Genomic DNA, 143032 nt, shown 5'->3' with positions numbered 1-143032 from the left:
ATCATGTGGAATGAAAAATATTATTGTACATCTCTTTGGAAAATACACTCTGTCATTCAATATTAGAAGCAAATCTGTCAGTTTTAGGAATCTCCTACCTGTTCTTCAACTTGCCAGGCTCATACCCAAGGATTCTATTTCTTCATAGAGCTTTAATGTACTCAGTGGGTCTTAAGCTGATATCAAAGCTAAAAAAAGAGGAATGTTTCTCTTACTTCACTACTTGATAACAAACCAATTTATCAAGTAGTTTAATTTATCCTTTGTGGAATGTGATTTGATGTCAGACTTACAATATTTGCAAACTTGAATGGTTTAAAATAAAGTAACATATTTCACTAACTTCTGTTCATTCTGTTAATTTGTGTCTTGTTTTCTTCTAGCCAGATGTTGCTTATGCTTAATTCACCTAACAATATTCAGACTAGGAAACCATTCTAGCATTAAAATGTTGCACCAAATATACCCACATTTATTTTCCATATCCTTGGCTCTTTCTAGATGTGCCTTCCATTTTTCAACATCTTTATTTTCTATTTAACCCAGATGGAATCCATGTTTTCCAAGAAAGAAAGAAAATAATACATGTGACAGTATTTTATACCCATCCACATAATATGGAAAAGGTCTAAAGACATATAATATGCTCTCTCAAAAATCATGCACACTGAGCATTTGATATAAGAAAATGGTAGGCAACTTCTGAAATGTCCCCTAATGATCCTTGCCTCCTGATATTCTTGCCCTTTTACAATTCTTTCCCCTTGAATGTGAGTTGACCTTAATGACTAAATTTCAACAAATATAATATGGCAAAAGCGTTGGCATGTCACTTTCAAAATCAGGTTACAAAAAGACTGTTTTCCATTTTACTTTCTCTTTCATTCCCTCCCTCATTTGTTCTGAGCAAAACGAATTGCCATGTTGTGAGATGCCCCATGGACAGGCCCTCAGGGGAAGGAACTGATGTCTCTGGCCAGCAGCTGACAAGGATTTGTAGCTTGTGAACAGTCATGGAAGGAGCTTCAAAGTGGAACTCCTGAAACTGTCAATAGCCATATGAGTGAGCTTGGAAGCAGACCCTCCCACTGTCAAGCCTTAAGATGACTGCAGCTCTGGGCAATAGCATGACTGCATCCTTGTGAGACAATCTGACCCAGAAAAGCCAGCTTTGGAACCCCTGGAATCTTGAGCCATAGATGTCAGATACTGAATGTTTGTTAAACCACTAAGTTTTAGGGTAATTAGCCATGACAGCAGCAACGTGGATTCCTAAACCCATAGAGAGAGCTCAAGCATCACAAAAAAGGTTTTGAAAAGTGAGCTTACATTAGAAATGGCATCCGCAGGAGGTGAGACAGACCTAATGGTCTACACTTAACTGGCTTGATTGACTACTAAACCCAAACAAAACTAAACAAAAAACCTTGACATCTTCACATCTCCAGAGGACATTAATAGGACCTGGACTCTCACAAAGTAATATTCAAAAATGTTTAGGATACCAGTCAAAACTACCTCAAAAAAAAGGAAGTTAAAAAAAAAAAAGAAAAATCTCACCTTTCACTAGGAAGAGACCATCAACAAAGGCAAACCCTAAGTTAGCCTAGATATTTGAGTTGTCAGACAAAGATATTTAAGTGGCTATTTTAAATACACACCAAAGGCAAAGGTGAGCACTCTTAAAATGTATAGAAAAGTAGAAGTTTTGAACACAGAAACTATGAAAATGAATCAAATGAAAATTTAAAAACTGAAAAATTTAGTAACTAAAATTTTAAAAGTTACTGAATGAGCTCAGTGACAGAAGGGGATGGTCAAGAAAATATTCAGTGAACTTGAGAATAAGTTAATTGAAATCCAATCTGAAGGACAAAGAGAAAAAAATTGGAAATGAAAAAAGAAAAGGAAAAATGTCTTTGGTACTTGTGACACAATATCAAAGTTCTAACATTTGTGCCATGATAGTTTCAGAAAAGAGGATAAATATATTGGTACAAAAATATATATATTTGTGCCTGACCAGTCAGTGGCGCAGTGGATAGAGCATCGGACTGGGATATGGAGGACTCAGGTTTGAAACCCCTAGGTCGCTGGCTTGAGCACGGGCTCACCCAGCTTGAGAGTAGGCTCACCAGCTTGAGCATGAGGTCGCTAACTTGAGCATGGGATCATAGACATGACCCCATGGTCGCTGGTTTGAACCCAAGGTCGTTGGCTTGAAGCCCAAGGTTGCTGGCTTGAGCCAAATGTCGCTGGCTTGAACAAGGTGTTACTCGCTCTGCTGTAACCCCCAAGGCACATATGAGAAAGCAATCAATGAACAACTAAAGAGACTAAGAAGCCTCAACAAAGAATTGATACTTATCATTTCTCCCCCTTCTTGCCTCTCTGTCCCTATCTGTCCCTCTCTCTGTCTCTGTCACAATATATATGTGTGTGTGTGTGTGTGTATGTGTGTGTGAAAAAATAACAAACAGGCGAAGACTTCTTACATATAGTAGTAGACATAAATTTGCAGATTCAATAAGTTCTAAGAACTCTACACAGGATAAACTCAAAGAAAACTATTCCCAGACACATAATAATGAAACTATTGAAAACCAAAGATTAAAAAGTATACTATATTTAAATATATAAATACAACATATGTATACCTATATACACATATCAGCATATATTTGAATATATATCAGTATATATTTGTGTATGTGTATATATACACATCAGTGTATATATGTATTTTTATCAGTATATGTATATATATTTTAGTCAGAGAAAAATGACACATTACATACAGGGAAATGATACTTAGAATGACAAAAGATTTCTCATTAAAAACCATGGAGGCCAAATATAGTGAAATAACAACCTTCAATTTATGAAAGAACTTGTCAACCCAAAATTCTATACTCTTAAGCTTATTCCATGGCTGTTCACAATAATAAAATGTCCTTCAGTAATGACAGCAAGATAAAAAAATTTTCAACTGATGGAAGACTAGAATTAGGAACCAGAAGGTCTACTCTAAAAGAAATGCTAAAGGCACCTTTAAAAACAAAAACAAAAAAATGATACCAGAAGGAAATATGGAATTCCAGAAATAAAAGAAAAGCAACAGAAATGGTAAATATCAAGATAAATAATGATATTCTTTTCTCTTATAAGTTTTTAAAATAAGTACAACTATTAAATGCAACAATTATAACATTGTCTGGTTTTCAATATCAGTATATAAACATAAATTACGACTCTAATATAAAGAGGGGAGGGCAAAGGAACCTATGTGGATGTAAGGCTTCAACATTTCCACATGTTCTCACCAAAAAACAAAGACTATCAGATCAGATTTTTAAAAGAACTTCATCAAAAGTGAATAAATAAGTAAATAAAAATATAAAAGATAAATATAAAATAAATAAAAAAGGACTCAAGTATGTTGACTACAGTAAATCCATTTTAAATATAAATAAATAAAAGAGGAAGGCAGAAGGTATATAATAAAAACACGAATCAAAAGAATACTGCAGTGGCTATATTAATATAAGACAGAGAAGACATTAGAACAAATGAATATTGTCACAGATAACAAGGGACAGTAAATTAGTTATTAAATACTGATAAAAGGGTGAATTTTCCAAGAAGATATAATCCTAAAAACAGTGTGTCCATAAAGTCATGGTGCACTTTTGACTGGTCACAGAAAAGCAACAAAAGACAATAGAAATGTGAAATCTGCACCAAATAAAAGGAAAACTCTCCACTTTCATACCTATTCAGTGCAGTTCGATGTGGGCTCACGCACAGATTTTTTAGGGCTCCTTAGGTAGCTATCCTGTGCAGGCATCCCCAAACCACTGCCCGCGGGCCGCATGAGGCCCCCTGAGGTCATTTATCAGGCTCCCCGCCGCACTTCCGGAAGGGGCACCTCTTTCATTGGTGGTCAATAAAGGAGCACTGTATGTGGCGGCCCTCCAACGGTCTGAGGGACAGTGAACTGGCCCCCTGTGTAAAAAGTTTGGGGACCCCTGCTAGCATCTGGAGAGTACTTATCTAGGAGACCCCCCAGGCCTTCATTTGGGACCACTGCCTGCTCTCATGTACTGTTCCTCCAGTTGTGGGACGATTTGCCATCTCCACAGTCCCAGCTACCATCAAAGCTTGGTACTTAATCTTGGCCATTGATTCTTTGGTCTACCCTTTTCCCTATAAACTCCCAATTCCATCCCTGTCCCCTTCCCAGACTATTCTTGACTGAGAGAAGAATTGATGCAACCTTCAGGAACCTTGAACAGCTTAGGCTTCTGCAGAGAAATTTTGAAGAATATCTGAGTAGCCTCTCTTTCCAGGATCCTCCCTCCACCAAAGCGTTCTCAGCAACATTCGTGTACTTTGTATTAGTGCACTTTCAAAAAGGGCCAAAGCACTTTGACTGCTGCTCTCTACATGGCCAAGCCCTTTATCAGGGGTCTTTCCTCACTCAGCAACACTATCCCCCAAATTGGTAAGCTTTCAGTAGCACGTGGCTTGATATATAAGCTTTATTGCCTACTTTAAAGGACAGAGTCTCAGAAGCACTAAGCTCCTCCCCCAAATAACAGTGGCGAGGTTAGGACACGAGAAGGACCTCTGCTCCAGCTCCCCCTTCTAATTTGGGAAGAACTGAGCAAATTCTGTACAGCTTTTGCCTGTAGATTCTGGTTTATGGATTAACATGTAGGACCCCTCTTCTTTGGTCAGTATCCAGTTAGTTTGTGTTAGTTTATAGGATGGAAAATACAAATACCAAGAACATAGTTTTCATTTCTGTCTGAAAGTGATTTAAGTAGTTTTAACAGTTTCTTATACTTTTGGAGGGGTTCCCCAAACTAGTACTGCCTATGGGGAAAAAATACATACTCCCAGGCAGCATTTGCCAGTACCTTGATAGGCATGACAAGGTGCATTCCTGGTAGTACTTTGAGAGAATACGTAAAATGGAGTGTGGAATGGATTCACTCATTAAGCCATAAAGTTACAATGTTTGAACCTCCCAAGTGTCACTCCCACAATTAATATGGATTTCTTTAAACCACCAAAGCTGGGCATGATTCCTCTCTCACACTCCCTGGAAATTCAGACTCCCATTCAAGCCCTTCCCTATGACTGAGACCAGGAGGACATGGTGTTTATGGTCTTTCCCAAACTGGACTTCTCCTCTTAGCTACATGTTGGCTACCAGTTTCTCATTGAAGAATCCAGCTTCGCAGAAACATTGAAATGCTGGCACCAACCCTTCTCTGAGCTTAGCCTTTGCCTCTGCTTCCTTTTGTTTGTTTGTTTGCTTACAGAGCCAGAATACATGGCAGGTGCTAAACTTGCTTCTATAAGAAAATGTAACTCCTACTCTCTTCCTTTCTACCTTCCAGGAGCTAGCAGGCACGGCCCGTTCTTGCTTCTTTCACATAATTGCCACTTTATGCTCTACCTCTTCTCTAGACAGGTTATTTTTCTTTTTTCTTTTTCTTCATCTGAGAATGTTTTATTCCCCCTTTATCCTATAAAAAATTTTTATTTTTCAATTAAAATTTACATTCAAAATTATTTTGTTTTAGTTTCAGGTTCTAATCAGCTATTTTCCATGTTGTCCTCTTGTTTCCCTTTCTAAATCCCAAGGAGTATTAAATTTAGGGCTGGCTTTTGACTTTGGAGTGGTTCACCCCTCTGTGGTACAAATGTCACCAGAGGATTTATAGTAGACTAAGTGAAGACAAAGACCGAGTGGGAGGTGAAGAATGGGAAAACTCTCCTATAGCAGTTAAATAAAATGCCAACAAATGATGATTTTCTAATAGACATAAGATCATCCATGAATGTACAGTAGTTCTGAGAACTATAGCCAGTGTGAGTATAGACATACCTCAGAGACAGTGTGGGGTCGGTTTAGACCACCGCCATGAAGCGAGTAGCACAATCAAGCAAGTCATTGTCTTTCTGCTGGTGGAGGGTCTTGACTTCAATTTTTTTTTCAAAAAGCTAAATCAGTGGGAAACAATAAAGTAAAATACAGTAAGATGGGGTATGCCTGTAATCACTAAAATGAATCTGCATAGTCTTTCTTCTCTAGAGCACTGATTTTCAAATTTGAATTCAGATTACAATCAGCTGAGAAATTTACAAAAACCCTGATACCTATGTCTCACCCCTCAAAACTGATTTAATTTATATGAGTGGCAGTCTGTGCTCAAAAAAGTTTCCCTAGGCGATGATTGTGTAACAAAGTGTCTCTCTCTCTCTCTCTTGTGCATCAAACTTTAGCATGACCAGAATCACAAGGATTTGATAAAACCTAGATTGCTAGAATGTGTGATTCAGTCAGTTTGGATAGGTCCTTATGATTATCATTTCTAACAAAGTCCCAGCTGTGGGCTGTTGTTCTGGTGGCCATACTTCACTTCAAGGCACTTCCAAGTGCGTGTGATTCTATTCAAAGATCTGCTTCGGTACACGTGGAATTGGACCTGCGATTCTGCATTTCCCATACGCTCTCAGGTGATCCATCGACCGCACCTCCTACAGCATAAGATTAGAGCACAGGAAGCCAACTATTCAGCAGAGGGAATTCATTAAATAAAATGTGATTTTGTAAAAAAAAAAAAACAGCAAGAAAAATATTTAGTAACAAAGCACCAAGCTGAAGGATGTTTTCCACTGTAATTTCATGATCATTACACAGATACAGAACAAAAATTCCATGATCTTGGTGATATTACTCAAAAAGTTTGGCTTCGAAAACATTAGTATTTTTGCTCAAGCCATCTGGGTTTTGGAGATATAATATGCTTTTGATAATTGCATGTGGAGACTGTCTTTTCATCCTCAAAAATTTAAAGAATGCTATTTGCTCAATTTGTTTTCCTTTCTGTTTTTCAGACAGCATGTTACAACTCACTTGCAATTCAAAAGAGACAATTTTGAAGGCTTAGATTTATTCAGTTCCAAGTGAACATCACAGATGTCAAATGATAAAACCAAAATACGAATAGCTGTCAATGACTTAACTGTTTCCTTGACTGAATGTTTTTTTGTTTTGATGTGATTTTCTTCCATATTTTGAAAAAATTCTTTAGTACCATCTGTTTCTATAATACTTTGGCATGCTTAATGAATTTAATTTCTAGACTCTGCACTTTGGAAATATCTACATGAAAGTTTCCGAAAGAAAATAAGTTGGTAGAAGAGTTTCCATTCCACCCAGTGTGTTTTTAAACAAATAGCAGGTGAATTACTCAAAAACACAGAGCTGTATGAATGTTTTGTGATCATCGGACACTTTTCCTCTGATCCTGTGGCTATATTGTGCCTGAGGAGACAATATTTTATGTCCTGTGTGCATAATCTGAAATAAATTAAGCAATAGTTCTCCTTTAAAATATATGAGTTTGGTTTTATATTTTGAACTATGAAGGGATGAATTTTCATGTTGTCTCATCCATTTTGTGATAAACATTGAACAAATGATTACATTATCAAAATAAATACTCCAAGGGAAGTTGATTAGACTGTAGTAATAACACCAGTGAAAGAAATCCAATAAATAAATACATTCATTCTCTATGGAAATTAAAGTATATATTTAGATATATATATCAGATTTTTCCAATTTTAATATCAGCATTGGAGGATTAAGTGGCTCCTTTCTTCAATATGTACAATTTCCAGTTTGGTATTGATTTAAAAATATAAATAGGTGATATTAAGCTAGTGATGCTGAAATTGTGGTAGAAGAAAAAACCATAGGCCAATAGGATCTTTAGGGAAGTCCAAACACAGGTGTTAAATTGTTTATATATACATTCAGCATTTAAGCCATTATTCAATAGTACATCAAACACCTTCTGTGTCTAGATTCTATATTAGTTTCTATAATGAGTCAATAATTTTCTTAATAAGTTAAAATAAAATCTATCCATCATCTTACAGATATAACTGGACTCCCTCCCTTCCATATTTTCTATTCTATTTTCCACATACTAACCAGAATTAACTTTGTAAAGTTAAAATTATATTATATTAAAGTTCAAACTATCTAACATGTCTTACAAAGTCCCTTGCAGTTACACTCTTGCTCATCTCTTCAGCCTGGTGGTTCACCTCGCTCTCTGGCCATACTGAATTTCTAAGCATTGACCGAAGAAGTCAAGTCCTGTTTCCACAGCCCAAATGCTATTCCTCCTCTCCTGGTCAGACTCTTTTATCTTGCCCTTTCATTTCTGGCCTAAGTAAGCATCTCTTTTACTAAAACTTCCGTAAGAAATAAAGCCTGGTTTAGTGTGAGCCTCTATGCCTTCAAATGCTCTAACCCTGAACTATGACCCTCACCCAGGTGAGCCTCTTATGAACCCAATAACACTCTATCTCTCCATGTAGCACCTAACATAGCAAGTGGCTTACTTGCCTGCCATTCCTAATAGACTGTATACCCCTCGAGTAGAGAAAACATGACTTATTTGCTCTGAAAAGCAAGTTGCGTGAACTGTGCCTTGAAGGCACATCTTGATGATAAATTGTTGAATGAGTTGGGTAGAAAACTAAAGGGGGCAAATGCATTCCTCACATTTATTCTGGCGAGGTCATTTACAGAGGCAAGTATGGGAGGAAAGCCTATTTCACAACATGAACTGAAATATTTGATGGTAAAGGCACACACGTATGCATATTCTCTTTTTCATGGATTTTAATTCTAATTTCTTATTAAAATGTTTTTAAGTGGGCCACTTTTGCTTTGACGTAGCATGGTGAATCAAAACAAGGCATCTCCAAAGCCAACTTCAATCTGCTTTTTTAAAAAGCAGGGTGAAAACATGAAGTAAAAAAATGAACTAATCTAAAAAAAAGAAATATGTTCTCAATAGAAAGATGGAGAACTGTGTTTGTGAATAAATTGTTTTGGTCAAAAGAATGTAACATAAAAATTACTGAACTTATAAACAAGTTTTACTTCATTGGTATCTTTTCTTTAAATATTTATTGATATAGATATGGCATTCTAGTACCATAGTGTGGTTTTTAACTATGCCTATAGATTACAATATCAAATCTGTGAACTAAATAAATGTACATCTTGGCATATTTGACTGAAAAGAATTGCATCAAAATGCTAACAATAGTTATTTCTGGTTGCATTTTATTTTTACTTTTTACGTTTCTCTATTTTCCTAAACATTGACAATGAGCACGTCTAAAAGAAAACAGTAAACATTCTTACACCCAGGGAAGAGCAGAAGAGATAATTACATTGTTAAAAAGAAAGATCAGTAGATATGAGTGTTCTCTAAATTGTTTGCTGCTTAGAATGCTATTTTTATGACTTCTCAATTGTACTCTGCAAAAATATATAGATTTCAATCTATACTGGATATAGTAAGCATTCAAGTTGAAATATGCGTCAAATGTTCTTTCATAATAGGAATAACTAATAAAAATATGTATAACTTTGGTCATAATAAAAGGTGAGTGCCTTTCACATAGTAGGCACTCGTGTTAAATGAATAAATCCATCAACTGGTCAATGAACGTTAAATAATGTTGAGTATTAAAATCCTGTCTTTGCTGCCCTCCAGTGGCTCACATGCTTAGGCCTGAAACACCTCAAAGGAGAAAATCAAGTGCCTTCTACTCACAGATGCTTATTTCAGGGGAACATGAATGAATGTTCAGGTTTGGTATTGTTCTTGGACGTACTACCTTGGTAGATCAGGCTTATGCTCAAAGAGAAATTGCTATTGAGTACTAGAATCATTAATAATCATAATGATCTTTGAGATATCAAGAAGATATGGGATAGTTGCAAAGACATTGCAAGTAGGTAAATACAGTGTGTCCGTAAAGTCATGGTGCACTTTTGACTGGTCACAGGAAAGCAACAAAAGATGATAGAAATGTGAAATCTGCACCAAATAAAAGGAATACTCTCCCAGTGTCATACTTATTCAGTACAGTTCGATGTGGGCTCCATTTGTTGCCACAATTTGTACCCCGTAAAACAGAGATGTTTCTTTAACACCTTATGAACTGTAGTCTTGCTTAGGTGTAATTGTTGAGCACACGCACACACAGATTTTTTAGGGCTCCTTAGGTAGCTATCCTGTATAGCAGGGGTCCCCAAACTACGGCCCGCGGGCCGCATGCGGCCCCCTGAGGCCATTTATCCGGCCCCCGCCGCACTTCCAGAAGGAGCACCTCTTTTATTGGTGGTCAGTGAGAGGAGCATAGTTCCCATTGAAATACTGGTCAGTTTGTTGATTTAAATTTACTTGTTCTTTATTTTAAATATTGTATTTGTTCCTGTTTTGTTTTGTTTTTTACTTTAAAATAAGATATGTGCAGTGTGCATAGGGATTTGTTCATAGTTTTTTTTTATAGTCCGGCCCTCCAATGGTCTGAGGGACAGTGAACTGGCCCCCTGTGTAAAAAGTTTGGGGACCCCTGCTGTATAGCCTCTACAGACTCGTCACTGACTCATGGCCTACCTACCAGGACAGGCTTTCTCCACCAAACTGCCGGTTTCCTTCAACTGCTTATCCCACCAAGTAATGTTATTCCTATGTGGTGGTGCTTCATTATAAACACGCCGATATTCACAGTGCACTTTGGTCACGAATTCGAATTTAGCGAGCCACAGAACACACTGAACTTTCCTCTGTACTGTCCACATCTCGACTGGCATGGCTGTGGGCTGCTCCCCTGTATACACGGTATTGTGTCATCATCTGCGCATGCGCACATGCTGCCACATCATCCTACAGAAACTGGGATGGTTTTCCTTTTATTTGGTGCAGATTTCACATTTCTATCGTCTTTTGTTGCTTTCCTGTGACCAGTCAAAAGTGTACCATGACTTTACGGACACACTGTAATGTTGAAATTTCCAGAAAGTGAAAGATGGATTATGTAAGATAATTACAGCAATCTTGATTTTAAGCCTAAATAGAATTATAGGATTGTTATTTAAAAATACTTTGAAGTTGCTAAGATAAACCACTAGTTGAACATGGGTTCATTGTGAAGAAGTACTATACTATCAGGTTATCTAGCCTACTTATGTAGACAGGATGAATAAGTAGACTTGGAGATTATTGTAAATATAATGCATCTGAATTGAAAAGACATTTGACAAATCTTTATCTTTTTGGACAAAATGGAAAACTATAGGCTGTATTATAATATCATCTGTTTCATATTGTTTCCTCCAGGCTGTTAGACCTACGTTTGCATCACATATTTACTCCTCCATGTACGAGAGGTCCATCAAGGCATTATTTTTCTCTACTACATCCTAAACAATTTTTCCTTATTTCTTTCACGGTTAATTTTATGCCAATTCCTGATCCAATTTATTTTTCAATTTCTGACTTGACTTTGAACCTTAGGACTATTACTCATTACAATTTGCTGGCTACACTTTGCTAGAATTCATATCCTCTCTTTGATTATTTTGATGAAAAGCATGCTCATAAATTGAAGCTGATATAATTATAAAATGAAGGGATGAAAGAGTGATCAAGTCCATATTCAGATTTGGACAACCATTTTAATGGCACCAGACATAACAGTTGAAGTCAATTTCACAAGATTTCTCCTTATATATATTTTTTCCTTAAATATTTTATAGTGTTTAATTTTGGTAATTACTGACATCCCTAATATCAGAATTTTTTGTTGTTCTAAAGAAACACTACCAAATGATCAGCAGATGGCACTGCTAACTTGAAGACTCAGTACCTAGATGTATTTTAAAAATGGAGACATAATTAAAAAAAAATTTTAAGTCACTATTTTTTTCATTGCACATGTGTATGGCAGAAAAATGAGATAATAAAGTTAAGCAGATGGAATTCATCTAAAATCATCCATAATTGCAGATAAACTTACTATTAACATTCAGTGCATAGCCAAGTTTTATATTCACATTTAATAAAAATGGGATATATTCAATAAGAGGTTAGTAGCCAGGTTTTTTAAAATTAACAGTATTTTATAATCAAACTGCCATGCAATTAAACTTTTCTCAGCAACATTATATTTTATGACTGTAAAAGTATACCATAACTTAGTTAACTAGTAACATTGTCTGAACTTTAGGTTATTCCTAATTTCTTATTCTCATAAATAACACTGTCATGAACATCCCTGTGCCTAATTCCATAGTTATACTTAATTGTTGCTGCAGGATAAATTCCTAGAATATAACTGTTGTTTCAAATATATCTATATCTGTAAAGTATTATTTTAAAATTGGTTCCAAAAAAGGATATACTAGTTTATATGCCACTCTCCTTTTTCCTTTGACTTATATATACCAGATATTATATTAAAAATCATTTGCTTCAAAATATTTACAAAATATAAATTAAAAAATGTGTCTTTATTTAAATATTTTCAAACATTTTATATATTATAGTCTTGATTTTTGGGAATTTTATATTTATGTCTTTTACACCTTTTTAAAAACAATAATTTATGATTCTTCCACTTATTTTGTAAGCACTCTTTAAGATTATCACTGCCGTTAATGTTATTCTATATCAGGGATCCCCAAACTACGGCCTGCGGGCCACATGCGGACCCCTGAGGCCATTTATCCGGCCCCCGCAGCACTTCCAGAAGGGGCACCTCTTTCATTGGTGGTCAGTGAGAGGAGCATAGTTCCCATTGAAATACTGGTCAGTTGGTTGATTTAAATTTACTTTTTCTTTATTTTAAATATTGTATTTGTTCCCGTTTTGTTTTTTTTACTTTAAAATAAGATCTGTGCAGTGTGCATAGGGATTTGTTCATAGTTTTTTTTATAGTCTGGCCCTCCAATGGTCTGAGGGACAGTGAACTGGCCCCCTATGTAAAAAGTTTGGGGACCCCTGTTCTATATGTTCCAATACCATTAACCCAATAATTATTTAGGAGAGCATTACATTACTTTAGAAAGAATATATTTTATTTCTCCTTTTTAAAGTTTTTTGAACATTTTCTTTGAGTATTCTATGATTAATTTTTATGACTGTCACAAAGGAGATATGAAAAGGGTAGTCTGTATTTGTATTGCATAGAATTTTACATCCTGTTATATTTATTAAATTATCTATATTATTTATTTATTTTTCTTAATTTTTAATATATTGTGTTTACATGGATTCAAGAGTCCCACTGAATATAACTTCCTCACCCTCAGCCCTGTGCCCCTTTTTGTACCCCCTTTGCCCCCCCCTTATTTCCCTCCCCCCTTCCTTCTAGGATTTGCCATCCTGTTATCTATGTCTCTGTGTTATGTATATATAGTTTCACTAATCCCTTTATCTTCTCTGATCTCATCCCCTCATCCCCCTTCCCTCTAACTGCTGTCCCTCTGGTCCCTGTGACCCTGCCTCTGCCTCTATTCCATTCCTTGGTTTACTTTGTCCATTAGATTCTACATATATATGAGATCATATAATATTTTTCTTTCTCTGCCTGATTTATTTCACTTAGCACAATAATCTCCAGGTCCATCCATGCTGTCACAAAAGAGAAGATTTTCTTATTTTTCATTGCTGCATAGTATTCCATTGTGTATATGTACCACTGCTTTTTAATCCACTCGTCCACTGATGGACACTTGGACTGTTTCCAGATCTTGGCTATTGTAAGCAATGCCGCAATAAACATGGGGGTGCATTTCTTCTTTTGAATCAGTGATTTGGTATTCTTAGGATAGATTTCTAAAAGTGGGATAGCTGGGTCAAAAGACAGTTCCATTTTTAATTGGAGGAAACCCCATACACAGCGGCTGCACAAATCTGCATTCCCACCAGCATCACAGGAGGATTTCCTTTTCTCCACACCCTCATCAGCACTTATTCTGTGTTGTTTTGTTGATGAGCGCCATTGTGACAGGTGTGAAGTGGTATCTCATTGTGGTTTTAATTTGCATTTCTCTGATGATTAGTGACGTTGAACATTTTTTCATATGCCTATTGGCCATCTGTATGTCCTCTTTGGAGAAGCATCCATTCAGTTCTTTAGCCATTTTTAATTGGGTTGTTTATCTTCCTGGTGTTGAGTTTTAGATGTTCTTTATAAATTTGGTTATTAACCCCTTATCAGACATATTGGCAAATATGTTCTATTGTGTGGGTTGTCTTTTTATTTTGTTCATGGTGTCTTTTGCAGATAAATCAGCAAAAATATTTCTTTTTTTTTTTTTTTTTCATTTTTCCAAAGCTGGAAATGAGGAGGCAGTCAGACAGACTCCCACATGCGCCTGACTGGGATCCACCCGGCACGCCCACCAGGGGGCGATGCTCTACCCATCTGGGGCATCGCTCTGTTGCAACCAGAGCCATTCTAGCACCTGAGGCAGAGGCCACAGAGCCATCCTCAGCGCCGGGGGCCAACTTTGCTCCAATGGAGCCTTGGCTGTGGGAGGGGAAGAGAGAGACAGAGAGGAAGGAGAGGGAGAGGGGTGGAGAAGCAGATGGGCGCTTCTCCTGTGTGCCCTGGCCGGGAATCAAACCCGGACTCCTGCATGCCAGGCCGACACTCTACCACTGAGCCAACCGGCCAGGGCCGCAAAAATATTTCTACAAGAGATATCGGAGAGTTTACTGCCTATGTTTTCTTCCAAGATGTTTATGGTTTCATGACTTACATTTAAGTCTTTTATCCATTTTGAGTTTATTTTTGTGAATGGTGCAAGTTGGTGATCTAGTTTCATTTTTTTGCATGTACCTGTCCAATTTTCCCAACACCATTTATTAAAGAGACTGTCTTTACTCTATTGTATGTTCTTACCTCCTTTGTCAAATATCAATTGACCATAATTTCTGGGTTCTCTGTTCTGTTCCATTGATCTGTATGCCTGTTCTTATGCCAGTACCAAGCTATTTTGAGTACAATAGCCTTGTAGTATAACTTGATATCAGGAAGTGTGATACCTCCCACTTTATTCTTCATTTTCAAGATTGTTGAGGCTATTCACGTTCTATTTTGGTTCCATACAAATTTTTGGAATATTTGTTCTATACCTTTAAAGTATGACATTGGTATTTTAATAGGAATTGCATTGAATTTATAGATTGTTTTGGGTAATATAGACATTTTAATGATGTTTATTCTTCCTATTCATGCACACGGTATATGCTTCCACTTGTTTGTATCTTCCTTGATTTTTTTTTTATCAATGTTGAATAATTTTCCGTGTACAAGTCCTTTACCAAAAATATGTAACGCTTCATGAATTTGCGTGTCATCCTTGCACAGGGGCCATGTTAATCTTCTCTGTATCGTTCCAATTTTAGTATATGTGCTGCTGAAGCAAATACTATTATTTATTTTCTACTACTTGGTTTTTCATTAAAAGATGCTGAATTTATGACAATTATGTTTCTTTTCATTTACACTTGTTTCTTATTTATATTTTTATCATTACATTTTTGATGTATAAAAACTTGTAACTCATATTCCTTATGGATTTTGCATTTTGGTTAACGTATCAATTAGTATATTACTATATCATTTATTAGATGCTCTTAAAGTGATTGAAATGTTTGATTTTTTCAGTAATTTTAAACATTTTACTCACAATGTTTCCTATGTTTTTTCAAAGGCTTCCTTCAAATTGTTGCCTTAGATAAGTCCTTGTAATCACATATTAAGGATTAAGAGGTTTTGAGTTCCATAATATAAATGCTATAAAAGAGGATGTGTCTTTTATGTGCTTAATGTTTAAGGGGCTGCCTAGTTGGAATAGAATATTACCCATTACAATTAATGGATTTTTAAAAATAATATCCACTCACTTGATGACAGTGTTTTCAGAAATAATTTAACATTTTTGGGTAAAGAATAGGTCTATTTCCTCATCAAAACATTCAATGAAGTCAGCATTATTATTATTATTATTACTACTACTACATTTTAGAAATGAGAAGACAGCCCTGGCCAGTTGGCTCAGTGGTAGAGCATCGGCCTGGCGTGCAGGAGTCCCAGGTTCAATTCCCGGCCAGGGCACACAGGAGAAGCGCCCATCTGCTTCTCCACCCCTCCCCCTCTCCTTCCTCTCTGTCTCTCTCTTCCCCTCCCGCAGCCAAGGCTCCATTGGAGCAAAGTTGGCCCAGGCGCTGGGATGGCTCTATGGCCCCTGCCTCAGGCACTAGAATGGCTCTGATTGCAACAGAGCGACGCCCCAGATGGGCAGAGCATCGCCCCCTGGTGAGCATGCCAGGTGGATCCCGGTCGGGAGCATGCAGGAGTCTGTCTAACTGCCTCCCCGTTTCTGGCTTCGGAAAAATACAAAAAAAAAAAAGAAAAAAGAAATGAGAAGACAGATTAAATTACTTGCCCAAGGTAAGGCACCCAGGATTCACATGCACATAACAAAAATACCAGAATTTATGGTTTTATTTCCACAACCAAGCCAGAGAGAGTGAGACCTGCAAATAAAAACTGAAAGTGCTGACTTTATTTAACACAATACCACGTGGTGCCCTATGGCTGGAGTGCCCAGGGCAGCATCTAAGCAACCACCATGGAGATGGCTTTGACAGCTTAGGGAGTATTAGAAGCAGTCCGCTTGGCAGGTCTGGTGACATTATTACAGCTAGCAATAGAAGCAGTGACAGTGATGAGGGGCTCTGACAACTGAGGTTTGGCTAGGTGCCTTATTGAAGGAGCGGGTGTGAGAAAATAAGATAATAGAAAATAGGGGAAAATTGACTAAACTCAGCTGTGAATTTAATGTAATGTGAATTCAACCATCGCCCCAAACTCCCCTCCCCCCCACCCACATACGCACCCTGGGGACATTCAATGAATAGAATAAATGCCACATGGCAGGGTAGAGTTAAAAGCAGAAAATTTTGCTTATTTCTTGACAAAGAGCCTTACTTCTACCTCTCTGCTAATATGGCCTGGAGAAATCAAGGGTTCTTCTAAGGAGGGGAAGCGGCCCTGAGAAGGTAAAGTCAATGTAATCCACTTGGCAGGAGTTACATTTGCAAAATCAAAGGATTGGTAACACAGCCATAGTTCATACCTGGCCCGCAGTGCTTTATGATGGCTTAGATCCAGTTATCCTGATCCTGAGACTAATAGTCTTTTCACCAAAGCATCTGTAAATGATAAAATCAAGGCTTGCAGGACAGATAAGGCAATGCTTAAAAAGAATCACTCATGGGTAACACACCGTAGTCTTTTATGGTTGATTACTACAGTAGTCAGACTGAATACCAATAATTTCATCTCAGAGTCACAGCCCTAACTTGGCCAACTGCCCTGAGCTTTGTGTGATCTTAGGGAAAACAAATATCTCATAGCCTTGGTGCAACCACTAAGGCTGACCGCAGAATTTCCCATATTCCAGGTGACACCTTTAAATTAAAACAAGCTGCTGTCTTATGGGTAAAATTAGTGACAAATGAACCAGAGGTTTTTGAATTTTAACGATAATGAGAGTAACTAGGTGACTTTTCAGTGGCAAAAAATCAGATTTGTCTCAAACTTCTATATAATACTGAATATCAAACAACAGTGAAGAGTAGTCTACACTCAATCTATTGTTTTTACACAGAGAGTTTTCAATAGATAGTCTTTGATTATACACAGCCTCAGAAAACATACCTACTATGTGCCCTCCTTCAGAGAAAGAAAAATATTTTACTCAGTAGAAAAATGAATCAACATTCACAAGATGATCTTGAGACTCATAAGAACTGATGCACACATAAATAATGTATACAGTTATCCAAAGTATCTTGTAAACATAGCTATAAATCCAAATGTAAATGTGAACATTAAATAAAATGTTTATTTACAAAATTATATATGTGTGTGTATATTAAACAGCAATACAGAATCATGGTGTATAATTTGGGGAATAAAGAAGGTTTAAAGAAAAATCATTTGTAATTCTACCTATGGAAAAAAAAATCTTACCATTTCTATGTATTTTCTCCTACTATATATATGCATACTGCAAGCCATACTACATAAGCAAATTTTATTCTTAAATTTTAAAAACTTAATGTACAAAATACAACAGTCTTAACTTCTAAAGATGAGATTTTTTGTGTGTGTTTGTGACAGACAGAGAGAGTCAGAGAGAGGGACATATAGGGACAGACAGACAGGAAGGGGGAGAAATGAGAAGCATCAATTCTTCATTGTGGCACCTTAGTTGTTCATTGATTGATTTCTCATATGTGCCTTGACAGGGGGCTACAGCAAACTGAGTGACCCCTTGCTCAAGCCAGCAACTTTGGGCTCAAGCTGGTGAGCCTTGCTCAAACCAGATGAGCCTGCGCTCAAGCTGGCAACCTCAGGGTCTCAAACCTGGGTCTTCCATGTCCCAGTCTGACACTCTATCCACTGTGCCACCACCTGGTCAGGCAGATGTGATTTTTAATATATCTGCATAGCATTATATTCTATAGATAACCCTATAATTTCAAAATATTTCTCTTTGGGAGTTTTGAGATCTTTTCTACTTTTTTTGGCTATTATACATAACAAAATATCTTTTATAGCTCTGTCTTAGATAGTGTCCTGAATGTGGGTTAGTGGGTCAAAGGGTCATGTCTTTTTGAAGGTTTTGATATAAATTTTCAATTAGTTTATACAACCACCATTTGTGTATGAGTGTCTGTGTCATCAATAACAATAGTTATCCTTAGAAAATATAATTTTGCAATTTTAAAAGCAAATGATGGCATCATATTTTATTCTGTTTAGGTCCTGTGTCACCTACAGAAATTCAAATTAGTGCATTCTTCCTGGGCTAAATATGGCTGGTTAAGGAGACAAGGAGTCAGGTTCTATGTTAATATATTATCTAAAAAAACTGTCTACCCTCTAACTGCACCGACCCCTCCACCACATCAGCCCCACTCTCCACAATCCTGCCCACTCTCTACAATCCTCTCTCTCCCACAACTTCATCTATCTGTGTAGCCTTGAGCACATGTCATATCATCACATCATTCACCATATAGACTGGAGCAAAGCAAATTGGGGTTTGAGTTAGGAGTATAATATAGTAATGCTGCTCATTGACTAACATTCTTCTACAATTTTCTAATTAGAAACAGGGAACCAATTCTTACTGGTGTATTTGATTAACTCCTTGATGGGATAAAGCTTAACATTAGGAATTAAGACATTCTTTTTAAATCACATTTTATTTTTCAATTACAGTTGACAAACATTATTGTACTGTATTAGTCTCAGGTGGAAACTCCAGATTAGACATTATATAACTTGATACTATACATAGTTATTAGAATATTATTGATTGTATTCCCTATGCTGTACTTTACATCCCTGTGACTGTTCAGTTACAACCAGTTTGTACTTTTTAATCTCTTCACCTTTTCACCCATCTCCCCAACACCTCTCTCATCTGGCAACTGTCAAGAATTAAGACATACTTATAGTTACCAGTGGCCAATTGCTACAAGGTTGTTGCTTGTACTTTATTATGAGGATACCAGCTGCACAGAAGCTAATCTCCCAAAATAGAATAATATAAGAAACTATATTCACATTAATGTTTATTATTTGTATTTCTTCAAATGTTAATGATTCTGAAAGTTTTTATGTGATTTTTTATTACGTATTTGTAATTTTATAAATTATGTTCTTTGTTGCATTTTCTGTTGGATTATTTTTTCATATTAGTTTATATAAACTCTTTGTGCTTATACAATAGTTAGTCATCAATTGCAATTTCTGTGACAAATTTTTACCTTTAGTTTCTGTTAGGCAGAGAATGATCCTACCTCATCCTCGATGTTTATGTGTGAATTTCATTTGCATAAAACTGCTGGACGTTTTCTGACCTTGTTATCACTTCTTTTTTCCTTCCTTCCTTCCTTCCTTCCTTCCTTCCTTCCTTCCTTCCTTCCTTCCTTCCTTCCTTCCTGCCTTCCTTCTTTCCTTCCTTCCTTCTTTCCTTCTTTCCTTCCTTTTCATGAGAGGAGGAGAGATAGTGAGGTAGGTTACTGCCTGTGCTCCAACTGGGATCCACCCAGCAATCCCCATCAGGGGTCGATGCTCAAGTACCAAGCCATTTTTAGTACTGAGGCTGATGTGCTCCAACTGAGCTATTCTCAGAGCCCAGGGCCACACTTGAACCAATCGAGCCACTGATTGCAAGAGGGGAAGAAGAAGAGAAGGGGAGGGGAGAAGCAGATGGTTGCTTCTCCTGTGAACCCTGACTAGGAATCGAAACCAGGACATCTGCACACTGGGCTGATGTTCTATTCACTGAGCCAAACGGCCAGGGGTTATCACTTCTTTCTGATGGAGAAGCAGCATGATGGTCTAATTGATGAATTATGGCAGGAGAATTGAGGCATACCTAGTCTAGCACCCCGTTTAAATATTTTCTAGTTTGGGAGCAAACTTCCAATCAGTGAGACAAGAGGGACAAGTTCTGTTCTGTTCTTTCATGCTATAAATTAAACAGGCACTGCCTCCATGTGGGTATATGGGCACATCTGCATAATTCAGGGGCTCTATATTAGTAAACTCACTGTCTACCACTGCCCAACAACAATCTCCAGCATTAGCTTAATAATAATGAAGGTGATATTTTGTCCTCCATATATGGATTCATTTCTTTTATTTTTCAATTGGTTCAGAATTTGGATAGAGTAGACCCTTGATTCCAATAATTCAGTGTTTGATTCTTAATGAAATACTTCAAAACTTTTGTGAAGTCAAATTATTGATGCTTTATATCTTATACTGCTTTTATCCTTAGAGAATCTTTTCCCATGCTAAGATCAGTTGTATTTATCAACATTTTTTTATCCAGCTATTACATAGTTTAGCTTTTTATATGTTATTTAAATCCATTTGAAATTAGTTTATTATGAACAGGATATAAAGATTTCTTTTTCCAAATAATTAAGAAAACATTCTGGCACAACTTTATTAAGTAATCTTTTACAAAATTAGAATCACTTTATCATATACCTAATAAGCATGTGTATATATATTTGTATATGTAAGTATGTACATATATATGCATACATATACAGGGGTGAACAAAAGTAGGTTTACAGTTGTTCATATGGAAAATAATACAATAATTAATAAGTAATACAAGAATAAACTTGCTACTCACAACTGTAAACCTACTTTTGCCAATCATGGTGTGTGTGTGTGTGTGTGTGTGTGTGTGTGTGTGTGTGTGTGTGTGTTTGCATACATCTTGGTATATGTCATGTCTCTGGATTGCCTGTGATTCTTTTGCCAAAGTTCTATTTTCAATGACCATAGCTACATATATATTTTTTAATTGGGTAAGGAAGTTCTACTTTGCATGATCTGATTATGTGAATAGATATATAATAAAAGATATCATTTTCAAATATAAGGTTTGCAAATAAATGCTTAGTTTCCTACAATAATCTTCCATTGTTTTATAAGTGTGACATTTAAACATGTTCATGTGTATGAGGAGTGGGAAACCCACAGCCTGTGAGTTAGGCCATAGACTACATTGTGGATTGTGCTACCAGCTGGCCTGTTGCATGACAGGGTATGTTCTCCACCAATCACACATTATATCTGTTTAAGCCTCTACTTGTTAGACAATCTGGCACCAGGAACAGCTGAGAAGAAAGATTTGAAAACAGCTTGTTTGATTGATGTGTCTAGAGTTATCTCTAAATCCAAATAAAATGTTAAGTGCTATCAAGAAATCATAAATCAGGCATGTCTCTCTTTGAGCCATGGGTAGGTCTTTGTTAAAGTTTTTATGACACCCATTTGTGAGAGATACAGTTGGCTTATATTCAAAAAGAGAATTTAGACCTGCTTGTTCTACACAATTAATAAGGTCACATTTAACCTGACTGAGCTCTGCGGTGTAGTCCAGGGCTTAGCATTTAAGTCACGATGATGAAAACTGTTGGAACTAGAGATTTTTAATCAGGTAAGAGGAAGAAGGTGGTTGATACCAAGTAGTATGTTCAGAAAGCAATGTCATCTGTGAAACTTGTTTTTGTGCAGTAAGACATTGATCAGAACAGGCATGAGCAACGGAGGGTAGCTGAGCGCCAATCAGGAGAGCATTACCTTGGGGGAGGAGATCACAGCACTCAACTATCATGGGTATGACAATAACTTTTCACATGTTTATATCTGTGAGAACTCTAAACACCCAGAAGGGCAAATGTGTCTCTTCATCAGGCAATGCTTTAACAAAATCTTGATCTGTTGTATTAGATGGCACCAATTAATACCGGCTCTGCCTCATTTAGGCTGAAAAGGAATTACTGGAAGAAGATCATGAAATTCATAGAATCAATTGGAGGACTAGAGCAGTGGTCCCAACCCCTGGGCCATGGACTGGTACCAGTCCATCAGCCATTTGGTACCAGTCCGCAGAGAAAGAATAAATAACTTACATTATTTCCGTTTTATTTATATTTAAGTCTGAATGATGTTTTATTTTTTAAAAAATGACCAAATTCCCTCTGTTACATCCGTCTAAGATTCACTCTTGATGCTTGTCTTGGTCACGTGATACATTTATCCATCTCACCCTAAAGGCTGGTCCATGAAAATATTTTCTGACATTAAACCGGTCTGTGGCCCAAAAAAGATTGGGGACCACTGGACTAGAGAATCAAACTTGAAAATAGTTCAAAACCAAGGAAAGTTAGGCAGGAGGCACTTTGTAAACTCATACTCTGGGTGTAGCTGGGCTCTGGTGATATATATATATATATATATATATATATATATATATATATATATATATATTTTTTTTTTTTTTTTTTTTTTTTTTTTTTTTACAGAGACAGAGACAGAGAGAGAACCAGAGAGAGGAATAGATAGGGACAGACAGGAACGGAGAGAGATGAGAAGCATCAATCATCAGTTTTTCGTTGCGACACCTTAGTTGTTCATTGATTGCTCTCTCATATGTGCCTTGACCGTGGGCCTTCAGCAGACAGAGTGACCCCTTGCTCAAGCCAGTGACCTTGGGTCCAAGCTGGTGAGCTTTGCTCATACCAGATGAGCCCACGCTCAAGCTGGCGACCTTGGGGTCTCAAACCTGGGTCCTCCACATCCCAGTCCAATGCTCTATCCCCTGCGCCACCGCCTGGTCAGTGGTGATATCTTGGCACCAGCAATTCTGTCCTGGACTCTGCTACCACTGTACACCATGACAGTGAATGAATTTTAGAATGACTTTGGCTTTTGCTGACTGACTCAAGATGGAGAGTCTTAGTTAGAAGCATTTGATTGGCTGATCCATGTTGGGAGGCATTTGGGAAGAATCTGGACATGGGTTTTTTTAATGTAAGGCAGGGTCTTGGATCCCTTACCAAGACTCTGAAAGTGGGAGGCAGAGAGTCTGGGCATTGGGTAGAAGAGATATAATAAAAAAGAAAGAAAGAAAGAAAGAAAGAAAGAGATAGAAAGAAAGAAAGAAAAAGAAAGAAAGAGAGAAAGAAAACATACATACACATAAATATATCAACAATGGATTTCTTTACCTAAAATATCAACATTTTGAATATTTGTTTTTTATATAATAAAAATCTTTTTTTTGTGTTTTGTTTTGTTTTATGCAGTGATTGATTTTTAAAAAGATATTTCTTAAAGTCTGGGGTGTTTTTTTTTCTATTTTAGGTAAAAGAAATATCTTCTGTTTATTCATTCTTTTGCTAAGGACCTGGCAGACCTCTCTAGAAATAAGGTGCTTGGGCCCCCCCTGGATTTCCCCCGAGGAAAACCGATCTCTGGCGCCTTGACCTAGTAGCCCAAATGGAGTGGAGAGGGATCTGGAAGAGTGGGCAGTCCTGGCAAGTAAATCTCTTTTCTGAGAGTTTCTCAACTGTTTCTCTCAAAATTTATAGACCAGATGCCACATCCTGTATAACTGGGCCACATGCCTCATGTGGCATAAGCCACAAAACCTGAAAACAGGCCACCTTCGGAAGACCATTCCCTACCTCTGCCCACCCCCCCTTCCCCAATTAAATCTGCTGAACAGTTAACAGCCCAGGCCTGACAAGAGTTTTCCAGTGCCATTATTGCCAGCAGCCAATGACTTGATAAAGGCGTCCGTAGCTCAGACTTCTCAGGATAGCTACTCTTGAATCCTGTTGGACTCCCCCAAGGTACCTGTACTATGGAAGTCTGGTGAGCAGCAGCTGCTAAAGGCCCTTCAGGAGGAAGTCTTCCTATGATCTGATGGTCCATTTCCAATGCAAGCCCCAGACCACATAAACTAAGACATACTTATAGCATTGGTAATTTCTTCTATATTTTTGAAAGCTCTAATTTCTAAGGCAAGTGATTGCAAGTCAATCCTGATTTACCTTCTTCAAACAGGTTCCGTGTGTCTTATAATTAACAGAAATTCTAGCATTTGGATGGTATCCTTCCCTAGTTTTCTTTATGAATGTCATTGTTTCTCCATTTCTTGGCTTATTTTACTCATTACTAGGAAGGGAAATGTTAGACATCTGTTGTCAAGTAACCACCTTCCCACAAGGCACCATAATCTGCATTTGTTCTTTTTATATTTTATTTCACCTCTTCCTTTGGATTCTTGTCGCATGACTTTCCCTTGGCAGCCATAGCAAGGTATGAGGCAAAAATGAATCAAGCAAGACAAGAAATAGCACATTTTTCTCATATTCCCACATCTTGTTGAGGCTGTTTCCTGTGAGCTCTACTCTATTCCCTGTTCTCACATTTTACCGAGTTAACTGCTCAGCTCAAATGCTTCCCTCTCTGGGGAGTCATCTCAGACTGCCCTCACCACTAGCCTGACCCCCGTAAGTGCCCATACTCTGTTCCCCGAGAGTGCTCTAAACATGCCTCCCTATTACTTATTGCACTCATCATAATTGTTGATGTATTCACCCATATCCCCAGCCAGACTGGGAGTTCCCTGATAGAGATTTACCCGTCACTGCTTCCCTGCGGTCAAGTCCAGTTAGTTAGATGAATGAAAAAGTTTGGAAAAGAGATAGAAAAGACAAGAAGGAAAGTTTCTTTAGAACTTCTAGGTTGTTCCTAAACTGATCGTATTTAAAATCTCCCTTGCTTTGATTCACCAATTTGGGAGAACAAATGTGAGAAATTAAGAAAAAGCTGGATTACTAAACTGCTAGCCACTGTTGTTTATGCTCTGTTAAAGAGCATCGTGCATGTGCTGGAGGTTAGTGTATTGATTATGAATTAATTATTAATAGCAAATAACTAAATAAAGACATCTTTGATAAGAGTTTCTATATAATTTCCATATCTTCGTAATACATGCACTATTCTGCATGGGTAGAACAACTAATTGTTCACTGTGAAATACAACCCATTAGCATCACTGATCCTAAACAATATACAATCTTGTCTTTTATGGCTCTCAGCTGCACACTGCCTGGAAGATACTTTTGACATGAGCCAACTTTTTACGTCTAACAAATGCCCAGTAAAAGGCACTTAGAATTCCAGTTGGACTAAACTTGCCCCTTCTCCAGAGGGCACATAAATGAATAAATACAAGGAAATCCCCTCCCATCGCGCACACACATGTGCGCGCACGCAATCCTCAGAGCAGCTGTGTTATATTAGAAGTTGGAGGCCTTTTGTTAGTTCAGATGTTTCAGGTCTGCAAAGGCACTCTGGAGAAGAAATAAATATTATGAGTAAGTCTCGTTTCCATGCTTGTAGTGGAGCAACACTAACTAGCACAATTTACTACAGTGTTATACTAAAACAATCTCGTAAAAGAATACCAGCATTACTCACTCAGCACATGACTTAGCTAAGACAAGATGGTGTCTGTTTTGTTCTCTAAATATTCAAAACATGATTTCATTCAGCCTCTTTCCCAGATGGACTTGCTTTTCAATAAAAACTAATCAGAATAATCATGGATCATGTGCTCACTAAATATGTTTTTCATTATTTTCTTAAAGCATTCACATTTCTTTACTTTACCAAATAGTGCCTGTTAATTCAACTTCACAAATAAGTAGGATCGAACTTTCAAGTGTTAAAGGAAAGGTAGTTTGGAACAGGGCAGGAACTCAACTTGGAATCCAGGTCATGCCATTTGAGGATTTGGTCTTCTGCTTTGAAGGCTCGGAGTCTGAAGTTGACAAATATGGTAACAAGAAGAGAATGTACTGGAGATTGATGTAAATATGAATCTATTCCTTTACAAGGAGAAAGGACTCTCAGAATGCCTGAAATACTACCGGTCTGCACAATCAGCATATTCTCTTCGTATTGTTAAACTACGTGTGAAGCCAGATGACATTAAGATTGTTTAGTGGACATGAAGTCAGAACATAAAGGGCCACAGAAATGTATCTTTCATGGCACTGAGAGCCTGACATATCCATCTCCCTATGAGGTCTTGTCCAAGGGATTAGAAACATTTTGCATGCTCTTCCCAAAGCCTGGTACATTCTTTCCCCATTCTTCACTAACTTTTACTAATCCATCTAATCTTGGTTTAATTATCACTTTCTTAAGAGAGACCTTTCCTGGTCTTCGGATCTAAGAAAGGGCCCCACTGTACTCTCCAGAGAATGTCGTCACTTCCCTTTATAGCACTTACCTCAGTTTGTACTTATATATACATTATCTGCTGCTCGAAGTTCTGTCTACCTTTAGACTGTAAGTGCCAGGAGAGGGCACCGTGTTTCTTTTGACTTCCACCGGGGCTCTCAGCACTAAGCACAGTGCCGGGCACAGCTGCAAGTTCTTCTTACATATTTGTAAACATGAATGAATGAATGCTCACCCAGGAGTTGTGTGGGGGAGGGGCTGAGAGCACAGGTGCTCAACCCAGACTTCCTCCATTGAAATTCTGCCTGCACATCTTGATAACTATGTGAGCATAAGCAAATTACAAAAAAAAAAAAAAAGTATTTTTTTATCTGTAAAATGAGGACAGTGGGAGTGCCTGCCTCAAAACATTCTAATGAGGATTAAATGAGTTCATGGATGTAAAATACTTGGAACACTGATGGGGACAAAGTAAGCAAACACTCAAGCAGTGATTTTTATGCACCGTCTTTACACATAAAGCATGTCCTTCAATCCTTAGCTGTGGCTGCTACCCAAAGAGTCTATTTTCATGTACAAATAAACAATTTTACTTGAAATTAAAACACATTTATATCAAAGCCTACCTCTTTACTACCTGTAAGGTCCTTCTGATGTGCCTTTCTAAAGTGAAGCTTAATTTGTCCATCTTTTCTCTGTTTGGAGTCCCCAAACTATTCTCTCACAAAGGAGTTCTGCTGTTTTCAGTTCATAAAACTAGATTCTAGTTTGTGTTCATGTGAATATCCCACAGAGTAAAACCAGTGCACTGAATTTCCAAATTGAACCAAACTTGAAAGATCTTGTATAATTATTCATCTGTTGCTAAATTTGTCCTTGCAAAACCAAGCAAGCAAACAAAACCTACAATAAAACATTGGTGAAAGAAATTGAAGACATGCCTGGCCTGTGGTTGTACAGTGGATAAAGCGTCGACCTGGAACACTGAGGTCATCAGTTTGAATCCCTGGGCTTATCTGGTCAAGGCATGTACAAGAAGCAACTACAATGAGTAGATGCTTCCTGATTCTCCCCCCTCTTTCTAACTCTCCCTCCCTCCCTCACTTTATCTCTCCCCCTCCCTTCTCTTTAAAAATCAATAAATAAAATCTTTTTTAAAAAGGAAATTAAGAAGACACAAGCAAATAATAAAAAAATCTCATGTGCATGAATCAGAAGAATCAATATTGCTAAAATGTCCATACTACCCAAAAAAAATCTACAGATCAATGCAGTCTCCATCAAAATTCCAATGCCATTTTTCACAGAAATAGAAGTAATCCTAAAAATGTACATAGAACTTCAGAAGACCCCAAACAGTTAAAGCAATCTTGAGCAAGAACAGCAAAACTGGAGACATCATATTTCCTGATTTCAAACCATATTACAAAGCTATAGTAATCAAAACAATATGGTCTTGTCTATTAAAATAGACACACGGATCAACAGAACAAAATAGAAAGCCCAGAAAATAAATCCATGCATATTCAGTCAACTAATTTTCCACAAAGACACCAAGAATACACACAAGAGAGAAGATAGCTTTTTCAATAAATGGTTTTAGAAAAACTAGATAGTCACATGCAAAAGAATGAAATTGGACCCATAATTAAAAATCAACTTGAAATGGATTTAAAACTTAAATGTAGGACTTGAAACTAGAAAACTCCTAGAATAAAACATAAGAAAAAAGCTCCCTGACATCAGTTTGGTGATGATTTTTTGGGTCTTGACACCAAAGCAAAGGCAACAAAAGCAAAATTAAACAAGTGAGACCACATCAAATTAAAAAGCTTTTGCACAAAAGAAGAGACCATTTTCAAAATTCAAAAGAAATCTACGAGATGTAAGAAAATATTTGCAAATCATATATCTGATAAGGAATTACTATCCAAAAATATAAAGAACATATACAACTCAATAGCCACCCCCTCTTTGAACAATCCAATGGGCACAGTATCTGAATAGACATTTTTCCAAAGAACACATACAAATGGCCAACAGGTACATGAAACAGGACTCAACATCACAAATCATGAGGAAAATGTGAATCAAAACCACAATGAGATATCACTTCATGCCTGTTAGAATGGCTATCATCCAAAAGACAGGTATTGGCAAGAATGTGAACAAAAGGGAACCATCTTCATTGTTGGTGAGAATGTAAATTGGTGCAGCCACTATGAAAAACAGGATGGAGCTTCCTCAAGAAATTAAAAATAGAACTACCAAGTGATCCAGCAATCCCACCTCTAGGTATATAGCTAAAGGAAATAAAACCACTGTCGCAAAGAGATATCTGAACTCCCCTGTTTATTGCAGCATTATTCACAATACCCAAGATATGAAAACGATCTAAGTTGTTTGTCAATAAATGAATGGTATATATGTACATACAATGAAAGATTATTCAACTCTTAAAAAGAAGGAAATCCAGCCATTTGTGACAACATGGATGAAACTAGAGGACATTATGCTAAGTGAGATAAGCCAGACAGAGAAAAATATTTTATGGTATCACTTATATGTGGAGTATTAAAACAAATGTCCAACTCACGGAAACTGAGAGTCGACTGGTGGCTGGCAAATGACTAGAGGGTGGGAATGGGGAGAGGTTGGTAAAAGGAGGGTACAAACTTTTAGTTATAAGATAAAGAAGTTCTGAGGATCTAATGTATAGCATGATACCTGGAGTTAATCATACTGTACTGAGATTCTGAGAGAATAGACCCTAAGCATTCTCATCAGAAAAATAAAGTCAGTGTCAGGTAATGAATGTGCTATTCAACTTGTTTGTTGGAATTCTTTCACAATATATGCATATTTCAAAGCATCACATTGTACACTTTAAATATCTTACAGTTTTGTTTGTCAAATATACCTTGATAAAGCTGGGGGGGAGGGAAACCCTACAATTTTCTACTTATAGAATTATCCATTACAGATAGATGTGTTAAAATCTTCCCCAGAAACAGAATGCTTGAAGATCTTATCCATTATTGAGTCCTCAAATCTTCCCTGCTCCAGAGAGAGACAACCAACAATAGTCTGTTTTATTAAACTATTGCCAAAAAAAAAAAATCTCGAAAATTATACTTAACTCGTGAAGATGGAAAACCACAGAAAATGTCTCCTTGGGTACATATTATAATAACACGTAAAGGCTCACATACATCACAGCTCAAAATCCTACGACTTTCTGGAGCGAGCACAGTTCAGACTGGCCCCTGCCCAGGTAAACTAAGGCAACATCCTGGCTGGTCCGAGGCCACACACCTGGGCTTTGAGAAAGGGCTGGCAGCACAGTTGTTTTTGCCTCCCCTAATCCTGATGATTACCAGGACCTTACAAAAATAAGGCTTATCTGTGGGTTTATATTTTTATTAAATTAAGTCTCCTGAGAATGTCAGTTATGCATAAACCGTATTTATTAATCCTCGCATAGGTCAACAAGATCGATGTAAAAATAGACTACGAATAAGTTGACCATGTCACACCAGTTCAGTGTGCAGTGTCATCTTCCTAGTATTTTTTGTACTGCTGAGCTGTTGAGGGGCTAACTGAAGGATTCTCTTTCCCTGAGATGGTGTATTTTCAAAACTGAACTTTTTGTCCAGGCAGCCTTCACAATAATACACATTTCCTAAGCTCTTATTGATCCAGCACAGTCAGTATAAGTGTACTATGCTCTTACAGAAGAAGCGTCTAGCATCTTCTAGACTGATTCAGGATGATTGACTTCAATCATATAAAGAAGTATTTTCATAATCTGTGTGTGCAGGTAGTGATCATCACTAGGTAAAGGAAAGAGAGAGCCAATAGTATTCATTCTTTGATCTTTTGATCATGTGGCAAATATGAGGGCTAATAATTTTGAGAAGTGATTTGAAAAGCTACTTTAAATATGCTAATAACAGTTTAAATATATTATGCTTTAGTTTTCTGAAATGAGGATTCCGTAGATCAAGTGAAATTCAACTGAAATGTAGCAGATGCAGAGAGCTCCTATATAGTGCTCGTGTGAAATGTTGTCTGTAATCTTGTGTTTTTGTGCTTGTGTTCGCCCTAAAATCTGCAAGTTGGAACTATTCCTGTCAAGGTCACCAGTAACCACCAGGGTCTGATTTAAAGGCACACTCCCCACTTCTAGATTCCCTCACCCTCTCCGCAGCATTGGACTAAGCTGCCTACCCCCTCCTTAAGAAACTTCCTTCTCCTTCCCACTGGAATGTATTGTACATGCCTTTGTTTCCCTCAACTTCTCTGACAAATGTTTCTCACTCTCTTCTGCCCTATTAACTTGCTTTTCTTCCTCAACACAGCTTCTAAGCATTGGCATTACTGTGAAATCAATCCTGGATCCTCCATTTTGCTCCATCTATACTCACTATGACAATCTATGTGCTGTCTCATGATCGATTAATCGACATTATCATGCTACAAACTCCCAAATTGATACTTGAGCCCAAACTTCTTTTCTGAGCTCCAGACCTAAACCTGACCTGCTTGCCATACAGTTTTAGTTGGATGTCATATAGACTTAAGATTTACATCCAAATCCAAAATAACAATTGAGAACATTTTCCTCCTTAAACTGTTTTTTAATCCAATCTGCAGCCTTTTAGCCTCCGCTGCCTCACCACATTGTATTGTTCTTCTAATACCCCAGATGAAGCAGCAGTCTTTTTATAACCTAGTATTGGAAGTGACATGCCATCACTTCTGCTGTGTTTGATTAATTAAATCCAGACCACACTCAAGGAAAGGGAATAACACCAAGGCATTCCACAGTTGAGGGCCATCGGAGAGGCTGCCTAAATCTTCCCACCGCCCGCCCCCCACTGTTGGGGAAGGTTGGCGAGGACTGCTCTGACCCTTCTGCAGTACTCCTACCCCTGCCAAGAGCATCTCTCCTTACATTGCCAAATGGCGTAGTGGAAGCAGTTGTCGATGTTTCTTTTGGATTCCAGTGCTTGGCATAGGGCCTAGCAATGACCTGCTGAACTCAACTGAATTGTACGTTTCTAAGCCATGGTCAGAACACATAAACAGTGCTGATGGTTGGGACCACACTGCGAACTAAAGCTCATAAGACGGGATGTTTCCTTTGGAGATGATCTAGTTCAGTGTTTTCCTATCTTTTCCACAGTATTCTTGAGGAATATGTGGTAGAAGTCTGGAACACTCCAGTTATTATAACGAAGAAGGGGGAAGGAGACAGGCAGTGAAAACAGGGATGAATCTGTAATCCTGGAAGGGGCTTAGAGGGTGGTTTTTAGTTTTCTCTGTATCTCAGAAAAGTCTGGATGAGGTCTATGAGTGAGGGAAGAGGAAGTGAGGAGGACACAGGAGAAAGGCCTGCTGGGCACTCAGTTACCAAGGACATCTGCTTACCACCACCCTTGGGGTCCCAAATGACAAAGTCCCAAGAATGTCCGAATCAAATTCACTCTTTTCCTGTACACAGAATATGCCCAGAATTCCTGCCTGTCATTTCCCCCCAGTGAGCTGGGTAAATAACATAATCTTTCTTCTCTATCAAAAGCATAGCCCTGGCCAGTTGGCTCAGTGGTAGAGTGTCAGCCCAGTGTGTGGATGTCCTGGGTTTGATTCTTGTCCAGGGCACAAAGGAGAAGCACCCATCTGCTTCTCCACCTTCCCCCTCTCCTTTCTCTCTGTCTCTCTCTTCCCTTCCTGCAGCCAAGGCTCCATTGGAGCAAAGTTGGCTCAGGTGCTGAGGATGGCTCCATGGCTTCTGCCTCAGGCACTAGAATGGCTCAGGTTGCAATGGAGCAACAGCCCAGATGGGCGGAGCATCACCCCCAAACGGGCATGCCAGGTGTATCCTGGTCAGGCGCATGCAGGAGTCTGTCTCTCTGCCTTCCCGTTTCTCACTTCAGAAAAATACAAAAAAAAAACAAAAAACATAGACTTTAAATATCCAGTACTATACAACTCTAGTCCTGCTTTCTTGCCAACATTGAGTGTGCATCTAAAATTTTTTTTTAAATTATTATTTATTTTTGAGACAGAGAGGAAGGGAAAGAGAGAGAGACCATTGATTTGTTATTCCACTTATTTATGCATTCACTGATTGATTCTTGTATGTGCCCTGACTAGGGATCAAACCCACAACCTTGCCATATCAGGATGATGCTCTAACCAACTGAGCTACCTGGCCAGAATTGAGTGTGTCTCCAATCTTTTCTCCAAGCTGCAAAGCATAATTTTGCATGACCAACACTCTACATGCTATCCTAAAAGGGAAGCAGGAAAAAAGACATAAGAAGCAACCCAAGGAAATCCCTTTTAATCCTTCACCGCCAGCAGATATCCCATGGAATAATACTTGGCCATAAAAAAAATGAACTCTTACCATTTGTGACAGCATGGATGGACCTGGAAGATGTTATGCTCCGTGAAATAAGTCAGTCAGAGAAAGACAAATACCATATGATTTCACTGACATGTGAAATCTAAAGAACAAAATAAATGAACAAAGGAAAATGAAAGAGATTCAAAGACACAGAGAGAGAACTGCTGGTTGGCTGAGGGGAGGGGGGTTGAAGGACTGGATGAAAGATGGAAGGGGTTTGTGGGGATAGGTGAAGAGGTGAAGGGATTAAGAAGTACAAATTGGTAGTTACAGAGTAGTCATGGGGTTGTAAAGGACAGCCTAGGGAATATAGTCAATAATATTGTAATAACTATGTATGGTGTCCAATGGATACTAGATTTATGGGAGTGATCACTTAGTAAATCCAATCACTGGTTAATACACCTGAAACTAATATAATGTTGTATGTCAACTGTAATTGAAAACTAAAATATTATTAAAAATAAAAAAAGCATCTACCACCACAGCCTAAAATTCCTAGGGAGAAAGGAGAATATGGCTTCATTTATTCACACTTTCATCATAAAATAGGTACCAGGTGCTTCATTGGGAACTCTGCCAGGCACAGGAATCACAGAGAGAAAAGATATAAAAACCAGCCTTCAATAAACCCACATTCTTGTGGAGAGAGAGACTTGTGCATGGGTAAAAATTCATCGCACAGTGTGTTGTTGTAAGTGAAGAGAGAGGCGCACACTCAGAGTGGGAGCTCCCACTGAGAGTGGGGAAGACATCCTTCTTGGACTGGGGCATCAAACGAGACTTCTCAGGGAAGGAAGAACCAGGTGAAATCTTGAAGGATAAGGCACAGTTGGCTAAAAAGAAGCGGGAGTAGCACTCCAGGAGAAAGAAAGGCCTATTCAAAGACATGGAGGCCAGAAAAAGCCTGGTGATGTCAAAGCATTACAGTTATGCCTTGAACAAAGAGTGCAAGGAAGGAAAGATGGGAGGAGAGGTGACCAGAGATTGCCATGCTAGAGAGTGTGGAATTTATCCAAAAAACAGTGGGAAGCTAGAAAACATTCCCAGTGAAAGAATGATTGGCCAAATTTATGTACTAGAAGGAGCTCTCTGACATCAGTGTAGAGAAATGATTGGCGGGGAGACCCACTAGGGAGCTGCTGTAGTAAATGGACAATAAATTAAAGAGGGCTTAGAGTGAGGTAGTGAGAAGGGGACAGATTAGAAAGGCCTTCGGAGTGTACGCCTGATAAGATGCAGATTCATATAGAGTTAAGGGGACAGATGGGTGTCAAGGATGATTCACAGCTTAAGGGCTTGGGAAACTGAGTAGGAGATGGGAGTAGTCACTGAAACAGCAGACAAAGGAATTTCCAGGTGTCAGGGAAGATGATGAGTTTAGTATCATATACATTAATGTTAAAGGAACTTGAGACCAATTGCCCCTGTTATGAGGATTTGGGATTCATTGAAATGAAGACAGACTCTTTGGCAATAGAAATTTAGATTCTAGGACTTGAGAGCCTTGGGGAAAAGTTTTGAATCAGATTTGATTATCTCTAAAATCACAATACCTTCCCAAGCTGTCTCCTAACTCTCCATAACTTCCCACTATCATATAGGGATTGGGGCAGATAGGGCAACAGACAGTGGAGTATGCCTTAGTTAAAGATACATATAGCTGCACAGAATTCGCTCTTTGACACTATCTTATCCCTAAGGGCACTTTAACATTGCAAATCATGTGCAGGTCAACTTAGAGCCATGTCTGCTTGAAAAAAATTCTAAATTTATATTCAACTCTTATTTATTAAACACATTCCATATGCCAGTCACTATTCTAAGGTACGTGGTTCCCTAGAACTCACCCATTAGAGGAAACACATATTCTCTAACTTTCCCCCCTACATCTTCATTTGTAGAAGTTTGGAAATGGGATTCGTTTCTGGAAGGCATTTTGATTTCCAAAAATATCTGATCTCAAGGAGAACCGTGGAAAGCCATTATGGAGATATGGCCTGTGGAGGGCATTTTGTCTTACAGAGCCCCTTTCAGGAACGGGGAGAGAAAGTGGTACTTTCTGGTCTCATCGTTAATTCTAGGTGAATATGAAACACTCTTAAGATTAATAATATTATATCTCAGTGGTTCAGGTTCGTTTGCTTGTGAGACAGCTAGATAGGTGACCAGACGTACAGGAGTTTCCCAAAGAAATCAATCAGAGACACAGTATTAGGAATCATACATACATAGGTGGCACCTCATTCTGTAAAATGGTTAAAACCACTCAGACTGCGTGCACAGTCAAAAAAGGAGCGCCAAGAACTTACATTTGGGAAACATCAATATTTAAATTTTACATGGGGAAAAAAAAGAATGTTATGAAGGAGGCAATAAAAATAATAGGAAAAACAGGAAGCAGCACTATCAAAAAAGTGAAAAAGAACTTCCAGTGAAAGGACTGGCCAATACTGTCACATGTTGAGGAAAATTCAAGTGAGATACATACTGAGGTAACGATTAGCTTAGCAGTCTTTTTTTTTTCCTTTTGATATTTGATTTTTGTCAATATGTTTTCTCAGACAGCTTCAAAAATTTTACATAGTCAAATGTATTCATTTTTATATTACTTCCAGGTTCTGTTTCATATGAAAGACTTTTACCACAAGAATGATTTCTTTTTTCATGTTTTCTTCTAGAACTTCTAATTGATCTGGAATTTTACTTTGGTGTAATCTGTGAGGAACAGATACAATTCATTTTTAGCTGGCTACTCAGTTGACCTAATGAGTCATTTTTTTCCACTGATTTAAAATGTCATCTTTATAATTTATTCAATTTCCATTGATCTATCTGTTTCTAGTCTAGTACAATGGTATTTTAATTATAATAGCTTTACCATGTGTTACCCTTGTTACTCTATTTTTTTTCAATAAGTTTCACTGATAATTGCTTAGTTTCTTATTTAAATGATTTTTTAATAATTATTAAATAAATAATTTGAGTCAGTTATTCTAATTCCAAATATACTATTGGAATTTCATCAGGTTTACCTAAAGTGCACAGATGACACTATCTCAGGGAGCAATGGTTCCGCTAAAAGTGTGGCTTGCCACTTTTCTTCATCATAAACTGGACTGCAACCTTGGCTGGAAAAGCTAAAATATAAATAAAACCCTACTACAGGTAGGTCTCCTTTATTGCCTAGTTCTCTAGCTCTAAGGAAGAGTAATGAATTAAGGTGACATACACAGGGTTGATGTAAAACTGAGTCTCAGTAGAGGGGGAAACATACTCTTCTTTCTGTTAAGAAAACAAACTTTAAAACCTCCCCATCGCCTATATAATTGTCCAACGTCTTAGGTATGAACATATCCAAATAGGTAGGTGCTGAAGAAGTTCCTAATTAACTTGATGACAGTAAAATAAGTAGATAAAATCTAGTAATCAACTGTCCCATTTATAATCTGGTAAGTAGCAAAAGTCATGGGTGATAGTAATTCAGTGGAAAATCTTTCCAGTTTCTAGGGCCAATAGCTTTTAATGCTGTTGTCTCCTGCTCTTGCAGAGAAGTAATTACCTCCTACTTCTTCATTAACAACTGTAATACTTTGGGAAAGGTATTATATATACTTTGGGGACTAAGGTTAAGTTTGAAGGCAGTGAGTCCTGAGGTTTCTCTTTTACGAGACACCAGGAAGTAGAAGGGGGGTGGAGACTTGGATGAAAACCCTGCATGAATTGTCTGGTCTCCTAGAAGTATAGGAACACCTAAGCTGTGGGTGCTGACAAAGTTATTGCTGGTCACAGAGAGGAGGCATATACTTACCTGCCTTCCCAGGTTCTTTAGGCCAAGTTCCACCAGAGCCCTGACTGATCTCATTAGTAGATACGCATACATATTGCGTCACCATCTAAGCCAGGCTGCTTGCCAAGATCATTCACACCAATGTGTAAAAAGCCTGGATGATTCATCCACCTGTGGCAGGCTATGTCCAATGGGATCTTGGGATAGCGTTTGCCATTCCCATCCTTTCCGAGTCACCCGACAATCATGTTTGCTGTTTCCCTGATTCCTCAGTTGCACTCATCAAAGAAGAAGATAAGATTACCACTTACCTTGACTAGTTTAACTTCTAAGTTTGGTTGGCCATTAAAACACTCATCTATAATATGAAGTATATACCTGCATTTGGGGATGGAGGATCATACTCAGAAGTCAAACAAACCTGCTTTAGAATTTTGCATCCATCATTTACAGGTTATAAGACTTTGGGCATTCCTTAACCTTTTAAAGCTTTAATTTTCTTGTCTACAAAATAGACATGTACTGTTTCAATCACGGAGACTGACCCTGCTTAAGTGAGGAGAGAAGGGAAAGAAGAACATTAGGGAGCATATGGCATCCTGGCAAATGCTGGAGATCCAGGCAGGACCCGAAGGCAGTCAGGTGGCAGGCACTGGGGCCAAAGCTCTCAGTGGAGGAACTGCATGGTCAGAGTGACACAGCTTTGCTGCTGGGCATGGGGCACAGCCGCTGGCACTGCCATCGCTGGATACTGGATACTGCTGAGGCACTGCCATGGTTCACACTGCTCTTGGCACCACTGCCACGGACATTTGATGCCACTACTATTGGAATGAATCCTAACTCCCTCCTCTGTGTCACTTGTTCCTGATTCAGAGTCCCAGCAAGGGCGTCAGATTGTCTGAGCTTAGATCACTTACCCACATCAAGCAACCAGGGTTCACAAGAGTATGTATTCACTTTTCTCAGCTTTTGTAGAGAGAGCAGGGACCTTCCTCCTACCAAACTCACACAAACATAGAAAGAGGTTTAAATACTGAGTTTTTTAAACTCCACTATAAAGGACAATGCCTTCCTTGCAAAGATGTTCTTTTGATTAGTATTTGGTCATAAAATGACATCTGTAGTTGTCACAACATTTTAAATATTTATAAAGACTTGAATCAAAACATGGCTTGAAGAATATCATTGTACTTGACATTTTACATGCAATTTTTTAAGAGTTTAGTTTTTAGAGCAGTTTTTGTTTTATAATCGAGGTTTCTCATATACCTCCTGTTCCCATATGTCAACACCTTCCTCATTATCAACAGCACCCTCTAGAATGGTACATTTGTTGCAAGGATGAGCCTACACTGGCACATCATACTCACCCAAAGTTTGTAGTTTACCTTTGGGTTCATTCTTGGTGGTGGACATTCTATGGGTTTGAACAAATATATACTGGCATATATAACCCATCATTACTGTATCATACAAGTTATTTTCAGTGCTCTGAAAACCCTCTTTGCTCTGCTTATTCATCTCTTCTCCCCCACGCCCCCAGCCCCTGGCGAGCACTGATCTTCCTACTGTCTCCATAGCTTCTTCCTTTTCCAGAATGTCGTACAGTTGAAATCACACAGTAGGCAGGCCTTCTCAGACTGGCTTCTTTCACTTCGTAATGTGAACTTAAGGTTCCTTAATGTCTTTTCATGGCTTGATAGCTCATTTCTTCTCCGCACTGAAGAATATTCTATTGTGAAGTGCCTCAGTTTGTTTCCCCAGTAACCGACTGCAGGACATCTTGGTTGCTTTCAAAATTTTGGAAATTACAAATAAAGCTGCTATAAACATCTGTGTGCAGGCTTTTGTGTACTTGAGTTTTCAACTCCTTTGGGTAAATCCCAAGAAGTACGGTTGCTGGATTGTATGGTAAGAAACCACAAATTGTCTTTCAAAATGGCTGTACCATGGGCATTCCCACTGGCAATGTTGTGAGAGTTTCTGTTGTTCCACGCCCTCCTCAGCATTTGGTATTCCAGATTTTGGCCATTCAAATGGATGTGCAGTAAATAATCTTTTTAAACTACTTGAAGAGGCTTCAGGCATCATAAAGGGAATGGAAAGCTTGTGGTAGCAGATTGAGGAGGGGTAGACAAGGCCTGCAAGAACAACAGCCATTCCATAGCATTCTCTACCAGATGGCTGACGAAACTGGCATCCCCAGTGGGCAACGTGGAGAGCATCTTCTTCCCTCAGCGCCATTTAAACCAGATGTGAGAACCTCAGGGTCTTTAAACTGTAGCCACATTAGAATTTCCCATAGGGTTTTCAGTCTGATATCTTGATGCTGCCAAAAGGGCTTGATGAACCAGAAAGAACGGCTGGATTCAGGGGTACAGTCAACAGGTTAGATGTCTCAGAATAGTTTTGTTCCATAGTCTGTTAAAGCCCCTATAATACCTTGTGTTATAAAGTACTGCATCCCAGATTCTGAAAGGCACTGTACCTTATTTCATCACGTAGACAGGGGTCCCCAAACTACGGCCCGCAGGCCACATGTGGCCCCCTGAGGCCATTTATCCGGCCCCCACCGCACTTCCGGAAGGGGGACCTCTTTCACTGGTGGTCAGTGGGAGGAGCACATTGACCATCTCATTAGCCAAAAGCAGGCCCATAGTTCCCATTGAAATACTGGTTTGTTGCTTTTAATTTACTTGTTCTTTATTTTAAATATTGTATTTGTTCCTGTTTTGTTTTTTTACTTTATAATAAGATATGTGCAGTGTGCATAGGGATTTGTTCATAGTTTTTTTTTTATAGTCTGGCCCTCCAATGGTCTGAGGGACAGTGAACTGGCCCCCTGTGTAAAAAGTTGGGGGGCCCCTGACATAGAGACACCCAGTCCAGATGAATTTTGAAGAGTTTTATTAGAGGACGAGATTTATTAAATATGCTGGCCACATATGGCTGACACGGGGCATCAGACCCAAATCATGCAGTCCCAAAAATAGTTCAGGGGTTACTTATATACCCTTAATCACACGCAGGTGGGAGAGAGCATGATGTCACCATACGAGCTGACAACATTTGTTTAGGGGATACACAGAAACATTAAGACTTTCAAGGTAACACAATCAAATATGTTTAGAAATCTTTTAGGGTTCATCTTTCCTCACTAGCCTAGAGGTATTTTACTCTCAAGATTCCAGGAAGGGGGAGGAACTACAGTCAATGAAAGGTGGTATGTAAATTCTGCCTCCTATTGAAAGAGAAGAAGTTTCTAGGTTAACCTTTATTTTAGATTTAAAACTGACCCATTGTTCTCGCAAGCCAGAAACTTCTACATTCTTCTCCCCACTCTCCCTAAAGGAAGGATGGGACAGGAAAGCCTGACCTTTCCTCCCAGAATATCAATATCAATTTTCAGCTTTTTGGTACCTTACAACAATTAGAGAATTGAAGATGTATTTCAAAGAGGCAAGGGGGTGGTTTGATACAGAAGCAGTGTGGTCATTTTGGGAATAAGTGGAGAGGTGGATGAAAGTGTGACATGTTGATTGAACAGTATAAACTTCCAGTGAATGAAGTACTTGCATGCCTCTCTTGTCTGGTATCCCAGCTGTGCTCCTAGGAAAAATTAGAACTCCTTAAAGAAGCCAGCAGGGTGTCCTTCTCTTTGTCCTCTTCTCCCCTACTTTGCGCCTATGGAAATGGTTTTCTTTGAACTCTATCACTGGGCTTTCTTGCCCTCTAGAATTTCCTCTTGTGGTTGGCCAATGATGAGAATCTGCCAGAAACCAAGGCCCTCTTCATTAGCTGGTGGAGTCCCTCACCTAAAGGTCTAAGCTTTCTCTCAACAGTCATCTCTGCCAGTTTGTTCTGGTAGTTGCTTTTCTGCCTCTTGGGCCCTCAGGCCTAGAAATGGCAAAGAGTGACTGTTTGGGGTTCACAGTTTCTGCACTAATGCTTGTAGTTTCCCTACACCTCACCCCTTTGTATCTCTTCCTTTAGCATATATGAGTGAGCCACTTATTTCATTATGAAACCCAACCAGCAGCTCAAGACGTGTAAGATACACACTGACCATTTCAGTAGACAACTTTTCCTTTTGGAAGTTCCTGCTAGGATATAATTAAAAACTCCTCTTTCTATATTCATTAGTTTTTCATGTGGCAAATCTGGTATTCCTGCTGACTTTATGACCAAATCGTTTTCATGCTTGTCTCAACTGTATCTACCTTTTTCTCTCCATCCACACTATTACAACCTCATTGTTCCTCATGGGCAATAATAATGGTCATGAGAAGTGAGCTTAACTATACAAAAGCAAAATGGCCCCAGGTCATGGGCAATGCTCCCAAAATAAACTCCTAAACTAGCTTAGACCTATGCACAGGGGTCCCCAAACTTTTTACACAGGGGGCCAGTTCACTCAGACTGTTGGAGGGCTGGACTATAAAAAAAACTATGAACAAATCCCTATGCACACTGCACATATCATATTTTAAATTAAAAAAATAAAATGAGAACAAATACAATATTTAAAATAAAGAACAAGTAAATTTAAATAAAAAAAAAACTGACCAGTATTTCAATGGGAACTATGGGCCTGCTTTTGGCTAATGAGATGGTCAATGTGCTCCTCTCACTGACCACCAATGAAAGAGGTGCCCCTTCCGGAAGTGCGGCGGGGGGCGGATAAATGGCCTCAGGGGGCTGCCTGCGGCCTGCGGGCCGTAGTTTGGGGACCCCTGCCTATGCACATTACTGAATCTTTCCCTTTATGGTTCTTGATCCCGTTGGCCATTTTCGTACTCCATTGTCCTACCAGTAACATCATCTGTTTGTTGACTGTCTCTGTTTTCGATACACCCGCGTTGTTTCCTAGCATCACATTTCATTCTCTCTTCTGGAATGCCGCTTCCTTGGACTAATATATCACTAACAGATATGCTTTCCTTTCCCATGCCCCCAAATAATCCTAACCACTCAACATCTGTCATTTGGGAAACTGAGAAGTGCTGGAGGGGGAAAAAAAATCACCCCAGGATGTATAGGTATCAGTATTCACTTCTTAGTGAGTGAACAACCTCAACTGTGGAATCTCTCATTCTTCAGGATGAGATTTAACTGTGTTGAATCCCTTTCGACCTCACCTTCCACTTTGTAAAGATGACAGAAGTACAAGTGAGGGGTCTGTAAACTTCTTGCCATTTCACCTACAGATTTCCCTACTCACCCCTTCCTCATCGTCTTCAATACATCTGACCAGATCCTGTGTGCAGGACTCTGGCTCCTCCCACGTTCCTTGAGGCCTTGAACTATCTATTGCCTCTTTTCTCTCCTGTGTCTTTAGCCTCGTTGTCTCTACAGGATCCTCTGCAGCACACCTTCAAAATAAATAAAGGAGAAATCATTTCTATCTCCACCCAACCTCTCCCTTTAGCTGCTACTTAACTTTCTTCCTCTTCCCCTTCATAATTACTGTTCTTGAGAGGCTCACATTCATGTACAGTCTCCACTTTCTTGCTTCCCATTCGCTGTTCAATCTGTGCACTGTTCTCTCACCGTGTGCCCTCTGTGCAGTGGTGGGAATCAAATAATTTAACTGCCGGTTCTCTGTCCTAGTGACCATTTTAAGTATTAAAAAAATGATATACCAAAAGGTAGTTTATTATTTCATACATTTAATACTTAAATAAGAACAATAAAAGAGATACACAAAACTATATTATAAAAAAGAGTTTTAAAATATTAATGAAAAAATATTATGCTGAGGTCGCCAGTTCGAAACCTTGGGCTTGCCTGGTCAAGGCACATATGGGAGTTGATGCTTCCAGCTCCTCCCCCCTTCTCTCTCTCTGTCTCTCTCTCTCCTCTCTAAAAATGAATAAAGAAAAATAAAAGATTAAAAAAAAAGATTAACAAAAAAAAGAAAAGAAAAAGAAAAAATATTAAATAATATCCGACAAAAAACAATACAAGTTGTCACGCCCTTGTTGTTTGGCATTTTCACTCTTTACGTTATTTGTTTGTTTACTGAAGTAACAAATGCGAGGGAATTAAAACATAGTATTTTATCAAAGGTATAATAAGTTTTATAAAACAAATAAATAAATATTACAAGCATAGTTCCATCAATTTTTTTCACCTATGGAAAGAATGAACATTGCTACCTGCGCTTAGAATACACTGTTGCACAGATGAACATTAAAAAAGAGTAAGGAATGTAAATTTGTGATTTCCACATTGGGCGGCTGCCCAGGCGCCCACCTTAGAGAGAACCCTGATTACAAGTGCCATTTTAACAACCGGTTCTCTGAACTCAGCAAAAAATTACATATCAGTTCTGCCAAACTGGTGCAAATCGGCTGAATGTCACCACTGCCCCTGTTCTCTGAGACTGCCCTTTAACAAGGTCACAAATTACATCCAGGGTGCTAAATTCAATGGCAGCCTTTCAGTTCTTTCTAACTTACCCTCTCAGTAGCATTCAACAGCTCCTGAAACACACTCTCCTTCTGCAAATGCCCCCCCCTTCCCAGCCCTTCATTTTTGTGACACTCTTATTTAATTTTTCTGTTTTACTAGCTGCTTCTTGGCAATGACTTTTTCTAGCTCTTTATTCATTACTGACTTTTTTTTTCTTTTTTTTTTCTTTTTTTTTTTCTTTTTTTCTGAAGCTGGAAACGGGGAGAGACAGTCAGACAGACTCCCGCATGCGCCCGGCCGGGATCCACCCGGCACGCCCACCAGGGGCGACGCTCTGCCCACCAGGGGGCGATGCTCTGCCCCTCCGGGGCATCGCTCTGCCGTGACCAGAGCCACTCTAGCGCCTGGGGCAGAGGCCAAGGAGCCATCCCCAGCGCCCGGGCCATCTTTGCTCCAATGGAGCCTTGGCTGCGGGAGGGGAAGAGAGAGACAGAGAGGAAGGAGGGGGGTGATGGAGAAGCAAATGGGCGCTTCTCCTACGTTCCCTGGCCGGGAATCGAACCCGGGTCCCCCGCACGCCAGGCCGACGCTCTACCGCTGAGCCAACCGGCCAGGGCCACTACTGACTTTTAAAGCTTGGAAGTTTTATGGCTCAGTTCTAGGGCTACCTCTCCTTCTAAACTCTCTCCTTAGCCTATCTGATTCACTTTCAGAGCTTTAATTGCGAACTACTCCCATGGCTTTTCACTGCTGTTAGAAGGGGTTCTTCCTGAGACAGACAAGGTCCTGAACCACCTCCCTACCTGCCTCTGCAGCGTTTCCCCTCACTGCCGGGGCTCCAAACACACAGACCTTTTATTCCATCCCATTACCATGTTCCCTGATACCTTGGTTGTTTCCACATTCTTCTCCCACCCCAGTTACAGTCCACCCCAGACCTCCCTAGTTTGGCTGTCTGGCTTTTATTTATCCTGAAGGACATCACTTTAGTGATACTTTTTCAGAGAAGCATTTTTTGAGCCATCACATTAGGTTCAGTTTTATATAATTTCACAGTTCAGTATATTTCTCCAGGTTATAATTTAGTTAATCATTTATGTAATTGTATAATATTCACCCCACAACCACATATTAAGCTCCATTGTTTATAACAGGCACTTGACAGTTTATTCATTCATTGGACAAATATTTTCTTTTAAGAGTATCTCTTACTTTTATAATTTGTAAGCCTCCAAAATATTGATATATCTCTAGTCACTACCCTAGTATTCAATGGGAGATTCTGTCCCTTTTTAAAACATACAATCCCAGAATATCTTTCTGACTCCCAAGGAGTTTTCTGGAAAGGGCAAGCCATGTGGCATTTCTGACCCACTGTCTGCTGACCAGTGGGGCAGAGAATTAGGTCACTGCTCTTTGCGATAATTAGAAGGGGCTCTTTGCCAAGCTTCACCAGATGCATGAGAGCATGGTGCAGACCAGAACAGCTCACCTGGTGACGCGCTGACTCCAGCAGCAATGGGGCTGGTCTCACCAGCTGCTTTGCCTCTGAATTCTGGTGTCTAGTTCAAGATGTGGCTCAGAATGGTGCTTCTTGCTCTAAGCCTACTTTGTAAGAGTCTTGACCAGCTTCTGAGATGAAGAGGCAGAGATACTAGAGGCGATGAGGCAAACTTAATTGTTGCCTGAGTGTATTTTATTAAAGGGAAGCATTATTATCAACCCATCTACTTTCCACATGCCCAGGAGGAAGCCAAAAAAAAACAGGCTGGCACCCAGATTCCACTCTCTGTGGCTGAATGAGCCTATCATTGTGAGCAATCAATTTATTCATATTGTAGGATAGAAGGCCATATGTTAGCCAAGTTCCAAGTAACTGCAGTAAGTAGCATAATTGGCTGACAGCCTCCAGCTGCCACACTTTGGGATCATGCCTAAGCCACATTCTCCATGGGTTTCTCTTGGACAATGATGGATTCCTTTTGAATCAGAACTTGCCCTTAAATTCTAGCTTCCTTTCCCCTCAACAGAGTTTTGTCTTCCCTTAGTTTTGCAGAGGACTGTATCTCCTTCCGACTCAGGTCATGGTGGAATTTGAAGTAGGTGATACTTTCCTGGCGTCACTGGGTCTATGGGGTACAGTTCTCATTGGATTCAAAATGGGCACCATCAATGCTTGTTTGATGTTGTAAGGGAAAGGAAAAAGAAGATGGAGTGTGCTCAGTCACAAATCCTCCTCCTGGATATTTGAATGAGGAGGCCACTTTGAGTGACTCACCTTGGATTTCCTTTCACTGATCTTTAGCTCACAAATCTATAGTCACCCTAATGTCCAGAACCCTGTGCTTTACCTAGTTCTACTTACAGAAATGAGAGATAGCCCTCCTGTTCACCCTGATGAGTTCTGAATTTCATGTTAAAAAAATAGTAAGTTAATCCTGCTAATGTCTAAATTTTTCATAAAATATGTGGCATTTGCAGAATATTCCAGAGCAGAAACCTAATCAAATCTATGTGCCTTCTATTAAAAGTACATTAGGGCCTGATCAGGCAGTGGCACAGTGGATAGAGCGTCAGACTGGGATGTGGAGGACCCAGGTTCGAGACCCCGAGGTCGCCAGCTTGAGCACAGGCTCATCTGGCTTGAGCAAAAAGCTCACCAGCTTGGACCCAAGGTCGCTGGCTCCAGCAAGGGGTTACTCAGTCTGCTGAAGGCCTGCGGTCAAGGCACATGTGAGAAAGCAATCAATGAACAACTAAGGTGTCGCAACAAAAAACTGATGATTGATGCTTCTCATCTCTCTCCATTCCTATCTGTCTGTCCCTATCTATCCCTCTCTCTGACTCTCTCTCTGTCCCTGTTAAAAAAAATACATTAGGATTATTTTGATTGCAATTTAGAACTCAAACTAATATTAGCCACACCAAAAAAAGAAGGGGATTAAAAAAAAAAAAAAAGGAGGGGATTTATTGATTTAAGTAACAAAGAAGTCCAATGGCTAGATATGGCTTTGCACATTGATTCTTGTTAATAGAACATGAAAGCCTCCAACCACCCTGGCTTACCTGGCCTTTATGGATGATAATCTATCAATACAGAGCTTATTTTGTATTAGGTCCAATAATATACCAGAAAGACCATGCATTGACCAGCTTAAGCCAAGAGCCCATTTCTGAACCAACCACTAAACGTAGGTAATAGAGATGTTCTACATAGAAAATATTTGTAATATAGTGGTACCTTGACACACAAGTTTAATTCATTTCACGGCCAAGCTCGTGACTCAATTTGCTCGTGTGTCAAATCAAAATTCCCCATTTAAATTAATGGGAATGTAATTAATCCATTCCAGCCCCCTAAAACCACATGAATTTTTTGTTTTATATGCTTTTAAATAAGTAAATGTACTTTATAAATAACAAATACATATACAGTTGTACCTTGAGATACAAACAGACCAACATACGAATTTTTTTAAGATATGAGCTGCGACTCGGTCCGTATTTTTGTTCAAGATCCAAGCAAATTCTGAGATACGAGTCATGATTCAGGAAGCTGATGCTAGTTGGTGCATTGGCTCACGGGTTCAGTATCGGCAGTTTGATATACGAGTTCAGTTACAAAATGAATTAAATTTGTATCTCAAGGTACCACTATATATACATAATAAGAGAGAATGTAAAGAAATAAGCTGGTTTATGAAGTGTATTTACCTTCAAGGTCAGGCAAAGATGCTGGTGGAGGGGGAGGAGACTGGCGGAGAAGGTTTTCATTTCATGAGCTATTGCTTAACATAAGTTACTCTCTACACACTTAATGCTACATTTAATTGCAAAAAATTTAACTTACATACCATGTATGACATGTACCTTTATCATTAAACTTAATTTGCTATTTTTTTACTTTGCTTAATCATCATTGTATGGCTTCCTTCTTCTTTGCTCTTTTCAAAACTTTTTGGTGTGAAAACCCCTCCTCCAGCAACATTAGCATAACAATGGCCCTTCCCAAGCAGAAAGGTAATTAGCAATTTTACAGACAGCTGCCCAGCACCATTTTTAACAATAAAAGTGAGCAAACTCAGAAAATACAAATTTTACAAACACATTTGCCCAACAATCATCATTTTCTTCACTGACTTTTGGCTTTTTCACCACACTTTCCTTGCTTTCACTTAGAGGCCATTTCAACAAAAACCTTTCCATGGGAGTTTGTTTCTTCCTCCCTTTCAGAATGTTTGGCAGGCTATCTAGTGGCGGAAGCCTGTGACTCAAATATCCGCTCGTGACTTAAAGCAAAAAATCCCACGAGTGACTACTCATCTCTCAAATTGCTCGTGATTTAAAGTGCTCGTGTGTCAAGGTACCACTGTATATATAACAGACTAATGACAAATTATTTACATCCAGCATATTAAAGAAACTCCTAAAATTAATAATAAAAAGAAAAGTGACCTAAGAGGAAAATAAACAAGAGCCACAGAAGAGGGAAATGAATAACAATAAATATATGAAAATTTCTCATTACTAATAGTATTCAGTAAAATAAACATAAATTAAAATAATGAAATAGAAATTTTATTTTATTTAAATGTAAAAATTCAAAGGCAAGTGTTGATGACTGTGTGGGGAAATGGATTCTCTCATACATTGCTGGGGAGTTGTTCAATATACCATCATATAGCCATGATTTAGAAGATGATGTCGCTAATGAGGAAAAAACGAGGTAGTTTGGTATATATTACCATAGCAAAGTCTCCAAGACATGTTGTTCAGTGGGAAGAAATAATTCACAGAGCAAAACGCTTTGGAAGCCATTGGAGGGGAGTCTTCAGGAGAACCCGCAGCAGATAGTCTATTGGCAGACATCCCAAGCTGCCAACTGAGTGGGCTCATGAGGCCAAAGAACAAGGGCATCCCCAATGCAAGGGAGAAACAAATCTTAAAGCAGTGCGGTAAGTGCAATGATAGAGGTGTGTTCAGTACATTATGGAAGCAAATCTAACACAATTTTGAGAAGATACAGAATTTGGGGTCTGGGGTGGGTCCTAGAAGGAGAAGGTGATCAAGCTGAGATAGGTGTTTACTGGGTGTAGAGGCGGGAACTGTATGAGCAATTTATGGAGGCAAGAAAGCTGTGTATACAGGGGACCATCAGTGGGTTGCTAAGTGTTAAAATAAGAGGGAGATAAAGACCTAACTTGGGAGAGGGGGTAAATACACAATACATTGTACAATAATGTGTTGCAGAATTAGACACCTAAGGCCGTGGCCAGTTGGTTCAGTGGTACGGCATCGACTGGGCGTGTGGAAGTCCCAGGTCCAATTCCTGGTCAGGGCACATAGGAGAGGCAACTATCTGCTTCTCACCTCTTCCCTTCCTCTCTCTCTCTTTCTCTCTCTTCCCTTCTTGCAGCCATGGCTCGATTGATTTGAGCACATCATCCCTGGGAGCTGAGGATGGCTCCATGGAGCCTCTGCCTTAGGCACTAAAAATAGCTCAGTGTGAACATAGCCCTAGATGGGCAGAGCATCAGCCCCAGATAGGGGTTGCCAGGTGGATCCCCGTCAGTGTGCCTATAGGAGTCTGTCTCTGTATCTCCCTCCCCTCACTTAAGAAAGAATTGGGCACCGGAAACCTTTATAAGTATTTTAACCAGCATCATCCCTACAAATTTAATTTAAAAGAGATAAAAACAAACAAACAACAGAAGTAAGGATGGATTATAAAAGATGAGGCTAACAAGGTAGGTAGAGCCCAGCAAAGCCTCCTGTATCATGTTACATAGGTTTGAATATGTTTCCATGTGACAAGGAGCCACTGAAGGCTTTAGAGCCGGAGAGGCTATCTGAAAAGATGTTAGAGGACAGTAAGACAGAAGACAAGAGGAAAAGACATGAGGCTGTCACTATCATTCAGAGAAGATAACTAAAAAAAGAGGTCGGTATAACGTGACAGTAGTTGGAATCAAAGGCGGGGAAGAAATCAAGGAACTTGAGTTGGTATAATCTGTAGGGATTGGTAATGGGCTGGGCATGGGAGGTGGCGTGTAAGAGGGGGAGGAGTCATGATGAGACACACCAGAACTCCGTAGTGAGTTCAGGGGAGGTGGTGAGATGAATCAGAAGATCGAGAAACCTGTACCTTAGGGAGTACAGTGATGGTTGCAAAAGGCATCTGGTATTATCCTCCTGCCACTGTCTTAAAAGGGATTCTAAAGGGATTTTCTTTCCCTTGTTCCTCCAGCCCTACACTTGTGGTACTGGCCAAAGTGGATACTCACCAGCTGGCCATGTCCATCATTACAGCCAAGTCTGAGAATTCCTGATTATACTTAGAGCCTGTGGAGCTGCTGACACAAACAGTCATTAGCAGACGACCCTTTTGTAACAAACTATGCTTTAAAATGTAAACGGCAGGGCATTTTCTTTGCATTGTCCAGAAGAAACTTTCTCCTGCCTGAGCCTGGATTAATCATGAGAGAGCTCGTCAACATTCCACTGATACATATTCTTACCCTGGTTGCTTTCAGCGGGACTGAGAAACTTCCCAAAGGTTGGTTTGAAGAATCTTGTCTTCTTGTTGCTTTGCCACAATTTTGAAGTGTGTGTATGTGTGTGCTCTGATCACAATCGATTCATATTATGGTGGGTGTGGGTTTTAGTTGGGAAAGCAGGGGTGCAATGTATGGAGATGGAGAAAGCTATATAAATAAGCAATTGATTGATGGTCTCCTTTCTACCCATATCTTTCCCTGCCTTAAGTTGTGCAATGAAAAGTTTAGCTCCAGAGTGCATGCAGAGCCCTCACTAGTAGAGGAAACATTAGCAGGTAGAAACATTAGACTGCAAGTTATCAAGATCTGTTTTGTTTATGTGTATGTCAAACTTCAGGGTGGTCTAAATGGATGATGAAAACCTTTTCACTCAGGAATATAATCAACCCTATGCCCAGACATCCAGAGTATCCGCATCTGAACAAATATCATTTTCATTTTCACTTTGAATTTTGCTTCATAAATATTTTAGTTCCTAAAAAAAATCAGAATTAGAGAAAGATAGGCACAATTTGCCTATTTAATAAAAGCCTGAAGACAATGAGTTCTCAATAACTTTGAGACCAAGTCATGATTTGGGTTGGCAAGAGGCTGTGCAAGTTTTTTTCAGAGGCTTTGGAATGTACCGGAAATAACACCACCTCAGGGGAAAGGAAAGCAACTTAAGAAACTGACAAACACCTGTTGCAGTAGCAGGAATGTCCACAGTGACATGGTTCCTGGCCAGTGTATTACAAAACTGAGAGTAGTGTATTTCAAATCAGGAAGAAAGACTGGAAAATATGTGGTTTGCAAAGCGCATAAAGACTGTGTTGAAATATTTTTTAAAAAGACATGAGAAAGCAGATTGATGGGATCAATTAAAGAGTTTCAAAATTAAATCTATTATAGTAGCATAAAAAGACTTCTGTTTTATGACATACTTAAAGGAATTATTTTCCCTTAATATATTAGTTTAGCAAAGAACTGAATTGATTGTATTGATAAGGGAAGGTAGTATGTGTATGTAGATGGGAAATACAGCTTTAGATATTGTAGTTCACTAAAATTTCTGGAGCCACAAGGTCTGGATTCACATGCTGATAAAATACAGCCATGAAGAAATCATAGTCTGATTTCACAGACTTGTTCTGTTGTTTTCTTTTTCCATTTTACATAGGAAGAATGATATCTTCACATGCATTTAAACATTTAATTGCCAACTAATACTTTGAGGTATCTCCAGATAAAAAGAGAATCTAGATTGTTTCAAACAGCTAATAATAGCCAGGAAGACTGAACATAGCCTTCAGAATATTTTAATACTTCCTGAGTATACAACACATATCCCGTAAGGGAGCACCTGGATGCTTGGATTTATGGATTGGTATGTCTTATCTGTGTCATTCTAAACCACAAAATTACATAGAATGATATAGGTAAATGCTAGAATTTAGTAAAATGTGGTCTCATAAGGAAATGACAATTGATTTTGATGGTTCAAATTAGTATTTGGTGCACACACACACACACACACAAAACCAATCTCTTTATACGAGCCGTTTCTAATTTATATTTTAAGAAAGAAATAATTTTCAGTGTCTAAATTTTACAGGCAAAACCCTTAGTTAAAATGCACATTATGCTATTTTGAAAATTTCAAAATATGGTGATATAAAGGTAACAAAATCAAATATCCTGGCTTTTAAATAAAATAATCAAAAATAAATAAATTAATTAAATAATCAGATTGTTAATCCAACTTTATTCATTTATAATTTATGTGCTACTATCATTAAAGTTTAAAATAAAAAATTAAAATAATACTTTTGCCTAGACCACTGTATTTAATGGAAAATCTAAATTAATATTCATGTAACATCAACCTTAACCCCAAACACTAAGCCTAGTAGAGCCAAGATCCATTAACTATACACCCCAGTTCTGAGGCTAAACACTACCTTGAAAACACAGTCCTTAAAGCTGTAACTGTTGAAATGCGTGGAATATATTGGTACAAACAAAACACAATAATGTACTATTATTTTGATATTATTTAAAGTAATAAAAATGTTCTACACAAACTGTTTTGTAGAATTTTTTTACATTCTTAGAGAAGGAAATTTTAAAAAGAGCTTTTTAGATTGTATTCATTTTCCCTAAGTCCTTTATCATTAATCAGGGAATCTCCCCAATAATATTTTACAAAATAGACTGACATTTAAAATCATACAAGGGTATTCTGTGGATCCCTTTCTGTCAGCATGCCATTTTCTCAATAAAATTAATAACCAACTTTGTAGACAACTAATAGCTTATTGTTTTAGTTTCAATTTAAGCAAGATTCCTACCATTTAAAGACAAGGGAAAAGTCACTAACTACCCTTTCTGAATCATTTTGACTAGTAATACTTTCAATGATGAGCTCAATATCAAAACCCACAAGTAGATGGATTTTATAAAGCATTACATATGAAAGTAGTCATGTCTCACTGAATTGCTCACTGGGACCTCATACCTCAAACACATTTAATGCTTTATGAAGTATTAAGTATACGGCAGAATTTAAATTGTGGGAGTATCAGAGTTCATGTAAGCACACTGAATTGGTTTAACATGCCCAAGAGCTCCTGTCTAAACTCCAGTTTTAAAATCACCCCATTTACTAGCATCCCTCGACACTTTTGAGTCTGAGTCATTTACTTTAGATATATTCGACCAACCTCCTCTTCTGCACTGCCTGTACGGGGGTAGGATTCAGAGATTCGACATGTGACCAACTCAGAGCAGGCACAGCTGTCATTGAAACCCAGGACACCAAGTCCTGGAGGAAAGTTTAATACTGACGTGCATTGAAAGAGTCATTCATTGCATGTTTGGGGACACACAAGTTGATTTAAATACTTTTAACCTCAAAGAACAGAATGAAAGAGCAGAAATGTCAAGATTTCTAATGTGTTTCCAAAGGTGAAGCAGTCAACTTTGCAGGGAAGTAGGACTTAGTGGTTATTGGGGGAAAGTGACGAGTGAGAGGTGAGCCGAGGACCGGGAGGAAGTGGTCCCGCTTAGGAAGATGGGAGGAGTGGACCAGAGAATGCAGAAAGACTACCTGGGCTGTGCTGAGAACCCCGCTGGGGCTGGGAGCTGCACCTTTATAGAGGCCCTGATGTGCACCGTGGTTTCACTTTAGCTGACAATAGTGTATGAACATAGGAGCTGCACGGACAGCTGGCTGGATTAGTTCAAGATTGGTGCTCTCCTGGTCAGTGCAGCTGAAGGACTATCGACTAAGAGATTTGAGATTCTATGGCAACGTATCATGCGGTCTAGGTTGAATAATGAAGAGAGTGAAATAAAGGCACTAAAGGCCTGGAGAAGTATTTACCAGTGCTCCGCATATAATGCTATGAACTATGTAAAGGACTGTCAGTGACTGGTGAAATAATCACTCCTGAGTACATGCACATTTTAGATGGATCCCTATGAGGTCTTGTCTTAACGCCCCCAGGAAAAGCAATTTCAGAAATTCTAACAGGAGGAGCCAGAACTCTTAGCTGCCTGTGTACAGCGCCATTCCTGAAGGGCTGAGAGCATGTTCTCGGACAAAGAATTAATGAAACAGCATGACTATTGAGATTATGAATAAAATCCAATAAGTTCCAAAGACATCACAATAAAAAATAACTTACATATGTTATTATATCACCATGAGAATAAACGTGTTATTTTTTTAAGATATGCCAAATAATGAGAAATACTGAATATTCCCTTTTTTGGGGGGGCTTTGGAAAATTTTCAATACCAAAGTATTTTCTCATACTGAGAAAACAATATTGTATTCATGATATTAGGAAAACATGAATATGTCCCAAGACTGAGCCTGAATTTTACTAAAACAGGAAGGAGCAAACACACCTGACTTTCTAGGCACGTGGTCACGTTAGTCAGCAACTATAAATCAGAAGTCGGTATGTCAGTGACCAATGTGCTAGACCTTGTAAAAGGGTAATATTTATGTCCCTGTCATCAAGCCACTAGTATTCAAGTTAAGGTACTCTTTGGGTCCAGGAAAGGGTTGTATTCACTTTCATGTATGTGTTATTCGTGTGGTCCTTGGATTGAGGGAAGAAATAATGCCCTAGTTTAAACAGGTTCTGGCTGAGATGAAAGCTGGGTAGTAGAATGAAAGTAAACAAGAGACAGTTTGCTGAGTCAACAAGTATCATTAAATACAACCCTGTGATTGTGGCAGCAACATTCTGAAAGCAGATTTGTTTGGGTAATTTTGGAACAGGAGCAAAATGGTCTTAACCAACTACATATATTCTGCAGAAAGAAATTGATATTGATTGTAAAATCTTACTACTCCCTGCCCCCCATCTGTGAGTAACTAGTACTAAGCCAAAGACATGGTATAGCTTAGAGCAGGGGTCAAGAAACTTTTTGGCTGAGAGAGCCATGAATGCCACATATTTTAAAATGTAATTCCATGAGAGCCATACAATGACCCGTGTACATTATGCATTATCCAATAAAAATTTAGTGTTGTCCCGGAGGACAGCTGTGATTGGCTCCAGCCACCTGGAACCATGAACATGAGTGGTAGGAAATGAATGGATTGTAATACATGAGAATGTTTTATATTTTAAATGTTATTATTTTTTATTAAAGATTTGTTTGCGAGCCAGATGCAGCCATCAAAAGAGCCACATTTGGCTCGTGAGCCATAGGTTCCCAACCCCAAACTTAGAGTTAAAAGGAGGAACTTTAAACCAGTTTTAACCTTGAAGTTCAGCTCTACCACTTTGTACTTTTGTTATGGTTAGACAAGTTACTTAACCATTCTTTTTGTTTGTTTTTTGTGTTTTTCCGGAGTTAGAAGCAGAAAGGCAATCAGACAGACTCCTGCATGCACCCAACCGGGATCCACCCGGCATGCCCACCAGGGGGTGATGCTCTGCCCATCTGGGGCTTTGCTCCGCTGTGGCTGTAGCCATTATAGCACCTGAGGCAGAGGCCATGGAACCATCCTCAGCACCAGGGCCAACTTTGCTCCAGTAGAGCCTTGGCTGTGGGAGGGGAAGAGAGAGATAGAGAAAAAGGAAAGGGAGAAAGGTGGAGAAAGCAGATTGGTGCTTCTCCTGTGTGCCCTGGCCGGGAATCGAACCTGGCACTTCTACACATCAGGCCGACACTCTACCACTGAGCCAACTGACCAGGGCCTACTTAACCATTCTTAACCTTTTTCATCTGCAAATGAGAATAATAATTGTATCTGTTGTTATGTTTGTTGTGATAAATAAGTGAGATAATGAATGAAAAATATAATGCATGGCCCATCGCAGGTTCTTAAGCAATTTTAGATGCTAAAAGTATTAAAAACAGATTCGGACATCATCTCAAACTGTCATAATGCAGACCATTAAGGAAAGGCATTAACTTGCTGAAGTTCTTAATAATACTTCACATATTTCTCCATGTCTAAGTTTGTCAAGACATTCATTCTAACATTTACTTCTTTGATCTTAACTGATCTCCACAGAATTTGTGTCACCTCACTGGAAAGATAATAGTAATGCTATATCTACTACTTCTGTTACTTCTGCATCTATGCATTAAGTGAGAAGAAACTAATGAATAAAGTTTTTAATTAAAATAATACATGGTCATTAAGAATAATTTTAAAAACACAAAATATACAAAAGATGAATAAAAGAAAAAGTCACCTATACTTACAGGACTGTTAACATGTGGGTATGATTTCTTCCATTTTTTTTCTACATATCCTAAAAAAAAAAAAAAAATGTATCATAATAATTATATAATTCTGCTGCCTGCCACTTTTACTAAATACCAGAGTGTGAGAACATTCTACATTTTCAGTACTCCTCAAAATACCATTTGCAGTGACTGTAAGAACATTCTGATTAGATAAGAGTTGCTGGTATATGTTTGATATCTGTTTCTCTAAGGGCAAAAAAGGCCCTGGTTTGTTGCATTTGTTGGTTTCTATAGTGTAAAAACTCTAACCACAGCCATTTTCAAGCTACCAACCCTGAAACGGGAAGAGATGTACAACTCATGCCTTTGTATACAATTGTATTGTTCAAAACATTAGATATCAATAACCTCAAGAACACAGATAATAGTAAAATGTGGAAAAATAATTAGGAAGAAGTGATGCATTTTGAGTATTGTTATTTTGCTCTTAACATAATTCAACTACTTGTTTATATGACTTAGTTTTTAATAGTGACTGTATTTAACAACTGTCTCATAAATTTCTAAAAATGAATGCTTGGCTCTTGCAAGCTAGTACAAGCCAGTTTCATCAGACCACAGTTAGAAGACAGAACTGTGTGCCTAACTCTTCTCCCACTTTGTATAGTTAGTACAATTTAGTACAATTACTCGGATTTGTGCAGTGAAAGTCATCTACATGCCTTTCCATTCTGAGATGATTTCCTCGGGATAGATTCCCAGAAGTAAATATTAGTGGTAAATCTGCATGTAATCCAGAAACCAGGGGAATGATTGACTGGTTCAGGTTTCTGTTTCTAAATTACCTAGTCAAATAATACACAAGGTTCCATACAAGCCAAGAACAATTTTAAGAGCTTTATGTATATTCATTTATTTCAGCCTCATGACAGGCCCATGTGGTGGGTTTTATTACCATCATCATCTATAGCTGAAGAAGTACCGGTTAAGTGACTTGGCAGGGCAGGGAAGGGATGGAGTGGAGGTTTGAATTCCAGCCCTGTGCTAGTGTGCCTCTCAATGCCTAATTGCTCTATATCTTTCTTTTTCAACAATGAAATCATTCAATATTATCAATTAACCTTTGGGCCCATGATTACTTGCATCCCACGAACTTAATATAATATTTTTTGTTTCTGTCTCTTAAGTTCTATGTGATTATACAATTGACTACTTATTTCATGCATTCGTTGTTTATATATACTGCTCACAAAAATTAGGGGATCAGGGGACATGCAGATACTCCAATACTTTCAGCCTTTTGTATAGAGCATTTTCACCAATGAAATAAATGTTGGTTTTGCATCTCATTTGCATAATCAAACAACTTTCTTTGACTTATTTGCTTTTCTAATGTTCTTGTTTACTAAAAAATCAAATGTTTCTTCTTTTTATCACTTTATATTCATTTTGAAATATACCCTAAGTTTTGTGAGCAGTTGCATTTAATCCAGCACATCCAGAAATGAATTTATTTTTCTTTATCTGGCTTGGCACTTGATGTAGCTTTCAGTCTGAATATTCATGTTTATTTATTTTTTTCAATTTTTATAAATGATCAGCTATGTATCCCTTCACATACTGCTTCTAGCCTGTTTCCTCTGTTTTATCCTTCTGGAATTTCCATTAGACATGCCTGCCAATCTATATTATATGTCTCTTAACTATTCTTTAATACTTTTTGTTTCTTTATTTCTTTGTACTGCATTCTATATATTTTAATGGTTAGGTCAGTGGAAACTTGGAAAGGGTGACCTTGATACCTATATATGTCATTTTACTGCTAAATTCTGCTTTCTTACTTCAGCTACTCTCTTTCAACCTTTCAAAAAATATATGCTTTTTATAAAGGCCTCAGAAACATAGTCTGGTTCATTTAAATAATACATCAGTAAATGAGCTAATCCTGGGGATAGAAACAGGTTTAAGACCTAGTCCCTGACCTAAAGCTCAAGGTTTGTATAATTGAGTGTGGAACAAAGACATAAAGAGATCATTTTAATAGTGTCTATGTGACAGGTACTATAAGAGTGACATATGCAGGATGAACTAAGGTTCAAGAAAAGGGCATTTGGCTCTACCTAACAAATCAGGGAAATTGGAAGAAGATGTGTTTAAACAGGATTTTTTTTTTCTGAAGTGAGAAGCAGGAAGGCAGAGAGACAGACTCCCACATATGCCTGATTGGTATCCAATCAGCAGGCCCACTAGGGGTGGATGCTCTGCCCATTTGGAGTGTTACTCCGTTGTTGCAACTGGAGCCATTCTAGCACCTGAGGTGGAGGCCATGGAGCCATCCTCAGCACTCAGGCCAACTTTGCTCCAGTGGAGCCTTGACTGCGGAAGGGAAGAGAGAGATAGAGAGAAAGGAGAGGGGGAAGGGTGGAGAAGCAGATGGGTGCTTCTCCTGTGTGCCCTGGCTGGGAATCGAACTCAGGACTTCCACACGACAGGCCGACCCTCTACCACTGAGCCAGCTGGCCAGGGTTTAAACAGGTCTTTGAAAAAATAATAACATTGAGTTTGACCAGGTGGTGGCACAGTGGATAGAGCATTGGACTAGGACACAGAGGACCCAGGTTTGAAACCCCAAGGTTGCCTGTCAGAGCACAGGCTTACCAGCTTGAGTATGGGGTTGCTGGCTTAAGCCCAAAGGTCACTGGCTTAAAGCCCAAGGTGACTGGCTTGAGCCCAAGGTCGCTGGCTTGAGTAAGGGGTCACTCCCTCTACTGTAGCCCCCAGGTCAAGGCACATATGAGAAAGCAATCAGTGAACACCTAAGGTGCCACAGTGAAGAACTGATGCTTCTCATCTCTGTCCCTTCTTGTCTGTCTGTCCCTATCTGTCCCTCTCTCTGACTCTCTGTCTCTGTCAAAAAAAAGAAAGAAAGAAAAGAAAAGAAATACATTAACAATATGAATGAAATACTTTTAACTACCATTTTCCATTTTCCTTCACTCTCAGCCAATGAGTTTGCCTTTGAGTTTACTGAAAAATAAGGTTCTTTAGATAGTAGGTATTTCTTCTACAGCCGATGTGCCAGTTCTCAATGTTTCGTGAGGCTGTCACCAACTACTTCACATCTAAAATAATTGTTCACACTGCTCCTTGGCTTTCATATGCATCTTGCATTTTAACTAAAATGACTGTATAATTTATTGTCTTAACTCATGTGTTTTGAGAGCAAAAGGGGCACTATTAATAATTATATCAGGATAGGAGGTATAATTGATTATTATAGCTGATCATTTTATGTATCTGTCTTACCTTATCATCTAGACTATGGCTCCTTACAAGACATCTCTTTGCTTCTAATCATTACCCCCTCATACCTCTATCCTCCCCCTTAATCCTCAGGAATCACTAATACACTTTATGTCTCTTTAGATTTGTCTCCTCTGGACATTTCATAGAAATATAATTGTACATTATGCTGTCCTTGTGACTGACCTTTTTTACTTAGCTTATTGTTTTCAAGTTTCGTCTGTGCTGTGATATGTATTGTACATTATCTATTTTAACTGGCAGATGTTTGGGTCGCTTTCACCTTTTAGTTATTGTTTATAATGCTGTTATTAAGATGGGTTACATAAATCTATCTGAGTCCCTGCTTTCAATTTCTTTTAAGTATATACTGGATTATATAAAAATTCTATGTTTAATGTCTTGAGGAACCACCATACTGTTTTTCATAGTGGTTGCACCATGTTACATTCCCACCAGCAACGCACAAATGTTCTAATTTCTCCACATCCTAACCAACATTTCTTATGTCTTTCTTTTTGATTATAGCCATTCTAGTGAGTGTGAAGTGGTATCTTATTGTAGAGTGATTAGCATTTCCTTAATGGCTAATGATGTGGAGCAACTTTTCAGGTTGTTGTTGTCTATTTGTACACATTCTTTGGAAAAATGTCAATGAAGATCCTTTGCCCATTTTTTATTTGATTATTTATTCCTTTATTCTGGAGTCTTATTCCAATCTATTCATATGCAGATATGAATTCTCTACATAATCTGATGAAGCTTAAACGTCAAAGTAGCCTCTTCTAAGACCCTCAGTAGACTGTAGGAATGGGTTCATATGAACATATATTTTTATAAAAGGGGGGGATTATTTTTAAACAATTGTTAAGATTTCCACTCTGACTTTCCTTCGGTCACACTTCCTTTTAAGTTGACTGGTGTTTGAGTGGCCACAGACATTTTATATTCATAATTTTATATATTCTTCCTTAAAGCAGGCACCCAAATTATATATCTTTGGCCTTTATATAACCTGGACTGGTCCCTACTCCTATCTAATAAATTATAAGTCCTCCAAGAGCCTTCCTTTTTGATTCTCAAATGTCTAGTTTGGAAATAAAAGCAAAATTCTCTACATAAAATTTTCCTTCCTTTTGGCAAATGTGTGCTATGTGGAAATAAAATTCTCATTTAGGTATGTGGTGGCCTCTGACCGCTTACAGAGGGTTAGTAAACAGCTCTCGTTCTATTTCTTCTCCCCTGTTAGCTCCTGTCATCACTACTCCTCTTGAAACAGTGGATGCCTTAGTTGAAGAAGTGGCTACTTTCATGTGTGCAGTGGAATCCTATCCCCAGCCTGAAATTTCCTGGACTAGAAATAAAATTCTCATTAAGTAAGTATTCTGCCTTTTTCTGGTAAGAATGCCAATGCTGCCTTGTGATTTATCTTGACATAAATGCAACCACAGTTCTTGGCAGTATTGAAGTTCACCTTTTAAAACATATAAAATGCAGATGTCCTTATTTTATAAATGTAAGATCTGAACTTCAGTGAGGTTAAGGGGATTGCTCGAAGCACAACAGCGATTCAGTTGACACAGAGAAGTCAGGGCTCTTTGCCTTCTGTATCCCAAAGAACTAGAACTATGCCTGGTACTTGCTAGGCATTCACCAAATATTGTTTGATGAATGAATAAATACTCATTTAATTGTTAGTTACTTCTACAAATATTTAACCCTTTCTGCCAGTTACATTTATGTGTGTGCAGGTTCATTATCCAGCTGCCATTTCCTAGGAATTGTGGGAAGATGACTCTATTATCTTGGTAATAAAATGCTTTCCTGAATAAAGTAAACTTCACTTTCTGTCTTATCAGTAGACCTCCCCTTTTGAAAGCATTTTTGAAAGACTCAATGGTGCTTTGATTACTGGAGCCTGGAAAAGATCAGAAAACAATGTTAGCTTTATATTACTACATCAAGTTACTCCACTCTTCAGAATTCACTCAAGTTTCCCCTCACCTTTAATCTACTTCCTCATTGACAAGTCATCTGTTTGATCAGTTCACCACAGAGAAAAAAATCAGAGCTGAGGTCCTAACCTGGCCTTTTCCTCGGTGACCTGCAGGCTCTTTGACACCCGGTACAGCATTCGGGAGAACGGGCAGCTCCTCACCATCCTGAGCGTGGAAGACAGCGATGACGGCATTTACTGCTGCGTCGCCAACAACGGTGTCGGGGGAGCTGCGGAGAGCTGCGGGGCTCTGCAAGTGAAGATGAGTGAGTGAGAAAGACCATCATCTATTGATTTTTAAAGTTGACTTGGTACATTTTGGAGCAGGCAGCAAATGGAGCCTCCCACATACTTGGAGGTTCAGAAGCTAGACAAGTTCAAGTTCAAAACACAACCTTGAGGCTGTCAGTCAATTCCCCACCTCTTATTCTAGCCGTCAACCACCACCCTAACAGCAGTTCTCTCCTGTCCTCTCCGTTTTCTTGCCTTCACACAAATCTTTATTTGTTTTAGCTGGACTTCTTTCACTGTGAAACCTCTCTCAATTTTTTACTCTGTGCCTTTAGAACAGTTCCATTACAACCAAACACATATCCCCCTTTCTTTCTTTATCTCTAATCTCTTAGCAAACATTTCTTTTACCCTTTTGCCTTATTTCAAGTTTGATTTTCTGGAGTGACTTTTCAAACTTGAGTGACTGTTCTGCTTAAATGGCTGTTTATTTTTTCTCCCACTTTATGTCTCCAAAGCTAGCAAGTACTCATAGCTAATCTGCTAGCCCGCGTTTAAACCATCATATTGTGTGTTCCTGTGTAAAACCTTTCCTCTCATGAGGATCAATGCCATCTGACCAACTCTACTCATCAAGTCATCTGCTCACTTCAAGGCATGCCCTGTATTTATCAAAGACTCTAATTCCAGATTTATTATCTTCCTATGCACTCCTACTCTTACTGTCATCTTAGGCGATTTTAATAGTCATAAAACAGAATCACTAGCCACTTCATCCTTTGATTCCTTGATCTCCATAAGTCCAGTGATGTTTGCTTTAACTTTTTATCAGCCTACCCAATCAATGACCTGTCACTCCCCAAAAATAAACTGTATTGAAATTCTTAGACTGCAGTATGTTCCTGAAAACGAACTCTTCTATTTCCAGCTCTGCTTGGTGAAGAAAGCAGTTTCCCAGACTTATGATATGCCTCCAAATATAGGTATATCATAAGGCACAAACTTCATCTGTCTCTTTCTCATTGAAAAACGGAGTCTACCTCTCTCACTCCCTCACCCTCACTGCACATAGTCAATGACATGGTCATGTTCTCCCACCCTTGACTCCTCTCTGTTCCCCCTTCCACTGACCCCCGAATAGGACTTCATTCCTCCCATACTCAGTTCTCTCTCCAATCTAGTGTTGTTATCATCAAGCAGTCCTTTACCAGAATCCTCAAATCTCATGATCTTCTATGTTGTTGCTTGTAAACTTTTAACCTTGCAATAAGAAAACCCTTATTTTCTCCTATCTGACACCATGCTCCTAATGGGGAAAAAGATCACATATACATGTATATTGGCACCGTAAAAATGAGTGAAATCTAGTTCTACCAGAGACCTTTCCTGTTATTTTTGTTGATTTTCATCATTAACTATTTTTATCTTTTATCTTTCTATTTTGTTGTTATTGTTCTGTTGAAAAAAATTATGAGCTGCTTCTTTTTCAGTGTGAGCATGTGAAATACATGTTGTGAATCTTTGCATGGCTAAAAGTCTTTACTTTGTCCTCATTCTTAGATAATAATTTAGGTACAGAATGAGAACATTAAAAGGCTTTTTTCTTTTAGTTTTTTGTAGACAATTCTTCATTTTTATATGACATTCTCACAGATGAGAATTTTTTTTATTTCTTTTCAGATAAATCTGATGTTTATCTTTCTTAAAAAACTTAGGATTTTTTTTTCTTTAATTCTAGAATTCTCAGTTACAAGAATATGATAGGTGTGTGTTTCTTTTATTGTTCCCACTTAGTTTTAGATGGGCCTTTGTGATTTAAAGATCAAAGGTGGGTTTTTTGTTTTATTTCTTTCAAAATAAAATACATTTGTTTTCTCTTCTTCATTCTATCTCATTCTTAAAGTTTTAACAAACATTAAATCACTTTGTTCAATTTTTCATGATTCCATTTTTCCTATTTTCCACATATCTATTTTGATATTCTACCTTTATAAAGATTTAATTAACTTTTCCTTTCATATTACAAATTTGGTCTTCAATATGACCATTCTGCTAATCTGCCCATATATTGATTACTTTGATATTAATGCATATTTTTAATGTCTAAGAATTACTTTTTCTATAATTGCTCCTTTTTTATTTTTTGGTAGCAACTCTGCATGATACATCGATATTCACTCAATTCATTCTGTAATGATATTACTAAAGTATTTTTTTAATGTTTTCTTCTTTTCCCTGCTATATTTTTGCTTTCTTGAGAAAACATTTTTATTTTATTTTATTCCTTTTCCTTTGTGTTCACGACTTTCCCCAAATATCTACTACCATTTTATGCTTAATCACACTTATAAATAAAGTCCTGGACTAATTAAAATAGGTACTTAGTGGGACCACGAGGACACTGTGGGGAGACTCCGGGCAAGTGGGTAGGGTGTGCCCTAGCAGGCTCTCTTTCAGCATTTGGGCGGTGAGGGAATCAAGCAAGGAAGTGGGTGTTCTTGTTTGCTAAATAATAAAGGCTCAATCTGAAGACAGAGCACATTTACTACTTTGTGTGCTACCTTTCCTTTCACTGTTTCTCATCTCTCCGGCATGAGCTGTTCTTTATATTGGTGCTAGCCTGAATCCTCTTCTTTTCTCTGTCCTTTCTGTAGGAAAGCTCCCCCATTCCTGAGAGTATACACTGATGTGGCCATCCCAGTGGTTAAAATTTTGGAATGTTTCCACACTGCTTGATAAAAGCTCCTTCCTGAGAGAACCCTTCCCCCCCTCCACCCCCACAAGGTTCCTGCTCCCATCACTACTCCAGCTCCCTAGGGCTCCCCCAGGAGTTCCCTTTCCTAATTTCCTTATAGATCCTGCTTTAACAAGGTGCCTGCTTCTGATTCGTCAGTGCTCTGGCTCCACCCAAATTACGTATGTTCCCTTAGAGTGGGGAAGTCATGACTCCACATTAATCCTCAGTTCATTCTTATTTACTTTATATTCAATTTCCCACAAGGGTTCTCCTCACCTCTCACCCAACAGATCTATTTCCCTGAGAAGACAGGATTTATTTGCTTTAAACAAAAGTTTTATGCCTAAGACATTATCGGTGACTCAGGTTTGCCATACAGATCAGTTCAGGGAACCCAGTGGAAGAAATGCGTAACACTCTCTCTGACTATATCATAGAAAAATCAACTCCTAAGCTAAGGCTTAGGACCAACCAACTCACAAATGAGGTACTTGGCCATTATCTAAAAGCAGGCATTCACTGCTGTTGGTTAGAAGAACTGCATGCTTTACTTTAGATAGCCAGCAAAGTGACAAAGTTGGTACTTTCCTATAACAGGTTCTAAATCCTGTTTTGTATTTTTGCCACAATGCAGGCCCATTTCAATTCTGAATGGCAATATATACTACATTAAAAATCAATAGACTGGCCTTGGTCAGTGGCTCTATGGATAGAGTGTTGGACCAGCATATGGATATGCCAGGTTCATTCAATTCCTGGTCAGGGCACACAGGAGAAGCAACCATTTGTTTCTCCCCACTCCCTCACCTTATTCTTTCCTTCTTCCCCTCCTGAAGCCAGTGGCTCCATTAGTTTGAGCATGGCCCCAGGCACTGAAGATTGCTCCATTGGAGAACATCAGCCTTAGGCACTGAAAATGGCTTTGTACTTGAGCATTGGCTCCAGATGGGGTTGCTGGGTAGATCCTAGTTGGGGTGCATGTTGGAGTCTGCCTCACTATCTCCCCTCCTCTCATCTAAAAAAAAATTAATATACCATCTAGACCAGTGGTCCCCAACCTTTTTTGGGCCATGGACCAGTTTAATGTCAGAAAATATTTTCATGGATCAGCCCTTAGGATGGGACGGATAAATGTATCACGTGACTGAGACAAGCATCAAGAGTGAGTCTTAGATGGATGTAACAGAGGGAATTTGGTCATTTTTAAAAAATGAAACATTGTTCAGACTTAAATATAAATAAAACAGAAATAATGTAAGTTATTTATTCTTTCTCTGTGGACCGGTAGCAAATAGCCCATGGACTGGTACCGGTCCATGGCCTGGGGCTTGGGGACCACTGATCTAGACCATCCATGCAGTTCTTTTGATATACAACCTATAACCACCATCAAACCACCCCCAATAAAAATATGCAAACACACAATTGAAATAGAAGGGTGAAAAATCCTGATTTCTCTCCTCTGTCAAAGTAACAAATTGATTATGGCACATAACCAGCAAGAAATAAAATGCATCTATTTCTCAGTTCTCTGTTTTGTATCTGTAATATAAAGTTACTAAGGAAATAAATTTAGTTTTCACTATTTTATGAATGTTTCAAGTAGTAAAATAACTGATGTCCTAATCTTGTCCATTCTTATATATATTAGATTTAATAACTTCTTACTCTGAAAGTTTGGAGAATAAAAATTAGCTAACATGAACTGATTCTTCTGAAAAAAGGAATTTGAGTGTTTCATAAAACGATAAATTACCCAAGTTTGCATGTAGAGTAGAATAGCCATAAATTGTATGATAGAATTTCTCTGATTACTAATATAATAACATCTGGTATATTTTCTGTACCCTTTTTTTCAGTCATAAAATTTAATAGTCAAGTGAAAATGGAGACTAAAGGGAAAGTAGGTCATAACTCAGAATTATGTAAAAAATATAAACTTAAAACATTTTTTTCAAGTGTTTTCATGTCTGCCTCTATAAATTAAATACTGTTGTCTTGTTATGGTAAGAGTTTATTTTAATCAACTTTTTATTAACTATCTTTTAAAGTATAGAATATTATAACTTCAGGCTACTAATATGTTTCATAAATTTGTGTTTTTCAACTTATTAACAAAACAGAGATAACCTAAACTTTTAGGAATGAATTTTTTGTTTGTCATCCACTAAACACCTGCTCTAGCATTTGGTGAATTTTATAATCTAATTTGCCTAAATTATTCTTAACCCTTTGAGCAGTACGAATGTTCATATACATCCTCGTGTCTCCTGACCATCCAGAGTACGATCGATTTATTTTAAAAATGTGTAAGGCAACATTAAAAAAAAGGCAAATGTATGTTCTTCTTGTTTCCATAAATTGGTTATCAAACAAATATGACTTTAAGTTAATAAAACTATAATTGAAACTAATTTCATTAAAAAAAAAAACTCACTCCCAGGGGTCAGTGAGCATGGAAAGAACTCAGTACTCGAAGGGTTAAAATGGATGTTTAGAATTAACTAGAAAGCTAGAAACTCTAAGTTTAATAAAGCCACATTGCCTTTTTAATTTTGAATTTTTATTTCCCTTCAGAACCGAAAATAACTCGTCCTCCCATAAACGTAAAAATAATAGAAGGATTAAAGGCAGTTCTACCTTGTACAACAATGGGCAATCCCAAACCATCAGTATCATGGATTAAGGGAGATAGCGCTCTCAGGGTAAGTGATTATTTGCTTAAACGTGGATATATATAACATATTTTCAAATACAACAATCCATTGCAAACTCACACACTTATAAACTTAGATTATAAGGGCTTTTCCATATACCATTTTAACCAAACTAAAATATTTCTGTTTCCATATATGCAAATTTTAAGGCATTCCAGTTGAGGCTGGCTATGGAAAACAATGAGATGGAAACCAGTAGTGTTTGGGCTGAAAAGGAAGGCAAAGCAAAAGCAAAGCTAGTGACTTTTTGGTTGGTCGGTTGGTTGAGCATTTATTTTTCAACACTGAATCTTAGAGATTTAGGAAATAAAAAAGATGGAACTAAAATCTAAGCTTTAGACCTGACGAACAGTTTCTAGGAGGAGAAAGGGAGATGAGGTCTGGAAGAAAAGGAATGAGACACTCTGGAGTGAAGCTGGAGCATGAAGACTCAAGTCTGGTGAAAAGCAAACATTGTGACAAATGCCACAGTCACAAAGAATAGTCAAAAATTGGAGTGACGTCACAGAAATGGCGCCGTGAGCAGCGCGTCCGACAGATCTCCCCAAAATCTCAACAAATTTGTCAACTAGAAGCAGAAAAATTTATCCTCGGAGCATCCACACTGAAAGCAGAGGGACTGTTGCCCAGGAGGGAATACGCCTGGGGTGAGTCAACCCACACGTGCAGCTGCCCCCGCCGCGTCCCGGGGAGTGCCGGCAACCACCGGCGTGCTCTGAAAAGCCCCGCGCGCGCGCCCGGAGCCGCGTCCCAGCGCCCTGAGCCGCGTCCCAGGGAGTGCCGGCAACCACCGGCGTGCTCTGTGCTCTGAGAAGCCGCAGGCGCGCCCCATCCACGTCCCAGGGAGTGCCGGCAACCACCGGCGTTCTCTGTGCTCTGAGAAGCCGCGCGCCCCGGGGAGTGCCAGCAACCACCAGAGTGCTCTGAGAAGCTGCGTGCTCGCGCCCCGAGCTGCATCCCGGGGAGTGCCGGCCACCACCGGCGTGCTCTGGGAAGCCGCGCGCTCGCGCGCCCCGAGCCGCGTCCCGGGGAGTGCCGGCCACCACCAGCGTGCTCTGAGAAGCCGCGCGCCCGCTCCCCAAGCCGCGTCCCGGGGAGTAGCGGCCACCACCGGTGTGCTCTGAGAAGCCGCGTGCACGAGCCCCGCGTCCCTGGGAGTGCTGGCCACCACTGGCGTGTTCTGAGAAGCCGTGCGCGCGCGCGCCCCGTGACGCAGTCCGGGAGGGGCGCCAAACCTGTCTTTCCTAGTCAGGAGATTCTCTCCGTGGACGGGGCACCTCACCCAGCCATTCGAGCTAACAATCAAGCGTTGGGGGAGGGGCGCGCAGGCAGCCTGAAATACTCTCTGGAGCACAGCTGCAGATCCAATCACTGAAATTAGCTAAACCCACAAAATCTACACACCCACGGGGCTCTAATTGATAAGATCTCTCCCAGTTCAGCGATCCAAGACAAGAGGCATAATATTTTTCAGTGCCTTTCGCTAAAGGGGCGGGGGCAACTTCTGATTGACAGAGCCTCCATATTCAGGGATATACCTAACAAGAGGGACTTGGCAGATATTAAGATCTATATAGCAAGCAGCGAATAGTGCATCTTCTTTCCAGCCAAAACAGGCTACCAAGTGTGGAAAGCCTGGGTTGAGTGGTCCAACTGAATGATAGGCGCTGAACAGTCACCTTGACAACAATTGACTCCCAGCCCCGCCTGATTACGCTGGAGGCTCTGACTGCCAGAGCCTTACCCAGAGCCTTGCGCTGAGTGAGGATAGAGTGGGGATTTCCCAGCTCTTTGAGCCTCTTACTCCCCAGACAGAAGCAGTGGCAGCCTCATAGCTGGATCACCAGGCTGCAAATTCAGGAAGGGGAGACTAGGGGAGACACTCCAGGAAAGCAAACTCTCTCTCATTGTTGGACTCTACAAACGCCAACAAGCCTTGACTACCAGTGAGACTAAAGCCAATTATATGACATTGCCATAGAATCCCATCAACTGCAAATCCCTACCTAAGCGTGACACAGGGGCAGAACCTGGGGTACAGAGTCACCGACCAGGAAGAGGGAGAGAAAAGAAAAAGGAAGAAGTTAACCTCTCAAAATCAAGAAAAATCCACAGACTTTATAACTTGTTCCACTAATTCTTTGTTGTTGTTGTTTCTCTCTTCTTTCTTATTGTCTTTATTTGTATTTCCTCCACCTCGGTCCTTTTATTCTCTGCCCATCTTATGCTACCCTTTTCTTGAACTACACTACCCATAAGTGTTACATTTTATTTCTTTTCTTCATCCTTACTCTCCCTTAGGGTTACACTCCAAAACCCTTAACTCTCACTCTCTCCCCTTTTGTTTTCTTTTTGTTTTTTTTCCCTTTCCTTTTTTTCTTCCTTTGTTTCTCTCTTTTTCTTATTTTTTCCTTTCTATTCGTTCCTTCTTTTCTCCTTTTACTTTTCCTCTCATTTAATCCTCAATTACGAACAAATTATTTAATTTGGGACTAAAGTTTTTTTTTGTTTTTGTTGTTTGTTCTTTTTTTTTTTTTTTTTTTCTTTTCTTTTCTGCTTTTGTTCTTGGTTTTCCTTTATTTGTTTGTTTTTGAGGCATTTTGGGTACTTTTTACATTGCTTTTTAACTCACTAGCATTCCTCCCAACCCAAAGTCTCCATTGTATTTAGTCTTCACTCCACTTAATACAACAGATTTTTACTTATTATTTTTATTTTTTTCTTCTTTAAATATTATTTTTTCTCTCCTTTTTTCTGTTTCCCTCTTATCCCTCTCATTATATCTTTTAGTCGACCATCACTTACAAGCAAATCATTTGATGCTTGTCTAAGATATCCTCCTTTTTTTTTTTTTTTTTTTTGCATTTAGTAGGTCCCTACTCCCTTTTTTGCACCTTGAACTCTTCACCCCAAATCAGGCCCTCCGTTATAGGCAATTTTTGTTCCATTTAGCATAATATAATTCACAGGTCATCACAATATTTACCTAAAGAGGTGAGAGGAGGGAAGGAGAAGAAAGAAAAAAGGGGGAAATAATAAATCATTACTTTTTTTGTGTGTGGAGTGTTTTTTTATGTTTTTGTTTTTTTTTGTTTTTTTGTTTTGTTTTTTTTTGTTTTTTGTTTTTTCTTTTTCTTTTTTTTTTCTTTTTTTTCCCCTTTTTATTCTTTATTAATTTTAATTAAGAATATCAACAAGACCACCTTCAGATGCCAATAAGAAAAAGGAAATCGAATATTATGGATACAAAAGATAGAGAGGTAACACAAATAGATGTGGAAAAATCTATGGAGAAAAGATTTAGCATACTGGAAGCCTTGGAGCCAAATGACAGAGAATTTAAAATAGAAATCTTAAAAATACTCAGAGATATACAAGAAAACACAGAAAGGCAATTTAGGGAAATCAGGAAACAACTCAACGATCACAAAGAATATATTACCAAGGAAATTGAAACTATAAAAACAAATCAAACAGAAATGAAAAACTCAATTCACGAACTGAAAAACGAGATAACAAGCTTAGCTAATAGAACAGCCCAGATAGAAGATAGGATTAGTGAAATAGAAGACAAGCAACTTGAGGCACAACAGAGAGAAGAAGAAAGAGACTCAAAAATAATAAAAAACGAGAAAACCCTACAGGAATTGTCTGACTCCATCAGAAAGAATAACATAAGAATAATAGGTATATCAGAGGGAGAAGAGAGAGAAAATGGAATGGAGAATATACTTAAACAAATAATAGATGAGAACTTCCCAAGCCTGTGGAAAGAACTAAAGCCTCAAATTCAAGAAGCAAACAGAACACCGAGTTTTCTTAACCCCAACAAACCCACTCCAAGGCACATCATAATGAAGATGACACAAACCAATGACAAAGAAAAAATTCTCAAGGCAGCCAGGGAAAAGAAGAATACAACATATAAAGGAAGACCTATTAGATTATCATCAGACTTCTCAGCAGAAACTCTACAAGGTAGAAGAGAGTGAACCCCAATATTCAAAGCCCTGAAAGAGAGGAACTTTCAGCCAAGAATACTATACCCATCAAAGCTATCCTTCAAGTACGAAGGAGATATAAAAACATTCACAAATACAGAAAAGATGAGAGAATTTATCACAAGAAAGCCCCCACTCCAGGAAATACTAAAGGGGGTTTTCCAACCAGATTCAAAGAACAAAAGAAAACAGAACCCCAAGTAACAGCTCCACCAAGAAAACAATAAAACCAAACTTAAACTGTGACAACAAAAGAAAAAAAAGGGGAGAAAGGATGAAGATTAACAGTAGCAAAGGACAATGAAGCGCAGAAATACTCATAAGAAAGGGTACTACAATGAATATGGTAGGTACCCTTTTCATTACTTAATGGTAACCACCCTTGAAAAAACCACCACAAAAACACTTGACTTAAAAAAGGTAGCAACAGAGGAAAGAAGTATGGAATACAAACAAACAAAAACAAATGATAGAAAAACAAAAGAAAAGAATCAAACAAGATACAAAACTAACAGAAAGCAATTTATAAAATGGCAATAGGGAACCCACAAGTGTAAATAATTACACTAAATGTAAATGGATTAAACTTACCAATAAAAAGACACAGAGTAGCAGAATGGATTAAAAAAGAAAATCCAACTGTATGCTGCCTACAAGAAACTCATCTAAGCAACAAGGATAAAAACAAATTCAAAGTGAAAGGCTGGAAAACAATACTTCAAGCAAACAACACCCAAAAAAAAGCAGGTGTAGCAATACTCATATCTGATAATGCTGACTACAAGACAGAAAAAGTACTCAGAGACAAAAATGGTCATTTCATAATGATTAAGGGGACACTGAATCAAGAAGACATAACAATCCTTAATATATATGCACCAAACCAAGGAGCACCAAAATATATAAGACAGCTACTTACTGACCTTAAAACAAAAACTGACAAAAATACAATCATACTTGGAGACCTCAATACACCGCTGATGGCTCTAGATCGGTCATCCAAACAGAGAATCAATAAAGATATAGTGGCCTTAAACGAAATATTACAACACCTGGATATGATAGACATCTACAGGACACTTCATCCCAAAGCGACAGAGTATACATTTTTCTCTAGTGTACATGGAACATTCTCAAGAATTGACCATATGTTGGGCCACAAAGACAATATCAGCAAATTTAGAAAAATTGAAATTGTACCAAGCATATTCTCTGATCATAAAGCCTTGAAACTAGAATTCAACTGTAAAAAAGAGGGGGAAAAACCCACAAAATTATGGAAACTAAACAACATACTTCTAAAAAATGAATGGGTCAAAGAAGAAATAAGCGCAGAGATCAAAAGATATATACAGACAAATGAAAATGAAAATACGACATATCAGAATCTCTGGGATGCAGCAAAAGCAGTAATAAGAGGAAAGTTCATATCACTTCAGGCCTATATGAACAAACAAGAGAGAGCCGAAGTAAACCACTTAACTTCACACCTTAAGGAGCTAGAAAAAGAAGAACAAAGACAACCCAAAACCAGCCGAAGAAAGGAGATAATAAAAATCAGAGCAGAAATAAATGAAATAGAGAACAGAAAAACTATAGAAAAAATCAATAAAACAAGGAGCTGGTTCTTTGAAAAGATCAACAAAATTGACAAACCCTTGGCAAGACTCACTAAGGAAAAAAGACACAGGACTCAAATAAATAAAATCCAAAATGAAAGAGGAGAGATCACCACAGACATCATAGATATACAAAGAATTATTGTAGAATACTATGAAAAACTATATGCCACCAAATACAACAATCTAGAAGAAATGGATAAATTCCTAGAACAATACAACCTTCCTAAACTGAGTCATGAAGAAGCAGAAAACCTAAACAGACCAATCAGCAGGGAGGAAATAGAAAAAACTATTAAAAACCTCCCCAAAAATAAAAGTCCAGGCCCAGACGGTTATACTAGTGAATTCTATCAAACATTCAAAGAAGACTTGGTTCCTATTCTACTCAAAGTCTTCCAAAAAATTGAAGAAGAAGCAATACTTCCAAACACATTTTATGAGGCCAACATAACCCTCATACCAAAACCAGGCAAGGATGGCACAAAGAAAGAAAACTACAGACCAATATCTCTAATGAATACAGATGCTAAAATACTAAACAAAATACTGGCAAATCGAATACAACAACATATTAAAAAAATAATACATCATGATCAAGTGGGATTCATCCCAGAATCTCAAGGATGGTTCAACATACGTAAAACGGTTAACGTAATACACCATATCAACAAAACAAAGAACAAAAACCACATGATCTTATCAATAGACGCAGAAAAGGCTTTCGATAAAATACAACACAATTTTATGTTTAAGACTCTCAACAAAATGGGTATAGAAGGAAAATATCTCAACATGATAAAGGCCATATATGATAAACCATCAGCCAACATCATATTAAATGGCGTAAAACTGAGGACTTTCCACCTTAAATCAGGAACAAGACAGGGTTGTCCACTCTCTCCACTCTTATTTAACGTGGTGCTAGAAGTTCTGGCCAGAGCAATCAGACAAGACAAAGAAATAAAAGGCATCCACATCGGAAAAGAAGAAGTAAAGGTATCACTTTTTGCTGATGATATGATCCTATACATCGAAAACCCAAAGGACTCCACAAAAAGATTACTCGAAACAATAAACCAATACAGTAAGGTCGCAGGATACAAAATCAACATACAAAAGTCCATAGCCTTTCTATATGCCAACAATGAAATATTAGAAAACGAACTCAAAAAAATAATCCCCTTCACGATTGCAACAAAAAAAATAAAATACCTAGGAATAAACATAACAAAGAATGTAAAGGACCTATATAATGAAAACTACAAGGCATTGCTAAGAGAAATAGAAAAAGACACAATGAGATGGAAAAATATTCCTTGTTCTTGGATAGGAAGAATAAATATAATTAAAATGGCCATATTACCCAAAGCAATATATAAATTTAATGCAATTCCCACTAAAATTCCTATGACATTTTTTAAAGAAATGGAACAAAAAATCATAAGATTTATATGGAACTATAAAAAACCCCGAATAGCTAAAGCAATCCTAAGGAAAAAGAATGAAGCTGGGGGCATTACAATACCTGACTTTAAACTATATTATAGAGCCACAATAATCAAAACTGTATGGTATTGGCAGAAAAATAGACACTCAGACCAATGGAACAGAATAGAAAGCCCAGAAATAAAACCACATATATATGGTCAAATAATCTTTGATAAGGGGGCCAACAACACAAAATGGAGAAAAGAAAGCCTCTTCAACAAATGGTGTTGGGAAAACTGGAAAGCCACATGCAAAAGAATGAAACTCGACTACAGCCTGTCCCCGTGTACTAAAATTAATTCAAAATGGATCAAAGACCTAAATATAAGATCTGAAACAATAAAGTACATAGAAGAAGACATAGGTACTCAACTCATGGACCTGGGTTTTAAAGAACATTTTATGAACTTGACTCCAATGGCAAGAGAAGTGAAGGCAAAGATAAATGAATGGGACTACATCAGAATAAAAAGTTTTTGCTCAGCAAGAGAAACTGATATCAAAATAAACAGACAGCCAACTAAATGGGAACTGATATTTTCAAACAATAGCTCAGATAAGGGCCTAATATCCAAAATTTACAAAGAACTCATAAAACTCAACAACAAACAAACAAACAATCCAATAAAAAAATGGGAAGAAGACATGAACAGACACTTCTCCCAGGAAGAAATACAAATGGCCAACAGATATATGAAAAGATGCTCAGCTTCATTAGTTATTAGAGAAATGCAAATCAAAACTACAATGAGATACCACCTCACCCCTGTTAGATTAGCTATTATCAACAAGACGGGCAATAGCAAATGTTGGAGAGGCTGTGGAGAAAAAGGAACCCTCATACACTGTTGGTGGGATTGTAAAGTAGTACAACCATTATGGAGGAAAGTATGGTGGTTCCTCAAAAAACTGAAAATAGAACTACCTTATGACCCAGCAATCCCTCTACTGGGTATATACCCCAAAACCTCAGAATCATTGATACGTAAAGACACATGTAGCCCCATGTTCATTGCAGCACTGTTCACAGTGGCCAAGACATGGAAACAACCAAAAAGCCCTTCAATAGAAGACTGGATAAAGAAGATGTGGCACATATACACTATGGAATACTACTCAGCCATAAGAAATGATGACATCAGATCATTTACAGAAAAATGGTGGGATCTTGATAACATTATACGGAGTGAAATAAGTAAATCAGAAAAAAACAAGAACTACATGATTCCATACATTGGTGGAACATAAAAACGAGACTAAGAGACATGGACAAGAGAGTGGTGGTTACCAGGGGTGGGGGGAGGGAGGACGCAGGAGGGAGGGAGGGAGAGTTAGGGGGAGGGGGAGGGGCACAGAGAAAACTAGACAGAGGATGACGGAGGACAATCTGACTCTGGGTGAGGGGTATGCAACATAATTTAATGACAAAATAACCTAGACATGTTTTCTTTGAATATATGTACCCTAAATTATTAATGTCATCCCATTAACATCAATAAAAATTTATTTAAAAAAAAAAAAAAAAAAAAAAAAGAATAGTCAAAAATTATTTTTCACATGTTTTTTTCATATTGCTTTTGTATCTTACTCTTACATAATAGAATATTCCATGGGGAATATACAGGTAACGACATATGTCAAATAATTGAAATACAGTCTAAAATAAATCAGCTTTGTTTTATTTTAAATAAAACACATAATGTTAAATATTTTACAATGATCTGATTTTCCTTTTGTTGTATGTATTGATGCATTTCCAACAATAAAAGCAAGGGGTGGCTCTATGTATGTTACTGAATCCCAAAAGGGAAGATAAATGTAATATTTTAACTTCAAAAACCAATTTTTGTATTATTTGTAGAACTTTACATGTTTTCAAAGAACATATATTCCTCTAAGGATACTACATAGGGTGTGCAGTGAATATGGTAGTAAAAAGCAATATTTTAATCAAACAGACTCAGATGTGGCTTTTAGGAAATCAAATAAGCCTTGGTGTACTCATGTGATGAACGAAAATAAAAATAAACTGATCTGTTAGGACTGTTATTAAAATCAATTTAGGTAATCTTGTACTACCTCATTTAATATCATATGTTATACGTGATAAGTGCCAAATAAATGTTCAGATGATATTTTTGATCATAACAGTGGTGACAGTAACTTGATGAAATGAGGCTAGTGTGTGCTTGAGAGAGCCATGGACCTTTTAAAATTCATGTCTCTATCCCTGGCAGGAAAATTCCCGCATTGCGGTCCTTGAATCTGGGAGTTTAAGGATTCATAATGTGCAAAAGGAAGATGCAGGACATTATCGATGTGTGGCGAAAAACAGTCTCGGGACGGCATATTCCAAATTGGTGAAGCTGGAAGTTGAGGGTAAGCAGCTGCATTCTTCCCCTGAGGGTTATCAGAGGGCTTCACGTTCCGTGGTGGAGGCTGTCCCGTAGCTGGCAAAGGCAGAGATGTGGGTAGCACTCTGCTCCCTCAACTGCTTCAGATATTAGACTATAAGGTCAAGACTGGGAAAGGACTAATGAAAAAGAGAAAAACAATGTCACTGGTATAATAGGCCATATTTTAATCTATTGCCTACAATCACTGGTAATTTTGACCAAAACAGATAAAATTCACTATGATCCTAAAACAAGAAGACTCCACTTTAGAACATGTGACTGGCATGGACAAGACTCCCTTGTTTATAAACTTGAAGATGCTCATTTGATCTTTGGAAGTAGGTAGATATGACTTTTAAAATGATATCAAAAGAAAAAAATAATGTTTTTACAAACAGTATTCTGTCACAAAGGGTTGAGGACAAGAAAATACTGCCCCAGAATATGTAACCAAAAGTGGTCCTACATCTTTGAGATATGTTGACAAAAAAAATTTTTCCCCCCATTTTTTAAAGCACTCTTCTATGGTCAACTAATTGAACAGCTGCTTGTGAAAGTTCTTCACTGAGAAATCAGAATCCAGATAGGGCTGGCTGTTTTATCCATTTGGCCGTCAGACCCTTCTTTACCAAACATAACAATGTATTTTGCTTAAAAATAGAAACTCCCAGCTCACCTGTGCTAGGTGAGTGAACTGAATAGTTAATTTTTTCTACCACTTCCTGTTACAATCTGCAAAACTGACCTCTCTGGTGCCTAGTTTTCTCATCTGTAGAGTAGGGTTTGTTGTGAGTATTCAGCAAGGTGTTGATCGTGTTAGCATGTGTGGCCCTTTGTAAACACTCAGTAAGTGTTGTCTGTAAGAATCGTCACCCATGTTTCTGCTTTTCTCTTATCTGATTGATAGTCATTGGACTATCCTATATTTGACACAACTATATTCTAGTTCAATTAAGGAAGATATTTAGGGTTTCTTATATCTTATTTTGGTTCTATCCTACTCTTAAGCCAAAATTCATTTTTTTTCCCTACACTTCTTCCTTGTTAATCATATAGTTAGTATTAGCTTCTTTAAGATGTTTGTTTCCCACCTAGATCTTCCTCTCACAGCTCTAATGATCTCATTTCCCACATTTACTTCTACTTGAGATAACATTTTTATTAAGTCATTGTGCCAACGGCTCATAAAATTTCCATTAACTCGGGGAAACAAATGCGGTTGGCGAGGACAGTGGGGTCAGATGTAAAGAAAGAAGTATTTTCAGCCAACTTTCTATAACTTAATATCTTCTAAATTATCAATGCTGTAAAAAGCAACCACCAGTTGATTTTAATTCTTCAGTAAAAAGTAAACATACAAACACACTCAGTTGCACACTCAGGCACATTGACTATCTGCTTGGATTCAGTGTTTCATTGAGCTATATGTGAAATGGTACAGAATTAATGTTATCCATTTATACAACAGAATAAAGATTTTCCTCTTCAATATATGAGCTTCTGTATTACAATCTATGATACTAATGTTTTAGTTAACTATCTTCATAGATATTGGAATGATTCTCTTTAAATTTGGCCTAGAAAAAATCATCAAAAATTTCAATTATTGAAATCTCATTACACAGTTTGGTCTTGCCTTGCCACTTCATTTTATATCACGCCTATCAATATAAATGAATACTCTCTTCTTTCTTCCTAACATTTAAATGGTCATGCTCATTGCTTGAACAGTTAATATATGCTAGAGGTTTTATTCAACTTGCTAGTATTGACAGTTGACCATATCATTTAAAGCTACTCTGACCACTAAGACGGTCATTTTGTCACACATGTCTATTTCTATTCCATCCTAGTACCTAGTCAAATAGCTGATATATATGAAAATTTGTGACATGCTTAGCATAGGATTTTAAAATGGCATTAATTATAATTATTATTATTAGAACATAAAAATTATAGCAAATCTGTCTTGGTTCTTGAAGCTCTGAAAAGTTGGCTTCCTCTTAAAGAAATAGTTGAGGCCCTTCCACAAGATATAATGCAACATGACCTATTTAAAGGAAGGGCCAGTTCAGCCAACAGCTCAGAACAGGTGAAAAAGTAGCTAAGAGGCAACTGGAAGAATCCCAAAAGTGCCTGCAGATACCTACCAGGTCGTCAATGGTGAGGACTGAAGATGAATTTGGGCTATGGTCAGTCAAGGCAGATGAGCACTTGTTACGTATCATGTCAGTAACTTTGAAAATTAGTTTGAGCAAATTAGAATTCATAAGTGCCATTTGATTCTGAGCTACACTTAATGCAAGTGAGTGTGCCAGGAAAAGACAGGTCCTTGTCTGCCATTGCTAGCTTCTAATGAGGATGAGCATGACGGGCCATGGATTTGGTCCACTGTGTTCACTAAATTTTAGGTGCCACAACAAATATAAAAGAAACACCGTTCCACACAGAAGTAATACTGTGCTCTTTTTCTAAGCTGCTGGGTCTCTGGAATGGCAATGCAAAGATATTATTCCCTTTTGTCTTATTGTACAAGGTTCAGATAATGACACACAAAATTACTGATAGAACCATCTGACTCAAAAATGGTCCAACATGGATGCTTTCCTAAAGGGATAATCAGTGGGAGGTCTAACATTTTAAAATGCTAACTGCCTTACATGGATCATTTTATTTATCCATACTAACAACCCGTGAGAAAGGTTTACGAAGGTGTTGTTTTAGAAAACTGAGGAGCAGAGGGAATAACTAAAGCAAGGCTGCACAGATAGAGGTGTCCAAGAAATTCAGAGATGTTGAATACTGTCTGTTCCATTAAAAAACAAGATAATTATGTGTGGCATTGTCAAGAATAGTGTCCAAACAGGGGTTAGGGAAGAAGCTAGAATTCTGTAAACAATAGAGAATAGGAAGTAGGGGGAAAAAAAAGAGAGATGCCTGGGTATAGACAAAGTTTTTGATAAATTTGGCAGAGAAAAGGGCAGTCAAAAAAGTGAGGAGTAGCTGGAGGTGTATATTGCATATAGGTAGTATTGTTTTGCAAAATTTCTCTTTTTAAAAGATAAAATAATGTTAAAATACTAATGAGGAGTCCAGAGAGAAGAAAAATTTGAACATAGGAGAGAGAAGGGGAATATTGGTGGTACTTGAGAAGGCAAAAGGAGTGTATTCAGGGGACAAGTGATGTGATGAACTTTATGCAGAGGGTGACCACATGCCCCAGTTTTCCCAGGATGTTCTGGCTTACACCTGCTGTCCTGGAATTATTATTAATAGAGTCCCTCTTTTACTTTCAAAAGTATCCAGGCTTCAAAGATAAATTATATGATCACTGTACTTAGGCAGGAAGAGGAAACTTCCTTCCTTGTAATAGGAAGAAAGGAGAAAGGGATGTGTTCCAGTATAAATGAGCTAATGAGTTTGGTGGATAGAATTTGAGAACGCTCTGTTCTGATGGTCTCTAGGAAGTAGAAAGTAAGGTTATCTTCTGGAAATATTCTGTAAAGGGGGGCAGAGGTATGAGGAGAGTAGAAGGTTTTAAAATAGCTGTGGGGAATGGGAGAGATGACTCACAGGGAAACTGGAATTCCTGGGCACATTAGGTAGAGAAGGGGACGTGAATTTGAAATAGTATTTTTTTTTTTTTTTTGCCTAGTTGCAGGTCTTTTACCCCAGCTTTGCACAGCAATACAAGTATAAGTTTAGAAAAAATAGAAAGCCAATTCTAAAGGCAAGAATCAAACACTGGAGTTTTGCCAGGAAGGGGAAGAAAAACAGGGCAAAGGATTTGACACTATTGTAAGAGAACAATCAAGGCGATGAATCATTGAATCTTTATGCACCAAAATAACACAGACCTCAGATTAAACACTTATAGCTCCAGCAATTTGACAGACAAGATAATAAGAAAATCTTCTGACTCTAAACATCAAGAAATGCTGGGTTGGTTGTACAACTCACAAGAATAAAATGTAAGTCTCCAGAGGTTAGGAATGAATAGGAATATTAAAAAAACAAAAGAGCAGTACACTCATGAGCTGGTTCTGCATTGCCTTGGAGGTGATGAGAGATTGCCCATCTCTATAGTCTAGAATGTTGATTTTAAGACTCTTAAGGGACAGTAGATAAGGTCCTGGGCTCCTGAGAAGTGGAGCTTGGCATTGAGACCCTTGCATAAAGCTAAGAATCACGGAAATGAAAAAATAAGCCAGAAAAATTCCATCCACAGGCACAAAAAGAAAACACAGAGGCTCATTGTCTCTACCTGAATTCTAGATGTGAAGGAGGAAAATCCAGGTGTTCTTGTGAATGAACAGTCAACACTCAGGACTATAGCTCACATAGGGTTGATATTAAATTCATACTGCCAGCACAGGTTGAAAATTCCCAGCTGGAGAAATTAACATAAGAAATAGGTCTTCAGTGAAAAACTTAACAAAAAGGAAAAGCTCTAAAAAAGTTCTTTTTAAAAAGAAAGATCTGCCAGACCAGGTGGTGGCGCAGTGGATAGAGCGTCGGATTGGGATGCAGAGGACCCAGGTTCGAGACCCCGAGGTTGCCGGCTTGAGCGTGGGCTCATCTGGTTTGAGCAAAAGCCTACCAGCTTGAACCGAAGGTCGCTGGGTCCAACAAGGGGTTACTCGGTCTGCTGAAGACCCGTGGTCAAGGCACATATGAGAAAGCAATCAATGAACAACTAAGGTGCAATGAAAAACTAATGATTGATGCTTCTCATCTCTCTCTGTTCCTGTCTGTCTGTCCCTGTCTATCCCTCTCTCTGACTCACTCTCTGTCTCTGTAAAAAATAAATAAATAAATAAATAAAATTTTAAAAAATAAAAAAATAAAAATAAATAAATAAAAGGAAAGATCTTACCCAGGTTAGATAGGATTTTCATAATAAAGCCATACTGAGAATGAGTTCACAATGCAAAATTATAGCATCCACAGAACACAATGTGCCTTGAGTAAGAATTAGCTGACACAATGTACAGAGGGATTAAAACCCAGGAAATTTAGTTAATAACACAATATAATAGAGAGACTCTAAAATAAATATGTTTAAACTAGTCAAAGTCACAAAAAGAGGAACAAAAAGAAGCAAAGAAAATACGTTAGGAAGAAGAAAGGCAGTCTGATTAAGAATTCAATATAATTTAAAGTAAAAACATGAGTACAATTAACATTCAATGGATAAGTAATGATACGTTGGAGACAATTCATATATTAGAAGTCAGTTCTTTAAAATTTAGACATCAGTACAGGGAAATGGAAAAAGATGAAATTAAATTTAAGAAATAATAAAGGATACAAAATTACAGAACAAGAGAATAGAGAGAGTATATTAGGCTATTCTCAAAAGCATAATAACTGCACTTGCCAGAGTGGATGAAAAAATTGTCTTCAAGTATGAGAAGCACCCCAAGTCTCAACCAGTAAAAATAAAGAACAGATATAAAATAGTTTCACACCCAGATCCATCGTAATGAATACAGAAACAAAGAAGTGATCTTACATTATCAAAGAAATGACAGATTATTATAAAGGACAGCAATTAGAATGAGCAATAGGGCATAGAGAAGCAGCACTTTCAACTACTGTATTCTTGTAATCTGTGATAGCCTAGTAAAGATCTTCTTGTTTATTTTTAAATAAAAATCAAACTTTAAAGCGTGTATAGATTTGCCTCAATAATGGAACTTCTGATAAGTTATCTAAAGGAATTATTTAAACAGGCATATGTTCAAGATGATCACAAAGTTGTTTGTAGTGGTAAAAATGTTTAAAGAATTAAAATTTGCAACAGTAGAAAACCAACAAAATACGTGATGAAATTCCATGCAGCCATTAAAAAGCATATTGAGCTATATATATATTGATTTCTCAAATTATCCACCATTTATGTGACTTGGGTCTGTCTCTAAAGCTTCAGTTTCCTCACCTCTAAAACAGGGGTAAAAATGGCATCTACCTCTTAGGTTCCTGTGATGATAACATGAATTAATACAGGCACACTATAAACATGGCATGATTATCTGCTGTTTTTAAATATTTATTAAATGTATTTAATAAGTATTTATATAGTGCTTATGATGTGCATTGTACTATTCTATCTCTTTAGAAATATTAACTCATTGGAAATATTAATGTATTCATAAGTGAACAAGTAGTTAAAGAACAATATTATATACTAGAGAATATATACCCAATGGTTAATAGTTATCTCTGCAAACAGAATTACATGGGAGGTTAACTTCTATCCATATACTTTATACAACTCCATACTTTTTGAAATTTTTAAAAAGATACCTTTATGATTAGGAAGAATTAATGCCTGTGTTTATGCTCTGGAAAAATGATTTCTTTTTTTGATAAAGTGACATCAACCTTTCTGTTCCTTGGCTTGATATATTATTTTTGCAGTTCTGCTCTTCCATTGTGCTAGAACAAACTCAGGAATGGGAAAAGTTTTGTCAAAGGCAGTCGATCCCTATGTTCATTAGGTACTCACAACACTTGGCTATTGGCTGAAGAACTGAGTGTGAAGTCCTGGCGAACAGGGCATGGAACATGCCATTTCCTTAGGGAAGGACTTCATCCAAAAAGACAGTAAGCTCAGAGCCCGCACAAAGAAGTCAGGGAGCCATCATGGTGGAGTGAGAAGATAAAGGGTTCAGAGATACACAGCTGCTGAGGGATTCTCTCTTCATTTGACTTTCCTTCCTTACTTATGGTTAAGACACCTGGAACTATAATTCCATAGTGCTTGGAGGACCCAACACAAATTCAGTTTGAGTTCTGATTTCTCAATGAACACTTTCTATACTTGGTTGGATGCTATTGCCTCATAAAGCAAAATAAAGGTAAGTTTCCATAGGAAAGTGAAGCATTCGGATTTCCCAAATTTCAGTCACCTGGAAAGTAGAAAAGAGTTGTCAGTCTTATGAGTGTGGAGGCTCCTCCTTTTGAGAGGGTAAGCCCTGTCTCAGGTATCTTTGTGACAATGGGCTTTAGGAATGGTTACATAGCAGGCTGTGATGAGGACTAGAGAAATCTATATATTTCATAGATTCTAAGATGCTCATTTTATAATATTTTACCATATCTAGGGTGCATCTCAGAGCCATTGGCTTCTCATAATCACCATTAGCTACTTACTTTTGTCCTTGCTGTGCATTTGAATGCCTTTGAAACTGAGATTTGTTTTATTGGTCTTAAAGGCAATCACACCTGGTTTGTGGCTTCCTTCTCTAGCTAAGATCATTCCTTAGCTTTTTACAAACTTGAGGATGAACATACAATGATAAAGCAAAGATAAATCAATTATATTGGCTCATAAAGATTTCCTTATATTTTACTAGCAATAATTCTTCTGCTTGAAATTTCTTTTAATTAGATAAAAGAGTCATATTCAGTAGCATAATTCTATGTAGCCTTCCTCTCCCAACAGTTGTAATTGTTGTATTTTAGTTTTGTTAGATTAAAAACAGATCAAGTGACTTTTCAGTGCCCTCTAGAAGAAATTCTAAATCAAGAGACAATCTCATCTGTGTCTCCAGTCTGCTTCATGCTCTTTGTTAGGTATGGTGTATATCCAAAGAATGACCCATCTATACTGTTTCTCATATGTATCGTTACTAAAACCATTTTCTCCTGAGTATTTTAAAGGCCAGGAAGACAGAGGCTCAGGGGCAGAGCGATATGACAATGTAGTGTGATGATCTGAGTGGTACTGCTAGAGTTTCAAGAAGAGGCCTCCTTCATGGGAGCTTTAGATGATCTCTGAAGTACAAGGTTCTGATTTTACCTTTCTGGTTTTGACCAGAGGGATAGTCTTCTACCTTTAGAAAATATGTTTAATAAACACTACATCACAGAAATTAAATGCTATTGATATGATAATGTACTTCTTTTTGTTTTTATACCTGGAGAGGTCCATTGTTGTGAGGTTTTTAATCATTGAAAAAGACCCATTTAAAGATTTATGAATATTTAATTTTCTTTTATATTTCCCTTATATCCTTTGACTTGCCTATAATGGAATTAATTATTTATTGGAGCAAAGTGTGGATGTCACTACATTCAGACAAAACCTGTTTTGGTTATAGAAACTGGTTGAGTGTAGAGACCCAAATTAAAACTGATAGATGTTGGGCTCCTGTTGGTTGCATTTTCTATTATTACCTTCTTTACCCTTGGGAGTGAAAGCCATTAAAGATTGGGCAAAGGTGAAGCTGGAACCAAGAGAGGGTTCCCAGTCAGCAATACCAGTGGGAGGAGGTGGCTTAACACCAGTACAAAACTGAGGGCCTCAGAAGCAGACCAAGAACAAGAAGAGAGCCCTTCTAGACAGAAGGTTATTGTAGGCGTCCCTAAGGTTTAAACAACGTCTCATTTGCAAGGAAGGGGTTCTTGCATCAACAGTTGGGAGAGGCTTTATGGAGAGTGAGGACGGGAAGCCAACCATTTGGTAAATTTAAGTGGCCCCAAAGCCTGATGTCCATCACTTGTCAGGGCCCTTGAGGGCTGTCAGTCTATTTATTGCTCAGCAGTCAGTCTGACAGTCTTCACCACATACTCTTAGAGCTGACCAGCTCTATTGATGGAATTTTTTTGTTTGAAGATTTTTTGTGGACATGTGCAGTACGTAACAAAATAAGTAGAATTCCAAAAACACCAAAATAACTATAAGAGATCAGGACTGATTTTAAAAATATTAGACTTCTGGCTGGCTGCCTTCTTTGCTAGTGATCGAATTTTCTTATTCATCTAGAAAAGAGGAAGCAATCATGTAATGTTTACACAGTTGATTTGCTTTTTCTTTTGTTTATGCTGCAGCTCTTAATATGACAAATGCCACAGAGAGAGGTACTGAACACCCCGATGCGTGCTGTGCTCTCAGTGATTGCCACGTTAATACAATTTGCAGTGGTCCTGTTCCCGGCATCGGGTCTACTTCCTGATGCCACTAACGGGTTTGATTTGCTGTCATGAGTACATTGTGTATTTAAAAGCCAAACAACAAAAAAGGCATAAACCTTTGCTATCCCTAGGGGTTCTTAAGGGGACAATTAAATCTGCATGATTCATAGGGTGCATGTTCTGGAAGGAGAGTTTGACCCATGGATTCTGATTTTAGGGGATGTTATGCTGTATTTTTATCTACAAAGCTCTCTAGTGCTTTCGGGAACTAATGGCAAAGTGGTCCCTTTGTTGAAGGGTTGTCAGTATAGGCCTTTAAGTAAAAAAAAAGTTATATAATTATAATAACACTGAACAGATAATAGTTCAAATTAACCCTTTGAGTAGTGAGTTTTTTTCATGCTCACTGAGCCCTGGGAGTGGGGTTTTTTGGTTTTTTTTCTCAAAAAATGAAATTAGTTCCAGTTCCAGTTTTATTAACTTAAAATCATGTTGGTTTGATAATCAATTTATGGAAACAAGAAGAACACACATTTGCTATTTTTTAATGTTGCCTTATACATTTTTAAAACAAATCAATCGTACTCTGGATGGTCAGGAGGCATGAGGACATACGTGAACATTCGTACTACTCAAAGGGTTAAGGAAAAGTTAGTTCCTCTTTAATGGTAGGTTTGAAGAAAAATGTGCTTCAAAAATTTGTCTTAAATTGTTTAAGATAATTGAATTATTTAATATAATGTTTGCATTATATTATCTGAAATAAGAAGTTACTGTGCCCTGAAATATGCATACTTTAATTAGGGTAAGTTTTTTATTTTCACTTTTTAGTTATTAAAATGAGATGTATAAGTGCAAACATACATACATCCACCAAAGAGGAAGGGTTCTTTGTCTTTAAGGCATTGATTCATCCAACAAAGACTCATAGAATGATTTTCCAGGCACTGTGCAAGAGAGAGACCACGCCTTCCCTGGGCTTAATTTCAAATGCCGCTATTTTGAATCATGCAGAGATATCACAGAAAGCTATTACAACTCTCTGGCAATGTGGAATTTGAATATTGCTTCCAGTTATTTCCCTCAGAAATAACTTTCAAATTTTAATTAGTTTTTATTTCCATGAATTAATACCAGTTTTCATGAATATACAAGACAATATTTGGAGGATACTTAATGTACTGACTACTAACATGAGCTCTAGACTTTTGAGAAAACTGCTTGAGCTTCAGAGTCTAGAGTAAACTGCCAAAGTTCAAATCCTGGCTCCACCACTTACCACCTGTGTAACTTCAGGTAGGCTACTCATCTCTGTGCCTCAGTTTCTCCATGTGTAAAATGAAGTTTATAATACTCCCTACCTCATGAGCTGCAGAAGGATAAACTTAGCTAATATACTTCAAGCTCTTACAAGAATCCTTGGTACAGATTAATCACCCAATACCTACCAGCATTAGTTCTAGGGCTAATCTAACTTCTGTGCAACAAAAGGAATGATTTAAACATTTGTGGGAATATAAGTACAGCTCTTTATTCTGTCTTTATTGTTGAGGAAAGAAGCATTATAAAGTTCAGTGGCAAAAACAAAGTTTTTAATTCATTAACTTTGGTCCTGTCAGAAGAATAGCCATATTTAAATCTGGAGTGGGTCATAGAAGTCATATAACTCAAGCTGTTTGCCGATAAGAAAATTTACAACCAGAAATACTGCTTTGCTCAAATTAGCAAGGAGCTTGGATGTCTAGATCCCAAGCTTAAGACATCTTTCTTTGCCCATTCCATTGTCCTTTCTCCATATTTACACTGTGTAGACCAGTACTCTGGAGCCTTCACATACTTTAGCATCAGATAAACCCGGGTGTTAATCCTGTTTCTCCCACCACTAGTTAGGAGAGGTTGGATAATTTACTTGACCTCTGCAAGTCTATTTTCTCATTTGTGAAATAGGGGTAAGCATCGAGTTCTAAAAATGGACTAAGATAGCATATGTCCAGTGCCTAGCTGGTAGCTCTTTGATGGCTGTTGTTGGTATTGTTGTCTGTTGTTTACATTGTTTTAGAGTTGGATGACTTCTACCCAGATACTGTTACTGGTTAGGCTTCTCAAATTTCACAAATAGAATGTCAACATTACCAACTGCTCCTCTTGTTTCCAAAGAACATAAATCTACCCTCAATCAGCAATGCTTTGTACCTGCATTCTTGGAACTTGTCAGAGATTATAACTTTGCTTTGGCCTCACTGTGACAAGTGCTGCAAGGCAGCTCAGCTAAGAAGCTGTGTGAAGATGTACCTTTAGTGGGAAACTGGGAAGGCGCTGTGTTCGAGTCAACTTGTCCAAAACAAAAACAGTATAACAACATGCATGTGAAGGCAACGTACTGCATATCCTAAACTTACCTCATATTTTACTCACTACATCAACAGTACTTTGGCAAAAATCTTATTGAAAATATTGATCATTCCATCACTCACTGCTCTGAAGTAAATCTTAAGTGAGAAATTGCTATAAAAATTTAGTGCTTGGGGGAAAAATGGTCTCTTCGGAGAAATTGGCATTTTGTTTTACTTCCTGTAATGACAACTGTTTATTTTCTTTTCCCTCATTTTGTGCCCTAGCTGGCATGCATCTCAGAATCCAATTTGAAGCTTAGTCATAGTATGTTACACAAAACCAATCAGAAGCCTCCTTTTCCTGGTACTAATGTGGTATTTTATTTAATTTACTGTCACATTGTTGATTATACTCATTTCAAAACTTCTACAGAGGCCCTGGCCGGTTGGCTCAGTGGTAGAGCGTTGGCCTGGTGTGCAAGAGTCCCGGGTTCGATTCCCAGCCAGGGCACACAGGAGAAGCGTCCATCTGCTTCTCTACCCCTCTCCCTCTCCTTCCTCTCTGTCTCTCTCTTCCCCTCCCGCAGCCAAGGCTCCATTGGAGCAAAGTTGGCCCAGGCACTGAGGATGGCTCTATGGCCTCTGCCTTGGGCGCTAGAAAGGCTCTGGTTGCAGCGGAGCAACGCCCCAGATGAGCAGAGCATCGCCCCCTGGTGGGCATGCCGGGTGGATCACGGTCAGGCACATGCGGGAGTCTGTCTGACTGCCTCCCCGTTTCCAACTTCAGAAAAATAAAAAATAAAAAAAAACTTTTATGGAAAGAGATGGAGATAACAAAGTTGATGGATTAATAGTAATGGAACTTTTCCTTCAAGGTAGTAGTTCTCAAACTCAGTGCAGATCTTATTAAATGGCATAGCTCCAGGATGCACTCCCCAGAGAGTCAGATCTGACATGTCTGTGTGAAGTCCTTTCAACAATTTCCTAAATGATCCGTATGCAGGTAGACTATAAACCACATTTTGAGAAACATTCACTTAAGGGTTTCATACTTGGTATGTCTTTATTCCAGTTGGAGTTTCAAAATTTAAGGAGGAAATTAGTTTACTCATAATTAGTAAGACAAATGTTAGGATAGCTTCAAATTTATTCATTTGTTGAGTGCCTACCATATTCCGTGTAACGGGGTGACTCCTGAGGATACAGAGAAAAATAAGACATGGTTTATTTAGTGAGGAAGACAGACATGGAAGCAAGTAATTACAGTAATTCAAGTTCAATATGTTTGCACTGATAGAAGTTTGTATGGGATACATATACAGGATGAAGGAGATAGTGAGAGGTCAGGGGGAGCTTCAGAGAGGTGAGGTACAACAGGACTGTGATTGATGAATGGCAGTCAGCTCATGGTACAGATCATATCGCAATGAGGAGGGAAACGATGACTTATCATGCAAGCACAGGCAGACACTGACTCATAAACGGAGTAAAAGGCAGGACTAGAGAGTTTGACACAAGATCTACACCAGAGTGAGCTGCAATTTGACTCACAGGTAACACTGAGTTATACTCTATGGTATCCTTTCTTGGGTATAATTTTTAAATTGATATATATTTACTATCTCATTAACTTGAGAACATACAGTTTGGAGACTGATTCCCCTGTTTGGGCACCCAGATCCCATCACAGAAATGTTCCCAGTTTAAGCCATTTTAGACAACCAAGATACTATGGTGTCACTTAAGATTAAGGTTATGTCTGACTGGTGGTGGCAGAGTAGATAAAACGTTGACCAGAATGCTGAGGTCAGAATGTGATATGATCTGTACCATGAGCTGACTGCCATTCATCAGTTTGATGTCCCGAGGTCGCTGACTCTGAGCGAGGGCTCATCGGCATGAGCTCAATGGCTTGAACAGAGGAATCATTCACACAACCCCAAAGTTTGCCAACTTGAGCTCAAGAGTCACTGGCATGAAAAGCTGATGGTCACTGGTTTGAGCAAGGGGACCCTGGCTCACAAGGGTCAAGGCACATACAAAAATCAGTCAATGTATAACTAAAGTGAAAGCAACTATCCATAGGTGCTTCTCATCCTCTCTCTCTCCCTTCCTGTCTCTTTCAAAAAGAAATTGGCCCTGGCCGGTTTGCTCAAAGGATAGAGTATTGGCCCCATGTATGAATGTCCTGGGTTTGATTCCCAGTCAGGGCACACAAGAGAAGCCACCATACACTTCTCTCCTCCCACCCCCTTCTCTCTTTCTTCTCCTCCCACAGCCAGTGGCTTAATTGTTTGATCATCGGTCCCTGTGCTGAGGATAGCTCAACTGGTCCCAGCGTATCAGCCTCAGGAGCTAAAAATAGCTCAGTTAATTCCAGTATTGGCCCCAGATGGGGGTTGCCAGGTGGATATCAGCTGGGGTGCATGTGGGAGTCTGTCTCAGAATCTCCCCTCTTCTCACTTAAAAAAAAAAAATTAAGGTTATGACTCCTGTTTGTTTTTTTTCTCCCCAGCTAAAATGTCTAGGTAGTTAAAAAAAATAGTAATAAAAATAAATAAATATGCGAATAAAAAAATTAATTCTGGTTTTTAATAAACTTTAACACCTTTGACTGATGCCATAGCTCAGGAATCTTCCTTTTCATATGAGTAATTAAAAAGTGTTATTTGAAAATAAACTATCATTTTGATAAATGTACCATGATTATGTAAGATGTTAATATTAGAAGAAGTTGAATGAAGAAACTGGAAACTCTCTATACTAGCTCTGTTACTCTTTTAAAAATCTAAAATTATTTCTAAATAAAAACCTTTTAAAAGGTTAAAATAAGAAAGCTTTCTGTCCTGGTAATTAAGCAAATTAACATCTCCTCCCATTAAAAACCAGGGGAAAAAAATGATTGTTTTCCTAAGAATGAAAAAAGTGAAACAGAACCAAGTCCAAGTTTTTTATTGGCTTATGCTTAAACCACTAATATAGTTCCAGAATTATTTTAACAAAAATATTTTTAATAGTTGGTCTATCTGCATCTGAGACTGAAATAAAAACAAGTCACTTCATGTGGCTTGTCTCTGAATTAGTTGGTAAACACTGCGTGCTTGTAATCATTATTCATCATCCATATTTACAAGCTAGGAAAATGTTACTATCTCAAAGGCCACAGAAATGTTTCCAGCCCAAGCCACTTTAGAAGACCGTGATGTCGCAGACAGGCAAGCCTTCCTTTGAGAAGAGAGTCGCTGTCTGTGAAGGGGCTGTGTATGTTTTCTAAGGGACTTGCTTTCTGATTCCTTCAGAGATGGAGCCACAGCGGATAAACCTCCAGCACAGCTCTGCTTCAAAGGGGACGGACGTGTAAACAGTGGCAGCAGCACACCGGGGTCGGGTTTATTTGCTTTAGCTACCAGGAAGTCAGGAAAAAGAAGCAGGTATTGGCTTAGGTTTATCATGATGTATATCAGATTTTTTTTTTTTTAATGACTGGAAAGCAAAACAAGAATCAGTTCAGAAACCATGCATCACAGAACCTCAATGCGATCACTTTACAACCATTTTCCTGGGCCGTTTTCTCTAGTAAAAAAAATAAAAACAATCAAAATGACCCTTTTTGTTCTTTGTGATGCTTATCTGTCTTCTCACAGGCATTTCTGACTTAATGATTTCTAAAATAGGATTCAAGATGAGATAAATGTAGTCTTTTATGAACAGATTCAAAGAATCCAGTATCAATTAGCATCCATTTTAATAACAGGGACTGAAGAATGGATTTCTCTTTGTACAGAGTGACTCCTTTCTTCTTGGATAATTGAGGAATGGATGTAAGCATAGACTTTTTTTTTTGTGTGTGGCAAGGACAGAAACAGTTAGAGAGAGGGACAGATAGAGACAGACAAACAGGAAGGGAGAGAGAAGAGAAACATCAATTCTTCCTTGCGGTTCCTTAGTTGTTCATTGATTGATTTCTCATATGTGCCTTGGGGGGAGGGGGCTACAGCAGACCGAGTGACCCGTTGCTCAAGCCAGTGACCTTGGGCTCAAACTGGTGAGCCTTGCTCAAACCCAATGAGCCTGAGCTCAAGCTAGTGACCTCGGGGCCAGGTTCGACGCTCTATCCACTGCACCACCGCCTGGTCAGGCAGCATAGGCTTCTAACACCTACAAAAAGGACATGGAAAGTGACCAACATCTGGAATATGACCAGCTAAGGCAGATTGAAATTCAAAAATAAAGTAAAAATTTAAAAACTCTTTCCTTCAAAATCAGATGGGAGAACAGCTTTCATGAGCCTAGAAGACTCTATAGATAGAAATAGCTTGAGAGAGAGAGAGAGAGAGAGAGAGAGAGAGAGAGAGAGAGAAAGGGACCTGCCTTCAATACTTTCTAGTGTGTTAGTTGCTGTATGAATTACTTTATACAAATTATCTTATCTCATCTTCTTCATAAATCTATGAATTGGGAGTTGTCATCTACATTTTCTACATGAAGAAAATGAATCAGAGGAATTGAACAGTACAGTAACCTAGATTAAACAGCTAGAAAGCATTAGAATGAGGATTCAAACCCAGATCCACATGCCTGGACTGTTTTAAAGGTATTGTATACAACTAACTGTAAGGAATCGATCCTATTCATCCAATTTTGATTTCCCAACTTCTGAGCACGTCTTTAGAAAAAGCCCCAGAATGTTGTTCTTATGAATAGCAGATAGTCAGAGATTTCTCTAAGATATTGACTATGAAGAAAATTATAAGCAATGCCATCCCGCAAGGAGTCAAGAATGTGCTGTCACCGTCTCTGTGAGACTTGTACTCTAGGTAGCTAAATTGCCATGATCTTCTTGGCACTCCACACCCTTGCAGTCAAAAGAATGCAAACTCACAGTTCAGCCTGTTTTCTCTGCCGGTTTTGTTTCCTCTCCTCCGCATGGTCTACGTGGCCAGCATAATTTTACTAACTGTACTTCTCAAACTTGTACCAGGAAACCTGGATGCCTTTCCCTCCTCTTGAATTACAAGACATTTCCTTTCCCACTAAATTCCTTCTGCAATCAACTACGGCTGCGAATTGAGCAGGACAAACTTATTTTTATCTTTCTTAGAATCAAATCTTATTCACCCACACACACAGACATAAACACATAAACAAGTACTGGTTCACATTCAAAATTGGAGAGGTAGGCCTTAACAAGAGCAAGTATAAAAATGAGTATTGCATTCTCATGACTTGCAATAACCTAACTGTATTATTATATGACTGCAAATAAAAAGTTATGCAAAGTTATATCCATAGAAGTAGAGTATTTAGAAAGAGTCTTGCATTCTTTGAATTTGTGAGATGAGAATCTGTGTATGCTAGTTTCAGTTCCTGGTCAGTTTAGTTGATAAGAGGTTCAAAAGTGAGCATTAGGATGGTGAACAGAGGTTAGCATGCTTGGACAAATGAAAGTATTTTATGGATTATTTTTTGGTCCAGTGAACTAGGTCATATAAATGATCATTAAATATAAGAAGATTGGTTTTCATTTGATTTGTAACATTTTTTTTTGACAGAATTGTTTAAAATGGATTGATTAGTACTGAGTTCCCCATAAATTATTCAAGAAAATGATGGGTGTGTTACTTAAGTTGGATGTTGATTAATCTTAGGTTATTTCAATAAAAGAAGTCTCTGATTCTTTATTCTAAGTGTCCTACTGAATAATCCCAAGAAAACAGAAAAGCAAAATGCATCTCTAATTCAACTCTCTTTTTGTCTAATTATTGTCTTTTCTCTGCAAGAAATTATGTGGGACTCTAGGGGGAAAAAAAGTAAAGTATACTACACTGCTCCCTCCTTCCTCCCCAAAGGAGGTTACAAATCAGTCTGGAAGATAAGACCACAGATTCGTTACATGTAAAGCAATTAAATGAGAATTTAGAAATCAAATTGGAATAAAGACTGTAAAGCAGGAAATTTTAAAATGGATAAGTGGTAAAAACAATAAGTTCAGAAGTCAAAAAGGATCATAGTAGTCGAGGCAAGTAGGATACAAGGACAAACAAGGACTACAGTTTGACTTTGAAATGACAGGTGCAAACACTGAATAAATACACTCGAGCTTGAATAGATTTTGCAGATTATGCTTGTATAATTTTCTCTAATTTCAAGTAACCTTGACTGTGTGTGAATGCGTGTACATATGTGTGTTTATTAATACATAAGCATATATAAATATATATGTATAAAGATGTAGATTTGCATTTATGCATGCAAAGAAATTTTGAGAGTCTATATATGAACATGGAACTTCTGATAAAGATTTCTAAGCCTCCTTCTAGGAAAATGGCAACTCTTTGACATTCTTCCATCTCCTGAGCTGGCTCTCCATATCTGTTGTAGAGGAATTGAGGGCATTCTTCCAAAATTTCACACTGCTTCCAATTCCAAGCAAATCAAGTAACGTGAACAATTGTCATGACAATAACAACAAAGTGAAAATAGGGCAGGAAAATGGCACTGTCCTCAGAGTACACTTTGAACACAGCTCAGTAAAAGATCGCTGGAGCAAAAATGAAAGGAGTCTCAGCATTGACCTGAACCTGCTCCCGAACCCTAGAAAGAGTAGTGTAAGAGCGGAAAATACTGAGTAAGTAAGATGTTCAAACCTTGCCAGGGCCCTTGAACTTTAGCAGAATAAAACTTTGGAGATACAGCAGCTAGAGAATCAGGCACTTCCATGCCCGTCTCAGCCACTTATAAATACTTTGCTGGTAGAAAAAAAATAGGATCATTTTTTTTCCAGGCATAGAAACAAGCACAATTGTACTGAGGAACGAGAAAGACATGTCTAGCCCAAAGGCATTCAAATAAAAATTTTCAGGCCATATCTGGTTCATCTATGGACCTTCATCTACTTCTCTTGATTAAGGGACGTTACAGGAGATCTCTGCAGTTTTCAAGAGTCTACACGTGACCGTTTTCACTATGGGAAAAACTCATATGGATGCAATACCTGTGCTTTCACCATTAGGGATGGTGGAAGAAAACAAAAAACTATTGCTTTGTTCAGAGCTACATTTGACAGACAACTTCTACATCCCTTTTTAACCATAAATGTATTTAATTTAGACATGTCAACAAAAGAATATTCAAACCTTTTGGAAAGTTTTGTAAGAGTGTTTTTAAGTCAAAATTTTGAGGACATGCCCAGAAGCAGGATCTCAAAGGATTGAGAAAAAGCTCCGGAGAATGGCAGTTTTAAAGCTTATTTTATACATTAGAATCAAAGGAGGAAACGTAAGGAAGGTGCATGAAGTCCTTTGGCGGTAGATTGAGGAGGCGGGAGAAAGCACAGCGGTGGGTAGAGGGAGGATAGTTAATAACTGACACTGATGGCTCTTGGAGATTATATGCGGGGGACAGGATGACAAGGAGGGCTTCTGTGGTCTCGTGCTTTGCTGGTCTTGTGCTCAGTGCCTGTAGTTGTATCTTGGAGGGGTTTAGAAAAGAAGATTACTCTGACATTTCAAAGGTGTGTTATCCTAGATGCACAAGAACTGTGGACAGGGATCACGTTAGGTACAAACTGGCCTTTGCTAAGGAAGCTGTAGGCCTGGGATGGGACTCCCCGCATGGCCTGCCCAGTTAGAAATTTCAGATCAGACCCTCCTGTGTGGTTACACTCAGCCATTGAGCTTGTCAGGGCTGCCATGTGGACCCTCTGAGCATGTCAGGTTTATCACATAGCCCCTTTCTTGTTCACAGGAGTTTTAGGTAGTTTTTGACCTTGATACTTAAAAAAATAAAGTAAGGATGTGCCACTGACTTGACTGGTGGAGGTAGGAAAAGTTTAGACAAAGTCTAAATGGGAAATTCTAAGTTCACTTATATTTAAGAGGATTAGGAGTTAAGTGTGAAAATGAGGCCTTCTTACTAAGATGCCAGGTACAATGCTGAAAATGGTTGGCTCTGTACCTGCAGCAAACCTGTGGATCTCAGATTCCTCATCTGGAGAATGGGCTGAACAATATTGATTATGTACAATCAGAGGGATAGTGTCAGTGTGTGAGAACATCCATTATCTGTGAAGAACTATGCAAGGGGTTCTTAGCATGAAAAGTAGTTAACACCAGCATTGCTATTTTATATTTATAAACATGTTGCACTTAACTTATCACTAATTTGAGGAAAGGTCTAAGTTGACATGAAAAAAATAAAAATAAACCTTCCCAGAAAGAGAACTAGAGTCCTATGTGGGATCTCTATCTGATAAATTTATGCTAAACACTTCGTAACAATTTGTTGCTCTTTTCTAGGATTTTTTTTTTAATTTGTAAGTTCTCAATTCTGTATACCCATTTTAGACATTTTTACATTTTCTTTGTAGCTTGCTTCACCCGTGTTTTCCTAGACAATGAAGAGTTGATCCTCTCTGCTCTCTGCGCAGCCTCAGAGCTGCAACAGAGAGAATTTCTGTTGGTGAAAGGCTCTGTTCTGCAGAAACCCCCTAATCCTCTGTTTACCACAACATGAGACCATTGCCATAGAAATGATAGCTGAGATCCCAGATTCAACATCACCGACTCCACAGCAGGGCCTCCTAAGAGGAGAAGCTAAGCTAACAAGAAGAAACACGATTTGCAAGAACAGAGTAGGCAGTCTTGTTACCTTGAAAGAAAGGGTCATTGTCAATATTAAGATAAAAACGCATGAATGAGCTATGTTGTTGGGTATGCTGCAGCTTATTTTCTGTGTTGTACTGCCTGACTAAAAGTAGCAATTTGAAGTTTTACATCATTTGATCGTTTGCTTTGAAAAGGTCAGCAGTTTCCCTTGACTGCATTTGTTTCTTATTTCAATAAGAAACAAGCCGATGCTAATTAATCTTGTTGCACAACTGGTATTTCTGTGGTCAAAGATTTTCCTTTTCATGACATGTTGTTTTTTGTTTGTGTGTCTATTTTGTTTGTTTTGTCTTGTTTCTATTAATAGAAGAAAGTGAACCTGAGCAAGATAATAAAGGTATTTTTTCTTTCTGCACTGCTTCTTTTTAAATGTATGCTTCTATGCAACCGTTTTATTTCTTCTGACCTTATAAACAACTCTAAGTGCCTCATTTTGTAAGACTACAAATGATGTATGGGGAGTATTAAGTCAGCATTTAACAGAGTGTTACTAGATCGGCTGCTTTATTATATAATATACTTATTGACTATTGTATTAAGAAAAGATTGAGTCAATAAAAATGTCTAAACTCAGATTCCAAACTCTGAAAATGCAAACAAAGTGAAATGACATAAATTAGCATAACTATAAATCTCACACAGATTGGAATGGAAAGTAACCAACCCTTGGACCAAAAACCTTTTGGGGAGGGTGGAGGTGTTACAATTTTTGAAGAAATGTGGACGTACCAAGGTGCCAGCTTAGATTTTTTTAATTTTTATTACTTTAAGAGGATAAGCAGCATATAAATCCTTCAAACCAAACCAAATCAAATAATTTTTCATTGTACACGGATATATATATATCTGTATATAGTGGAAAATATCTGGAGGAAAATGGTTGAAAATCGGGTTTGTTAGGGAAGATTAAAATCCTCTCACAGAGAAACTCTTCCTTCCAAGAAAGCACCTTCCATCCTGATTAAGACTCAAATTTTGTGCTGTTCTAACCTAAACTTTATATTTCTTGGGCGAAATTCACAAACTCTCATATAATGCATTTTGGCTCTAGGAATAAACTGTAGGCTGGTGTTCGAAACAGCTCCTCCTTATCATAGTAACTCACATAAGGTACTTGGGATGTGTCCCTATTTCTAAACATCAGGCTGTTTACAACTAAATTTAGATAAAATCATTTCACCTGCTCCTGTGTCATTATGTTTTTAGTTTAGTTTTGTTTATGTTTGTTTTCAATTTTCTCCTTTCAGCCATTTTTTAAATTTAAATCAGGTAACCTTAAAACCTCTTGGAGGGAAACTAGAAAATAAAGAAAGAAAGAAAAAACACAAGAGAAAATGAAATCCACGCAAGCTCATTGTGTCCTCTGAAATAATTGCTGAAACGGGTTTTATGAGGGACATAGGTATTCCTGTGGTCTTATTCCCTTACCAAGAAAAGAGAGGCAATTCATCTCAAGCCAAACTACTCATTCATTTCAGGACTTAATTGAAATCCCTAGGAGGCTTCCCATTACTCCACCAGTGCAATCTCAGAGTGAATAACGGCTGTATCTCCTTATTTCAATTTCAGATTAACCCTTGCAGTGAAAATCAATAATAAAACTTTTGTATTTGAAAGTGCTTTGAAAAATGGAGACAGAGAGAAAATGAGAAGAATGCATTCTAGTTACATTATAAAAGACTTTGGAGTCACTGGCTGCTTAAGCCCAGTTTTGAATATAAGATTCTCAACCTGCAGTTAGCACTGTAAACTTACCCAAGAGAAATTGAACGTCCAAGCTCATGACTAGATACCACGAAAGGAAAGCCAAAGATAAACAGATTGCCCGTGTCTGTTTTCCATGTTGCAGATGAACAATATGAAAACAAGTGGGAAAGAGCTCACAGTGAATTGGAGAATGATAGCAACACTGTTGAAAGAACATTGGATAATTTTTTTCCTTTAAAAATCCATATCAAAAGTTGTAGACATTTTCCAAATTACTAAGTAACATTATTCCCTTTGCATTAAAGAGCTTATTTATATAGCAAAAAACACTTTTATATTGTCTTAGTTGTGGCCACCACTAAAATGACGGGAGTTTGTTATTGAACTATGAATATGTTTATTATTGCAGCTGTATTATTATCCATGGAGGTTAGTCTGGTATTTATTTTTAATTGCAACTGGCTTTATTGTTCTCAATGTTTGATAAATGTGGTGGAATTCCTTTTACCACCCCTTCACTTTTTATGCTTAGAACCAGCAAAAAATACAGATGGGTATAAAAATATCAGCATCATCGCTGATAAAACTGGATTGAAAAACAAAGCTTTCTATTCCTTCATCCAAAAATTAGTCTAATACAACTTCTATTTCCTCATCCTCTTCAGCCCCTACCCACCCTTCCACCTTTCGCTCTGAGTTGTAGGATGCAGAAGTCCTGACCTGGGGAACTGACCTCCTGCAGGTCGACCCCACACCGTTCCTTGTCTGCAGTGCAGCTGGGAGGATGCAGGCCCGGAGAGGGCTGAGGGACTCGTGCACAAGTCCCTTTCCCCAATCTCACCAATCAGAGGAGTCACTCATTCATTCATTTAACAGATATTTATGAGTGCCTATATATGGAAGATTCTAGATCATCTATCTATCTAGCTATCTATCATCATCTGTCTGTGTATCAATCAGCCTGTCTAAATGAACAAAGCCAGCTCCGCCCTTGTGATGCTTCCATTCCAGGGGAAGAGACAGCCACAAAGCAAACAAACAAATCAATAGTTAGGATGATAAATGCCAGCAGTCTCACATTTGTGAAGCCACATACAAAACAAAAACAAGGGTAAAACCAAGGGGTCCAGAAAGCATTATGAAAAGGAGACATTTGAGTTGACACCCAATGGACATTTGCAACCTTCTTTGAGGGAGGGAAACTGGCAAGGAGGGTGGAAGCTATCTCTCAGTTTTGAAAAAAATGGGGCAAATTTCTGTTTTATCTTTTGGAAAGAATGTGGGAGTGCGGGAGTGACCAGCTTCCCTTTAATTCCTGATGGCTTTTTTCTCTTAACTCTCTTAACGGTGAAACTCATGGTCTGCCAGGGGTACGTCTGCCCCCTTGGGGGAGGAGAGCAGCAGTCTGTCAGCACAGTCTCACATTCATGAAGCCACACGCAATGCCAATAGTGCTCCTTTATGTTCCCTCCTGTGCCCTGCTGGGCCTCCCAGAAGGTTCTGACATGAGACAGAACAGTATATTAATTAAATGAACTCTAAGGCCACATTGAACTCCAGAATGATAACTGACCCTATTTTATTTATCATCTCACATTATGCTTAGCTGTGCTGTGCAATATGGATCACCAGAGGTGTCGCAATAAACCTAAATGATAGTCCTAATAATGTAATACCAGCCAGAAGGGGACTAGGGGAAGGAGCTATAAATTCCAACAAAATAAACCCTCCGTTTACTGCTGTATTTCCAGAAAGAAGTTAAAGTCTCCAAATGAAAACTCATGCCTTTATAAATTAAATAAAGAGCAATCTAAATTTTATTCTTCCCTAATTTCTGATCCTTCTCATCTTCAGCCAGAAGGCTCTCATTCAGGTTCGAGGGTACAGTTAGTGTTATCTTCAGCAGCTGCTGTCTACACTTTCATAGCACCTATGGGATTGAACTAATCCCTTCCCAGTTGCTCAAAGATCCTGTTTTCCTCAGATTCTCAGAGAAAATGGGACTCACAAAATGATTATTGCCATAGTCTCACACTCAAAAAACTTAGGACACACAAGGGGAGAGCCCCAACACCTACAAGAGTTATTTCAGCCAAATGATGAATGTGGACTCAAGTATGTTGTGCCATCTAGTTCTCCATTATTGTTGCCAGAGAACATTAGAAAAACAAGATTACCTAGGTTCACCCTTGCTAGGATGCCAGACTGTCTGTCTGGATGCTTGACATCTGTCTTAGATGTCAAGGGTTCACAACCTGTGAACTTGAGCTAAATTGGAAGAAATCTATTGGGTGCTCAGATGGGGCATTGGGTTTGTCACTCTGGAAGAAATGTATACTGCCTCCTGGCTGGCTGTCTTCTTGAGAAATTTAGAATTTCCAATGGGGAGAGCCTCTGTCACCTAACGTTGATTGATATACTTCCTTTGGACCCATTCAGCTTATTTTCAACTTTTTCCTTACCATTTCACCTCTGAGCTTTGTTGTTCTGGTATTTCAGTGGGAGTGCTCCCTCCACCCACCAAGACAGCCTCCATAGTTTGTGAATTAGGCACAAATGACAATTAGGGGTTAGGGGGCTAGTTCAAAAATCACTACTAATTTCAAGACATGGACAGCAGACAATTGAACCAAGCATGGGCCCTCTAAGCACGGTGCTCTTGGGACTACACAGGTCACTGGCTCTTGGCGTTGACCCTCTGACCACAAAAGCACCTCCACTCTTCATGCTATGAAATTTTTCAGGCTGTAAACATGTCCCTGAGAAAATATTCCCTGAGCCCCACATTTGGCTCAACTTAAGAGTCATTCCCATAGAGTTTCGATCTAAATCTGTTGTGGATATGCCTGAAGCACTTAATACTGGTAACCTCTGCTCAATGCACGTCCTCAGACACGTTACCTTTCTTCAGGTTTCAGGTTTTCTAGGACTTATGCTATTTCAGTAGCAGGAGAAGTATGTGTCCCACCTACCCATTTTTATTACCTTGGGAAAGCACCTTAAATTAACTGGGACTTAATTTGTACAGCCATTTAGTAAGAGCAGGAATCTAGTTATCTCTGAAGCTCTTTCAAGTTTAGCGATCTCGTGATTCGAAATATCCCTCAATTTATTGCACATTCTCTGCCTCATCTCCACACTTTAGCTACAGGTAAAATTTCCTCTCACATCAAAAGACCTTCCTCTTATCTAGTGGGCGAGGATTCAGCCTCAGAAAGGAGTATAAATTACTCATTTTCCTGTCCACACTTTGCCAAAAATTTTCCTTTTCCTTTTGGCCCAGTTTGCTCATTTCATATACTCTCCAAAGATTGACAGATTTTGTCTGTCCTCCCAGGATGATACAGTTGAAGATATAAAACATTAATTAATTATTCATTAACTCAACTGAACATCAATTAGTTGGTCAGGTAGTCTTGTAGGTACTGAATGAAACAGGCAAGGTTTTGGATTGTTGAGAACTCACCGTCTACTGAAGGGAGACAGACAACAGACAAAAATAACCTCAGAAAGTGGTGAGGTTAGTCAAGACAAAAAAAACAGGATGATGGAAAAGTGAATGGGGAGAAGGTTACACTTTGAGTGTAAGGAGGTCAAGGAAGACCTTTGCGGGAAAATAACACTCAAACAGTGCCTTGGCTGGTGCGAGGACCCTGCCACACGAAGACCTGGGGCATGCACGCTCCAGCCGGAGGCCAGCAGAGGCAAGCTCCTAAATTAGGAGCAAGCTTGGTGTATCCTGGACTGCTGAGAAATGTATGGTCATAGCATAAATGGCTTAGAAGCCAGGGCATTGCTTTTGGTATGAGCTTTATGACAGAGGGAACACAGGAGGATTTTATACAGGAAAACATGATCTTATTTGCATATTTTAAAGACCAGTCCAGCTTGACCTTTCCATGTAGGAGAGTCACTAAACATTTCTGTTTTCCTAACAGTTTTTGCCAGAATCCTGCGGGCTCCTGAATCCCACAATGTCACCTTTGGATCCTTTGTGACCCTGCGTTGTACAGCAACAGGAATCCCTGTCCCCACCATCAACTGGATTGAAAACGGAAATGCTGTGAGTGCCACTTGTTTGGAGACTTGTCTGGGGAAGACTCACTGGTGAATTTCAGGAGAGACCATGTTTGTAGAATTACCCTGATCTCTGTCATTGGTCCCACTGCACCTCCATTTTTCAAAGGCTTCCAATATTTTCATCCTAGAAGTCACTGCCATAGAAATGGAACACCATGGGTTTACTTCTTTTGTTATATAATGGAGAATAGTAGAAAATCAAATATTTTTTATGCCTTTGTGTAAAAGGGATGTGCTAGTAATTCCTTCCCACACAAGTAAAATAATTTTCACAAAATTCATCATTTAAGAATTAGCTCAATGCTGGAATTCACTTTGATGAAAGTAACCCAAAATTACAACCCATATCTGTCAACATTTTTTCTTCATTTTCTATACTGGTTATAATAAATAAAATGTATTAAGTGATTACTGTAAGCTGGGACCTTTTCTAAGCACTTGACACAGAAGCATTTATTTATTTATTCTACAAATATGTATTGAGCATCTTTTGGGCATCAGGCACTATTTTAGGCATTGTGGATAGAGGAGCAAACAAAACAGGTAATGGATGTTCCCTGCCCTCAAAAAGCTTACATTCTAGTGGGGAAAGATGAAAAAAATATATGTGTGTGTGTGTGTGTGTGTGTGTGTGTGTGTGTGTGTGTGTGTGTGTGTATTTTTATGAGGATAGTGTCAAATACTATGGACAAAAATAAAGTAGCAAGTGCAGCCTGGTCTCAGGTATATGAGACATGCTTATCAGGTAGAATATTGCAAGGGATAAGGTTATTTCTCAGGAGCAGTCCAAGGTCAGTTCTTTTTATCTATGGTGCATGGCTTCAGTGTCTTAAACCCACTGATTAACCCTTCACTACTCATCAGGGGATATCTATCGACTCTCTAGATGGTCCTCTTGGGGACCCTCTTTCATGCCTCTTTCATCCAGTCCTTTGGGTGGGGTGAAGATGGCTCTCAACATAGCTAAGCAACTCAAACCTTGATCATTCTTCTAAGTGATTCACAGCTATTTTCATTTTTCATGTTTTCAGGCATAGTCTCTGTACAACTTTTTGTTATCTTGGCTGCTGTGTCTATATATTATCATGTTACAGTATATTAACCCTAGTATTTTAAAGTCCAAGTAGTATTCCAAATGAGGAAAAAAGAGAAATGAGAGGGAAAGAAAGAGAAGAACTAGGGCATTACACATCAGAGAAGAAGAAGGGATGGAGAGAGAGAACGGCGTGGAAAATAAACTGTGACTGTGTGCAGAAATGTGGGTGGGTGTGGTAAGCCAGGAGACCTAAGACTACCCCATCTAATGATGGCTGTTTTCACCTAGCAACAAACCCTCAAAAGCTTATGATTCATTTATTAATTTGTTTTCACTCTTGTTTCTGCTGCAGGGTTTTATTACTTTTCTAATTCTTGAAAAAAAATCACTTTTCTCATAAAGTGTCAATAACTTTGGTTCATCTTATCTAAATGTCTACCCTCCATCTCTTCAAAATAAAGCAAATAAATTAATGGTATTTTACAAGCTTGCGACTTGAGGTATGCTAGAATGAGAATTAGGCGGGAGAGTTAGAAGGCCTAAGTTGTAAATGCTCCTCTCCAACTAGTGTGATTTTAGGGGGGCCCATTTGCCGCTCAGACATTGATTTTTTTCCATGTCTGCAATGACAGGGGGTGGCTGGAGATGATCTCCAATATGACATCAGAGCAAAAGTTCTCTGATTTTCTTGTTGCAATAACGTAACCTGTCGTCCTGTTCTTCTTTAGCTCTCACATTAAATTTCAAGTGTCATTTAAAATTTAAATTTTATTTGACAATGCGTTCTGTGGCTTTTCTATGGAAGCTGTTGTAGATTTCTTAATCTTTCAAGTAGGGTAAAGATATGCCATAAGAAATCTGGGGGTGGAGGGCTTCCTAACAGTATGACTTTACTAGTTTGTCTTACTCCATGAAACAGCAATAAAGAACAGATACTTATATTTTTTAAAAAATTCAGTGTTTTCAAAAGGCTCTATTAGTTTAGAACTGGGAAGTGCATGATTATATTCGTTGGAGTTGAGAGTAATAAAAGAGTCAGATGGCTTGAGTTAGTTTTGGTTTTATGGAGACTCCAATTTAATCTTTTAAGATGTGATGCCCAAAAATCAAAAGGCAAAATAGATCCATTGCCTCCGATTCTACAATAGAAATAAAACAAACTAATAATGACTTTCTGCGAAGGAGAAAGCAAAGTACTTCTGAAGTTCCTCTTGCCAGAGAGAACGTGCTGCCCTCCTCGCCAACTTTTGTTCTTGGTGGTACTCTCCAAGTCCAAGTGGAAATTGAGAGATTTTGACTGTGCTGATGCCAATCACAGGAAAGGGAGACAGTTTCAGGCATTAAATGTGGTGTCGGTGGCAAGCCAGAGAGTCCATTATGCAGAACAGGGAGGACCCCACAGCCATGCCATCCTTTCGGGCGGAGTGAATGGGATGAGTGCAGACTCGGGAGCTATTTGGCACAGAAGAAATGAAACAGAGTGTGAAGTGTGGCTCTTTGCTGATACTGCTCACAAAAACTAGGGGCTATTTCAACATGAATATGAAGCAATAAAAAAAAAGCAGCATTTGATTTTTTTAAATTAAACAAGAACATCAGAAAAGCAAATGACAAGTCAAAGAAAGTTGTTCGATTATGCAAATGAGATGCAAAACCAACTTTTATTTCATTGGTGAAAATGCACGATACAAAAGGCTGAAAGTACTGGAGTTTCTGCACATTCCCTAACCCCCTAATTTTTGTGAGCAGTGTACAAGCCAGTGAGCTAACTTCACTAACACACTACTAAGGACAAGTACTAGAAAAGACGGGGATGACCCTGTTCTCCTCTTCTGTGAATACACCAATTGACTAACACCCTGAACAGTTAGAGCCAAAGAACAAGAGAAAGGCAAGCAGTGTGCCCCAACGTGATCAAGAGTTATTTTGCTTTCTTCCTATGGATATGTCATTTATTTTTCAGGAAAATCTATAGTCTTAGATGAACTTCAGAGTGAGCGGTAAAATTCCTGTTGTTTTACAACATTGGAAATGGTATTTTTTTTTTTTTTTTTGTATTTTTCTGAAGCTGGAAACGGGGATAGACAGTCAGACAGACTCCCGCATGCGCCCGACCAGGATCCACCCAGCACGCCCACCAGGGGGCGATGCTCTGCCCCTCTGGGGGGGTCACTCTGCCGCGACCAGAGCCACTCTAGCGCCTGGGGCAGAGGCCAAGGAGCCATCCCCAGCACCCAGGCCATCTTTGCTCCAATGGAGCCTTGGCTGCGGGAGGGGAAGAGAGAGACAGAGAGGAAGGGGGGGGGGGTGGAGAAGCAAATGGGCGCTTCTCCTATGTGCCCTGGCCGGGAATTGAACCCGGGTCCCCCGCACGCCAGGCCGACGCTCTACCGCTGAGCCAACCGGCAAGGGCCAGAAATGGTAGTTTGATGTGAAGGAGCAGAGCTTACTTTTCTAAAAGAAAATATCCTGTATTCTGATAACTGGATTTATTTAAAGTTACACCTATAACATCTCTATTATTTTGGCATTCAATTAAAAAAATGTAGAAAATGGCATGTTGTCTTGCTTTGTTTAATAAATATAGTTTCTAAAATATTTTAAAAGCTTTTCTTATTTATTAGAAGAATTTTATCAAATGAATAGCCAAATCCTCTGTGTTGAATTGTATTTTTAAGTTTTCTTAAAAGGGAGGCTCACCAATATTTTGCATATCTTTGAAGAGGCAGTATTTTGGGTTCAGAGTACATGAGCTTTGAAATCGTCTTACCCTACCAGCTGTATAAATTAAAATAACTATGTATATCAAATTTTGTAGAATATTTTAGCAGCCAGATTGCAAGAGGCCAATATTTATGGCTGTGAGGATCAGAAACAATATGGAAATTTTTCTCAGTCTATTATTCCATTTTCTATGATGCACAGACAGGCATTCCTACAAGGTCCTGAACAGGGACCCACTGGGCCACACCTTAACAGTTCCATGAGGTATGCCCAGCTAACTGGAACTGTCTGCAAGAAATGGCCATTTAGTTCAGAATACCCTCAAAGGCATTTCTATGCTAAGATCAAATCATGATGAAGTTATGAGATTATCCAGCACTGGGGGTAGAGCAGGGGTCGGGAATCTTTTTTGGCTGAGAGAGCCATGAACACCACATATTTTAAAATGTAATTCCGGGCCCTGGCCAGTTGGCTCAGTGGTAGAGCGTCAGCCTGGCGTGTAGGAGTCCCGGGTTCGATTCCCGGTCAGGGCACACAGAAGAGGCGCCCATCTGCTTCTCCACCCCTCCCCCTCTCCTTCCTCTCTGTCTCTCTCTTCCCCTCCCGCAGCCAAGGCTCCATTGGAGCAAGGTTGGCCCGGGCACTGAGGATGGCTCTGTGGCCTCTGCCTCAGGCGCTAGAATGGCTCTGGTTGCAACAGAGCAACGGCCTAGATGGGCGGAGCATCGCCCACTGGTGGGCATGCCGGGTGGATCCCGGTCGGGCGCATGCGGGAGTCTGTCTGACTGCTTCCCCATTTCCAACTTAAGAAATTAAGTACAAAAAAAAAAAGAAAGAAAGAAAAAATGTAATTCCGTGAGAGCCATACAACGACCCGTGTATTTTATGCATTATCCAATAAAAATTAATTTGGTGTTGTCCTGGAGGACAGCTGTGATTGGCAACCATGAACATAAGTGGTAGGAAATGAATCAATTGTAATACATGAAAATGTTTTATATTTTTAACGTTATTATTATTTTTTTTTATTAAAGATTTGTCTGTGAGCCAGATGTAGCCATCAAAAGAGCCACATCTGGCTTGCGAGACATAGGTTCCTGACCCCTGGGGTAGAGTCTCTCAAAACATCATTATTAATATATTAATGATGTATTCAAAATATCTCACAAGTCTATATCACTTTGCCACCTTCAAAAAGGTTTCACAGACATTGTTCTCAGGTGTGAACTCTTGTGCCTATTTAATAGAGTCTCTTGTTTGCCTTCTTTTGTGACACTCTCTCAGAACAGTAACACAGGGCAGAGAGCCTGTCTATCCAGCTCCCTCCAAGCCAGTGCCCTGGGTGACCTGGGGAGAGAACAGTGTATTTACTATAAACACCAGATATAGTCACCTCAGGGAAGGGCTTGGTTTTGCCCAGGCATACCTTGGTGACAAGTCACAGCAATAATCTGAATGCATCCCTTTGATCTTGTAAACCTGCAGGGCAAAAAGACCGAAATGGAGGGCAAAGGGTTGTTTTTATTTTTAGGTCATCAAAAAATACTGACTGGTTGGTCAGGATGATCCATGAAGAAAGAAAAACAAATTCCAACTATGACTAACAAGGCCTGCTGTGCATGAGTCACAAAGTGGATGGAGCCAGGCCTCTGGAAGCAGGGGGAATAGCGTTCAGGGGCCACATTGTAATCAGGCCACGAGCCACATAACCGTTGGTTTATTCACTGAAATACTTCAACACCTGGATCAAGTCCAGGAGAAGGGAGGTCAGGCACTTTAAGGATCACTCATTTTCCCTAGCAATAATGTTTTCAGTGACCTTGAGGAGGTGAATGACTTGCTTAGGTGTGAACATGAAAATAGTTGCAGTTTAGTCGGCACTGGGGTATTACTTGTTTCTGAGTTGCTTCCTGGTGGGCAGATGAAATATATTATGCTCACTTTGTTAAAGATGGCGCTGCCCATGTGGAAGCCCATCACCCAGGTGATGGTACTGGTTGCCCTTCTTGGTTGGGATGGACATGATTATATTAATGTGTGTTGAGGGTGGGCTGTGGGCAGGCAGGATCCTTGTAGCCTGGAGTTTGGTTTTGGGACTAAGCCTTTCCCACCCTTTTTGATGTGGGGTGGTGCACTCTCATGAGGAATCCCATTATGCCTCAGATAAGTGACTTTGTATCAGAGACTTCCTTGTTTGTATATTGGATTAAAGGTTTTGATTTCTACACTATAAAGTAGGACAGACTGGGAGCTTGCTCTCTTGGTTCCTGAGATTAGCATTAGAGGAGAGAGCAGAGAAAGGAGAGCAGAGAAAGGCCACATGGAGGAGAGGAGAGAAGCAGCCAAGATGGTGGAGTGCTGAGGGAGAAGCCAGTTTGTGCAGAGTTTGTGCAGAGAGAAGGAGATGAAGAACAGAGGTGAATAAGGCTAGTGAGCTAGAAACCTTTGATTCTAGGAAACTCGGATAAGTCAGTAGCTTTGTGAGCACTGAATGGGTAAGTTTTGGAGCCCAGTGTGTGTTTCTACTTGCCTGCCGGGTGCAAGCTAGGATTAAAGGTAATGGCCCACCAGTTCTTGGCTCCATTGTTTCATTATCATCTGTCCGAATCTAATGCGAACTTGCACTGGCCAGGCGGCTGTGATGGTGGCCATGGATACTGGCTTTATACTTCCAAAGCATATACTTCCTGAAAGAGAGGACTATGCAGAGAAGGTAACTGTTCTACAGATTTCTCTTCTACAAACTGGAAAGGAATTATACTCACAGACCAAACATCCTGATGGCATACAGCATGTTGCTTAAGCATAGAGGTCTTTAGTTTTTTTATTTTTGTTTTTTCCTCACTGTTGCTTTGGGTTAAAATTCAAGGAGAGGCCAAAATTGTATCTCAAATTGTTCAGTCCTTTTGATCTAACTTGGATAGTCAAATTCACTAGAAGTTGCACTTCTGATAAACACAATAATGAATTTGATTTGAATTCCCAACTGAATATATGTCTCTTAAAGATAAATTTTTCTCTCTGCTTTGTCAATTTCTCATTAAGTTCTGGCTGCTTATCTGAGAAAAATGCCACCACATTTAATCTGACCTGGGAAGTTTCCCCCGGTAAGGTAAATTGATGGCCTGACCAGGCAGTGGCTCAGTGAGTAGATCGTTGGCCTGGGATGCTAAGGACTGTGGTTTGAAACCCAGAGGTTGCTGGCATGAGCCCAGGGTTGCTGGCTTGAGCATGGGATCATAAACGTGACTCCATGGTCATTGGCTTGAGCCCAAAGATCGCTAGCTTGAAGCCCAAGGTCACTGGTTTGAGACAAAGGTGGCTGGCTTGAGCAAGGCGTCACTCACTCTGCTGTAATCCCCCAGTCAAGGCATATATGAGAAGTAATCAATGAACAACCAAGGTGCTACAACTATGAGCTGATGCTTCTCATCTCTCTCCCTTCCTATTTGTCTGTTACTGTCTATCCTTCTCTCTCTTGTAAATTGATGTTCACAAAAATAATTTTTGTCATAAAGATGGACACTAATAATGCAGGCAGAGAATAGAAAAGGAGCAGCAGTTAATAGGGCAAACTGCCTGATGGCTACAAAGTGCTTGGTCCCAAGGTCGGGCAGCCACGCGGCTACAGAGGAAGAACGCTGGTCTCTCCCAGGGCTTTCCTCCCCCTTGCTAGTCTTCCTGTGAAAATCTTCCTCAGACAAAACAGAAAAATACTGGCTCCAAATTTCTCATTCCCTTCTACTGGACAGACAGGTCTCTGTCCAGGTTCATGGGACGCCCGCCTCTGGAATAACGTCAAGGCAAACCAAAGTCTGACTCCCTAGTTGTCATTCCATTCAAATCTCCCCCAAACTGGCATTCCCTGCCTCCTATAAGCAGTGGTAATTAAAGAATAATTATTAAAAAGATAGTGTAATACTGAAGAAAAGAGTAAACCACCATTAAAAAAACAAAAAACTCCACCGCTTTAGCAATAATATTTAAGTTAAGACAATTGTTTCGTTCATGGTTGGTTGATTTGGTGAGATTATTGTTGTTACTGTTCTTGTATTCTAATGACTCTTCAATTGCTCTTACTTGTAGGACTGGGGAAGGCACTGTAAAAGTGATTAAAAGCACAGGTTTGGGTCAAACAAATTAGAGTACAAATTCTAACTCTGCAACATACTAGAATATGCTGCAGAGCTGGAATGATGATGACTAACAAGCAAGCACTTACATATACTAACCTGTCAATTATGTGCCGATATTGCAGTGGTCTCCTGCCTCTTCCAGGACATGTGATTTTCTGACTTAAGCAGTATGGAGTGATGTATGTCATGCCTCAGAAACAGAATTGGCTTCACAGCCATTCCTTTAGTAACCATCCAACTACCTGATGTGTATTTGTGGGGAAGTGAACAGAGAGTTATGAAAAAAAATCCGAAAGTATACAACCTCTTATTCTTAACTATCTCTATTTTTAAAAGATAGAGAATACATCTTGGGAGATCCACACAGTGTTTCTTTCCTATGTGCATTGGTTATCTATAACTGTATCATAGTCATCCCAAAGTTTAGGGGCTTAAAACAATAACCATTTATTAATGGTCATGGGTCTGTTGGTCAACTGCAAAGGTTTGTTGATTTAGGCCAGGACTGCTTGATCTTGGCTAATCTAGCTCCTGTGATTGGCAGGTAGGTTAACTGGGTGCTGGTTGGTCGAGAATGGCATTATCATATATCGGGTGGTTATTGTTGGCTCCAAGCTGGAACAGTGGGAATAACTGAGCCATGTGCACCTCGTCCTCTAGCAAGCCAGCTCTGTCTAGTTCACAGAAGGTCACAGGTTCCAAGAGCCACAAGATAGTAAGTCACATGTGTAGTAATGTTACAAATCTCTGTGTCTTTTAAAATCATGTCACAAGGCCAAAGCAGGGAGAAAGATACTACCTCGGGAGGGAAGAGCTACAAAGTCACATTGCGAGGTCATGGGCACAGAGGCAGAAAAGTTTTTGGCTGATTTTGCAAACTACCACATGCCTTTTGATCACAATGCTAATCCTTTTTCTTTCAAGTGTATGGATGCAACATATTAGGAGATCCTTGACCTAATTTTATTTTTTCTTCCCTTTTCCACCAGGTTTCCTCTGGGTCCATTCAAGAAAGTGTGAAAGATCGAGTGATTGACTCAAGACTACAGCTGTTTATCACCAAACCAGGACTCTACACGTGCATAGCAACTAATAAGCACGGAGAGAAATTCAGCACTGCGAAGGCTGCAGCCACTGTCAGTATAGCAGGTAGGAGGGATCTGCCCAATTGCATTGCTCCAGGAGAGGGGAAGAGTTGGCCCTAGTCCACAAAATAGCTCAGAGTGGAAAAAATCTTCCTTGTTTTATATCTTACTCCAGTCCCCTTTGGCCTATTGCTTTATCCATGCGGACACTCCAGAGGTTGACCTAATACTTGTTGATTTTGCTGATTTATTGCTTCAAAAACCAAATCCTCAAATACCTACCCAAGTGATGGGTAACAGCTTCCAGAGGTTCACTTCTCCCTCCCTCCCTCCCTCCCCCACCCCTCTTTCCCTCCCTCCCTCCCTCCCTCCCTCCCTCCCTCCCTTCCTTCCTCCCTTCCTTCCTTCCTTTTCTTTTCCTCCATATCTCCTTCTTTTCTTTTTCCCTCTTTGCCCTCTTTTCTCCTTTTCTTTTTTTCCTTTCACTCTTTTTCTTTCATTTTCCATCTTTTCTCTTTTTCCTTCTCTCTTTCTTCCTTTCCTACTTTTTCTTTCCCCCTTCCCTTCCCTTCCCATCCCTTTCTTTGTCTGGGTTAATCAAATTTCCCAAGGCTCTCAAAGAGTAAGTCTGCAAGTATTTAACATGGTTGTGCTAATCTTTTCATGGCTATTTCTTGAGGGCAGTTTCACTTAGGAGCATGTAATCTATCTTGCGGTCTTTCCCTTTCCTGTTTCATGCAATTGATAGCAGACTTACAGGTGTTTCAAGGAAAAGAGCTGACACATCGAGTTCTGGGATATTTGTGTTGGATTTTAAAGGTTTATTTTTAAAATGTAAATATCCCAAAGGCTTCTGAGAACATTTGTGGAATTCCTAGAAATGAAAATAATCCCTGTATCAGGAAACACCCAGCATGTTATATTCATAGCCTGTCTACCGCTCAAGGGTCAGCAGAGACGCTTGTTCCCGAGTGTAAATCAAGCCCGGGTAAAACCTGTGCCCAGTGCCAGCTTTCCAGAGCCTGACATTTCTTACCGCAGTGCCACTTCTTTGATCTGCCCTGATGGGGAAATATTCAGTAATGTTTGGGGTTTTTAATATGAGGTGAATAGAGACCACAGAAAAATATATAGGGAGCTTTGGGCAAGGCTGGACCTCTCAGGCCTGCCCGTGAAGGGAAGAGAAGATGCCAAAATGAGGACTCTCTTCTGCTGCCTTCTCCAAGGATATTATCTGCCTGTATTGTCTGGAGACTTCACATCAGTTATTCTAAAATTTCCACTGATGGAAAATCATTTCTCCCAGAGAAAATGGGTGAGAATGACAAAAGTAAATTCAACTCAATTTAACAACTGGTAAAATAATTATTAGTTACATAACACTTCGTTGTTTATGAAGTACCCTCTCTTTTTTTATTATTCATTTTAAAGATAGAGAGAGAGGAACAGAGAGAGAGAGATACATTGATCTGTTGTTCCACTTATTTATGCATTCATTGGTTGCTTCTTGCATGTGCCCTAACCAGGGATTAAAACTGCAACCTGAGTGTATCAGGATGAGGTTCTAACCAACTGAGCTACCCAACCAGGGCCAATATAAAGTACTCTTACATACATTTAATACATACACTGGATTCAGGCCATTGTGTTAGGCACAGGATGCAAACTTAATTTACAAATTGGATAGTTAACAACAAAATCCCTGCCTTTTGGGGTCTTTGAATCTAGAAAAGAAGTCAATCAGCCATATGTATTATGGCACAGACTATGTTCTATGTCAGAAGTAGAAGCAAAGTACAACAGCAGAAAAAGAAAGGCTGTAGTTAAAGGAATGGAGCAGGAGACACAAGCATGAGATGAAAAAGTGGAAGTGTATTCAGAAAGCAGCATGATGGGATCTGGGAGTGATGGGGAGAGTGGAAGAAAAGTTCGAAATGTGGGTTCTGGCCAGGTTATGCAGAGCCTAAGTAGGTGGAATGTATTCTTCAATCAATGGTAAGTTGCTTAATTATATTAGAGAAGACAAGTGTAATGGTCAGATATATCCATTATCAAATTAATAGACATTGGGTATCAAAAGTTTGAGAGGCATGGCAAGAAGTTAGAAGGCCATTATAGGAGTCTAGAAAAGTCATAAAGATCTGAACAACAACAGCATCAATTGGCACAGAAAGAAGAGAAGAGATGCTTGGGACCTATCAGGATAGAAATGATAAAATTTGGAAGTGTTTGACTGTGGCAATGCAGTAGAAGGATAAGTTGAGGTATGGCTAAGATTTTGAGGAAGGAGTCCAGGTCAAACAACAATTAAAAAAAAAAACCCCATATGAACACAAAAAGGTTCAGGAGATAAAATAATTAAAATTTTAATGCCTTTTAATTATTTGATATTATTCTAGCCTCATTAACTTATGTTTTAGTTGATATTTGATCAAGACCCAATGTTAAAAAATATATATTTATATCTGTGTGTGTGTGCGTGTGTGTGTGTGTGTGTGTGTGTGTGTGTAGAGAAAGCAAGAGAGGTTGAGAGAGAGAGAAAGAAAACAAACTGATCTAATCTAGTTTAATTTACACCTCCTCTGGGCAGAAGAGAAGAAATACTATTGTTAATCTTAAAAGAGTCTCATTTCAGGTAATTATTAAGTCATTCAAAGATCAATTCCCTGCCAGGGCTCTTCCTGCCTTCCTCCTTTCATCCCTCCCCTGGTTGGCAGGGAAGAAGGGGACTTGACTTCATGCAGTGTATCCTCTGGACACCCCCGTCTCTAGTGAGGTCTGCAGCTGGAGCACTTATGATCTCATTCCTGGTTAGAATCCAGAGGACCTCCCTGGCTGGCTTGGCACCTTTGAGGTTTCTCCTGTAGCAGCCCAGCCCTCTTCTCAGTCAAATCTATCATCAAGCCATTCTCTAGTGGCCCTGTAGCTAGCTCACCCTGTCTTTTCCTACTAGGGAAGGCATGCTGGATTCCAACTCAGCCCTTCTCACCCCTCATGGGGCCTGAAGCAACTTCTGAATCACTTTCAAGTAACACAAAATCCAAGAGCAATTCAGACCTACTAGTTCAGTCCTGCTGTCTACCCAACCATGTCATGCTACCCTTTTCACACTAATGTGGCCATCCCAGGTCAGGTTAAGGAACCTTTAAGATTTCTGCTTGTAGAGTCCCAAATAAAAAATAGGAAAAATTCCCTGTGCTTTTGGCTTTTTCCTTAATTTATCAATTTACCTTTCTTCTAATATTTTGGTCCAGAGAATCTATAAAATGTGTACCTGAATTCTTAATCTCCCTACTTCCCTCCTTTTCATAACATAGCAAGCTAGCAGCACTGGTCACAGACTTCCCCTTTGTGTAGTAACCTTCATAGCCCACCCATTGTAAGTACAGAAAAGACAGCGGTATGACCAGTAAGGAGGAGAACCTAATAAAGTGGGTATGTTTGCTCTGCAAAGGCAGATTCAGCACACGGACATGATTTCCTGATGCTGAAAAGACTTCAGGGCATGACTGTCACCAACTTATCTACAGTAACCTTGCCTCTTCGTTCTTGTCCTAGCCCAAATGAGGACCTGATTCAACTCCATTAATAAATGAAATATACTAACAGAGGAAGCTGTAATCTAATCCCAAATGATGATCTTTTCAGATGGTAGAAAGAGCCTGAAGGTATGGGCAGGCAGCATAGATAGGCAATGTCCCCGGGTGCAGGGCAGAGTGGCCAATGTTGAGACAGACCAGAATAAGGATGGGGCAGTTGGCAACAGCAGCTCCGGAAATATATCCATAAAATATATGTAAGGAAAGAGATGGTGGGAGCAATTGATGGCTAGACACAGTAGCAGAGACGGCTTGAAATCTGCTGCAGCAACAAAGTTGAATGTAGATGAGGAACAAAGACCTCATTAGGAGCAATGGAACCAGCAGTGACTTGACATTAAGGTAATAAGCCTGAAAATGCATGTTAAACAAGTGTGAGGTACTGTACTTGAACCAAAAATCTAAATCCCCCTGCACACAAGGAGGGGGGAGTTATTGAGAGGAACAAAGAGGAAAAGCATCAAACTGGAGTACTGAGGTCACCAGTTCGAAACTCCAGGCTTGCCCTGTCAAGGCACATAGAAGAAGCAACTGTAAGTTGATGCTTTCCACTCCTCCCTTGCCACATACACACACCTTTCTATCTCTCTCTTTCTCTCTCAAAAAAAAAAAAAAAAAAGAAAGGAAGAAAGAAAGAAAGAAAGAAAGAAAGAAAGAAAGAAAGAGATGAGCAAAGAGGAACTCCCTCAAGTTGCTAACTTATAAAATGACACAAGACCCTTAGTTCAGCCTCTGATCCATTTTCCATGTTGGGTCTCACTTACTTTGAGGAGAATTGAAGCTTTCCTAATTTTCCTAAAATTTCCCCAGGAAGATCCAATGAGGGTGTCTCAATGATATGATGGAATAAGACCTCTGAACCCCAAGAGACACCTGCCATTTTCTCTTCATCATGGTGACTTGTTCTTTTCAGTTAAACCTGCTAGATGTCTCAGGAAGGTCTCTCTACCATCAGTGAGGACACCACCTTTCAACTCGAGGCTGCTCCCTGTTCCAGAGAAGTGAGGCCACTCTGGTGAAAAAGGAATTTGCTGAGTCATTCTAATTCAGAATTATGTCAAGGAAGCATGGTCTCATTCATGCTCTCCAGATCTTCCAGAGCTTGAATGTAGCATCTGCTTTCTCTGTGCTGCTTTTGGCCCCTCCCTCCTTTGGCCTCTGATGGGGCCAGAGGTCCAGAGCTTTGAGTCAGGTGTGGGGCCTCCCCTTGACATCCTGGCAAGGCTTCCTTACCCCAAACTCTTCTTTCTCTCATTTCAGTCAACTCCATCCTCCCCTAGAGTTCTGTAGTCAACAGCCCCCTTTGTCACATTCTTTGTGTTTCACTTTGAAGCTTTTACTCTGTCTGTTTATTTACTCATCCCAGCAGGGAAAACTGGAAATGGAAAAAATCTGGTCTAGCGCTTAGGATGAAGTCTAATGATACCTCTAGTGTTTAAGGACAAGAAAGAAAAAATAAAGATCAGCCTTCATTTTCCCAAAACTCTTCCATGTGTTTGCCCAAATCCTTATGCATTATTTGAGAAATGTGATATACTTCTTTCTGACTCATTTACATTTGCTGTTAGTCATCAAAAGGAGTCAGAAAAACTTTTGGAACTTCTCCCTATGAACCAGGAAGTTGCATTTCCCCTCCAGTCACAAACCCAAAAGGTTCAAATTGCAATTTAAACTCACCAGGACACAGGATATTTGGCAAGATGCCTTCTCTTTGTCATTAGAATCCTCAGCCCTGTAGCAGAGACCAGCAAGACTCTAGAGACAGCCCATGATCCCTCCAACAAGCATAGTTCTGGAAGAGCCAGAGGCCATCAAAATAGACACAGGCATCTCACCAAACATTTAAAGAAGAATTAACACCAATCCTTCTCAAACTCTTCCAAAAATCTGAACAGGAGGGAACACTCTCAAAATCATTTTACTAGGCCAGCATTATCCAGATACCAAGGTCAGATAAGGACACTACAGGAAAAGAAAACTTCAGACCGCTATTCCTGATAAACATGGATGCAAAAACTCTGAACAAAATATTAGTAAACTGAATTCAATAGCATGTTAAAAGGAGCATACACCATGGTCAAGTGAGATTTACCCCAGGGATGCAAGAATGGCCCAACATATGCAAATCAATAAATATGATATACCACATTAATAGAATGCAAGATAAAAATTATATGATCTTCTCAATAAATGCAGAAAATGCATTTAACAAAATACAATATCCTTTTATGATAAAAAAAATGTTCAACAAATTGGGTATAGAAGTAACATACTTCAATGAAATATGAGCCATATATGACAAACTCACAACCAACAGCATAATAAATCAGGAAAGGTTGAAAGCTTTTTCTCTAAGATCAGGAACAAAATATTAGTACCCACTCTCATCACTCCTATTCAGCATAGTATTGGAAGTCCTAGCCAGAGTGATAAGGCAATAAAAAGAAAGGCATCCAAACAGAAAAGGAAGAAGTAAAATTGTCTTTGTTTGCAAATGATATGATTCAATGTATAGACAATCCTAAAGACCACCAACAAATATTAGAATAAATAATTCAAAAAATTGCAACATATAAAATCAACATACATAAATCAGTTATGCTTCTATACATTAAAAACAAAAAAATTTAAAAAGAATAAAGAACATCACATTTATAATATCATCAGAAACATTACTTAGGGATAAATTTAACCAAGGACATGAAAGATCTATACTTAAAAAATTCTAAGATTTTGGTTAAATAAATTGAAGACACAAATAAATGGAAAGATATTCTGTGTTCATGGGTCAGAAGAATTAACATTGTTAAAATGTTCATACTATTTAAAGCAATTTACAGATTCAAGGCAATCTGTATCAATTCCAGTGGCATTTTTCACAGAAATTGAACAAACAGTCCTAAAATTTGTATGGAACCACAAAAGATCCTGAACAGTCAAAGCAATCCTGAGAAGGAAGAACAATTATGAAGACATAATATTTTCTGGTTTCAAATTACACGATAAAACGATAGTATAGTAATAAAACAGTACAGAACTGTCATTAAAAACAGACAGATAGACCAAATGAAACTGAATCAAGAGCCCAAAAGCAAACACATGCATATGGTCAATTAATTTATGAAAAGGTGCCAAGAATATGCAATGGGTGGAGGACAGCCTCTTCAATAAATGGTGTTGGGACAACTGAATAACAACATGCAGAAGAATGAAACTGAGCCCTTATTTTATACCATTCACAAAAATTAACTTGAAATGGATTTAAGATTTACACATAAGACCTGAAAACATGAAACTCCTAAAAGATAACATAAGTGGCAACTTTGTTGACATCATTTTCATCACTGATTTTAATAGGACATGAAAAGCAAAATAAACAAGTGGGACTATTCCAAAGTAAAAAGTTTTTGCATAGCAAAGAAATCATCAACGAAATGAAAAGGCAACCTATGGAATGGAAGAAAATACTTGCAAATCAAGTATCTGGTAAGGACTTAATATTTAAAATATATATTTTTAAAAAGTTATACAACTCAAAAAAGCAAAAACACAAACAATATGATTTAAAAATGGGCAGAGAATCTGAATAGACTTTTTTTTTCTACATGTGAAAAGGCACTCCACATCAGTAATCATCAGGGAAATGCAAATTAAAACCACAATGCAATATCATCTCATACTCACTAGAGTGACTGTCATTTAAAAAGAGTTAACAAGTGTTGGCAAGGATGTGGGAAAAGGGGATTTCTTGAGCACTGTTGGTGAAAATGCAAATATGTTTACCCACTATGGAAAAGAAATGAAAAGTAAATTATTCCTCAAGAAATTAAATATAAACTACCATATCATCCAGCAATCCCACTTCTGGATTTATAGCTAAAGGAAAATAAAATAGGATATTGAAGAGATATTGCAATCTCATGTTTATTGCTGCATTGTTCATAATAGCCAAGATATGAAAACAACCTAAGTGTCTGTCAGTGAACAAACGGATAAAGAAGATGTGGCATATACACACGATGGAATATCATCCAGCCATAAAAAAGAATAAAATCTTGACATTTGCAACAATACATGGATAAAACATGAGGGCAGTATGCAAAGTGAAATAAGTCAGATAGAGATAGAGAAATACTGTATGGTCTCATATGTGGAATCTAAGAAAGCTTAACCCATAGAAACATAGAGTACAGTAGTGGTGACCAGGGGCTGTGGAGTGGAGGTAATAGAAAGTTGTTGATCAAAGGGTACAAAACTCCAGTTATAAAATGAATTGAGTTTTGGGAATCTAATGTACAGCATGGTGATTATAGTTAACAATACTGTATTACATACTTGAAAGTAGCTAAAAGAGTAGATCTTAGATGTTCTCACCAAAAAAAGAGAAGTGGCCCTGGCCAGTTGGCTCAGTGGTAGAGTGTTGACCCAGCATGTGGAAGTCCCAGGTTTGATTCCCGGTCAGTGCACACAGGAGAAGCAACCATGTGCTTCTCCACCCCTCCCCCTTTCCCTTTTCTCTCTCTCTCTTCTCCTCCTGCAGCCATGGCTCTATTGGTTCAAGTGTATCAGCCCTGGAGGCTGAGCATGGCTCCATGGAGCCTACACCTTAGGAGCTAAAAATAGCTCTGTTGGGAGCAGGACCCCCAATGGCAGAGCATTGGCCCCAGGCAGGGGTCACTGGGTGGGTCACAGTGTGCATGCGGGAGTCTACCTCTCCCCCTCTCACTTAATTAAAAAATGAAAAAGGGAGAAGTGGTAATTATGTTATATGATGGAGGTGTTAGCTATCTATGGTTGTATTCATTTTGCAATATTTAAATGTATCAAATCACCACACTGTATATCTTTAACTTATAAAATCTTATGTCAGTTACATCTCAATAAAGCTAGGTGGAAAATAGACACAGGGATTCAGGAGAGGAAAATACATATTTGTATTTACCATTCACAATGGTATTAATAGATCCTTCATGGGAGAGTTATGTCCAAAGTTCTGCTTATGATTATGAAGTCTCAGGGAACAGGAATGAGTCTGTGGTCACACTTCTTCTCTAATATGAGTTATTCCCCATTCTACCAACACTCCCACCTTCTGCAATGCCTCTTCTTTATACTGACCACCAGGGTCTGGAGCTTCTTGTTACTAAATTTAAAACTTGAATGAATATATGTAACATGACCAAAAATGGGCAGTAGGGAGAAATACAATGTGGTAGTATTGGAGTACTCCATCCTCAAATAGCCCACCTTATCAAATAGTTCCCCCTTTTTCTCCAGGGATGTGTTCTAAGACCCCCAGTGGATGCCTAAAACCTCAGATAGTACTGAACCCTATATATACTATGTTTTTTCCCTATACATACCTACCTAAGCTAAAGTTTAATTTATAAGTTAGCCACAGTAGATTAGCAATAACTAATAATAAAATAGAATAAGTATAACTATATGCTGTAATAAAAATTATATGAATGTAATTACTTGCTTTCAAAATATCTTACTGTACTGTACTCACTCTTCTTGAGATGATAGGATGTGAGATTCCTCAGCTTTTCATTGAAAGGAAGCACTTTTCAGCCTCTTTTTGGCATATCCGAATTGTCAGCATCACTATTCTTGCGCTTTGGGGTCATTATTAAGTAAAATATGGGTGACTTGAACACAAGCACTGCGACATCGCAACCCTGGATCTGACAAGCAAGGTGGCTACTCCATGACTAACAGGCAGGGGGCGTCTACAGCGTGAAGACGCTGAAGAAAGGGATGATTCACATCCTGGCAAAATGGAGCAGAATGTCGCGAGATTTTAGACCCGCACACAATGAAAAACTCATGAACTGTTTATATCTGCAATTTCCCACTTAATGTTTTCAGACTGTGGTTGACCGCAGGTGACTAAAAGTGCAGAAAGCAAAACTGTGGATAAAGGTGGACTACTGTAGTTTTATTTTCTATATTTTAAAAGAGTTGATATTTCACACAGGACAGAAAATAAACAGAACTTTGAATTACATTTCATAATCAATATAGTTGATTGAATGCACTCCCATGTGTCACGCTCTCTCACGTCTGAGAATCTGAGAGTCATCCTCCCAAGGTGTCCCTAATCTTCTCAACTGTGAGACAAGTGATAATGTATCAGGGACACAGCTCTCAGCCATGATAGTTAGAGAGTTCTTATCAACTAAACAGTCAATCAACATTCCCGAGCATTTCACAGTGGCTTTATAAGTTTTCTTTTTTTATTTTTCAATTACAGTTGACATTCAATATTATTTTGTATTAGTTTCAGGTGTACAGCAGAGTGGTTAGGCCGTCATATACTCTACAAAATGTTCCCCTGATATTCCCAGTACCCACCTGGCTAGCTATCTGGTTTCATATTGATTAAAGGTGTTTTGTTTTTGTTTTTAATAAAAGGGAAAGAATACATGAGTAACAGCCAGTAGCCACACTAAATTGCTACCAGCTGTTCCTGCAGTCAGGCACGAGAGCTAAGCATTCTTTTTATAATCAGGCAGCCTTTGTTTATTAGAATCGCTGCATGTTGTTCATGAGAGCCAAACTTTTACTGAGTTTTCCAGATAATTTAAAAAGTACTACAAATATTGATGACTGTTGAAAATTTTTGGAATGTTAAAATATCTTGGTTTGAGATAAAGGCACTTGTTTATGATTGCAAGGTTCTTGGACCGCTTCCCTGACCCCTTCCCTCCTCCCAAAGAAAATGTGCTTAGAGACATTTCTAGAAATTTCTACATGGACGCCCAGTATCTGAGGGCATCCTCTCACTCTCTTAATATTCTTGAGATAATCAAGCACCCTTAAGTGAATTTCATTTTTCTTTCCTCAATTTTCTTTGAAATAGAAGCATATCTAAGTTTATTCTATCCTCCCAAGTACTATGCCTGGATTCTCTTTGGCATTGGCGTATATCTGTGGTATCGAAACCTCCTCTTCCCCTCATAAATGAAGGCCTCTTTCACATATCTAGCCTGGGCTTCCTCGTGTTTCAACAGGTTTCCCTGCTCAGCTGCTCTTAGAATCTGCCTTTAACTTCTCTAACCCACGTATTATTTTCTCTGGCAGAATTGCCTGATGTTTCCTTCCATCTGTCCTATCTGTACAGGGGTGGAATTGTCATGAGGCTTGGGTCATGGTGGTGCCTCATGTAGGCTGGCTTCTGAGCCTCGTCGTCAGGCTCATTTAATAAAATGTCCATAAAGGCAGAAGATTCACATACTCAGGGTTCCACAAACCTCACAGTCACTAACCCTCACAAATGCCAAAAGGAATGATTAGAAAGACAAACTACTAGTTTACAGGGTTTTCCAAGAACATAGACTTCTCAGAGGAATTCGCTTTAGAATTCTTAAAAAACGACAAAAGAAAAACAACCAAATGGACCTGGAACCTTAGAAAGGAGTCAGACCTCGACATTAGGAGAAAGTCTATTAAGGCAGATTGGATATAACCAAAGCATACGTGTTACTTCTTACGTTTTATAATGTAAGCTGGGGACAAGAGGACATAGATTACAAAGTGGTTGGTGAAGCGTGTGAAGTTTTAAATTTCCTATACAAAAAGAGACAGAATCTTTCAGAAATGCTGGTCAATTACACCCTTGCAAGGGTCTTCCTGCCTCTGCAGAGTTTAAATTGGGGCCATTTCTGCTGGGAGCCCCAATAACCCACCTAAGGTGAGGGGCAGTTGTTTCAGTGCCCATTATGTGGGTATTTATGGAGCCCGGTGCAAAATAAAAATGTGGGGTCCCGTGACAGCAGTGTATTAAACTAAGCAGGTGGTCCTTCTAAGCTCAGGACCCTGTGAGGCTTCATGCCTGTGAAGTTAGTGGGTCTGTGGGAATCACAGCTAGCTGTCTCCTCTCTTCTCCACCCTTTTCCTCTCGTCTCTTCTTCCTTAACCAACACATCTTGCTTTCTTGATGCAAGGTCCCTGGGTGGCTTGAGACTTGTTTGGAGGTTCTAGCAGGAGAGCGCAGCTACTCAAATACCCTTGACCAAAGAACGGTCCTCTCCTCTGTCGGGGAAGGTCATCCTCTTCTACCGAGCGCACAGCTTCGGGAGGGATGCACATGGAGCTGTGAGGCAGGAAGGGGACATCCGCCTAGCCAGCCAGATCAGCCGAATCAACCCTGGCGATCAAGGGGGTGACAGATGTTGCAGCCAGATCGCCCTCACATTCCCTGGGTGGCTAATGGAGAGATATTCCGAGCTACGGCACTGCCTGGGCTGATGGCGCCCATGGTTGCTTTGACTTGAAAAGAGTTCAGTTCCTGGAGATACTCAATATTTTCTTAATCTCCTTGTCCAAATCTGCCGGTTAATGTGGTATCTGCCCTCCTAGAGGAAGCAGAGAACTTTTCAGAAACTCAGAGATTAGAGGTATGAAAGCTATCTCTTACAAACCATAAAATGAAAATATACTAACTTTGGCTTCTTTTTCCCTTTACCTTGATTACCTGTGGGAACTTCCTTTCCTGGTAAAAGAATGGAGGTAAGATATTGTTATTACATAAATGTTTTGTTTTGTTGTGTTTTAATTTTTGTTTGACATGCCCTCCATTGTCTATTTGCTGAGCACGGTAATCTTTCAGAAACTTTCTAATTTCAAATCCTTTTAATACTCTTAAAAGACGATGATGAAAATGAAGATAGGCAACATCTATTGAATAATTATGATGTATCAAGCACTGTTTTTAGGGCTTTACATGCATTATTTAAAGTTATCCTCAGGAAATCCCTATGAAATAGGTATTGTTATTATCCCTATTGTACAGAAAAGAAACTAAATGAGGTGGGGTTTTTTGTTGTTGTTATTTCTGAACTGGAGAGTTGCAGTGACTTACACAGCTAGTAAATTATAGGCTTGGAGAAGGAACCTAGAACTGACTCCCAAGCTCTCCCTCATTGCTTTATCCTGTAGATGAGAAAGTATCACCTTGAAATATAACATCCGGCAATTTACAGTGTTTTGTTTGCAGTAAAATTGATGTTCATAAAAACTCTATGAAGTGTGGTAACTACTTTTATCTAATTTTACAAATGATGAAACTGAGATTGAGAATAATTAAAAATAGTAATAATGATAACAGCTAAGTTTTGTGGTACATTTATGATCACTGCTTTTCTTTTCTTTTAAATTATTTTTTTGAAAAAATATTTTATTCATTTTAGAGAGAGGGGAGAGAGAGAGAGAGTGAGAGAGAGAGAGATGGGGGGAGGAGCAGAAAGCATCAACTCCTATATGTGCCTTGATCAGGCAAGCCCAGGGTTTCAAACCAGCAACCTCAGCATTCCAGGTTGATGCTTTACCCACTGCACCACCGCAGGTCAGGCTGATCACTGCTTCTTATACCTACATTTTAGCAACTTTATGGGGCAAGAACAACTTTTTTTTAATTCAGTGAGAGGAGAGAAGGCAAAAACAGACTCCAGCATGGGCCCCAACCAGGTTCCACCCAGGGCCAACTCTCTCCAATGGAGCCCTGGCTCCAGGAGGGGAGGAGAAGAAAGAACTATAGAGAGAGAAGTGAGAGGGGAAGGGATAGAGGAGCAGATGGGCACCTCTCCTGTGTACCCTGACCAGAAATTGAACCCAGGACATACACACGCGGGCTGATGCTCTACCACTGAGCCATTTGGCCGGGGCACAAGAACTATTATTATAAGAACATATTATTTTATGTGGAAGCTGATGCCCCAGGAATTTCCAGGACTATACAGCAAACTACAAAGCCTCAATCTGATCTCAGGTAGACAGATGCCAGAACTTAGATTAGTAACAACTATACTAACCCAGACAGCATAGTCACTCTACAGGACCTAAACCCCCAACCACTGCTTCTAAGTCCATGGAATGAAAGAATACATTGCATAAGAAAATTTGGTTATTTCTTTCTCTTGTCCCAATTCATATAGCTTTGATGTATTCATTTATCACAGTTCTAAGAGATGGAGTCCTGACTTTTATGGATTCTACAGTGAAAAAGAGTGGCTGAAGAAGTGACATACAACTTAAACATGGAGAAAGTTAAACAAAAATGCAGGCCACCAACAGAAGAGATGCCATCTTTCCTCCACACATCGTTCAGCACACCTGTTCTCTCTAAGCATATTTAAACCACTCAGTCTATTCCTGGCACTATATAAGAAAGCAGAGAAACAAAACAATGTATACACATTCCCTGCCCCCAAGAAATATACATTTTACTAGGAGAAACACAACATACACACACAGAGATATTAATCACAAGACAACATAATTAATAATGGAAGCATACACAAATTCCAAAGACTCAAGAACAGCAATAGATCATTCACATGCACATAAATACAAATAAAAAACTTTAAACTCATGAGTAGTCAAATAAATGCTAATTAAATAAAATCCCATACCATTTTTAACTTGTGATAATATAGCACTCTCAAACTCTGTTGGTAGAAAGAAAATTGCAATAACCTTTCTAGAGAGCATTTGGCAATTTTTATTGAGAAACTTAAAACAGTTGTATCTATTAACTGGATAGATCCACTTTCAGTAATTTATGTTAAGGAAATAATAAGTATATGAACAAGAAAATTTAAAACAACTTTTTATATATTAGTAAAATATATGAGTAATTTCAATATCTACCAATAAGATAAATTGATGTGATTTGAAGGGTATGTTTTGAAAACATAATGTCATAAGAAAATATTTATATCATACTAAAATGCAGAATACATAAATATATTAATAAAGTAATTATATACTATGTATAATATATACAATACTATTAATATACTTATATATAGTAATTATAACCAATATATGTACAAATATATAAAACATAAGAAGTGCATATATTTGGCTAATATATAATAAATTTTAAAATTTTGAAAAAACTTTAAATTTATATTAATATCATTCTGTTTTACACAAGCAATAGGCAGTAATTTTAGTCAGAAGAAACATAAGAAGTATTTCTCAGAGGAGGCTATGTCCTTCTACTTAGGACATTGGGTTTTACGTTTCAGGAAAATGATATTTGATCTATGTCCTAGAGCACGGGTTGGCAAACATTTTCTGCAAAGGGCCGGATATGAAATATATTTGGCTCTGTGGACCATACGGTCTCTGTTGCTACTGCTCAGCTTGGCTGTCTCAGGGCAAAAACAGCATCGACAATTCATAAATGATTGGACATGGCTCTGCTCCATAAAACTTTACTTATGGACACTGGCATTGGAATTTTTTTATCATTTTTACTCCTGACTTTTTTCAACCATTTAGAAATGTAAACATCAATCTTAGCTCAAAGATGGTATAAAAACAGACAGCAGGCTGCATGTGCCCTGTAGGTTGTATTGGTTGACCCTGCCTGAGAGAATGAATCATATACAAAGATACTAGGCAGGAAAGAATAAAGAACTCCAGTTTGCTTTGGAGATTGGAAGTGGTGTAGAACCCTGGTCAGCATGCTTGTTGGGAAAGTACAATGGGTGACCAGACAGTTGATATGTAAGGAAGGAAGATTTTTCCTTATCAGAGAAGAGACGCAGGTGGGCCAACCCTAAGGAGGGCGGAAGGAGGTGTGGAATTTCCACTGGAGTAGTGGGGTAGCCTTATCTCAAACAAACACAGCTGGTCATCTGCATGGACCAAGCATTACATGTTCAAAAGGAGTGGAGGGCTCCCTCATAGAAACTGCACAACCACTTTTAAAAATATGACTCATACATGTTAAAGCCAAGGAGGTAAGAGTAAAAGGTGTAGTGTGACTCCTTTAAATAATCCGTTTGACCAAGGAAAGTTTTCTGTTGTAAAGAAATTAAAAGGGGGACCTGGGATCAAATATCTGCTGTTGTTTCTACAAAGAGAAACTTTACAGAAAATAAAGATCAGCCAGGTTTAGTTTGTCAGGAGGCATGCGAGGGACTGGTCCCATGTGCAACATTAGCTAGCATTTTTGGAGATGGTCCGGCAGGTCATTCCAAAATAGCTAGCATTCTGTGAACAGATCCCTCTGACCTCTACCCCACTGTTCCAGGGAACAACAGGACCAGCTGCTTCTGGGGTTGCTCCCTCGGCTTCCTAAGAACTGCCTGCTGGGATGGGGAGGGGTCTCCTCGCTTGCAAAGGACAACAGGGGACACCAACGGAAAGTCTTTGCAGTTATCTTGTCCCCCAATTTTTACTATGAGCTCCCTTTAAATTTTAAGTGATAGGGTTAGGAGGTTGAGGAACAAAATAGCCCAATTTACCTTTGTGTTTTGCCTCTAAAATTTGTTAACTGCACAAAATTTAAGGTTTATAAGCTTTCAAAAGAAGAGAGGAAAAGGAAAAGGAAGTTGTTCCAACTATCTGAAACTATGGTCAGTTTTACTATCTCTCTCCAATTATTTTATATACACACACACATATGTATATATGTTTGTATATTATTTATATATATATTATTTATATATATATTATATATATATATTATATATATATATATAATATATATATATATCTGGTCCTGTATATTATTTCCTATCTTGTGGAACTAATCCTAGTATAGATATGCAACCAACTCAAAGTCTTTAATGCTCCCAGAAATACCACAGAGATGTATTTATAAGAACCAGAAAATTAATAAGAACCATAGACTTTGTACCATATTTTATGGTTTTTCCTAGATGCAAAGGGTTTTCACAAGCTAGTTATTTTCAGGCTGACAGAAAGAAAAACCAAAATTGCAACAAAGATCTTATTTCTATTTAAAACCTAGGCTGTTATTTTTTTATTTTTATTTATTTTTGTATTGTGTAGCTAATGCTCAAAAATAAATAAAAACTCAATATTATTAAGTCAACTGAAGCTATAAAAAAAATCAGTGCTTATTAGGGGAAGCAGCAGAAATCCAAAGTGAGAGATTATTAATTCAGTATTAATAACCCTTATCTCTGCGGCTATTTTCATTTATTTTTATTTTCTTTTTTTTTCTTAGTTTCCACTGTTCTCTAAAAAAAATGTTGTTTGTGTAATCAAGGGAAAAATTATGAACACTTTTAATTGAAAAATTACAGAAAAATAAAGAACAGAGACATTCAGTAGTTAACATGTGGCAGCAGAACCTGGATGAACCCTTCTCAGCTCAGAGTCACTAGGGGAGATATTTAACTTTTACATGATACAGTATTTTTCTGTGAAGTGAAAAGTCACACCTGTGCTTACCCAACCTCCTTTTTTACTGAGATATTAATATGTGAGACTACTGGTAAACCAGTTTGAGCTATTTCTGGTTACTAGGTATTATTAGTCTGTTTCTTAAACACAGCACCTGTGCTTCTCTCAAACCTTCCTAGTGTTTGCTTAGACCAATTCCTTCCCTAAGAAGTAGGGTCCTAGCTATTTCTCTGGTGTTTTCCCAACCTGACCTCCTTCCCTAAGAAGTAGGGTCCTAGCTATTTCTCTGTTTTCCCAACCTGACCTCACCCTAGTTTTATAGGAGTTTTGTGTTTTCTTATTCAAGTCTTTTGTTTAAAAAAAAACCCAACAAACTACAAATAATACAGTCAGTTTTATGTTGGCTAACTAGAAAAAGACAAGTATGAATGAGAGGAAAATTCTACATTACAAAACATTATTTTAAAAAGCATATTGTTTCTTAGAAGTTCATTGTTTTACCTGAAGGAGTTGTATCTCATTTAATAGATTTGCTTTAAAAACTAGCCAATTGTGGTTTTTCATTAAAGTAGCAACTTTCCTAATTCAATTAGGTTTTCTTAACAATTTAAAATTTTGCCACAAGTTCCAATTTGTTTAATTTTATCTTAAGAACCTTTATATAAAGATAATAAAATGCTAACTTCCAACAGTTATACAAATTAAAGGAGATAAACTCAAGTTATATGTTGTTATTAAAGATAAAGATCTGATGAAAGGCATAAGAATATATTGAAATCATCACAGTGACATCACATAAGTGCTCAATAAATATGTGTCAGGTGAGTCTAGAAATTATTATTATAATTCCCAGCATCCCATTAAGAAGGCAGTGGATACATGAAGGGAGTACCAGCAGCATTTTCTATCCACCCTGTCATTCTCTTCAGTTGTCATAGAAGATAATCTTTTAATCTTACTTTTGTGCTAGCTTTATAGAGTTTAGTTTTTCTTCACATATATTACAAATTAACGCACAATAATCTGAGTTCAGAATGATTACCTACATCACTCTACAGATGAGGACATTAGGGCTCTGAGTGACCATATGACTTTCCCCAAGACATGTAATGAGAAAGTAGCAAAGCTAAAGATGCCAGTTAACTTCCCTGAGAGCCACATCCTATGCTTTCTCCCCACTTATGTGGCTTTTTTTTTTAGTCTTTAATGGAATGCTGGGAAGATGTATGAGTGGGAGAATCTGAGTATGAAAAGGGTCACAAAGATGTATGTGCTACAAAATCCAGGTACCTAACTATCCTAACACATAAATAACCTGTTTGTAAAGCTTTGGATCAATGTGTTTATTATGTTCAATTATTTGTTAATCATCATGATGAATATGTTTTTTTGTTTGTTGATGTATTTGTTTGTATATGTCAGTTTATTAGTAAGAAGCATGTCAGGTTGAATTCTATTATAATGTAAATAATAAAGATACCCATAATTTCTAAAGCTTTCTATATCTGTTATCACATTTGATCCTCATAATAGCCTTCTGAAGTAGCGAAGGTGCTATTATTGCAGGTGGAAACAAAGACACTATTCTTATGGAGCATTTCAACCAATTGGCTAGTGCAATTTTCTCCTATTGCTGTGATGCAGATGTGGAAACTGAAAAGAAAAAAAGCAGGCTGAATGAAATAGCATGTGATGGGAAATGTTGTTCATTGCTTCTTTCAGTAAACCACAGAAAGACAACAGAGGCTACTGCGCCCAGTACAGAGGGGAGCTGTGTAATGCTGTCCTGGCAAACAATGCCCTGGTTTTCTTCAACAACTCCTACGCAGACCCTGAGGAGGCCCACGAACTGCTTATCCACACTGCCTCGAACGAACTGAAGGCAGTGAGTCCACTCTGCCGGCCGGCTGCGGAGGCCTTGCTGTGTAACCACGTCTTCCGAGAATGCAACCCCGGTGCGGTACCTGCTCCTATCCCCATCTGCAGGTAAAATTAAAGATAAGTAAGTGGGAAAATGTATTTGACTGCAAACAGGAAGAATTCTCAAAAGAAGAATTGCCATGGGCATTAATAAAGGCAAAAACTGGCTTTTGTCCAAAATTAAAGGTAATTAATTGGATAAAATTCCCACGGTGTAAATCATTGATGATATCTTATAATACAAGGGCTCTGAGCTTCTAGAAAATGTCATAAAAGGTATAATATTCTATTGCCCTTGTTACTGTTCACATTATCATATTCATAAATATCCCTGATTTCTATGAAATAAAAAAAAAAATCCTAAACTAGCATGGACCTCATTAGTAAGCCACAGTAGAGAAGGGAAAATAAAACTATATTTCAAGTGTTTCAGCATTATTTGCCAACAAATATGAGATCATGATGAGCATTCAGAATGTTATTTTATATTGTACTATATATTTTAAAATACACTCCACCCAACATTCTAATTTAAGTGCTGACAGTCTTGTCTCATACTGGGTGTGGGGGAGAGAAGTAGGGAAGCGCTCACAGCAACGGGCCAGGACTCAGCTCCTCCAAAGCTAGGGCTGGGGAAGGACCCCCGTGCCCTCCTAGAATTTGCCAGGAAGGTGGGCCTGTCTTGTTTTGGAAGACAAACATGCAGAGTTGAGGACTGTGTTACCCAGGCCCTGCCCATCAGCCCTGCGATTACAGGAAAATCTCCCAGGCTGGAAATTGACTGACAATGATTCATGACTTTTAGTATGTTTTAAATCTCCATGTACCTTGCTTCTGTACCTTTGTAGTTATTTTCATGTAAAGTTGAAAGAAGACAGATTCCTAACCTAATACCTTTTGAATTCAGAAGTTCTTATTTTCATACATTACGTGTCATCTTAGTTTTAGAAAACAACACTAATTATGTTCTAAAAACAAAACCAGGTACCAGTTTTCCTCACTGGATAATCCATTTCATTAAAGTCTCCCACTAGTTACCATAAAACAGTCCTTTCAAAACCCTTTTGCAAGAACCACTGTGCTATGATGATCTTTTGAAAATACAGAATGTAGGCGCTGCCACAGATTTGGCTGTGACATGCCATGACTCATCAAGTTTTGTTCTTCATAAAATATTTTAGAGAATACTGCCTGGCAGTCAAGGAGCTCTTCTGTGCGAAGGAATGGCTGGCACTGGAAGAGAAGACACACAGAGGCCTCCCCGGCGCTGGGACGCATCTGCTCAACGTGCTGGAATGCAGCAGGCTTCCCAGCATGCACTGGGGCCCCCTGGCCTGCACCAGGCTGCCATATTTAGGTAACATAGTCCTCTCAAGACTTTGGGTTGAAAGAAATTGACTGGTTTTGAAGAAACTAAGGTGTGCACTTAAATATCCTAATATTTCTAGGCATTTTGAATTTTTTTTTTTTTTTTTTTTGAGATTCCCTAATAACTGAATCCTACTGCTATCCCAAATGCACAGGTTAGCATAAGGACTTACTTCATTTGTTTTAAAAGAAATGGAAGAGCACTTGTAACTGCTGCTTGAGAGCTTACCTTATTTCATGAGGGGTCTTATGAGAGCTTGTGATGTTTTCTGGAATGTGCAAAGATATGGCTAAGAAACTTCTCCTGCTTTGTTGGAGGAATGGAATGAAGGAACCAAGTCCTCTTTCTTAGCCAATGAAGCAGATTTTGAAGCATGCAAGAATAAGCCACATGTTTGAAAATGCTGACCTCACAAAACAGAGCTGAAACCCTGCATGTTGCTTTAATGAACTCTGTGAGGACCTCTAACAGCTGGTTTAATTTCAAAGACGTGATCCTTTCACGTTTGAATGCGAAGAATGTTTTCCAGTTGCATATTAAAGAGCTGAAAGGGAACTTGCTGTTCTTAGCAGTCTCTCACAGAATGTATGAGATATCTGGATGCTCACTCAAAACAAATTTTTATCCTTTCCCCCTCAGATTTTATAAAAGAAAACCTAACAAGTAAGTAATTTTATTTGTGCCCTTGAAATCCTATGTGTATGTAAATGGATTCGTGCATGCGTATTTACACTCATACTTGATAATATCCAGAACAGAACGTACAGCATCTCTTAAAGGCTGGCCTCTGGTCACCCAGGGTAGAACATGAAGGAACATGATTGGAGATCTCAGCTTAGAGCCTCTAATTAGGCTATGGACAGCACCCTATGGTCACCTCAAAGAGACCCCTTGTATGGCTATATCCCTTAACAGCTTGATCCCTTATACGGCTATAAAATAAGCCAAATTGAAAATGTCACCTTTTGACTTTGTATTCATGGTTTTTGTATCACTATTTAGAGTGACAACAAGTATCTTTTTCTTCATCGAGCCAATTCACAATTTTCATTTGTGACTACAGATCCTTCTTTTAGAAAATAGGTGTGTTTGTTTGTTTTTAAGACAGCTAATTTCCAATAAAAAGTTTCCAGAGACAAATCAAATGATTTAAAAATGACTGTCTCCAAATTTCTGGGAAAAAATTCAAGAAGTTTACTTGAAAAGGGATGTCCTACAAATAAACTTGTATGAAACAGTACTTTAACCTACAAGAATATAGATATCTTCACAATGGTATGAGAAATTTTTCATGTCAGTTTCTTCCTCTGATTTGAGTATTCTAAGGCTTAAATCATATTCACTGTCTGTGATACATATTCCAAACCTAATCACTTGGCTAAGTGTCCGAGTTGATTTTATCAGCTTACTTAATGGACTAAGACTTAAAAGTGTTAAAAGAAAGAATGCTACTAATCACAAATGGATGTCTGAGAGTTTGTAAACAAGAGCAGTAATGGAAAACCAACCAATCAACTAACTAAACAAACACCTATTATTCTGAAAACCTGTCAAATTGTTATTCCCAAATTGAAGGAATGAAAAAGAAATGTTTCCATTCTTTGTCATATAAGCAGTCAAAGTTTGCTTTGATTAGACTATTAATTGTTGACTGTGGTCTATATTATCCTTCCATTGTTTACTCATTCATCCATTCAAGCAGTTCACTGAGGGTTTACTGTGTGGAAGATGCTGACCTTTAATCCTAGATTAGACAGGAATAAGACATGCAAAAAGAATGCATACTTCTGCATGCTACACTGATTATAATTCATTTTCTATCCTTAAACAAATACAGTTTTACAAGTGAACAAACAAGACAAACAAAAACTCATACACACAGATAACTGAATAATGGTTACCAGAGAAAAAGGGGGTTGAGGGAGTTCCTAAGAGGTAGAGGGGGTGAAATATGTATCATAGTAACGAAAGGAGATTTGACTTTGGGTGGTAAAAACCAATGCAATATACAGGTGATATATTATAGAATTTTACACATGAAACCTATATAACTAATATCGCCCCAATACATTCAATTTAAAAATTGAAAAACATATCTATATAACAACATTTAATGTAAAATTTAATATTACTGATCAAAGAAGTTTTATGAACTCTTTTGTACATGTAAGAAAGTGAACTCCAAATGATCATTTCATCTGAACATGTGATGGGGAATGTCTAAAAGCTTGATCCCTGAGTTAAATGCAATTATTATTAAAGAAATTGGCTTAAACTCATGAGGTAGGTCAACAGTTAAGCAAAGAAGGTAGCTATATTAGTTGGTGTCTCATATTATATGGGAGTGTGTAAAGTCCTCAAATATTTCTTGAAGAGGTTCTTGATTCCTGAGTAAACTCTAAAGGATATTGCCAGTTCACTTCGAAGGATGCTGGAAAGTGTTTGTAAAAATCATTTGTTTATCTTCTGCATTATTTCCTTCGAGCTTGAACACATGCACTAGAATTTTAGGAGTTTTCATTTTATAACTTTATTTGCTGAAAAGAAATGTCTTCTTAAGCATTTAGTGCCTTTGTACTCTTTATACTATTTGCTTAGTAGGCATTTCACTATTCTTGAATTCCTGAATTTTCTGGAAATGCACATACTTTATGCATTTCCTCAGATGGATTTGGGTGACAGTCTCTGAATCCTTACATATCTTCAGAAGAGCTTTCTTTTACCTGGATAGTTGAAAGCTGTATTAGCTAGATACATAATTCTTGAGTGACTTTTCTTTTCTCTCAGTATTCTAGAAATGTGATTGCACTCTTTTCTAGCTTCTAGTTTTAGAAATGAGTTGCCTGCATCTTGTTACTTTTTTCTATAAGTTATACATTTCTTCTTTATGCTTATTATCTGTATGGTAGAATCTAAATAATGATGTTTAACCGGACATCTTTTTCCAACTCTACGTTTAGGACTTCATACTGGTAGTTTGAAATAAGCCATGATGAGAATATTAATACCATGGAAGTCAGGCTGCAGCTGGGTCATCTTTCTAAAGCAAAGAGCTGATCATGCCACTCTAGTGTTCCAAACCTTCCATTGATTCTCTCCATTTACTACAGGGAAAAATCCAAATTATTTAACTTGGTATATAAGGCTGTTTATGACCTCAACCTTGTATCTGTACCCTTACCTATATAGACACTCCCCAGCTCAACAATAAAACTTTCAGATATACTTTTGCTTAACTATGGGTACTCAGGACATAATCACTGTGTCCACTCCTAGGCCAAGAAGTCCTACATGGGCACCCCTTGTAATCTCCTCTTTTACATTTTTATTTCAAGTGGCTTTAGGCACTTACTGTAATAAAATTTCTTTTTTATTTTGTAATGTTTTATATTAATCTATTTCCTTATACTAAATCATTATTCTCTTACTATATTGCAGTACATTGCTAAGATTTCATTTAGGATCTTTTAAATTTATGTTTAATAATCTATGAATGTGCTTTTCTTTGGTGTTAATGTTGTTAGGTTGTAATATTAGTATTATAACTATCTAAGATAATTTGACAGATTTTTCTCTTTTGGTGACATATTATGAAATATGAAAATTTTATCTCTTCCAAGACTGAAATAATGTATCCCTAATTCTAAAGTGAGTTTTAAATTTCCTAGTCATAGCTATGTTCAGATTTTCTAATTCTTCAAACTTAATACTTTTCCTTAACATCTTTAAAATATAATTGCATAATTATATATTATTTTATTTTTATTGACCTTTTGAGACTATCGTCATATTCCTTTATCACTCCTAATTTGTATGTTTGTGCCTTTCCTATGTTTTAAAAATTAAAATTCCACTGATTAGGCTACTTGATATTTAGAGTGCCAACTATCGACTTATTTTTTAATTCTATCATTTGTGTTATGTGTATTCTAACTTATTAATTTCTGCTTGTACATGGCTGTACTTTATCACTTATTTTCCTTTGCTAGTCATCATTTTTGTTTCCAATGTCCTCAGTAAATATTTAGTTCTTTTATTTATTTATTTTTAATTTAATGGAAAGAAATAATGCTCTGAGTTTATCATTCAGCACAGTTTTGGCCAAATTCCAAGCAAACTACTAGAAAGTTATTTTCTAATCTGTAACTGGCTACTTTTTACTCTTTGACAGAAAAGATACTTAATTTATTTTCTTTTTTTAACTCTCCTATTGGATTTTATTTAATCTATGTTAATTGCATTTTGGTCAAATAATAGATCTGCATAATTTCTGCTTTTGAATTTTATTGTTTATCTTGGTGGCCTGACAAAAGCTCATGGCTGTCACTGTTCCACAAATATTTCTTTCATTTTTTTCCTTAAGTGAGAAGTGGGAAGGCAGAGTGACAGACTCCCACACGTGCCCCAACCAGGATCCACCTGGCAAGCCCCCTACTAGGCAATGCTCTGCCCATCTGGGGCCATTGCTCTGTTGCTCGGCAACCAAGCTATTTTTAGCACCTGAGGCTAGGCCATGGAGCCATCCTCAGTGCCCAGGGCCAGCTTGCTCCAACTGAGCCATGGCTGTGGGAGGAGAAGAGAGAGATAGAGAGAGAAGGGAAAGGGGTAGGGTGGAGAAGCAGATGGTCACTTCTCCTCTGTGCCCTGACCAGGAATCAAACCCGGGACTTCCACATGGCAGGCTGACTATTAAAATATTCTTGATGATTCTTTTATTAAAATTCTCGGTACCCATGTTTTTTGTCTTACTCAATCAATTAAAAGGATTTTAAATATAATTAATACAGTTGTTTTATGGATACATAATGGACTTTGCACTCTACAGAGTGACATGAATATGGCATCTTTTGGTTTCCAGCAGTCATGCGGATTTTACCTTGTTTTAATGTCGCATGACCTTTTTAGTGGGTGTTTGATAGGAGTCAATTTTTAGGTGAGCCAAATTCTGCTCATTTGTGTCTCAATATTTCATTTTCATCTTCTTCCAACAATAATTTTATTCTGTTTGTAAATCAACAGTATAAAAGCTCAGCTTTAGACATCCTGACTTCAAGTATAATTTTATAAAACTATTTTATTGAATAGCTTAATGTCCACAACTGTTGTCAGATCATAATCGATATGCTGCAGCATGAAGAGCACTGGCTTGGGATCTGCATTTGTTGTGAAAAAAAGTTTTTTTTCTCTCTAAGCCTCATCTTTAAAATTCCATGATTTTATTAACTAGACTGACTTACAACTGGGCCTCACTGGATTCTTACAATTGAACTTCATGGATGTATAACCAGGGAGAATCTGACATGTGAAAACATATTTTTAAAATTAAATTTAGTTTCCTGATTGCTTGACTACAAAAATCGCACCTTAAATGTTTAAGGTCGAATGAAAAGAATTATTGTTTACTTTCAGCATTCCCACCAATGACGTCCTCAAAGCCGAGCGTGGACATTCCAAATCTGCCTTCCTCCTCCACTTCCTCCTTCTCTGTCTCGCCTACATACTCCATGACTGTCATAATCTCCATCATGTCCAGCTTTGCAGTATTTGCACTTCTGACCATAACTACTCTTTATTGCTGCCGAAGACGAAAACAATGGAAAAATAAGAAAAGGTGAGATTCCAGTATAAGCTAACCACACGTAGTAATGTTTTAAAAACCTACATATTTAATGTTGGAATGGGGGATGGGAGGCAGAATGCATAACTTCCAGTCTCTGTATGACATCATTACATTGCTTGAATATTAAGCACCCCCACCATGATCTTTACAAATATCAATAACTCTTTGCATAGGGTCATATGTCCTCAGGTTAATTTTTCACAGCAGATAGAAGCTAACCAATAATTTGGAAGAACAGGGCTATTCCTGTTCTCCATCTCCCCTCTCATCTCCATTGCCCCTGCTACATTAAATAGGGACAGAGTTCCTGAGAAAATGTGACTTTTGACACCAGACCAAACAAAAGACTTCATTGCTCTGAAACTGAATGATCTTTGTCTGTCTTAACATAATTTCTTTTGTTCCCTACTAAATGCTGCATCTCTTTAAAACCTAAGTCTGAGTACAAAGATCTCACCTGATCCTGAGCTCATTAGTGACCTTACCTGTCTTAACCTGCAGAGAATCAGCAGCAGTAACCCTCACTACTCTTCCTTCTGAGCTCCTGCTAGACAGACTTCATCCCAACCCCATGTACCAGAGGATGCCACTCCTTCTGAATCCCAAATTGCTCAGCCTGGAGTATCCAAGGAATAATATTGAATATGTGAGGGATATCGGAGAAGGAGCATTTGGAAGGGTCTTTCAAGCAAGGTAAAGTTACCCATGCAAAAAATCTCTCCACTGAAATATGTTGTGTCTGAAAAGTTACCAAATCATTACCTTGATGTCTATACAGTATGGATAATAGTTATTATCAAATGAGTTCATTCTTCATGTCATTAACCTTACTTGCATTGAGTACTATACTTTGAATCTAAATTGTTTCCCTCTTTGCTGGAAAAGAGGGTTGTGTAAATAGGGAGAATCTTCATTTGTTTTGTGTTCAAAGTACAAGCGATCAGCAAAGTTTAATCATCTTTACTTTTTAGAAAAGAATTTTGACATATATTTTTAATTACAATTTCATTACTCTTAGTAAATAATTCTCAAATTTACTTCTCTTCCATTTTCTATTGCTATATTCTCCACTTCATTTAAAGTTTACTTTGAACTAGTTCTTTGACTTAAGAACTCAGGGCATAGATGTGTGGAGATACTAAATAGATGTTCATAGAATAGCAAAACAGAAATGGAAAAAATAATGCCAAAATTTCAGAAAACAATGAGCTCAAGAAATAACTTTGTATTAGGCCCAATGCCAGCCCTTTGTGTGAACTAGAATAAAACACCCTCATTGCATGGGTGCAGCCCCACAGAACCACTGGGCCAGAGAATGGGGACACCAGTTATCACTTTGGCCTCATGCTCTTGGGCAGAACATAACTTTATGTCCACTCAAGGTGGTCCTAGTATAAAGCTTACATGATTTTTAAAATCTCATATAAATGCTTATTAAAAACCAAAAATATGCAAGGTATCATTTTAGGTGCTTTGGGGATATAAAGATGAATAAATCATGGTCCCTGCCTTCCAGGAATTTAGATTCTGGCCAGAGATTAAGGGACTAGGATGGTAACGTTAATCTCATTGCGTCTGAGCACTTTCAAATTCCTATAATTTATAAACAGTGCACTTCTCAAAGTTAACCTATGTTGAAAATAGCCCCAGTGATTTTTATTAATTGAAGTCAAGAAATTTTTAGTACGATCTACTACTGGGATCTTTCTTTTGACTCTGGGGCTCTGGGAAAGACTTTGTAAATGGGGGGATGTATAAGAATATGGATAGATATAATATGCCTGTGCATAATATTCCTTTCTTCTTCTTTTTTATTAAGTGATAGGCAGGAAGGCAGAGAGACAGACTCCTGCATGTGCCCTGACTGGGATCTACCTGGCAAGCCCCCTACAAGGCAATGCTCTGCCCATCTGGGGTCAATGGTCCATTGCTCTGCAAATGAGCTATTTTAGCGCCTGAGGTGAAGCCATGGAGCCATCCTCAGTGCCTGGGGCCAACTTGCTTGAACCATCTGAGCCGTGGATGTGGGAGGGGAAGAGAGAGAGAGAGAGAGAAGAAGGAGGGGGAGGAGTGGAGAAGCAGATGGTCACTTATCCTGCGTACCCTGACCAGGATTCAAACCTGGAACTTCTACATGCTGGGCCAACACTCTACCACTGAGCCAAGTGGCCAAGTCCCTGCATAATATCTCTAATATTTTATTTCTTTCTAACTAAATGTATCTCTTAGGGCTCCGGGCTTGCTCCCCTATGAGCCGTTCACAATGGTGGCGGTGAAGATGCTCAAAGAAGAAGCGTCAGCAGACATGCAAGCTGACTTTCAGAGGGAGGCGGCCCTCATGGCAGAATTTGACAATCCTAACATTGTGAAACTCTTAGGTATGAACATATAAGTGAAGAACTTTATTGTATCAGAAAAGAGAGGCTTTCTGTCCCCACCCCTTCATACTTCATTTATGATTTTTCTTTACTCTTTAGTCAGAGAAATGTCTCTGTCCCTTTCCCTAGGAAATATTCTGTATCAAGGAGTGGAACATTTCACTACATCACCTCAGTTCAAAAAACTGTTGTTGTTTTTTTAATTTCCCTCAGTACTATGTTGTCACTTCTTTAATTTTCTCTCTAGTACATATAAATATACTGTTTGCTAAAGATCTTGGAATTAAAAGCTAACTCTGAAATAAATATGCCAAGGTAATAGTATTCTTTATTTCTTCATTTTTGAACAGACTTCTAATTAGTGTCTGAAAAAGAACCAGATTTAATCATCTATTTTTATAGATTGTAATGTAATATAATGATTGTAATGTGATGTAAAATTGTGCCTAAATGATCTTATATTCCAAGTTGCCCAGTTTACTTCTCAAATGTAGCAAGGTTTTAGGATTTGCAAATGTCCTCTTGACACTAAATAAGACTCTCTATATTAAGGAGAGTCACTAAGTAAGACATTTTGCTTTCCAGAATGAACATTGTAAAACCTAAGTTTCAAAATGTTTTGCGGCCCTGGCCGGTTGGCTCAGTGGTAGAGCGTCTGCCTGGCGTGCAGAGGTCCCGGGTTTGATTCCCGGCCAGGGCACACAGGAGAAGCGCCCATCTGCTTCTCGACCCCTCCCCCTCTCCTTCCTCTCTGTCTCTCTCTTCCCCTCCGGCGGCGAGGCTCCATTGGAGCAGAGATGGCCCGGGCACTGGGGATGGCTCCTTGGCCCCTGCCCCAGGTGCTAGAGTGGCTCTGGTCGCGACAGAGCGATGCCCCGGAGGGGCAGAGCATCGCCCCCTGGTGGGCAGAGCGTCGCCCCTGGTGGGCGTGCTGGGTGGATCCCGGTCGGGCGCATGCGGGAGTCTGTCTGACTGTCTCTTCCATTTCCAGCTTCGGAAAAATACAAAAAAAAAAGTTTTGCTGCAGCAACATGAAAACTTCATCTAAGATCTTAGATTATTTTTGTTATTCTTTCCAAATTCATACGACCTCTTCCTTATTATCCTTCTTCAGAGAAGTAGCAGAAATGCAGAAAAATTATGTTACATACTTAAAGCAAGCATACATTCATAAATTCATTCATCAAACACTGAGTACTTGCTCTGCCAGATATGTGGTTGGTTTGCAGAAGTTAAAAAAAAAAAAAGACTCTCCACTTTCAAAATGCTAAAATGTAGCAGGGGGCTTCAAATAAATGAATGATTATGTCATAGGATAGTAAGTACTGTGTTCAAGGATGATGTAAGGAAAATCTGATACTGGAAGGGACAAGAGTTAAGACAGGAGGAGTGGTAGATATGCTGCATCTTAAAAGGTAAATAGCTGTTTAAACAAAGAGATAGGGTCAGTATTTGACTATGATGCTGTCAGCAAATAGCTAGGGCTCCAGCCCTGGCCCAGTAGCTCAGTTGGTTAGAGTGTCGCCCCAACATGCCAAGATTGTGGGTTCAATCCCTTGTCAGGGCACATACAAGAATCAACCAATGAATGCATAAATAAATAGAACAACAAATTGATGTTTCTCTCTCTTTTCCTCTCTCTAAAAAATTAATAACACATTTTTTTAAGTGTTTAAAAAAAGGGCCCCATATTTTCCAATCTGGCCATTCGCTTTTTTTTTCTTTTCTTTTTTTTTTTTTTTTTTTTGTATTTTTCTGAAGCTGGAAATGGGGAGAGACAGACAGACTCCCGCATGCGCCCGACCGGGATCCACCCGGCACGCCCACCAGGGGCGATGCTCTGCCCACCAGGGGGCGATGCTCTGCCCCTCCAGGGCGTTGCTCTGCCACGACCAGAGCCACTCTAGTGCCTGGGGCAGAGGCCAAGGAGCCATCCCCAGCGCCCGGGCCATCTTTGCTCCAATGGAGCCTTGACTGAGGGAGGGGAAGAGAGAGACAGAGAGGAAAGGTGGGGGGGGGGGTGGAGAAGCAAATGGGCTTCTCCTATGTGCCCTGGCCGGGATTCGAACCCGGGTCCCCCACACGCCAGGCCGACGCTCCTCCGCTGAGCCAACCGGCCAGGGCTGGCCATTCGCTTTTAGAGTGCATTTTCCAGTGTGCCCGTTAGAAACCCAACCTAACAAAAGATGTTATGTGGTTCCAGGCGTGTGTGCTGTGGGAAAACCCATGTGCCTGCTCTTCGAATACATGGCCTATGGCGACCTCAACGAGTTCCTGCGCAGCATGTCCCCTCACACCGTGTGCGGCCTCAGTCACAGTGACTTGTCCATGAGAGCCCAGGTCTCCAGCCCGGGCCCCCCGCCCCTCTCCTGTGCCGAGCAGCTCTGCATAGCCAGGCAGGTCGCAGCGGGCATGGCTTACCTCTCCGAGCGCAAGTTTGTCCACCGGGATTTAGCCACCAGAAACTGCCTGGTGGGGGAGAACATGGTGGTGAAAATCGCTGATTTTGGCCTGTCGAGGAACATCTACTCGGCGGACTACTACAAGGCGAACGAGAATGATGCCATCCCCATCCGCTGGATGCCGCCTGAGTCCATCTTCTTCAACCGCTACACCACCGAGTCGGACGTGTGGGCCTATGGGGTGGTCCTCTGGGAGATCTTCTCCTACGGCCTGCAGCCTTACTACGGCATGGCCCACGAGGAGGTCATCTACTACGTGCGCGACGGTAACATCCTCTCCTGCCCGGAGAACTGCCCCCTGGAGCTGTACAATCTGATGCGCCTGTGTTGGAGCAAGCTGCCCGCAGACAGACCCAGCTTCACCAGCATTCACCGCATTCTGGAGCGCATGTGCGAGCGGGCCGATGGCGCTGTGAGTGTCTGAGGCCGCAGGGGTCCCCATAAAACACTGCTGCTGCCTCTCAAACTCTGCGGGAGGTTCAAGGGGTCCCCATAAAACACTGCCGCTGCTTCTCAGACTCTGTGGGAGCCCATGCCAGAGGCCGAGGAGACCCAGCTAGCAAAGAATGTTGTAGACATGAGTAGCATATTGTTTGTTTCTCGGGAAGAACAAAGAGTGTAGAACTCAGATCGTAGGCTGAACTATTGAAGGGAACATGTTAGATAATCAGAGATCACTTCTCTTCCTTATGGGAAAAGTTTGTATTACATATTGTACAGGGAAGAATGTCACCTGTTCAGTTCCTGAATTAGTTGGCCGCAGAGTAAAACTCTGCGGTATTAAATTTTAATATGAAATGTGATACAGAGCTCTGTTTTTAATAGAGTTTAATTCCTGTCCCTTAGGAGAGTAGTGTAGCTTCATGTCAGACATTTATGTCAAGCTCAGTAAACTGAAAAGAAGGAAAAACCATTCATTGTCTCCCCACCTAAAGATGAATGCGGGGTTTTTTTATTGAATTTCTTTTCTTGCGTTTAATGCATACATTTATATTTGTCTGTAATCGACAAGAGTTGCAGTTTAGCTTATTGATAGGGGTTTTCTAAGGAATGAAATGACAAGTCCACAAAGCGTTATTCTTACTGTCATTTTACTTTTCTTTCCTGACATTGTGGTTCTTCTAGAGAGCTTTTTCCTTTATTTGTACTTGTCATGAATTTAATCTGCTGATTTTGTTCCTAAATTTTTTTCTGAAAAACAAATACTTTTTGTGCTTTATGAATTTTTCTTTCTCTTTGAAACTTTTATTGGTATCTTCTCCTTTGCTTTAATACTTATTTCTTCTTCTTTCTAGGACTTTCTGCCCCTCTTCAGTTATTCTATTTTTTTCTTTTATCTTACATATAAAATAAGCACTCTGGCTGAAATAACTTTCTAATTAACATTGTGGACTGAGATTTTATACCTTTTGCAAAGTGTTATTTTCTTCTGCGTTTACTTTTGAAGCCACATATTGCAAATTTGTCATTCATTAATTTTATTGCCACAATCTATTAAATCTTGTAAACCATAGTTTATGAGAGTTCACAAGATGCTCTCATGGCTTTGAGTTATTTCAGACCTGATTGATATTTTTGTGCTTTCTGATTTTTTTTCCCTTAGAAACCAATTTAATAGGCAGTAGAATTACTATAGTGCTGCTTAGCAACTTTCTGCATGATAACCTATCTTTTTACATTTTATGATTCCTTTACAAATTACTCTGGAACTCAGAATTCTGATACACTAGACTTCTCAGTAGAACTCCACACAATACATCTTTAAGACCAACATGAATGATATGAACATGAACCCAAATTCTCCTGAAAAGTAAATAAACAGGGAAGATAAAATAGCAGTTTACACTATACCTGCTTTAATTCAAGCTAATGGGTAGTTAGCCAATGGAGAAACAGAGT

At 38.6% G+C, this 143032-nt stretch overlaps 1 protein-coding gene and 1 non-coding gene across 8 annotated transcripts; one reads left to right on the top strand and one right to left on the bottom strand.

The window, feature by feature from the left end:
* Positions 1-15228: 15228 nt before the first annotated feature.
* LOC136396446 (U6 spliceosomal RNA) lies at positions 15229-15331 on the bottom strand. Its single transcript, XR_010749733.1, has one exon. It is a non-coding gene; the product is annotated as a U6 spliceosomal RNA (small nuclear RNA).
* A 34324-nt stretch (positions 15332-49655) lies between these two features.
* On the top strand, positions 49656-142097 carry MUSK (muscle associated receptor tyrosine kinase). 7 transcript variants are annotated; one of them, XM_066365621.1, is made up of 17 exons: positions 49656-49734; positions 59988-60114; positions 60849-61000; positions 66280-66407; positions 75768-75909; positions 84765-84794; positions 96155-96184; positions 101493-101617; positions 110520-110679; positions 122722-122728; positions 129107-129370; positions 130486-130661; positions 131313-131336; positions 136083-136284; positions 136795-136986; positions 138523-138671; positions 140875-142097. In XM_066365621.1, the coding sequence occupies exons 1-17, from the start codon at positions 49656-49658 to the stop codon at positions 141555-141557; spliced, it is 2670 nt and encodes an 889-aa protein (XP_066221718.1). In that variant the 3' UTR covers positions 141558-142097. The 7 variants fall into 7 exon arrangements, with proteins under 7 accessions (XP_066221718.1, XP_066221719.1, XP_066221717.1 ...); XM_066365622.1 differs by lacking the exon at positions 84765-84794; XM_066365620.1 differs by lacking the exons at positions 84765-84794; positions 96155-96184.
* The last annotated feature ends 935 nt before the right edge of the window (positions 142098-143032 follow it).

Source organism: Saccopteryx leptura, chromosome 2, assembly GCF_036850995.1.
Source record: "Saccopteryx leptura isolate mSacLep1 chromosome 2, mSacLep1_pri_phased_curated, whole genome shotgun sequence".
NCBI lineage: Eukaryota > Metazoa > Chordata > Mammalia > Chiroptera > Emballonuridae > Saccopteryx > Saccopteryx leptura.
The sequence above is the reverse complement of the archived record's forward strand: the minus strand, read 5'-3'. Positions and strand labels throughout refer to the sequence as shown.

Excerpts from the sequence above, each read along its gene's own strand:
- MUSK (XM_066365621.1), top strand. The coding sequence starts at position 49,656 with ATGAGAGAGCTCGTCAACATTCCACTGATACATATTCTTACCCTGGTT. Across the intron at positions 66,408-75,767 it reads AGGGAGATAGCGCTCTCAGG|GAAAATTCCCGCATTGCGGT; the intron begins GTAAGTGATTAT and ends TATCCCTGGCAG. Across the intron at positions 101,618-110,519 it reads GGATTGAAAACGGAAATGCT|GTTTCCTCTGGGTCCATTCA; the intron begins GTGAGTGCCACT and ends CTTTTCCACCAG.